A 129,526-nucleotide genomic window follows, 5' to 3' on the forward strand; every position below is an offset into this window, starting at 1 on the left:
AGGGTACTTCTACTCAATACTGAGCACAGGGTCTGAATACTTATGACCATGTGATATTTCAGTTTTTCTTTTTTAATAAATTTGCAAAAATTTCTACATTTCTGTTTTTTTCTGTCAAGATGGGGTGCTGAGTGTACATTAATGAGAAATAAAATGAACTTTTTTGATTTTGGCAAATGGCAGCAATAACACAAAGAGTGAAAAATTTAAAGGGGTCTGAATACTTTCCGTACCCACTGTAAAACATGAAAGGAATGCTAACAGAAAATTACTGACTGAGTTACCATCCATCCATCTTCTTCCGCTTATCTGGGGCCGGGTCACGGGGGTAATATCCTAAGCAGGGATACCCAGACTTCCTTTTCCCTGGACACTTCCTCCAGCTCTTCCGGGGGACACCAAAGCGTTCCCAGGCCAGCTGAGAGACATAGTCCCTCCAGCGTGTCCTGGGTATTCCCCGGTGTCTCCTCCCGATGGGACATGCCCGGAACACCTCCCCAGGGAGGCGCCCAGGAGGCATCTGGTATTCTTCTCTAATACCTAAAAGGGGCAGTGGGGGCCTAATGGATAGAGTGTCAGACTTGTAACGAAGGTTGCGGGTTTGAGTCTCAGGACCGGCAGCAATTGTCGGTGGGGCAGAGTAACTAGCCAACTCTCTCTCCACCTTCAATACCACGACTGAGGTGAGACCCTTGAGCAAGGCACCGAACCCCCAACTGCTCCCCAGGCAACGCAGCAATGGCTGCCCACTGCTCTGGGTGTGTGTTCACGCTGTGTGTGTGTGTGTGTGTGTGTGTGTGTGTGTGTGTGTGCGTGCGTCCGTGTGTGTGTGTGTGTGTGTGTTCACTGCTGTGTGTGCACTTCAGGTGGGTTAAATGCAGAGGGGAATTTCGAGTATGCGTCACTTTTTTCACTTTCAATTTCAATTTCAACCAATGAAATTAATTTAAATTAGAAAACCGTTTTTCCTTGATTTCATTTCATCTCTTTCTTCTCCAGGCTTTACATATTTCTTGTTTGCCAGAGCCTCTGCTCTTTGGTTGGGTCTCAGTCACAGTCTGGCAGAAGAAGGTGTGCCCAAAGACCAAAGGATTAATTCTCCATTGTTCAGTCAACCAGGCCTTAATTCATTCATGTTTCAGGGTTACAATCTGATTTGCATAAATGGAGGGAAACAGCAGTTTGTGAAGTTTAGTTCACTATTCAAAATCTTTTTAACAATTAATGATTTTGTACCTGTGTGACAACAACATCTGAAGTTCTATGCATTAATTATATAACAATAAATGATGTAACATTATTTAATAAGCATGAATATGTAGTATGTAGTTGGATAAATGACAACGTTTGAGAAGTGTGTCAGTCATATGCTATTGCCTTCAAACTCAATCGCATTGGTAGGAAAAGTACTTACTCCAGATCATCTGCAGAAGAAAAAGAACTGACACAAATATGTAGAAGTACTGCATTTCAATTGAAAGTACTACTTCACATACTTTTTACAGTCATTTTGCAGTAAATTTTCTCTTCTGATTGATCTTGGCTTTTCAGTGTATTTTTATCACCACACTAGTAGATAATATTTATTCACACACACACACACACACACACACACACAGGCTATCAGAGCAACATTGAAAGCTGGCTGTCTGTATTAATTTGATCCCAAAAAATCATTAATAATTTCTTCCTGTCTCCTGTTCAATCAGTTGTTCCACTCTCTGGAAACACCTTCCTTGAAGGAAGAAGATCCGTAAATATTCACAAGATGAATCTGACTTTGAGACAATTAGTACAATACCACAGACAGCGAACACCCAATTAGTTTGAATTATTTTAAGTGCAGCACAGTTAAAGTAAAGTATAATGTTAAAGTCTTCTGGAACAGGCTGAAAGTTGTGCTGTTAATGTGCAGTAGCACAGCAGAAGATCAAGTAACAGTTAATTTAGATGAGCTGTTGTGCTATTTGTTTGTTTCAGTTGTTTTTCAGAGCAGTGGTTTTCTGAAATGTCTTCATATATTAATCTCTAAGGGTTTGGTCATATTCCTTCAGCACAACTTGCTGTTTTACTCCATTTTCCATAAACAGAAAGAGCGAATCCTAGATCGCTAGTCATGATGGGATGTTTTGTAAATGCGCACTTAATGTAATACAAGGTATGTCCATGCTCTGGTGTACTTATTCACTGGGAATAGTGCATTTCAAGGCATCATCTCTTTTTTGCCATTATTTTATTTTGAATTAATAAAAAGTTGACTGTTCAAACTATGCACATTTCATGTTTGGTCTGTCCTGTACTATAAATTGGTCGTTTAAAGTTGTTTCTTTTCAGTCGTGGAGATTTTGCACGGTCTAGTGGCACAGAGATAGTGGTCAGACAGTAATTGAACTTCATACATTGTTTACCGAGAGGTGAGGATTTCATGAAGCATGTTTTGCTTAAATAACTTTAAAAGAGACGAGGATGAAACATGTCCAGCTCTATTACTTTACTCCGGAGTACACACATTCCTCTGTAGCATCTCTCTGTTTTCTTGATCTGCTGCCCGTCTTTACCCTTAAAGCAGCATAGTGGACATTATCCACGTTGTCCACACACCCCTAGAGAAATATAATTAGTATGCTGGAATTCAACACAAATTCAACAGAAATCATGATAGAAAATATGTTTGAATTATATTGATCTGGTTAATCTAGATTAAATTACCTCTGCATTTGTTGTAGACGAAGCTGAAAATCTTGTGTGAGATTCTGAAAAACAGTGGAACGGTGTGTTTTTAATATACAGTATAATGTGATATTCAGTAATGAAACACTACAGATACAAACAGTATCATACCTGTGCATATGCAGCTGTTTCTCCTATTTATCATGCACAATAAGAATGCCAGTAAAACAGTCAGGATGGTGGTGAAAGTCAAAGCGCCACTCAAGAAATATACTAAGCGATGAGAATCTTTTGTATCTGCACAGACACAGACAGGAGGAGATTTACAGCTACATTTTACTTTGTGCTAATATTTTGTTTAATGCAGGAGCAAGCATCACTATTTATCAAAACTAATTGTATTTTGCTGGAACGTTACTTACCCTCCAAGTCCAGTCTGGTCCCATTTCCAAACAGCATGTGTCCACATGAGGCAACAGCACAGTAGTAGGTCCCAGCATCAGACACATTCAGGCTGTTCATCCGCAGGTTGTAGACACAGGAGTGAGTTTGTGTCTCAGGTTTCCTCTCACACTGATCATTGCTGCCTCCATGGGTGTAAATGAGTCCTGGATGAGCTTGTCCAGAGTGTTTGAACCAGTAAACCCTGTGTTCTCCATCACAGGTCCCAGTGTGTACTGTACAGCCCAGAGTCACAGAGCCTCCTGGCTGGATGCTCTCAGATGCTGACTGATGCACCTGAGCTGGGATGTTCAAACCTGAGCCCTGCACGCTGACAACAGTGCCCTCTGCAAATTCAAACATGTACGAATAGCTACTGGCACAGTAGTAAGTACCTGAGTCTGAAATGCTCAGATCTGTGATTGCCAAGTGATTTTCCCCATTTCCAGTCTCCAGCATGAACCGTGGATTGTTGAATTCATTTTGAAAACTGCCAGTTTTGTCATATTTATAGTAGCTAGAGATGATCCTTGGTTTCTGTCCCAGAGTCTGTTTATACCAGTAAAACCTTGTTGCAACATCACTTTGATAGAAACACTGCAGAGTCACGTTCCCCCCAGTTTTAACTGATACAAAGTTTCTGTCTTGTTTCAGAGATGCGAATTGCAGGTTTGTCATTTGAGCTGAAATGATGTGACATAGAAAAATTGTACATAACATAGAACACAAAGATATATCAGAGGCAATGCATTTTAAAAGATTCAATGTGCAGTCCTGAAAATTCAACTCACCCATTGTCCCGAAGAACAAACCTGTCAGACAGAAGACAAACTGTGCAGATGTCATTGTGTTCAAATGTTCACGCTGAATGACAAGAACACTGAGCCTCTCTCCACTATTCACAGACAAGACTGTGTGTGATTGGCCAGTGAGAAGTGACTCTGAATGTCCTGTTAAAGAAATATGTTCACTGCCACCTATAGTTTGAAGTTTAGTTTGTGAGAAGCTTGCCGACACTTCGGTACAACTGGCAGGGCTGAAAACACTATACATTTACTGCCTTTGACTATAAAAATCATTTTAGATGGGTCATCTAATGTAACTGATTGCGATTCAGCTGCACTATGTAAGTAGTTAGAAAACAGGGATGGTCCAAATGGCTTTTTTAGATCAGTTTTTTAACCTTCATTTCAAATTGTTTTTCCTCAATTTCATCCTCAGTGAGATTATTGTTGTCTTTCTTTTTCATGCTGCTTTAGGAGTGGAGGTCTGCACTGAAGCTGAATACCAGTTGTGGTGGGTGTGGTTCTGCCTCATCTTGTTCCTATTCTTGTTCTTTTGTCTTTTCATGTTTTTTAATAGTACAGTCTTTGGCTTTTTTAGCTCTTCTATTTTCTTTTCTTCTCTAATACCTAAAAACACAGTACATTTTATCAGAGTGTAGTGTCCCTCTACAATAGCCATAGTCTGTTCAGCAAAACATCAAGTTAGTATATTAATGAATTCAATGTTAGACCTTTAGGTGTCGCTACAGAAAAATGGCAGTTTTTGTTTGGCATGTAAAAATGAGCATGTGCTCCACTTTTGACTTTTACTCAAAACACTGGGGCCTACTACACATCTGGTGTCATCACAGACCCATAGGTGGCCTTACATGTTCCTTCAATAGCCACTAAAAACAAATAAAACAATAAGTCACTTAGAAAAACAGTAAATTTGCACAGAGTGCAGGATATTTAACGTTTTCCTGTGGGTCGTTTGGCCTGGCATGGACACACAACTTCACCAGTGAAAATGTAGCAGCAGGATAAGTTGACCGACCTCAGAATCCTTACATCAAATGAGACTCTCTCCACAGTGCCAAAAAAAGGCATCATTGCATCTCCCTGTGCCAAACGTGACAACAATAGTGCATGGCATCTTTCAACTGTGGGCTATAGGCCTAATACAAAGGTCAGGCTTTCTTATGGAGAACAGGCTCGACAAAGACTAATAAAACATGAAAGGAATGCTAACAGAAAATTACTGAGTTACCATCCATCCATCTTCTTCCGCTTATCTGGGGCCGGGTCACGGGGGTAATATCCTAAGCAGGGATACCCAGACTTCCTTTTCCCTGGACACTTCCTCCAGCTCTTCCGGGGGGACACCAAAGCGTTCCCAGGCCAGCTGATAGACATAGTCCCTCCAGCGTGTCCTGGGTCTTCCCCGGTGCCTCCTCCCAATGGGACATGCCCGGAACACCTCCCCAGGGAGGCACCCAGGAGACATCTGGAACTACTCCGAGCTCCTCCCGGGTGACTGAGCTCTTCACCCTATCTCTAAGGGAGCAACCAGCCACCCTGTGGAGGAAGCTCATTTCAGCCGCTTGTATCCGAGACCTTGACCTTTCGGTCATGCCCCAAAGCTCATGACCTCAGGTGAGAGTAGGAACGTAGATTTACCGGTAAATCGAGAGATTCGCCATGACAGACCAGTACACCGACTGCTTTACTGCTGCCGATGCCCCGATCCGTCTGTCAATCTCAAGCTCCGTCCTTCCCTCACTCGTGAACAAGACCCCAAGATACTTAAACTCCTCCACCTGAGGCAGGATCTCTCCCCTGGCCTGGAGATGGCAAGCAACCTTTTTCCGGTTGAGTTACCATTAATTCTTAAGCTAAACTATTAACTGAACCACTCAGTCTGCTCTCAATAGCCTAACTTCAATATTCAGAGATTTTACTCTGACATTTTAGACTTGATGTGTCTGCTTTAGAGATAAACTCAAGAGTTGTAGGTCTGACTATATTCTGTACATTCTGTTATGAATAGGCTACCAATACAGTAATCACTTTTTAAATTGTCATTTTCTACTAGGCTACTTGAAAGATATTTGCTCATCCAACCTCACTAACCCATTTCCTTCACTTCATACTGCACCTCTTGACTTGTTGACTCATACTGTTCTAAACAAGTCAACGGGTGTTCTGTTGATTTGTGCTACCTATCAAGACGTGTGTAGTGGAAATTTCTTTAAGTTTGAGAGTTGCTAATTCTCAGAAACAACCACAAGTGTGATGAATCATCTCAGGTTTAATCACGGGTGCCCGGAGAGAAGTCTTTGCAGAATTCTCTTTGTGTTACAGAATCAGGTTTATATATCTTTGTAAAAAGGGGTGAACTAATCTTGAACAGACCCAACATGTTTGTTCAGGTGTCCTCTATCTTCAGGCCTGTACCAGCACTAAACAAATTGTTGGCAGTTATTTACAAGCCTCTAAAACCCTAAAACACCACACCAATAAAACACTCAACCTCATACTATGCATGTTTTAGCTCAATATTTAAATGACCCTTTGTGACCACCTGTTCCATGGTGTATAAATCTCCCACATTCCCCCCTTTTGACACAAAGTGTCAACACATTTATCATAAGACATTACCAATCAGAGGAAACAAAATGTTACATTATTAGTCATGGTATTTCCATATCTAGATCACTGTCATCATATGGGTTTCCTGGGGCCCAATCATTCAACTGTATTTCAGCAGTCTTTGTTGATTCAGTTACAGCAGGGGTGTCAAACTCATTTTAGGTCAGGGGCCATATGGCGGAAAATCTATTCCCAAGTGGGCCGGACCGGACCGACAAGGCAGGTAGCTCCGGGCCAGCTGACAGGTATAGGCCTACTTGCTCAGCCTCAGTATAAACAGTTTGCTTGCTTAACATAATTGCTATTGCAACACCCAGTGGACACGTTTAGAACAGCAGTTTCATTCATTGAAAAATTGCAGCTAATTTCAACTTCAAATCATCTCACGGGCCGGATTAAACTAGTTTGCGGGCCTGATCTGGCCCGCGGGCCGTAAGTTTGACACCCCTGAGTTACAGGATATCTGTCCATGTCCTTCACAGGTGTAACACTTTTCATCCAGGTGAAACTGTCCTCTTTGAAGCTGATTCTGCAGAAATCCTTCATTCCTCTGATGTCCTCTTGTATTGTTCTGTCAAGATTGCAGGCTCCTTCTGTGAGGTTGTGTAGTTTCCTGCTGGTAGTACATCAACTGAGCAGTTTGGATAATTTTTTTCCTGGTCCATGTCTGACTCCACACGGTTCCTTTCTGCATGTAAGACGTGTCCATACATTTGGCAGAGTCTTTGTTTCCCAGCCGACACATGACATCATGACATAACTTCTTGGGCCAGGTGGAGACCATTTATTAATACAGTTTTCAATAGGTGAGTGTATGCTGCATTATCTGCGTCAATTCCGGAGTGTGCAGCGAATACAGTTTCCATGCAGGTGCGATAATCAACTGCTGACTCACCCTCCTTTTGTCAGGTACAGTATTATAAATCTCAGGCCAGCAGACTCTCAAAGGAAATGCAGTCCGCATAGGTTCATACAAGGTGTCCATCGTGGCGGTGAATTGTTGTGACCCCACTGGTGCCGTGCTGTGGGTCTGATGTTTCCCCATTGGAATTTAACAAACCTGCAACACATAACTTCTACTTTCTTACCCTACGTTTCTGTTTTGTCCTTCTTATTCTCCTCATCACTTTTCTAACTGTACCCTTAATTCTGCAGCAGATTTTTTCTTTTAATTCTGCCTCCCTTTCTCACTCTTGAAAAGAGTGCCAATTTATTTTTTCTTTCTTTGCTTTCTTTTTTCACTTCCTCTTCTCTTTCTCGTAACAAAATTCTATAACCACACATTTAACTCATTTATCTGTCCTTATTTAGCACTGGGGCTGGTGCTTAAACTCTCACTGGGTTTATAACATACACACACAATAAGTTCTCATTCACACTAATCTTTCCATCTCATTGCATGGTCAGATCTTATCACACAAACACTAACTTTGGATGACTCACTACAGCCAGGTAGGTTTGTATGACACGTTTGTATGACTGCAACGTACCCTTATGGTACACACATTGTGCATACAAGTCACTGAAGGAGTCACCACAAAGCTTATGAAATTATCACTTCAGTCATATGCCCAGTTCATGATATGGGACAAATTCTAAGGCAGTTCTTATAGACAATAATAGCGTACTTCTCATTAACAATAATAATTTACTTCTACAGTACTGTATTAATTTTCCTGTTTTCCACGTACGGGTCGTTTCATTAATAAACCATATGGCTTCCCCAAAGGAAGACGTTTGTAATCCTCAGCCAGTGGAGTTTTCTCGTTGTTTCTTTTTTTTTCTTCTTTTTGTTTTTGTTTTTTTTAGGATTATTTTTTCGTCATCTGGCGTCTGTCCTTCAAACTCACAGTTTTTTTTACCATGAAGGGATTACAAAGATCACGTCACTGCCTTGTCTCTTAAGGCCAAAAAACACACACCTAGGGCTTTTCTGTTCGACACAGACCAAAAACATACCAAATTTCCTTAAATCACTTAACAGACATATACAAGAAATGATTCATAACACTGTACTCACTTATTAAATGAATGGAGCATCCACTGCCCACCACCTGTTCTGACCTCAGGCGGGATCCAGCCCTCCGTTTGTCGGAGTGGAACTTTCCCTTCGTTTTTAAATTTTACCACCGGTGGTTCCTTCGGTCTAGAACAGGCACTGGTCAGGGGCATGTCCATCCCATCCTCGTCGCCAAACTGTAGTGGAAATTTCTTTAAGTTTGAGAGTTGCTAATTCTCAGAAACAACCACAAGTGTGATGAATCATCTCAGGTTTAATCACGGGTGCCCAGAGAGAAGTCTTTGTCTGCAAAGACTTCTCAAGACCCAACATGGGCACCCAACATGTTTGTTCAGGTGTCCTCTATCTTCAGGCCTCTACCAGCACTAAACAAATTGTTGGCAGTTAATTAGAAGCCTCTAAAACCCTAAAACACCACACCAATAAAACACTCAACCTCATACTGTGCATGTTTTAGCTCAATATTTAAGTGACCCTGTGTGACCACCTGTTCCGTGGTGTATAAATCTCCCACATGTGCTACTTATCAGTTCTGTGCATGCCCAGACCCCCGGTGTCCTGTAGTATGTCAAGTAAATAGTGTCACTGTAGATTTGTGGATGTTTTATTGATCATTACAGTATGTTTGAGTCCACATAGACACATCTACTTTTACTATTCATACATGGTAGTTTGATGACATTTGTGATATATACACACGTCATCAACATCAGAGCATTACATAATAACATTGCATTGCTGTAGATGCATATTATCATTATTATACAGTAAAGAGTGAGGAACAATGAAGACTGAATCATTTATATTGTGAAGTATACTGGAACAGTTACCTATGGGGCAGCATTGATAAATTTGGACATTTAGCTTTTATGTTTTGCTTCATTATTTATTCATCTCTGCTAAAGACAATGCAAAGATCAGTACTATTGAAAGAATAATAAGAAAACCTGCAACCACATCCTGGCTCAAACAACACAAACAACAAAGACAATGGGGGCTCAGACAGGCTAAAGTAAAGCTTTTAGGGAGCCCGTCTCTTGTTTCCGATGAGAACATAATATAAAAGTGTATTTAAATTTACACCTAAACTTAGTTTACACCTCAAAGGAGAAAAAAGGGCACATTTTCCTCCCATAGTACAAATGAATGACCAACTTCCAAATCTATTACTTTACACTGGAATACACACATTCATTCTGAGTTTGAGTCCTCTCTCTTCGTGATCCTTTGGGCTTGGTTGCCATTAAAGCAGCATAGTGGAGGTTGTCATCATCTTGGTAACACTGGGAACAAAATTTAAAACAACATTGTAACGGTGCACCTGCTGGAAACTCACAATGGTGCTGTAAACATGTTCTAGTCCTAATACAGTTACTTAAAATCAACTGACCTGTGATTTTGCTGAAAATCTTGCCTGGGGCTCTGGTCACGAAACAGAAGAAAATGTGTTTAATTTAAAGCCATGTTTTCTAAGTAAGAACTGTACAATACATCACTTCTTACCTGTAGACTGGCAACTGAGTCTTTTGTTCAGCTTATACAATGAAACAGCTGATAAAACACTGAAGATGGTGGTGAATACCAAAGATCCACTCAGTAAATACACCAAGAAAAGAGAATCCACTCCACCTGCAAATTCAGAGGTCAGCAGTTTTCAGCCTTGTCTTGTGTTTCATCTGTCATCAGGACAGCCTCTTCGAGATAAGTTACTTACCCTCCAAGTCCAGTCTGGTCCCATTCCCAAACAGTACATGTCCACATGAGGCAACAGCACAGTAGTAGGTCCCAGCATCAGACACATTCAGGCTGTTCATCGGCAGGTTGTAGACACAGGAGTGAGTTTGTGTCTCAGGTTTCCTCTCACACTGATCATTGCTGCCTCCATGGGTGTAAATGAGTCCTGGATGAGCTTGTCCAGAGTGTTTGAACCAGTAAACCCTGTGTTCTCCATCACAGGTCCCAGTGTGTACTGTACAGTCCAGAGTCACAGAGCCTCCTGGCTGGATGCTCTCAGATGCTGACTGATGCACCTGAGCTGGGATGTTCAAACCTGAGCCCTGCACGCTGACAACAGTGCCCTCCGCAAATTCAACTGTAATTGTATAACTACTGGCACAGTAGTAAGTAGCTGAGTCTGAAATATCCACATCTGAAATTTTCAAGTGATTTTTTCCATTGTCAGCATCAAGTTTGAAGCGTGGATTGTTCCTGAATTCACCATAAAAAGTCCCATTTTTGTCGTATTTGTATAATGTAGATATGAGCCTTGGTTTTTGTCCAAGTGTCTGTTTATACCAATAAGACATTGCAACATCTCCTTCATGGAAACATCGCAAAATTACTTCTTCACCAACATTAGCCAACACAAAACTGCTCTCTTGGCAAACAGATGAGGACGATTTCAGTTCGGTCTTCTGAGCTTAAGTACAATAAGAGACGCAGCAATCATACAGTGGTTTTCATATCGTAGAAAGTGCTTTATCTGATAAAGGTATAAAAGTGAGTTCAAGCAAATTCACATGAAATGACAAAAAATACCTTACCTATATTCCCCAACAGGAGGCATGTGAGATAGAAAACAAACATAGGAGATGTCATTGTGATCAAATTGCTCTGCTGAATGAGCAGTTTCTCAATACCCCCTCCACTCTTAAGAGACAGGACTATAGGAAACATGGTCACATGTTTACTGCCATCTACAGTGTCAGTTTGGTCTTTGAATAGACTCATACCTGGGAGATATATGAAGAACATAGCAGCTTCTTACTTTGGCTTTAAATGATTTGTCTGAAAAATGAATGAGCTATGTTTTATAAAGACAGTTTATTCATTAGCAACAAATTACACAGGAGTCAGTTTGTAGCCAACATTTATGGACTTGAGCATTTGCTAGCTACATTTCAGACAGATAAAGTGCAGCCTATTACTTGTGGTTTTTAAGCCGTTTTATCCATATGTGGCAGTAGATCTGAATGTGCCTCTCCTCCTACACTCAAGTCTAAATTCACAAGACTCTAATAGGTGCCACTGGAAAGAGACAAATTTTGACAGTAGCTCAAAATGCAATCATGCACGTTATTTTCAGCTTTATATATGTTCATCTATTATACTGAATTCTGTTTTGGACATCCTTGTTTTATTCTGCTTATGCATTTATCTCGACTGTACTGGAAAGACAACCAGTCATACTTTCAAAACACCACTAACTTAATCACCTGCTTCAGGATGTCTGGGCGTTCAGTGAAATAGATGCTCAGCTCAACTTGTCCTGTCAGTTTGTGGTGCACTAACATCAGCAGCCAACTAACAGCTGTCAGCAAGATCAGTGACAGGAAGTCTGAAGTTCTGGTCACGAGTAAGCAGCATCTGCTTCTTCTGGTTGGCGGCTTGCAACCACCAACAAGCCCTCCTAATGCAGAGCACTACCTGCTGTAGCGCTGAGAAATCATGAACAAGGAGTTTCTTGGTACAGCTGGCACACCACAGTTTTCCACAGTAGGTTACCGCTCTGTAAATTAAACCTTTGTGGCACTATTGATAGAAAACTCATAACATTTCCCAATAAAATAATTCTGTATTTAATGAAAAGGGAATTAGAAGAACCAGTGTAACGTTGCAGTTATCACTATGTCTGAGTTACAGTTATTGGACCTGGCTTTGTAAACACACATATTATACAGCATTGTATCATTTTGTAATATTTGTCAGTGGTGCACTAAAGCCGCGTGCACTTTAACTAGATCTATGTTACAGATGTTATTACTGAATATGGAAATTAGATAATTTCATTTTGCAGCACAGGTGAACATTTTATCCAGTAGTCTTTATTTTTGCCCTTAATGATACAGTCATGTCATGAACTGGGCGAAATGAGGACCAATAAATTGCCAACACCAAAACTCAGATATAAAAGCTTTAATTTTTTTTGAAGGGAAAGGGTTCGGGGGATGAGGTGACCAGGATGTGGGATTCAATTCAATTCAATTCAATTCAATTTTATTTGCATAGTGCCAAATCACAATACAAATCATCTCAAGGCACTTTACAAAAACTAAAACTAAAAACCCAACAATTCTCTTATGAGCAAGCGCTTGGCGACAGTGGAGAGGAAAAACTCCCTTTAACGGAAGAAAAAACCTCCAGCAGAACCGGGCTCAGTTTGGGCGGCCATGTGCCTTGACCGGTTGGGGTGAGTGGATAGAGCAGAGAGCAGAACAGCAACAATAAACAACAAATAGACACTGCAGGTTGGTGGGACCAGTAACTGCACATCAGCGATATACAGCTCCAGGACCAGGGACACCTGCAGAAGGTACAGAGAGAACAGAGAGAGAGGGAGAGAGCACAAACTAGGGGAGAGAGAGAGCACAAGGTTAGTGACATTCAATGGTGGAATATATATGAGGTGGGGGGGGTTATGGTAAGGGAGCTCAGTGCACCGATGGTCCTCGGGCAGTCTAGGCCTATAGCAGCATAACTAAGGGATGGTTCAGGGTTGCCTGAAGCCAGCCCTAACTATATGCTTTGTCAAAGAGGAAGGTTTTAAGTCTAGCCTTAAAAGTACAGAGAGTGTCTGCCTCCTGAACCCAGGCTGGGAGCTAGTTCCACAGGAAAGGAGCTTGATAACTAAAGGCTCTGCCTCCCAGTCTGCTTTTGGAAACTCTGGGAACCACAAGTAGACCTGCACTCTGAGAGCAAAGTGGTCTATTGGGATAATATGGTACTATGAGGTCTTTAAGGTATGAAGGAGCTTGATTACGAAGGGATTTGTATGTGAGAAGAAGGATTTTAAATTCTATTCTATATTTTACAGGGAGCTATTGAAGAGAAGCCAATATAGGAGAAATATGATCTCTTTTGCTAGTTCCTGTCAGGACTCTGGCTGCGGCATTCTGGATTAATTGGAGGTTTTTTATGGAGATATTGGGACATCCAGATAGTAATGAGTTACAGTAATCTAGGTAACAAATGCATGGACTAGTTTTTCTGCATCATTTTGAGACAGGATGTTCCTAATTTTGGCAATGTTGCGCAGGTGATGTTTTCTCTGTTTTCTCTGAGTTTAAAAGTAAAAAGTTACTGGTCATCCAGGCCTTTATGTCAGTTAGACAGGCTTGAAGTCTGGTTAACTGGTTTGTATTAACAGGTTTAATAGATAGATACAACTGAGTGTCATCTGCATAGCAGTGGTAATTAATAGAGTGCTTCCCAATAACATATCCTAAAGGAAGCATGTACAGGGTGAACAGAATCGGTCCTAGCACAGAGCCTTGTGGAACTCCATAACTAACTTTTGTTCGTGTGGAAGGTTCATCATGGACATGAACAAACTGTAATCTGTCCGATAAATAGGATTGGAACCATTTTAACGCTGTTCCTCTGATACCAGTCACATGCTCCAGTCTCTGTAATAAGATGTTGTGGTCAATGGTGTCGAATGCTGCACTAAGGTCTAGGAGGACAAGTATAGAAACAAGTCCATTATCTGAGGCTAAGAGAAGATCGTTGGTAACTTTTAACAGTGCTGTTTCTGTACTATGATGTGCTCTAAATCCTGATTGAAAATCTTCAAATAGTTCATTCCTGTGTAAGTGGTCTGACAGCTGCTTAGCAACAGCTTTTTCTAGGATTTTAGAAATAAATGGCAGGTTGGATATTGGTCTATAATTAGCCAAGACTCCTGGATCAAGACTAGGCTTTTTGAGTAAGGGCTTGATTACTGCAGTCTTAAAGGCCGGTGGTACGTAGCCTGATACTAGAGATAAATTTACCAAGTCTAATAAAGATGAGTTCATTAATGGCAGGGTGTCTTTAAGCAGTCTAGTCGGGATGGGGTCTAAGAGACACGTTGATGATTTCGATGAAGCAACTACTGATGTAAATTCAGAGAGATCTATGGGAGAGAAGCAGTCTAAACATAACTGAGGTCCTACAGATGATTCAAGAGCTACTGTAGTAGAAGATTAATTTATTGCAGGTATAGGAAGCATCTGCTGAATTCTATCTCTAATAGTTGTGATTTTTATTTGTAAAGAAACTCATAAATTCATCACTGCTGAGAGCTAAGGGAACACTGGGCTCAACAGAGCTGTGAGTTTTTGTCAGCCTGGCTACAGTGCTGAAAAGAAACCTGGGATTGTTCTTATTTTCCTCTATTAGTGATGAATAGTATGCAGTTCTGGCTTTACAGAGAGCTTTTTTATATGTTAGTAGACTGTTTTTCCAGGCTAGAAAAAATTCCTCTAGGTTTGTGGAATGCCACTTCCTTTCCAGCCTTCGTGATGCCTGCTTTAAGGTACGAATATGTAAATTATACCATGGGGCTAGTCTTCTCTGATTCACTAACTTCTTTTTCAGAGGGGCTACAGAATCAAGCATTTCACGCAGTGAGGTTACAGCGCTGTCAACAACATGATCAATTTGGTAGGTAGTGGGATTGAAGCAGCTGCCCTCCACTATGTTTATACTTGGCATAGATGTAAATAAAGATGGAATCATTTTCTTAAATTTATTAACAGCGTTGTCGGATAAACATCTGCTGTAGTGGAATTTTCTTCCAAACGCTGCATGATCCATCATTTTAAATTCAAAAGTTATTAAAGAATGATCTGACAAAACAGGATTTGGGGGAAAAACTATTAGATGTTCAATTTCGATGCCATAGGTCAGAACAAGATCAAGGGTGTGATTGAAACAGTGGATGGGTTTATTAACATTTTGAATGAAACCAATTGAATCTAATATAGAATTAAATGCAATGCTGAGGCTGTTATTTTCAACATCTACATGAATGTTAAAATCTCCCACTATAATGACTGGGATGGATGGAACTGAAGTATCTATGGTGGGAAAGATTACTGTCTCAGCCAGGAACTGGTAACACCGAGGGAGCCAAGACAGATGGGAAATGGAGTCCAGGTTGTTTTCCACAGAGCAAGATCTGGTGGTGCTGTTTTCCTTGGTCAAAGATTTTCAAGGTAATCTTGTATAACAAAAACTCAGAGAATCCAGAGATTGCAATTATTAACAAAAACTCCTTCAACATAGAAAAGCAAATTAATATCCTTGGAGGGAAAAGCTCAAGTGAGTGTAGATGAGTAGGAAACCAAATCCAGTATGGGTCTTCAAAATAAGAGCATGAGACAGGAAGTAAAGTTGCCGATCATCACAAGTCAGGAATGTTAGAAGGTGTTTCTATGGGTGGGAATTTAATCATCCCATCATACTCAACAACACTGTAGCATTCATGCTTAGGTTTCTGTTTTTGCCAACATTTATGTTTGTGCCCCATAACTTGTATAATAATATGTATGATGTGTACTGGCTGGTTTTAGGTGAAACCGTGGCACTAAAACAGCCCTTATTAATCATGACCTTAGTACTACTAGTGAGTCAAAAAAAAGTATCCGTTCATTTATACTTGACCTTACTATTACATTTGACACTATTGATCACAGTATTCTCATTATGAGATTTCTGGGTTGTGTTGGTCTTTCTGCTCTGCTGTTAGCTGGGTCACGTCTTGCTTAAAAGAGAGAAGCTTTTATGTTTCTGTTGGCTCTTTTAAATATTTTGAAATGCAGAACTTTTAAGGGGTCCCACAAGGGTCAATTTTAGGGTCATTGCATTTTAATTGATATGCTTCCGCTTTATTTAATTAAGAATCATGATATATCTTATCATTCATATGCTGATGACATGCAATTATAAGTCTCTTTGTGCTCGGATGATTTAAGAACCATAAGCAACTTAGTAAAGTGTATCAATTATGAAAAGAGTTGATGAATTTTCTCCTTCTTAATGAAAGTAAGACAGAAATACTAGTTGTAGGACCTCGAAACAGAATATATTCAAGTTAATTCACTGTCTCTTTAAGTGCAGTAAGCCACTCAGGGAACTTGGTGTCTTTTTTGATGCTAACCTCAGCTTTGAAAACATATCAATGTTTTAATCAGGATAGCTTTTAATCACTTAAAACAAAGGTTAAGTCTGTCATGTCACAGTTTGATTCTTGTTCAACTTTCCTTTGTCTGGGGAGTTTACATGTTTCCCCATGTCTATGCGGGATTCCTCTTAGTTGTGCTTCCTCCCATAGTCCTAACGTGCAAGTTACATTGATTGATGACTCTAAATTGCCAGGAGGTTGTGAATGTTTGCCTATATGTCATCCCTGTGTCTCACCCACTGTCTGTTTGCATTAGGTCCATCCCCTTGAAACTCTTGAGAGGATTATGCAGTGTAGATGATAGATGATTGGTGATAATACTCAAATGCAGATCCCACCTACACAAAGCATATGGTGCAGATAAAGCTGCTCTAAAATATGTATTTTAAAGTCATCAGTGTAGAAACAGTCTAGAGGATATTTAATATCTTCAGTTGTTGTCTTCAGATGTAGGCACATGCCAGCTGCAATACTGAAATCAGTATTTGATGTTTCATATCTGATTTTCATTGAAACAATAACAGTGAAAACCATTTAAGCCTCATGTTTTTAGGTCAGCTTTCCTGTGTTGTTTTACTTTGGCACCTCAGCAGCTGAGTGTCAGCACCTACTCTGTTACACGAGTTTAGAAGGTCAGCCTCATTTTCAGCTACACGTTGGTCATGTATGAGTTTCAGCTAGATTGAAAACATATGAACATATTGTTACGCCCCAGCCTAGGGGTTGCCGGAGCGTAACACGATTGTGGAGTTTTCCTCCAAACCTCTTCCACTCTCAACAAATACGAACTAGACGAACTACAATTAACACGAATATTTATTCTGTTTAAACACAGAATACAATACAGAAATGTACAACACAAACAAAACGCTCCGTGAGCCCTACGATAGTATACGAATATGGGAAAACAAACACAAACGCTAAATATAGCCCTATGGTATCAAACAAACGAAAAGTCAATAACAGAAACGCTACAATAGCCCTACGATCTCAATCAAACAAAAGATCAAATAACAAAAACGCTAAACAGCCCTATAATAGCTAATCAAAAGAAATAACACAAAATCACAGGTCACTAGCCTGGAAACTCCTAAAACAAACAGGAGAAAACAAAACACAAACGTAGCCTAAATATCTAAGTATTTCTAAACTAAATAACGAAAATCCTAGCAATACTAAGTCCTCTAAACGAAACAAAAACCTAATCTCTAACTAACTAATTTACGAAATCGAAGTCTTTATCAAAATAGCTGGGAATGGCAAAGGTGGGAGAATAGCTCTCCTGAACAGTAGACCGTGGGCTTCTTATAGTCCTTCCGGAAGTGTTGGACCAATCCCGGAAGTCCAATCCACGGTTTCGAGTCCACGCCCACTCCAGCATCCGTCACACACACACACACACACACACACACTCGAAATGGGGAGGGGAGAGCCAACAACACACAACCACACACACAATGACCCCTAGGGTCATAACAATATTGTCTCACACTCAAAGTGCTCCAAAGTCAATTTACATGATGTTTATTTGATTATCAATGACATTATATCAGGTGCGGTTCTAGACCCATTTTAGGCGGGCTTTAGTCCCCCTCTGTCATTTAAGCCCCCCTAAAATGATCAACTACAAACTACTATCAAAATTCATTGAAAGTATAATTTTTACTTTTTAAAATAAAAATGAAAATAAGAAATGCAGGACATGTCTATTAAAAAAAAAGAAGATCAGAGTTTTTTTTAAATGATTTATTTATTTATTTTTACTCTCTTTGCTATTCTGTGCATGCATGATAGCTCTTCCTTAGAAGTGCAATAGCTTGTACTGTATGTCGGCTGGAGGTGGGAGACGATGAAACATCTTGCAATGCGTAGGTGGTTAAAGAAGATAGACAGTGTTATGAGCAACAATGTTGAGGGCTAATCTCCCCTAAGGATGAAATCCTAGAATCCCCCCTGCATTATATTCACATTCTGTTGATGACATGGTTTAAAAGCAGTCTGACAAAATGTTCAAGACAATCTTCATCCTAAAACACGAGTGAGATACAGTTTTACTAAAAATAATCTTATGATTTTAAATACATGATTTATTAGAAAGAAACAAAAGTAACATTGAGAATATCCTGCTTCAGACTACATATACGAAAAGAGGACTATGATATAGATAATTAATCATATTGACAAATCATAGAGATCTTTTCAAACATTTATTCAAGTCATTTCAATTTACTTTGAACCTTAAAAGAGACAGACTACAAAAGTCATGGCTTACTCAGAAACACATTAGAGATGGAACATGTCTGGTTCTACTTTTTTATGCTGTAGTAAACACACTGACTCCATGTTGGATCCATCTGTCTGCTTGAGCAGTTGGTCAGGTCAGTGCTTGAAGCAGCATAGTAGAGGTTTTTTGTATGTTGGTAACCCTGGTAACAAAATAGATGTCAATATATAATTATCTTATTCTTGACAGAAACTGTAACTTTGCATCAAACTGTAGCTGTGCAGTTAAATTCAACACATATTTAAAACCGTTACCTTTGCATTTGCTGTGGAGGGAACTGGACATCTTAGTTGAAATTCTGATTGAGAAAGACAGTTTTTTAATTCAAATGACATTTTCAGTGAACACAAGCTGACTGATATGAAAAGGTTTTACCTGGAGAGTAGGAGCTGTTTCTTTTATTCATCATGCACATGGAGACAGAGAGTAAAACACCCAGGATGGTGCTGAATGCTGCAGCTGCATGCCAGAAATACACCATGTCGACCACACCTGTTGGCAACCAGACATCAGAAACAGAGCTTTCAGTAAGTTCAGTAATGATATGAGAGGAGACACAGGGAGAAACAGTCAGTACTTTCACGTGTGACAACTTTAATTTCCAATTTATTTACTGTACCTTCAATGTCCAACTTGGTCCCGTTCCCAAACAGTATGTGTCCACATGAGGCAACAGCACAGTAGTAGGACCCAGCATCGGACAGATTCAGGCTGTTCATCAGCAGGTTGTAGACACAGGAGTGAGTTTGTGTCTCAGGTTTCCTCTCACACTGATCATTGCTGCCTCCATGGGTGTAAATGAGTCCTGGATGAGCTTGTCCAGAGTGTTTGAACCAGTAAACCCTGTGTTCTCCATCACAGGTCCCAGTGTGTACTGTACAGCCCAGAGTCACAGAGCCTCCTGGCTGGATGCTCTCAGATGCTGACTGATGCACCTGAGCTGGGATGTTCAAACCTGAGCCCTGCACACTGACAACAGTGCCCTCTGCAAAATCAAACATGTACAAATAGCTACTTGCACAGTAGTAAGTACCTGAGTCTGAAATGCTCAGATCTGTGATTGCCAAGTGATTTTCCCCATTTCCAGTCTCCAGCATGAACCGTGGATTGTTGAATTCATTTTGAAAACTGCCAGTTTTGACGTATTTATAGTAGCTAGAGATGATCCTCGGTTTCTCTCCCAGAGTCTGTTTATACCAGTAAAACCTTGCTGCAACATCACTTTGATAGAAACACTGCAGAGTCACGTTCCCCCCAGTTTTAACTGATACAAACTTTCTGTCTTGTTTCAGAGATGCGAATTGGAATTGCAGGTTTGTCATTTGAGCTGAAATGACGTGACATACAAAACAATGTACACACCATAGAACACAAAGATATATCAGAGGCAATGCATTTTAAAAGATTCAATGTGCAGTCCTGAAAATTCAACTCACCCATTGTCCCGAAGAACAAACCTGTCAGACAGAAGACAAACTGTGCAGATGTCATTGTGTTCAAATGTTCACGCTGAATGACAAGAACACTGAGCCTCTCTCCACTATTCACAGACAAGACTGTGTGTGATTGGCCAGTGAGAAGTGACTCTGAATGTCCTGTTAAAGAAATATGTTCACTGCCACCTATAGTTTGAAGTTTAGTTTGTGAGAAGATTGCCAACACTGCGGTACAACTGGCAGGGCTGAAAACACTATACATTTACAGCAATAGTTTTTTTTTTTTTTATTGAAGTTTTTGACATTTTCAGGGTTTAAACATACACATCTGAGCTAATACAAAGTGGCCAGGTGGCCATTTGTTTGAATTCTCTACAAAATACACATTAACGTACATTATTACAAATACATCATTACAGAAAAAGAGAAAAACATTTTAAAAAATTAAATAATAAAATATTAATAACAATAATAATAACAACAATATTAATACAAATAAAATAAAAATAAGTAAATAAATTTACATTACTGTTGGATTATTATTCAGTCCTTCCATGCCAGGTTCTGTAGACCCAGCATTAATAGCTGTCTCACTCCAGCCCCAATATAGGTAAAGAAGGGGTCATATACTTTATAGAATTTAAAAGGTTTGTCTTTTAATGCTGTTGAAGAAGCTTCAAATGGAATAAAACCTTTGATTGTGTTAATCCACTGTGCTATTGAAGGGACTTGGTCTGTTATCCAGCACAGAAGTATGCATTTGCGGACACAGTGGAGTAAGATTTGAAGAAGTTCCTGGTTCATGCCAAGCAAACAAGTCATTAGTCCTATTTGTAATGAGCAACAGAAAATGTTTTCTAGTTCCTTTAGGACACGTCACATATGGTTTCCCAAGCAATTACCTGAATTTCTTCTCCCAAGTCCTTTTCCCATAGCACCCTAGTTTTGTCTGAGCTAGTATTATAGAAGATTTTGGATGCAGATCAAGATGAAGTAGATAGGCTCCAGCAGATCCCCGTGACCCTGAGCCAGGAAAAGCGGGTATAGAAGATGGATGGATGGATGGATGGATCAAGATGAAGTAAGTTTATTTAATTGTTCCTCCATTGGGGATACGCAGAGGCCACTTGAATAGACTGAGATTTTTTGTTATGAAGCTGCGTACCTGCTGGTATGTCAAGAAAAACTTCTTATTGAGATCATGTTTTGCAATGAATTCTTTTTCATGCTGCTTTAGGAGTGAAGGTCTGCACTGAGGCTGAACAGCTGAATGCCAGTTGTGGTGGGTGTGGTTCTGCCTGTACAACTTCCTGTTCTTGTTAGGGCCCGAGCACTCTGGCCTGTCCCGGAGGTGTGAAGCCCTATTGTTTCCATCCATCCATCCATCCATTTTCTATACCCGCTTTTCCTGGTTCAGGGTCACGGGGATCTGCTGGAGCCTATCCCAGCTCTCTCTCGGGTGGAAGGCAGGGGTACACCCTGGACAGGTCACCAGTCCATCACAGGGCCACAGCCCTATTGTTTCTTTAAGGATAATAATAATAATAAGATTAATTATGATAATAATAATAATAAGTATTATTATTTGTCTCCTGCTACTGTACTGGGCCATTTTTTAACTGGTTCTCATAGGCGAAAACTCATGAAATTGACTGCAGACATCTGTTACCATTATTAGCAGTCAAAGACAAGGTCTAAGCCATGGGTGTGGCCCAGGGACTCCATAGCGCCCCCGTATGTCAATGAGTCTTGTGTTTGGCATGTAGTTTCAGCTACACATACCGAACCTGGTAGGTGTATGGAACTCCCCAGTACAGACATGTATGGCGCCCAACAGGAAGTGAGGTATTTGGGATTTTGTGTGTTTTGACACACAATGAAATTTAACATACTTCTACAACATACATCAGAGATGTTTCAAATTTGGTATGCATGATGTCAAGATGTTACAGAGGTCAAAATGTGAGGGTTTTTTTTGATATGTTGTAATATGACAAAATGGTGCCATGATGAATTAACATATCTGTCAAATAAAGAGGAAATGTATCATACATTCATCATGTATTGCTTGATAAGCATCACAGTTCACTGGTTTTTGATAAAAATGACTATGATGATATGCACATAAGCAACATGGAAGACTGATCTTGCGCCACTGTCTGGCAAGCTAGCAATTAGTGCTTCCTGTTTCTTAAGGTTGTGAAATTTGGCACACTCTCATTAGGTCTGTACATTTGATGGACATCCCATGTTGAGAGTGCAATATTGGACGGCATCATGTCAGGGCTTGTGGCAGTGGAGGTGCCAGGGCCGATCATTGCCGCTTGTGGCTATATTTAGCGCTTCTATTGTTTTTTTTTCTCTAATACCTAAAAGAAGAGTACATTTTATCAGAACATAGTGTTCCTCTGCAATAGCTATAGTGTAAGATCATTTGAAAAACTGATTACTACCCCAACCTAAACAGTGAGTGAGTGAGTGATTGGTGCGTGACAGCCAACGACCACGCTCAACACTTCAGGTTGGGTGTGACCTGCCCCACCAAGGCCCCACCTGAGCCTCATAGTGTGGGGACTGCATGTGGTCCAGTTTATACACATATGATGGGACCCACACTGGACTGCTGTAACACGGCCCTTTTTTTCCCCACAGTGGGCCCAAATGGACCCCGAAAGGGCGTGTTTACTGGGTAGGAGTTCAGGTTGCTGTAAATCCTCTTTCTAGGCTTTTTTCAAAAAGAATCTAGCACTTTCTGCAGCTTCTTCTTCTTCTTTGCATGTTTTAACCCTGCAGTCCAAATCAGCAAAACATCAAGTTAGTATATTAATGAATTCAATGTTAGACCTTTACAGAAACTACAATGCCCAGGTAAAATAGCAGTTTTTGTTTGGCATGTAAAAATGAGCATGTGCTCCACTTTTGACTTTTACTCAAAACACTGGGGCCTACTACACATCTGGTGTCATCACAGACCCATAGGTGGCCTTACATGTTCCTTCAATAGCCACTAAAAACAAATAAAACAATAAGTCACTTAGAAAAACAGTCAATTTTTACCAGTGTAACAGCAATTCTCCCTCTAACAGGCATCACAGTGTAGCATTACATGTGTGTTGTGGAGTGTGTTTCGCTAACTATAGAGAAACTACAGTATTATGACTAAGCAAAGAAATATATTAAAAAATGTGGCATGATTAAAGTTAGGGACTTATTTACAATAGCAGACAGACTGTCAGGAGCACTGGGATATTTAACGTTTTCCTGTGGGTCGTTTGGCCTGGCATGGACACACAACTTCACCAGTGAAAATGTAGCAGCAGGATAAGTTGACCGACCTCAGAATCCTTACATCAAATGAGACTCTCTCCACAGTGCCAAAAAAAGGCATCATTGCATCTCCCTGTGCCAAACGTGACAACAATAGTGCATGGCATCTTTCACCTGTGGGCTATAGGCCTTATACAAAGGTCAGGCTTTCTTATGGAGAACAGGCTCGACAAAGACTAATAAAACATGAAAGGAATGCTAACAGAAAATTGCTGACTGAGTTACCATCCATCCATCTATCTATCTATCTATCTATCTGTCTATCTGTCTGTCTGTCTGTCTGTCTGTCTATCTGTCTATCTGTCTGTCTGTCTGTCTGTCTGTCTGTCTGTCTGTCAGTCTATCTATCTATCTATCTATCTATCTATCTATCTATCTATCTATCTACCTATCTTCTTCTGCTTATCTGGGGGCCGAGTCGCGGGGGCAGTACTCTAAGCAGGGATACCCAGACTTCCTTTTCCCTGGACACAACGACAGACCAGTACACCGACCGCGTTACTGCTATCGATGCCCCGATCCGTCTGTCAATCTCAAGCTCCGTCCTTCCCTCACTCGTGAACAAGATCCCAAGATACTTAAACTCCTCCACCTGCGGCAGGATCTCTCCCCTGGCCTGGAGATGGCAAGCAACCTTTTTCCGGTTGAGTTACCATTAATTCTTAAGCTAAACTATTAATTGAACCACTCAGTCTGCTCTCAATAGCCTAACTTCAATATTCAGAGATTTTACTCTGACATTTTAGACTTGATGTGTCTGCTTTAGAGATAAACTCAAGAGTTGTAGGTCTGACTATATTCTGTACATTCTGTTATGAATAGGCTGCCAATACACTAATCACTTTTTAAATTGTCATTTTCTACTAGGCTACTTGAAAGATATTTGCTCATCCAACCTCACTAACCCATTTCCTTCACTTCATACTGCACCTCTTGACTTGTTGACTCATATTGTTCTAAACAAGTCAACGGGTGTTCTGTTGATTTGTGCTACCTATCAAGACGTGTGTAGTGGAAATTTCTTTAAGTTTGAGAGTTGCTAATTCTCAGAAACAACCACAAGTGTGATGAATCATCTCAGGTTTAATCACGGGTGCCCGGAGAGAAGTCTGCAGAATTCTCTGACTTTGTGTTACAGAATCAGGTTTATATATCTTTGTAAAAAGGGGTGAACTAATCTTGAACAGACCCAACATGTTTGTTCAGGTGTCCTCTAGTGTCCTCTATCTTCAGGCCTCTACCAGCACTAAACAAATTGTTGGCAGTTATTTACAAGCCTCTAAAACCCTAAAACACCACACCAATAAAACACTCAACCTCATACTATGCATGTTTTAGCTCAATATTTAAATGACCCATTGTGACCACCTGTTCCATGGTGTATAAATCTCCCACATGTGCTATTTATCAGTTCTGTGCATGCCCAGATCCCCAGTGTCCTGTAGTATGTCAAGTAAATGGTGTCACTGTAGATTTGTGGATGTTTTATTGATCATTACAGTATGTTTGAGTCCACATAGACACATCTACTTTTACTATTCATACATGGTAGTTTGATGACATTTGTGATATATACACACGTCATCAACATCAGAGCATTACATAATAACATTGCATTGCTGTAGATGCATATTATCATTATTATACAGTAAAGAGTGAAGAACAATGAAGACTGAATCATTTATATTGTGAAGTATACTGGAACAGTTACCTGTGGGGCAGCATTGATAAATTTGGACATTTAGCTTTTATGTTTTGCTTCATTATTTATTCATCTCTGCTAAAGACAATGCAAAGATCAGTACTATTGAAAGAATAATAAGAAAACCTGCAACCACATCCTGGCTCAAACTACCCAAGACAAGACAATGGGGGCTCAGACTGGCTAAAGTAAAGCTTTTAGGGAGCCCGTCTCTTGTTTCTGATGAAAACATAATATAAAAGTGTATTTAAATTTACACCTAAACTTAGTTTACACCTCAAAGGAGAAAAAAGGGCACATTTTCCTGCCATAGTACAAATGAATGACCAACTTCCAAATCTATTACTTTACACTGGAATACACACATTCATTCTGAGTTTGATTCCTCTCTCTTCGTGATCCTTTGGGCTTGGTTGCCATTAAAGCAGCATAGTGGAGGTTGTCATCATCTTGGTAACACTGGGAACAAAATTTAAAACAACATTGTAATGGTGCACCTGCTGGAAACTAACAATGGTGCTATAAACATGTTCTAGTCCTAATACAGTTACTTAAAATCAACTGACCTGTGATTTTGCTGAAAATCTTGCCTGAGGCTCTGGTCACGAAACAGAAGAAAATGTGTTTAATTTAAAGCCATATTTTCTAAGTAAGAACTGTACGATACATCACTTCTTACCTGTAGACTGGCAACTGAGTCTTTTGTTCAGCTTATACAATGAAACAGCTGATAAAACACTGAAGATGGTGGTGAATACCAAAGATCCACTCAGTAAATACACCAAGAAAAGAGAATCCACTCCACCTGCAAATTCAGAGGTCAGCAGTTTTCAGCCAGTCTTGTGATTCATCTGTCATCAGGACAGCCTCTTCGAGATAAGTTACTTACCCTCAAAGTCCAGTCTGGTCCCATTTCCAAACAGTACATGTCCACATGAGGCAACAGCACAGTAGTAGGTCCCAGCATCAGACACATTCAGGCTGTTCATTGGCAGGTTGTAGACACAGGAGTGAGTTTGTGTCTCAGGTTTCCTCTCACACTGATCATTGCTGCCTCCATGGATGTAAATGAGTCCTGGATGAGCTTGTCCAGAGTGTTTGAACCAGTAAACCCTGTGTTCTCCATCACAGGTCCCAGTGTGTACTGTACAGTCCAGAGTCACAGAGCCTCCTGGCTGGATGCTCTCAGATGCTGATTGATGCACCTGAGCTGGGATGTTCAAACCTGAGCCCTGCACACTGACAACAGTGCCCTCCGCAAATTCAAATATAATTGTATAACTACTGGCACAGAAATAAGTAGCTGAGTCTGAAATATCCACATCTGAAATTTTCAAGTGATTTTTTCTATTGTCAGCATCAAGTTTGAAGCGTGGATTGTTCCTGAATTCACCATAAAAAGTCCCATTTTTGTCGTATTTGTATAATGTAGATATGAGCCTTGGTTTTTGTCCAAGTGTCTGTTTATACCAATAAGACATTGCAGCATCTCCTTCATGGAAACATCGCAAAATTACTTCTTCACCAACATTAGCCCACACAAAACTGCTCTCTTGGCGAACAGATGAGGACGATTTCAGTTCGGTCTTCTGAGCTTAAGTACAATAAGAGACGCAGCAATCATACAGTGGTTTTCATATCGTAGAAAGTGCTTTATCTGATAAAGGTATAAAAGTGAGTTCAAGCAAATTCACATGAAATGACAAAAAATACCTTACCTATATTCCCCAACAGGAGGCATGTGAGATAGAAAACAAACATAGGAGATGTCATTGTGATCAAATTGCTCTGCTGAATGAGCAGTTTCTCAATACTCCCTCCACTCTTAAGAGACAGGACTATATGAAACATGGTCACATGTTTACTGCCATCTACAGTGTCAGTTTGGTCTTTGAATAGACTCATACCTGGGAGATATATGAAGAACATAACAGCTTCTTACTTTGGCTTTAAATGATTTGTCTGAAAAATGAATGAGCTATGTTTTATAAAGACAGTTTATTCATTAGCAACAAATTACACAGGAGTCAGTTTGTAGCCAACATTTATGGACTTGAGCATTTGCTAGCTACATTTCAGACAGATAAAGTGCAGCCTTACTTGTGGTTTTTAAGCCGTTTTATCCATATGTGGCAGTAGATCTGAATGTGCCTCTCCTCCTACACTCAAGTCTAAATTCACAAGACTCTAATATGTGCCACTGGAAAGAGACAAATTTTGACAGTAGCTCAAAACGCAATCATGCACGTTATTTTCAGCTTTATATATGTTCATCTATTATACTGAATTCTGTTTTGGACATTCTTGTTTTATTCTGCTTATGCATTTATCTCGACTGTACTGGAAAGACAACCAGTCATACTTTCAAAACACCACTAACTTAATCACCTGCTTCAGGATGTCTGGGCGTTCAGTGAAATAGATGCTCAGCTCAACTTGTCCTGTCAGTTTGTGGTGCACTAATAAACTAACAACCAGTTTATCCAGTAGTCTTTATTTTTGCCGTTAATGATACAGTCAAGGATGTTGGAAGGTGTTTGTATGGGTGGGAATTTAATCATCCCATCATACTCAACAACTCTGTAGCATTCATGCTTAGGTTTTTGTTTTTGCCAACATTTCTGTTACGCATTAAATTGTTAGTGCCCCATAGCTAGAGACTTCTGGGTTGTGTTGATCTTTCTGCTCTGCTGTTAGCTGGGTCATGTCTTGCTTAAAAGAGAGACACTTTTATGTTTCAGTTGGCTCTTATAAATATGTTGAAATGCAAATCTTTTAAGGGGTCCCACAAGGGTCAATTTTAGGGTCATTGCATTTTAATTGATATGCTTCCGCTTTATTTAATTAAGAATCATGATATATCTTATCATTCATATGCTGATGACATGCAATTATAAGTCTCTTTGTGCTCGGATGATTTAAGGACCATAAGCAACTTAGTAAAGTGTATCAATTATGAAAAGAGTTGATGAATTTTCTCCTTCTTAATGAAAGTAAGACAGAAATACTAGTTGTAGGACCTCGAAACAGAATATATTCAAGTTAATTCACTGTCTCTTTAAGTGCAGTAAGCCATTCAGGGAACTTGGTGTCTTTTTTGATGCTAACCTCAGCTTTGAAAACATATCAATCTTTTAATCAGGATAGCTTTTAATCACTTAAAACAAAGGTTAAGTCTGTCATGTCACAGTTTGATTCTTGTTCAACTTTCCTTTGTCTGGGGAGTTTATATGTTTCCCCATGTCTATGCGGGATTCCTCTTAGTTGTGCTTCCTCCCATAGTCCTAACGTGCAAGTTACGTGGATTGATGACTCTAAATTACCAGTAGGTGTGAATGTGATTGTGAATGCTTGCCTACATGTCATCCCTGTGTCTCACCCACTGTCTGTTTGCATTAGGTCCATCCTCTTGCAACCCTTTAGAGGATTAAGCAGTGTAGATGATAGATGACTGGTGATAAAACTCAAATGCAGATCCCACCTACACAAAGCATATGGTGCAGATAGATGTAAAATGTCACTTCTACTTGTCCCTTTGTATTTTAAAGTCATCAGTGTAGAATCATTCTAGAGGATATTTAATATATTCAGTTGTTGTCTTCAGATGTAGGCACCTGCCAACTGCAATACTGAAATCAGTATTTGATGTTTCTAGAAGACAAATCTGATTTTCACTGAAACAATAACAGTGAAAACCATTTAAGCCTCATGTTTTTAGGTCAGCTTTCCTGTGTTGTTTTACTTTGACACCTCAGCAGCTGAGTGTCAGCACCTACTCTGTCACAGGAGTTTAGAAGGTCAGCCTCATTCTCAGCTACATGTTGGTCATGTATGAGTTTCGGCTGGATTGAAAACATATTGTTTCACACTCAAAGTGCTCCAAAGTCAGTTTACTTGATGTTCATTTGAGAGTTTTTTTAAAAATTATTTATTTATTTATTTTTACTCCCTTTGCTATTCTGTGCATGCAAGATAGCTCTGTCTTAGAAGTGCAATAGCTTGTGTTGTATGTCGGCCGGAGGCGGGAGAGGATGAAACGTCTTGCAATGCGTAGGTGGTTATAGAAGGTAGGCAGTGTTATCAACAACAATGTTGAGGGCTAATCCCCCCTAAGGATGAAATCCTAGAATTCCCCCTGCATTATATTCACTTAGAATAACACATTCTGTTGATGACATGGTTTAAAAGCAGTCTGACAAAATGTCCAAGACAATCTTCATCCTAAAACACAAGTGAGATACAGTTTTTATATGATTCCTACATACTAAAAATAATCTTATGATTTTAAATACATGATTTATTAGAAAGAAACAAAAGTAACATTATGAGAATATCCTGCTTCAGACCACATATACGAAAAGAGGACTATGATATAGATAATTAATCATATTGACAAATCATGGAGATCTTTTCAAACATTTATTCAAGTCATTTCAATTTACTTTGAACCTTAAAAGAGACAGACTACAAAAGTCATGGCTTACTCAGAAACACATTAGAGATGGAACATGTCTGGTTCTACTGTTTTATGCTGTAGTAAACACACTGACTCCATGTTGGATCCATCTGTCTGCTTGAGCTGTTGGTCAGGTCAGTGCTTGAAGCAGCATAGTAGAGGTTTTTTGTATGTTGGTAACCCTGGTAACAAAATAGATGTCAATATATAATTATCTTATTCTTGACAGAAACTGTAACTTTGCATCAAACTGTAGCTGTGCAGATAAATTCAACACATATTTAAAACCGTTACCTTTGCATTTGCTGTGGAGGGAACTGGACATCTTAGTTGAAATTCTGATTGAGAAAGACAGTTTTTTAATTCAAATGACATTTTCAGTGAACACAAGCTGACTGATATGAAAAGGTTTTACCTGGAGAGTAGGAGCTGTTTCTTTTATTCATCATGCACATGGAGACAGAGAGTAAAACACCCAGGATGGTGCTGAATGCTGCAGCTGCATGCCAGAAATACACCATGTCGACCACACCTGTTGGCAACCAGACATCAGAAACAGAGCTTTCAGTAAGTTCAGTAATGATATGAGAGGAGACACAGGGAGAAACAGTCAGTATTTTCACGTGTGACAACTTTAATTTCCAATTTATTTACTGTACCTTCAATGTCCAACTTGGTCCCGTTCCCAAACAGTATGTGTCCACATGAGGCAACAGCACAGTAGTAGGTCCCAGCATCAGACACATTCAGGCTGTTCATCGGCAGGTTGTAGACACAGGAGTGAGTTTGTGTCTCAGGTTTCCTCTCACACTGATCATTGCTGCCTCCATGGGTGTAAATGAGTCCTGGATGAGCTTGTCCAGAGTGTTTGAACCAGTAAACCCTGTGTTCTCCATCACAGGTCCCAGTGTGTACTGTACAGTCCAGAGTCACAGAGCCTCCTGGCTGGATGCTCTCAGATGCTGACTGATGCACCTGAGCTGGGATGTTCAAACCTGAGCCCTGCACGCTGACATTAATGGTTTCTGAAATTTCTAATGTGTATAAGTAGCAACTTATACAGTAGTAAGTAGCTGAGTCTGAAGTGCGCAAATCTGCTATCGTCAGGTGATTTTTCTGATTTCCAGTATCCAAAGTGAAACGTGGATTGTTCTTGAATTCACCATAGAAAGTGCCGATCTTCTCATACACGTAGAAGGTAGAAATAAGCCTGGGTTTCTGTCCCAAATTTTGTTTAAACCAGTAAAACCTTGCAGCAACATCACCTTCATAGAAACATTGCAACGTCAAGCTCTCACCAGTTTTAGGTGATACAAAAGGACTCTCCTGTTGCAAAGATGAGATTTTCACAGCAGCTGTCTGAACTAAGGGTAAAAGAGAGACAAAACAAAATCTGATTTAATTTTTTGTAATAATGTTCAGCCTAATCCGTACATCCAAAAAAAAAAAAAAGTCAAACTAACCCATTTTCCCGAAGAACAACCATATCAGACAGAAAAAGAATGGAGATGGCATCGTGGTCTAATTCCCCTGCCGAATGAGAAGAATGTTGATTTTTGTTCCACTCTTCTGTCAGAACTGAAACTTGATTGGCCAACCTGATGTGACTCTGTTCTCTATGGCCTAGTTACGAAACGTCACATGTTTACCTTCTCCCATAGTGTCGAGTTTGTTTTTTCAGAAACGGCTCAAACGGAAATAAACGTATGATAAACATGTACTATCCTGTACAGCATAATTGGGTAGACAAAATGTACTTGTGCTCTTCATTTGGAAATGGAATAATACTCTTTATGTTGTGCGAAATATCTAACAGGGAGTCCAAATTATTTTTGCTATCTTAATATACTCGAGACACTACATACAATTTGTTAATACAGTTGATTTCATGAACAGATATATAGATGTAGTTTAAGTCCTCTGTCAGTGTCTGCACTACATGTGATCACCTGCTTTTTACTGAGCTGCGATCTAGTCCTGCATAAACTGTTTATGACCCTGAGTTCTGCACATGAAGCACAAATGAACCACAAGCTGTTGCTCAACATTTCCAGATGTGTGTTGTCTTGGTAAAAGGTGCCCTCCAGAGTGTTTCTGTGCATGACGTTCTGTTTATAGTCACCATTACTCGCCAAAGGATACAGTGTGCGCCCTTGAGGCCTACTGAACATGTTGAGTATGTTTCCTTCCTTAAAACATTCGCAAAGTCAGTTTACTTGATTATTTGTAACTGTGCAGCATTTATATTTGTCTTACAAGCTTCTGATCTTTCTTGCAGTTTTTGGTGCATTGTTGTGTTTCTTTAAGCATTTCTACAGCTAAATGTGAGAGAATTGGTAATAAGTGGCACTTTTGCTGTTTACGTCATCTAAACACAAAAGGGGCTGATGGTTCAAACCATTGCTCCATGATGGGCCTTGCGGTACAAAACTCCTACACACATACACGATAGGCTTTTAGGCTGTGTCGTTCTATAGCGGAAGAAGTAACGCCTGATTATGTGTCTCTGCTTTGCAGCAAAGTGATCTAAAACCTCCTGTGTAGAAGTTGTTCAGTTTTCACTAATTACAAGCAACTAAACATTACTGAACCTCACATATGTTGTTGCAAACTACAAGGAATCTACTTCTAAATTTATAAGAAATTAAGTTTTACACTTTCGTCAGTGACAATTGGATGCATTGCTGAAAAGACACATATAATAAGACACACAAGTTGAGCCTGGTGCTTAGATCCCATCCTCTCACACAACCCAGGGCAGGAAATAGAAATAAGAGTAGTTACACGCAAACCAGTTTTGTCATTGTTTTATTTTCTGTTTTTGTATTCAGGAGGAAAAAAAATCTAATTAAATGATTGATAAACATTATATACACCATGCACAAATACTGTGTATCATTTAAATCAGTCCATTTCTACTGCTTTACACTGGAGTACACACATTCACTCCTGCTGTTGTTCCTCTGTCTTCTTGGTCTGTTGGGCAGGTTAACACTTAAAGCAGCATAATGGACATTCTCCTTGTCTTGATAATCCTGATAAAAAAAATACATACACACACACACTCAATATTAAATTGAATATATCTATATACATAAAATATTAATTGAATTAATGTAATCAATTAATTATTAAGTTAGCATGTACCTGTGGATTTGTTGTGTAGGGAGCTGACGATCTTCCATGAGATCCTAGTTTTGAAACACAGGAAATAGTCTTATTTAAAAGTTACAGGGAATGGAAGCCATTAGATACAAGAAAAGTACTGCTCACCTGTACATTGGCAGTTTCTTTTGCTGATCTTATACACAGATAGAGCCAGTAAAACAACCAGGATGGTGGTGATTGTCAAAGCTCCACTCAAGAAATACACAAGATATTTGGGAGAGTTCTCCTTATCTGTAGAGTTAAACTTAATGTTGATGGAACATTTGACTAAGGAGTTATTATAATTATTTCCCTGCTAGAATTTTATTGTACTTGCCTGCTGGGTCTTTCTTGGTCCTGTTCCCAAACAGCATGTTTGCACATGAGACAACAGCACAGTAGTAGGTCCCAGCATCAGACACATTCAGGCTGTTCATTGGCAGGTTGTAGACACAGGAGTGAGTTTGTGTCTCAGGTTTCCTCTCACACTGATCATTGCTGCCTCTGTGGGTGTAAATGAGTCCTGGATGAGCTTGTCCAGAGTGTTTGAACCAGTAAACCCTGTGTTCTCCATCACAGGTCCCAGTGTGTACTGTACAGTTCAGAGTCACAGAGCCTCCTGGCTGGATGCTCTCAGATGCTGACTGATGCACCTGAGCTGGGATGTTCGAACCTGAGCCCTGCACGCTGACAACAGTGCCCTCCGCAAATTCAAAAGCATATGTATGACTTCTTGCGCAATAGTATGTAGCTGAGTCTGAAATTTGCAAATCAGAAATTGTCAAATGATTTGTGCCTTTTTCAGCATCCAGTGTGAAGCGTGGATTGTTCTTAAATTCATCATAAAAAGTGCCACTTCTGTCATATATGTAAAGGACAGAGATGAGCCTTGGTTTCTCTTGCAGTGTTTGTTTATACCAGTAAAGCCATCCTGAAACATCAGCTACATAAAAGCAGTATAAAGTCAACGTGCCCCCAGCTTTAACTGATAAAAAACCGCTCTCTTGACGAATGGGTGAGTGTTTCAGATGTTTTGTTTGAGCTGAAGTGAAATAGGAGACAAAGAAAATTCAGATTTAACTATGAGAGAATTCACCATAATACATACATGAAAAAATGTAAGAAATATTTGTATGAGGGGTAGACCAAGATAGAGCCATAAAAACAACTCACCTATTTTCCCCAAGAACAAACATGTCAGGTAGAAGACAAACTTTGCAGATGTCATCATGTTCAAATAGCAGGGCTGAATGAAGGAATATTTCCCCTCTTCAGAGACAGGGCTACATTTGATTGGCCAACCTGAAGTGACACTGTCTGACCTATATAGGAAGCATGATCACATGATCACTGCAACCAACAGTATCATGTTTGGTTTTTTTTTTTTTGTTTTTTTGTTGGTTTTTTTTTGAGAAAATTCACATGGTGAGATATATGTAGGACCTATAGGAAGGATTTAATGTAACTGAAAAATAAATGATCTGTATATTATGAGTTAAACAGCAGTACCAGTGTGCAACTGGAGTCCATCCAAGCCCAACATTCAGCAGTTAGACGTTATCATTTTTTGGAACAAATAATAAAAATACGAGAACTTAATACTGTATATACCAGTGCATCAAATTAGAATATCATCAAAAAAGTTGATTTATTTCAGTAATTCAATTCAAAAAGTGAAATTCATATATAGATTCTTTACACACAGACTGATATATTAACTTACAGGTAATGAAAACCCAAAAATCAGTATGTCAGAAATTGTGAATATTATGAAAAAGTTCAATATTGGAGACTCATGGTGTCACACTCTAATCAACTAATTAACTCCAAACACCTACAGAGGTTTCCTGAGCCTTTAAATGGTCTCAGTGTGGTTCAGTAGGCCCCACTATCGTGGGGAAGACTCCTGACTTGGCAGTTGTCCAGAAGACGATCACTGACACAAGGAGGGTAAGACGCGAAAGGGACACCAGACCCAATAACACAGAAGAGCTGAAGGCTGCTATCAGAGCAACCTGGGCCTCCATAACACCTCAGCAGAGCCACAGACTGATCACCTCCATGCCACACTGCATTACTGCAGTAATTCATGCAAAAGGAGCCTTGACCAAGTATTGAGTTCTGTACATGTTTTACTACTGTACATGTTCCACTCTACTTTTCTTTAGTCCAACATTTCTGTGTTAAAAATCCTTTTTTTTAGTCTTAAGTAATATTCAAATTTTCTGAGATACTAAATTTTGGGTTTTAATTAGCTGTAAGTTATAACAATCAAAATGAAAAGAAACAAACACTTGACATATATCAGTCTGTTTGTCTTCTTCTTCTCCTTTCAGCTGCTCCCTTCAGGGGTCACCACAGCGAATCATCTGCCTCCATTTAACCCTATCCTCTGTATCCTCCTCACACACACCAACTATCCTCATGTCCTCCTTCACTACATCCAAGAACCTCCTCTTTGGTCTTCCTCTAGGCCTAAGAGGAGGTTCTTGGGTGTAGTGAAGGAGGACATGAGGATGTAATGCATCTGTATATGAGTTTCACTTTTTGAACTGAATTACTGAAATAAATCAACTTTTTGATGATATTCTAAATTATTTAGATGCACCTGTATACTATGATACAGAGAAACCTTTAGTGGATAGCCAACACATTTTACACCAAAAACATTTTTTTATAATATACACAGTAAAATCACCATGCACACAGTGGAATAAGTTTTTAAACTATGTAACTGTATGTAACCAATGAATCCTTAATATACTGTATCGTCTGCTTTAAGATGTTTAAAAGGATATGACTTAACACAGAATGTCATTTTTAATTGGCCCTTATTTAAACCTAAAACTTTTCTGTCACTATTCTGTTACGGTGTGGTGGTAAGAAAGGATGAAGACGCGCAGGACCCACGTGCAGGACACCATTCTTTATTTAGGGTCAAAAACAGGTTTGGGTACCACTGAGAGCTCTCCCAGCATAGGCTACGCCACTACGCATAGAAACAGGTGTCTAAACAAAACTTACCGGCTTCGCCACTCGGCATCTAATGAAACTAACCATGTTAATCCACCAACAAAGGAAAACAGTACATATATATAGATATATATATATATATATATATATATACTTGAAACAAAAACCTAATCAAACACAGGTGAAAACTATCTAACTGATGAACATAAAGCTACCTATGGCTATAACCTATAACCGGAAACCAAAGACCAAAATAAAAGTCCATACACCAGATGTCACAGAAAACAAATCCTAACATATTCTCTCATGAGTATATTTTGACTGGTAGTCAAACAGTTTAAGTAACTTTAGGCTCATCTTTGTGAGAGTGTAAACACTTGGCTAAAACCCTAAGAATGAACAACAAAAATTACAAGTTCACAGGCACATAACAGCAAACACAGGCACACTAAAGCCTTCTAGAGTTATGTGTATCTGACCTTTTGATACTATATACTGTAGATGCTTAAATTTATGCTTATGTAATTGTTTAGGTCAAGAGTATGATCACGTTTGTGTCTGCATATACAGTATATGCTGACTGAGCACACAGACAAGGGAACAGTGAAAAGAGAATTCTGCTTTCTTTGTACAGATCTGGATAGTTAAAGTTACATAGGTAAAGTGCACTGCTTGTTTTATCAACACACAATGTAATTTTTTTTTTGTAGTTGTTCCTATAAATAAATATGACATCAATATTGACTGAGGCCAGCTGCAACACTTGTCACATAAACATATAGGATACAGAAAGGCTTTGTTTCATCCACACTGTAACACTATGAAATAGTCTTTGATAAGCCAGTTATCTGGATTGCTGTGCCCTTTCTTACTGTAGACGTTGTCTAACATCATCGGTCGGATCATCAAGTTTGCACGTGAATAGCATTTATGTCCTGTGCACTTTTGTTTACGACTACTTAGTTCCCACTTCCCTGCTCATCAGGGTAGGTGAAGTTAAGCACATGCTTTTCTTCTACAAACAAGACCAGTGTTAGAGTTAGCTAGGGACTGAACACACATCCACACATCATGTTGTCTCACGATCAAGATGAAAATATTATCTTTGTTAACAGTAATGACAAAAAATGGATATACGATAAATGTTTAAACGTTGCTAAGAATAAACTCTTGGCATACTTGATCCCCGAAATTCGTATGAAATCATTGAAGCTGACATGAATATACTGATTTGACAGCAGAGGATCTTTTCTAATGCGCTAAAAGTGATTTTTGACACATTACTTTGTTTTCATCCAAATAAAGTATGACTGTGGTGACATAGTACTTGAAGAAACACAGGCAAAAGGGAGGCATCATGTTCACATTATATAGAGAGATCTAATTACACAACAGTTTGATCATACATGAGTCTCAATATTTGACAAAGATTGATTAGAAATTGTTGTTATGCAAATAAACTGTGGTAAAGGAAAAGGTTATGTTAACTGTGTGTCTGTGGCCAGATGTGAATACAACAAAATCTGACTTTATTTAAAAAGCAGAAATGTCAATGTCTACTGCTTTACACTGGAGTACACACATTCACTCCTGCTGTTGTTCCTCTGTCTTCTTGGTCTGTTGGGCAGGTTAACACTTAAAGCAGCATAATGGACGTTTTCTGTGTTTTGATAATCCTGGTTAAAAAAAAAAAAAAGGTGTAAGTGGATTAGGCTATCCATCCTGCCACCCCAAAAAAGTGTTTTAATGGTAATTAATAGATAATGAAGATATCATTCACCTCTAGGTTAGTTGAGAGGGGAGCTGATGATCTTGCTTTAGAAGCTGCTTGTGAAACACAAAAAACAGCCGTTTATAAAAAAATATATATTTGTAGTGAACATGTAGGTCATTTAGGGAATGGAAGCCATTAGATACAAGAAAAGTACTGCTCACCTGTACATTGGACGTTGTTTCTTTTGCTGATCTTATACACAGATAGAGCCAGTAAAACAACTAGGATGGTGGTGATTGTCAAAGCTCCACTCAAGAAATACACAAGATAGTTGTTCGATTTATCTGTAGAGAACAGCTTGCAGCTTTTATTACTGTCTTTATCCAAAGTTTGCTTGGAAAATAACCCTATTGATCGAAACAACACAAGTTTACTCACGCTCAATGTTCAGCCTGGTCCCGTTCCCAAACAGTACACGTCCACATGAGACAACAGCACAGTAGTAGGTCCCAGCATCAGACAGATTCAGGCTGTTCATCGGCAGGTTGTAGACACAGGAGTGAGTTTGTGTCTCAGGTTTCCTCTCACACTGATCATTGCTGCCTCTGTGGGTGTAAATGAGTCCTGGATGAGCTTTTCCAGAGTGTTTGAACCAGTAAACCCTGTGTTCTCCATCACAGGTCCCAGTGTGTACTGTACAGTTCAGAGTCACAGAGCCTCCTGGCTGGATGCTCTCAGATGCTGACTGATGCACCTGAGCTGGGATGTTCAAACCTGAGCCCTGCACACTGACAACAGTGCCCTCTGCAAAAGTCATCACATATGTGTAGCTCCTTGCACAGTAGTAAGTAGCTGAGTCTGAAATCTCCAAATCAGAAATTGTCAAATGATTTTTCCCATTTCCAGTATCCAGTGTGAAGCGTGGAATGTTTTGGAATTTATCATAAAATGTGATTTTTGTATCATACACATAGAAGGAACAGATGGGTTTTGGCTTCTGACCTAGAGCTTGTTTATACCAGAAAAACCACGCTGAATCCCCACCATTATAAAAACACTGTAAAGTCAACCTGTCTCCAACATTAACTAATTCAAAACGTCTCATTTGTTGAACAGATGTGGCTGGCTTTAGAGTGGTCTTCTGAGCTGAAATAAAATGAAGATAAAAGCAAATGAAGAAATAATTCAACCTCATATAAGCGATCGTAATTATTAAGTAAAAGATTATTAGAAGCATTTTCATGAAGAGTTGCCTTAAACTAAATTATCAAACTCACCCATTTTTCCCAAGAACAAGCAAGTCAGATAGAAGACAAAGTTTAGAGATGTCATCGTGTTCGAATTCTTGTATTAAATGAGAACAATCTTAATACTTTCTCCACTCTTCAGAGACAAGACCCTCTTTGATTGGCCAACCAGATATGACTTTGTACTCTATGTCCTACTTAGGAAGCATCACATGTTCACTTCCACCCATACTGTCAAGTTACTTGTTAAGAAGATTCACAGGTGAGAAACATCTACAACAATAAAGGTCCTTCATCTTGGCAGTTTATTTTAAATCATGGAAAATAAATTATATGCATACACAGCATATAAACACCAGTAAAAACACACACTGTTGTCTAAGTATGTGCTCAATATTTGGTAATGGACTGACCATCATTGTGTGGAATAGAGACAGCAACTTGTATTTTTGAAAACTTACCAAAATTTGTCAAACACGCAAGAAATCCAATAGGGAAAAGTTCATTTGTCTCATTGGTATTAAACTCTATGTGGAAACAGATGTCGCGTTGATGAGAGCTTTGAGAACCACACATAATATTACCTGAAACTCTCCTGTACTTGGACAGTGGGAGAATCCAAACAAAATCTGAACCCAAAACTTAAAAAATCTGCATAAATACCTGTGATGTTAGTGTAAGTGGAGAATATATGGTGTTGTGCAGTAAAGATGAACCCTGCCTTCAGTAATTAACTTTAAAAGACCTGCCTAAAAGCTTAGATCTTATTTTTATTAACTTCCAATAATTTCAATATTTAGGGGTCTGCTTGTATCTGCTTGTAATCTGTGTGTTCTGTCCCATGCAGCTGGTGATTGTCTATTTTTTGATGTTTTAGAGGTACAGTATTTAGCTCAAGTTGCATTCATGTGGGAGTTCAACCTCCTCTATATCCTGCCGACAACCACAATAACTGTTAAGCTGTCAAAGATACAGTGTGTGACGTACTGTGCAGTACATCATGAATTTGTCATACAGAGCAAGGCACCTGTCCTGCTGGTGCTACTGGAATACTCATGATTTCTTAACCAGGATGAAGTTAACATGCCTTGCCTCCCTGCCCTTCCCACTGCTGATTACCTGGATCGGGTGTGTTCAGCCAATCAGAAACTGGATGTGCAGGGATAGTTGGAAAACCAGCATGACAGGTGCCATTGAGGTTACCCCTGATATAGAGTATCTGCCAATCTGCTGACCCTAACCCAAACTAAAAATATTTTCTATGGCTCTTATGACAGTTGCACAGCATTGGTTTGTGTTTGCTTTTAATAACGAAGTAGGCTAACTACAATATGTCTTAAATAGTTTACTTCCACTAAGTGCAGCTTTGGTTTTTCTTTGCTTTTAGCAAAAATATTCAAAGTAAACAAACTACAATATGTCTTAAATAGGTTACTTCCACTTAGTGCAGCTTTGTAACAGTAAAACTACAAATGAGTAATGTAATCACAGTCTCACTTCAGAGTGGTGTAACAGCTTAACTTCACCATTCACAGTAGCAACAAATACAAATCAAACCCTGCCCAGTGCAGCATTATAGGAAAACTTCTGTAGTCCTGATTTTTTAGGTGTCCTATCAAACTGGTGCTATTGATCGTAGCTCTGTTACTACAACCTCACTAAATGCTCACATTATAACTGAATACTGGATGGTTTTATTTTCTAATTTAAAATATTTGCACTCAGACATTTTAGCTGTAAATTATTGTCTCCATTTTAAACACCTGTGTGACACCTAATGTAAAACCCAGGATCAGGTTTCAGTTCATGCTCATTAGTCCGATACCAGTCAGGGACCCGAGGTGTTTTTTATCTATCTAATCTTTGAGATTGTAATGACTGTAAGAAACTGTTTGCTAGCTTTGGTGCTAGTGCTGCAGTTCAGGGGTAGACTCTGTGTTTCTGTATACTGGGATGGTAACTTTGATCTGGTGTTAAAGTGGTTTTGTGTTTCCTGTCCTCGTTAGCACAGATTGTCTGTATGTATTACAGTGGATATTGCTCTGGTTTTATAAAGCTTTAGAAATGTATTCTGTCTTTGTGCACTCACTTTAGTCTCATGATTGCTCACTTTTAGATTTGGCCCTACATGTCTGTTACATAACCAACAACACTGATAACAGTGACAAGGGAGAAGAAGAATCTCCAGATGCATGTACTACATGGAGACTGACATAAAGTTAAATAAATAGTGTTAAATCAGTGGCAGCTACACCACAGAGCTGAACGTTAATCAGTGGGAGGAGGAAGTTTTAAAGTCCTAACAATAGCTATGCTGATGTATTATTGTATTGAAGTCTTCCAATACATATAAAATGTACTTAAAGTACATTAAACATCTTAAACCATAAAGGTAAACTCCCCTTAATTCAGAAATGGAATTTAAGTATTATATTTGTTTGGGGGGAGGCACAGTGTTTTAGTGGTTAGCACTGTTGCCTCACAGCAAGAAGGTTCCTGGTTCGAAACCCATCAGGGGCCTTTCTGTGTGGAGTTTGCATGTTCTCCCTGTGCTTGTGTGGGTTTTCTCCAGGTACTCTGGTTTCCTCCCACAGTCCAAAAACATGTATGTCAGGTTGATTGGTGACTCTAAATTGCCCATAGGAGTGAGTGTGAGTGTGTGAGGTTGTTTGTCTCTATGTGGCCCTGTGATGGACTGGAGACCTGTCCAGGGTGTACCCCTGCCTTTCACCCAAAGAGAACTGGGATGGGCTCCAGCTGATCCCCGTGACCCTGGTTAAGGAATAATCGGGTATAGATAATGGATGGATGGATATTCATGTGGGAAAGAGCATTTTATATGCTGTTGGGTAATTATGTCTGCATTGCATCCTGAGGGCTGCAGCCATACTGTAGACTGAACACTCTTTTGCACACACATGTACTTTGCAAGTTGTTTATATTTGGTTTATTTCCATTTTTATGCACACAAAATGAACATAAGCCACTTGAATGAAAACCACAGAAGATAAAATACAGAAGACAAGTCCTTTATGGACTTGGCCTTGGAGAGGGTTAAAAATGTTCACATTTCTGAAATATAGAGACGTTTTATCTACTTATGACTTAAAGGAAAGACTAAGACAATATCATCTCACAACATGGCATGTTCTACTGCCTTACACTGGTGTACACACATTCACTGTTGGTGTTGTTCTTCTGTCTTCTTGATGTGTTGGGCAGGTTAACACTTAAAGCAGCATAATGGAGGTTGTCTGCATCTTGGTAACCCTGGTAACAACATATATATGTATATATATATATATATATATATGAGTAGATTACAATATGGTTCTTAATTAATACAAGTTAAACAAAAGAGAAAGAGACTCACCTCTGAATTTTTTGTGCTGGTAGCTGTAAATCTTGCTTGAGGCTCTGCTTGTGAAACAGAAAAACTTTTACTAAAAAAACTAATTCAATGAAAACAAGCTGTAAGATACAAAACAGTACCACTTACCGTCAGTTTTGCAGCTGTTTGCCTTGTTTTTCTTGTATACCATGCAAGCCAGTAAAAGAGTGAGGATGCTGGTGAATGTCACAGCTCCACTCAAAAAATGCACCAACATGGTAGCCTCATCTGCAAATTCAGTCAATGGGAGAATGTATGAATTAGAATTTGTTAAGGAAGTGTGTGTTCATCCAGTGATGTAGCCTCTTCTAGAAAATTACCTACCTTCAACGTTCAGCCTGGTCCCGTTCCCAAACAGTACGCTTCCACATGAGGCAACAGCACAGTAGTAGGTCCCAGCATCAGACACATTCAGGCTGTTCATTGGCAGGTTGTAGACACAGGAGTGAGTTTGTGTCTCAGGTTTCCTCTCACACTGATCATTGCTGCCTCCATGGGTGTAAATGAGTCCTGGATGAGCTTGTCCAGAGTGTTTGAACCAGTAAACCCTGTGTTCTCCATCACAGGTCCCAGTGTGTACTGTACAGCCCAGAGTCACAGAGCCTCCTGGCTGGATGCTCTCAGATGCTGACTGATGCACCTGAGCTGGGATGTTCAAACCTGAGCCCTGCACGCTGACAACAGTGCCCTCCACAAATTCAAACATAAATGAAATGCCACTGGCACAATAATAAGTACCTGAGTCAGAATTTTGCAGATTTTTTATATTCAAGTGATTTTTACCAAGTTCAGTATGTAATGTGAAGCGTTCATTGTCCTTGAATTCATTGTAAAAAGTGCCATTTTCATCATATTTATAGGTAATAGAAATAAGCTGTATCTTCTGTTCCAGTGTTTGCTTAAACCAGTAATACCGTGCAGTTTCACTGTCGTAGAAACATTTTAAAGTCAAGTTGTCTCCAATAGTAGCTGATATAAAGCCACCCATCTCATGACCACTCGTAGGTTTTTTCAAATCATTCATATTAGCTGAAGTGAAATGGGAGACAAGCAAATATGTTAATTCATTTTATGGGACTTAATTGATATTGTAATCAAAAAAACTAAAAGGCGAGTACTTATATTCAGAATGCATATATATTAAAACAAACTGCCTTTATAAGACCACAACTCACCCATTTTCCCCAGGAACAGACTTGTCAGATAGAAAACAAACTTTAAAGGTGTCGTCATGTTGAAATTGCCGTGTGGAATGAAAAGAACCTCAATACATTCTCCACTCTTCAGACCAGACTGTGTTTGATTGGCCAACCAGACAACATTCATCACATGATGCCTGCCACCTACAGTATCAGTTTGTTCTTTGAAAAGAAGAAGAGAGGTGTCTGAAGCACTTAAAGGCTCCCCACTCTTATTACTTCTACAATAACTCAAAAATGGATGCCTTATGTACAGAAAAGACAGTTAGGTCAGCCTTTGGGAATCGAGTGATTGTCACTATGTTGAGCAGACCACATGCACGCATGATGTTTTAGTAATAATTTGCCAACTAATTGCAAATTGCAACCATGTTGTATTGATCTATATACCAGTGCAACATGATTGCAATTTGGAGGACAACGTACGCGTCCTTTATTTCAGTTTATTCGGATCATAAAATAATTTCTTGGAATTTGAGTAGTTTATTTATAGTCGAGATCAAGTGTGAAAACTCATTTAGATGGCTTGTTTCCTAAATAAACAAATTTTCTGAAATTTTCCGGTCAGTTTTCTAATGCCACGTCAATATAGTGTGATGGTGAACAAAAAGATTTTGAACATCAAAGCTCTGGAAAATCACGTTTGGAATCTGAAGTGCACATCCACGGAGCACGTAATCTTAAGGAGTTACATGAGAGGCCGCATTCAGATCCACTTGAACCACGTGTAACAAATGCAGCCCTCCCACTGATTGGAAGGGGGACAGTTGTGAATGGCTCAAGGATGGTGCAAAAACAGAGGGTAGAAAAAACATATTTGGTAAAAATGGTAATTACTTATTTTGCTTCAATGCTATGCAACCTCATCCAGAAAGCCACTGCTTTGACCACACACATATATGATAGTGAAAAACTGAAGTTATGTGGTACTGTCTTTTTCACCAGTAGTGTGACAGTTATAAAATTCTGTCTAATCTTAAGTATTGTTAACCTTTACTCAATTGTTTTGTGTTTGATAAACCTTTAAACACATCAATCTGGTGCTTCAACTAGACTTCCTGGATTGTATTTTCTTGTCTCACCAGTATCTTAAACATCACACCCCACCAACGCAGCCCCCTGATGCAGGGCTGTTTTCGGTCTGAGTGTCCGCTCAGAGTGCAGGCATCTCTACATCCTGCTGAAAACCACAAAGGTTGCTGCAGTGAGAGACACACAGCAAAATGTCTGCAATATAAGCTCAGCGGGCCTCAGTGTAATGGCTGCTTCATCAGTGAGTGCCTGGGTGTGTTCACACCAGGCCCACACCTGAAGTCATGTGGACGAATTTACCATAATATTTTCTAAAGAACAGTTATTGTTAAATTTTATTTGATATTATTATTGCAACAAGATGCCTGATCCTCTGTTCCTTCAGTTTATTATGAAAAAACGGCAACAAACATTATTGTAACTGTACCTCCTGCAATTCCACCAGAAAAAAAGATAATTTTGTTGCATTTCTTTATGTTAAGTGCAGCAATTTTACAGCCTCCCTAATGTAGCACAGTGCTGGAAGCAGGGGAAATGACAGGCCTCCATAGACACTACAAAGTCATTCAACACCCCATTAACTGTCTTGTTTACATGTTCTGTCACATTAGTTCACAGGCCAGCGGCTCAGCCTTCAAAGATTCACCTGGGTCATAATCAGTGTTAGTGGTAATACTGGACTGTGCACAGTCTTTTCATCCTGCCATTAAATATTTACACTGTTAACTATGTACCATTAAACACACAAGATGAAGTAAGTGAGCATCTGTGAAAGTCCTATTCAATTCATCAGATTTTGCTAACTCTGTTGGCCTGACGAAGGTGAAGACAGCCACGTGCATCCACTGATACACGCTGAGTCTCACTGGCTCGTGCTTGTGCCCTGTGACACCACTGAGTCTAAGGTACAGCTACCAGTGTTGAGTCCAGATGTCTGTTGCGATCTCTACTGTGCAGTGGTTGTTTAATCATGATCTGTACTGGTGGTACAGATCATGTGGGATTTTGGTTTAGAGGTAATGATGTTTCTGCAGATCATGTTTAGAGTTCGTATACCGTCCACCCACGCATTTTTTTTAAACAATCTGTACATGGCTTGAATAAAACGATTAGATTATGAATGACACAAAATGCATTTGGTTGAAAACTATATATATTAAAACAAAAAAGCAACAAATTAAATTGTAATTTTTATTATGGCCTTTCCCTTCTTGTACATCAGTGAACTAAAAGGCTCAAAAGAAAGAAAGGTGTGAAGACATCCTGCTTGACACCACACAGACATGAAAACCGAGAGCACAGGACTGTGAATATGCATGTGACCAACAGCAGAGCATGCATCTCATGTTTGAACTGCAGACCACAAGGGAGGCTATAAAAAGATTCTTATCTCCGTGAGTTTGTAGCAGCATGTTGAACAAATGTAAAGATAATAAATATTTTCCAGTACAGTGGATTAGATTTTTTTTTTAGTTTCATAACATATGGGCTGTTTGTGTGATGCACAGTAAATGGTACATTTTATGTTTTCAGTAGTACAACACTTTACCTATAGAGTAGGTACAGTGGAAATATGGGACCTTTGCTAACACATGAAAAAAAACCTCACCTCAAACAGCTGTATTGTCATTGTGCCACACTCTAAAGCAGCCTGAGGCATTTACATTCATTACATTCATGTGTAACTGTTGTCGTTAAAAAATATTATGACTCAAAACACTTAAAGAACAGATCAAATAGTTTATTTCCTTATAGGAGAATATATACAAGTGGTGTCATCCTTCTGCCTTCTTGCTTGGTCGGACCGGTGTTCCCTCAAAGCAGCGTAATGAACATTGTCTGCATCTTGGTAACCCTATAAGAACGTATCAGTGAATCACAATATGGTACATTAAATAAACAGGAACACATCCACAGAGCATGTAACTTTTCCAGACAACACGTATGGACGATAATTTAGCTGTTTGTTTGAATAGAAAATATATTTACCTCTGCATTTGCTGTGGAGGAAGCTGGAAACTGTACTTGAGACTCTGGGAAAGAGAAAAAAGTTTTTTTTTTAAAGCCCTGTTTATTAAATACAACATCTAAGATACAAACAGTATCACTCACCTCTACATTGGCAGTTTCTTTTGCTGATCTTATACACAGATAGAGCCAGTAAAACAACCAGGATGGTGGTGATTGTCAAAGCTCCACTCAAGAAATACACAAGATATTTGGGAGAGTTCTCCTTATCTGTAGAGTTAAACTTAATGTTGATGGAAGATTTGATTAAGGAGTTATTATAATTATTTCCCTGCTAGAATTTTATTGTACTTGCCTGCTGGGTCTTTCTTGGTCCCGTTCCCAAACAGCATGTTTGCACATGAGACAACAGCACAGTAGTAGGTCCCAGCATCAGACACATTCAGGCTGTTCATCGGCAGGTTGTAGACACAGGAGTGAGTTTGTGTCTCAGGTTTCCTCTCACACTGATCATTGCTGCCTCCATGGGTGTAAATGAGTCCTGGATGAGCTTTTCCAGAGTGTTTGAACCAGTAAACCCTGTGTTCTCCATCACAGGTCCCAGTGTGTACTGTACAGTTCAGAGTCACAGAGCCTCCTGGCTGGATGCTCTCAGATGCTGACTGATGCACCTGAGCTGGGATGTTCAAACCTGAGCCCTGCACGCTGAGAGTAACACCCTCCACAAATTCAAACTGGTATGAAATGCAACCTATACAGTAATAAGTAGCTGAGTCTGAAATTTGTAAATCTGAGATTTTCAAATGATTTTTATTGTGTGAAGTTTCTAGTGAGAATCGGGGATTGTTCTTGAATTCATCTTTAAACTCGTATTTGTCGTATTTAAAGACAGCAGAGAGTTGCTTTGGTTTATGTCCCAGAGTCTGTTTATACCAATAAAACATTGCTGCTACATTACTTTCATAGAAACATCGTAAAGTCACATTGTCACCAATATTAGCTGATATAAAACCGCTGTCTTGACGCACAGATGGAGACACATTAACTTGAGTTGCCAGGGCTGATGGTAAAAAACAGATAGTGTGTGCAGTTAATGCCATGATTTTAGTTTACCACAATGAATGCAACAATATTTAGAAATTCCATCTGCAGGGATGTAAATGTATCTACAAAAATCCCACCTTACCTGTTTTCCACAACAACAGACAAGTCAGAAATAAAGCAAACTCCAGAGATGTCATTGTGATTAAAATGTCTTGATGAATGTAGCTAATCTCGGTACGTTCTCTACTGTTAGGGTGATGACTGCATTTGATTGGCTCACAGGCAGTGACACTGAATGTCCTATTTTGGAAACAGTATGCACATGTTCAGCGCTCCCTCTCTTAACAGCTGTGGTTATGGAGTCAAGACATGTGGAGGGTTACCAGAGTCACGATTATAACTTATAAGCCTGACCTTTCAAATCACTAAAAGTGCAGTGGAGTCCAGTTTGGCTCAATTGGAGTTGTTTAGTTTACACATCACTCCATGGCCAACATTTAGAGCAAGAACAGATGGTTTTTGAGAACCAAGCGAAACAATTATGCAAGAAGTGTGACAGAACTTTTGCCAAGAGTGGAAATGGGTGGGGGAATATTTGAAGTATTTGTAGATCTGCTAAATCTCACCTATGGTGTTGCATTAAAGTACAGAGTGTACTTCAAACAGCTCAGATAAACATGGCATTTCACTCAGTATTGGTAACCAGGATCTGTTGTGAAGTGTAATTCCTGCCTACACCTCATTCCTCCCACTTTTGCTGTACAAATGTAAAATACAACCTGCTTCATGTCCTTCAACAGTTCACTTGCTGCACAATGGCAAAATATTTGTCACAACAAATTCAATTGTTTTTATGTCATAGTTTTCACATACACTGTTTCTTCCTGTCATAAGCCCTGCTATGTAGTTTCCACCAATGGAAAGGTGTATACTCACATACCACCTTCACCACAATAGTGATAAAGGTGAATGGTGAATGTTGGCTATATTCAAAGGTTTTTTTTTTACACCTACACTACTTGGTAGACTTCAAACTTTAAACTAAATTATTGCTCAACCCAAGCTTGTTTGTGCCAATTACTAGCTGTTATGACATTTCACAGGATATGTGAAGGTTTTGACTTACTAACCTTTGACTTTCCATTAGAGGAAAGAGGTTTACTGAAGTGACCAGGGTTCATTGGCTGTGCAGCATGGACACCTGTACCAAATTTCATGGTAATCCCATCAGAATATTTTTTTTAACCTGTCCTGTCCACCTGATTGGCATAAAGTATTGAGGCTCTGGATGCCTTGTTGAGCCAACAGAGTTGTGTTTCCAAGAGGTGTTGAACCAACAGAACCAATAGATCTTGTTTATTTTGATGATGCCAGCTACATGAAAAGTCACAGTGGGGGAACAAAAGGGATAGTGATAGAGAAAGAACTATAATAATAATGATTATAATGTTAAGAATACAATTTACAGTGTCAGCAATGAGGCTTGAGATGACAGCTTACATAAAATATGTCTATATGAATATGTGAATGTGTGAGGTGCATGATAACCTAAGATGCAATTAAAATGAGGAGGCAGCCACGGAAAGGATATCTCCTAGGTGGAGATCCGCCATCTTCCTCCCTATGCCTTCCATGTTTAATATGCATTTCAAATTGTGGGACAGACAATCCAGAGGGCAGACAGAGGACAGAACCACCCTAGACCATGACCCATCACCTCATTTAGGGTTAGGATATAAAAAAACAGCACAGTGCCACGCTCTAAGTAATGCTGGTTTTGAAGGTTCTTCATAATAATGTTGTTGACAAAAGGTAATTGGATGCTTGGAAATTGTTAAAACTGGTGACCTGTCCAGGGTGTACCCCTGCCTTTCACCCAAACAGAGGTGGGATAGGCTCCAGCAGATCTCTGTGACCCTAATTATGAATAAGTGGGTATAGATGATGGATGGATGGATGGATGGATGGATGGATGGATGAATAATTGTTCAAGAGCTGTCGCATGTAGATTACTTGTGATAATTTTATTAAACCCTTTTATTAAACCCTGTTTTATGTTTTTGACACTGATTAAATGATAAAATATTTTTAAACAGTAAATAGACTACAGTAACTGTGTGGCAGACTGGCCCGAAAACACTGCACAGACTTCCTGTTTGAAACCACACAGAGAGCAGAGTGTACCAAAGTGGTACATGACTGAAGTATACTAAGAGCTGCTCTGACAGCCGACCACACAGAGGCTAAAAAAAGATCCTCACAACTCTGGGTTTTTCTTCCTCCAAATGCATTTGTCATCATATTAGTGAGTTGGTCACTCACTATCTGACTGATTGCTCCCTGACATGTTCGGCGTGTGTGATTAGAAATGACGTGTTTATGATTCTGGTTTCCATCATGCTATGAGAAGGCTGGCCCCCACTGTTTCTGAGCATGTAACTGTGTCCAGAAGGAATCTCTTCAGTTTGCTTTAAGTTATCAGTGGCTTGCTGATCATGGCCCTATTAGATTTTAGAAACTATAGTACATGTGAAGATGCTAGTTGTCTCACTTTTGATGGGCTTGATTTGCTTGTGCTTTGGTAAGTAACCACTACCAATAACCCAGTAACATTACGTTTCACTTTCTGTTCAGTGTGGCTCTCTTGCTTTCTCATGTTCTCTACTGCCTTCCCTCTTTGCTTTTCCTTTTTATTTTCTTGCTTTTTTTAAACAAGAATTTTTTTATCTCTACTTTCAGCCAAGGAGCAAAGGGACTAATGTATATTTTAAGAGAAGGAGAAATCACACCTGAAGCAAGAAAGGTATTTTTTTTAAACCAAACTGCGTCCTCCAGTGTGCAACCCCTTGATAACAACTCATCTTCTTGCACCAATGTCAAAGCTATGGCGTTACATCAATGTCAAAACTAACAAGAGCAAAAACAAAAATATATAAACCTGCTGGTTTAAACAGTTCAGGAGTGCAAATATCCCACTTGCAAGCACAAATGTGAAATTTACATGTAGAAAAATATCGATCGGGCACAGATAGTGGTTAAGGGAAATCCACGTCATCAAATGGAGAGGGCAAAAAAATCTGGGGAGGAAAAAAATCCAGTTTGAGCGTGATATTGTGATGACCACACAGTTATTTCTGTGTGTGCGAAATTTAAAGTTGTGCTCACAAGCAGGATATTTGTGCTCATGTACTGTTAAAATGTGCATTGTGTCTGATTTGCTCGTGCTTTACTAAGTAACCACTAACAAGAACCCAGTAACGTTACGTTTCACTTTCTGTTCAGTGAGGCTCTCTTCTTTCTCATAGTCTCTACTGCCTTCCCTTCGGCTTTTTCTTTTTGTTGTCTTGCTCTTTTTCAAACTAGAAACGTTTCTCTAGTTTAAGCTAAGGAGCAACTGGACAAATGTATATATTTGAGAAAAAAGCTAATCACAGCTGAATCAACAAACAAATTTGTGACGAAATGCACAAACTGCATCCTCCAGTGTGCAGCCAGTCTTCCAGTGCACCAATATCAAGGCTGAAGTCATGCTCACTGAATGAGACTCAGAGTCACTATGACAAAAACAGATCCCAGTCAGAGGGGGTAAGAAACAGGCAGTTGTGGTTATGTACTGTCATCATGTAGACATTCTAAATGTCTACATGATGACAGGTTCTACTTTATAAAAAAAGGATGAGTGGTAATTGTACACTATAAACAACACTTCCAGGTAGAGCAGAAATGTGGCCCCTATGACAACATACAATTGATCATATTTAATCAATAAAAGTCTGACAACAGTGCTTCTATTTGGAGAAAAAAACTCCATGGTATAACTTGGTAGACACATTTAAAAACTCACTTATTTACGTCCTGTTTTACTGCCTTACACTGGAGTACACACAGTGACTTTGTGCGACGTCCCAATGTCTTGTTGATCTGTTGACCCGGTGTTCCAAGGCAGCGTAATGGAGATTGTCTGAGTCTTGGTTACCCTGGTAATAAAAATCATTTAGACAGTCAATGAAGTCATCAGTCATCTAATACACACAGGTACTGAACACAGCAGCAGCAACACCCGGACACAGGAATCCACAGTGATATAACAGTCACACTGATACAGCTTTATGCCTGATTAAAAGGCTCTTTCCAGCTACAGGAACATAATGATCCATAACTAAACATGCAGCTCATATTGACATCACCATGTATTCAGTTTCAGTAACACACTTTATGCAGAATGTTCTTTTTGTGGACAAGACCTTACAGTTACTGTGTTCATTTCAGATTATATTGTAGAGGATTGCTGTTTTTCAAATACGTGTTGTTTTTTTGTTTCTATTCCTTATAATTTACAGGAGCAATAGTCATAGTCCCAGTTACAGTGGTGCAATACTCTAAAAATACTCACTTCTGCATTTAGAGCGGAGGCGGCCGAAGCTCTTACTTGACAGTCTGGTTGTGAAATGAGATCAGAAACACAGAACCCTATCACTTGTTTTGATTTTATGACCAGATATAATGTTCCCATTGTATGCAGATGTAGTTCAGTATAGTGGAATATATACCTTTTCTTTTGACACTTAAATCTATTATTAGTGGATTTATGTATTGATTTCAAATAGTCCTAAGGTTAATATTGAGAACATCAATACACACAAAAGTAATAAGTAGCGGTTAGCCTACCTGTACATTGGCAAGTGTTTCTGTTCAGTTTGTATATGGCATATGCCAGTAAAAGAGCCAGGATGGTGGTGCATATCAAAGCTCCACTGAAGAAGTACACCATGAAAAGAGAGTCTTCTTCTTCTGCTGATTCAGGTGATAGCAGGTATGACAGAGCTTTAGGATACTGAGCAAGGAATGATCATTACAGTATATAGTATAATACATACAAAACTTGTTGTAATGTTACTCACGCTCCAACCTTGTGTTGTTCCCAAACAGTACATGTCCACATGAGACAACAGCACAGTAGTAGGTCCCAGCATCAGACACATTCAGGCTGTTCATCGGCAGGTTGTAGACACAGGAGTGAGTTTGTGTCTCAGGTTTCCTCTCACACTGATCATTGCTGCCTCCATGGGTGTAAATGAGTCCTGGATGAGCTTGTCCAGAGTGTTTGAACCAGTAAACCCTGTGTTCTCCATCACAGGTCCCAGTGTGTACTGTACAGTCCAGAGTCACAGAGCCTCCTGGCTGGATGCTCTCAGATGCTGACTGATGCACCTGAGCTGGGATGTTCAAACCTGAGCCCTGCACGCTGACAACAGTGCCCTCCGCGAATTCAATCCTAAATAAATTGTTCCTTACACAGTAGTAAGTACCTGAGTCTGAACTTTGTACATTTGAGATCTTCAAATGATTTTTCCCATCATTGGTTTCTAGTTCAAATCGTATATTATTCTGAAATTCATCCATCAAAATACCATTTTTGTCATGCTTATAGAATTTAGACACACGCTTTGGTTTCTGTCCAGGAGTTTGTTTATACCAGTAAAACATCACTGCTACACTATCAGCACAGGAACATTCCAAAGTCACGTCCTGACCAACCATCAGTGATATAAAATCTGAAGACGACGATAGTTTCTGAGCCGTGATGTCAGCTGAGGAGACAATAAAGAACAAAAATGTACAGGTAACTTTAGGACTTGAAGCATAATGGAACTTGAGAAACTGTCCAAAATACTGGCGGTAACATTTAGCAGGGAAGAATAAACAAAATGCTTTTAAAGAAGAGCCAGCTCACCCATTCTCCTCATGAGCAGACATGTGACAAACAGAGCGACCGCTGGAGATGCCATTTTGTTGAAATTGCTGTGCTTAGCTGAGAGAATCTCTGTGCGTTCTCTCCTTTACAGAGACAAGACTGTGTTTGATTGGCCAGTCTGAAATAACTCTGAATGGTCACATGATCAGGGCCTCCTACAGTGGTAATTTTAGTCTATGAGATGATTTGCACTTAAAGAAGTGAGATGGAAATAAAAAGATGGTTTCCTGAGTACATTTCATTGGGTTGTGTTAAGGAAGATGTGTAGAAAATTCATGCTAATCTCAATTCAGTGTATACAGGAGACCATGATCTGCTTCTGGAGATAGTGTTATTGAAGAGAGCCCTACCCTTTTAAAATGCATATTGATCTATGCAGTAATATGTAGCACAGTCTAAAATGTAGAGATTATCAAGTGATTTTTATTGCCTCCTGTGTCTAGTGTAAAATGATAATGAATGATTTGAACTGAAAGAAAAGAGATTGTAAATGTTATGTTAGTAGTGCAGTCATCATAATTTGGACATTATGTGTGTACTAATATATTTATAACACACATCTTACCTAAACTATCCAGGAATAGACAAGTCAGATAGAAATTCCCAATTTGAATGATGCAAATCTCAGTAGACTATGAAGGCTACTCTGCATTAGAGAAGAAAGCTCTGCCTGTTCAAACAGGTCTCTACTCTTGCATTCATCTGTGCCATCAGGCTCTTTAATGTTCAGCTGACACAAATGCAGTCAAGGCTGATATTAATTTATACTGCCCTGTTTTTTTTTTTAATTAAAATAACTTTGGTGATGACCTGACTGTATTACAGGATCTGTATCTGACAGGATTTCACATTAATGGCGTGTTAAAGGGACATTCAGCTAATTTTTCAGCTTCCATGTTTTAGAAATGAGGAGAGTTGTCCATAGTATCCAAACAATCACCCACTGGTAACATTCTTGGCACTTATTGTCACTGTTGATGATTTGTGTATAGTTTGGTTTCCAGTGAGAGCACAACCAGTGTGTGGGACAACATGGGGCTGTAAGACAGGAAGAATTAACCAGGGTCAAAATGAAGAAGATGATATTGTGCTGCTGGGAACTATCATCATGTCCATATTACTCTAACTATTTAAATCATATTTTATTGGTTGTGTTGAATTAGTACATGAGGCTGGTTCTGTTGCTGGTAGATGTAAAACCAGTGTGTTATGACAAATGTCTGATCGGTGTTTGACAGAAATTGTTTAGAAAAGTAGTGACTGAGCAGCTGAATATATTAGTTGTGTTAGTACTATAGTAGGTTAAAACAGTCAGGGCAGTACAGTTACTGTGCGGCAGCTGTGCATGAAAACACTGCAGAGATTTCCTGTTTAAACCCCACAGACAAAGGGAGCAGAGGGTTCTTAAGAAGTACATCACCGAAGTATAGTGAGAGCTAATGTATGACTGGTGACCACACAGTGGCTAAAAAAAGATCCTCATATTTCTGGGTCTGTGGTGTAATTTTACAGTAAACGACCTGTTTAGAAAAGTTGTGAGCTGCAGGCTTTTATTCTCTAACAGGTTAGTTTAACATATATATTTGAAGCGTCTCAGGTTGGCTGTTCATGTCGCCACAGCAAAGGCTAGTTTTACTGTTTCTCAGCATGTCACCACATCATGTTTGTATGTGACTGCTGAGAGGATTAATTGTCTCTGACTGAGAGAGTAACCACAAGTCAGAACCAAGTACTGTGTGTTGTGTGGAGGGGAAAGATACACAGGTTGTCAGTGGTGTAGATGTTTCAGTGAGAGTGGAAATATGGCACCTTCACAACACGCTGTATATCTCATCAAACAAACTTCACTTATATGACGCAGGAGAAAAGCTTTTATTTTTCTTCAAGACAAACATTTACATTCAACACATGGCAGTGAAATATGACAAAGTGAAACCTGTCCAGAGTTACTGCCTAACAGCAGAGTACACACATTCACTCCTGGTGTGGTCTCTCTGTCTTCTTGAGCTGCTGAGCTTATTCTCCCTCAATGCGGCGTAATGGAGGTTGTCTTCATCTCGGTAACTCTGCTAATGAAATGCAGCAGACTTGTAATATTAGTTGAAAACTACTGAAAACAGCGTTACTAACGACTGTACAGCGTAATGCAAATATCCATAAAATCAATGCAAAAATAACTTCCTTTGTGAAGATTAGGAAGTCTTTTTTGAGCCTGTGTCAGAAAGGTGTTAACTCTCCCATTGGGTGACAGCCTCACAGTCAGTGGTATGTATTAATGTATTTTTTGTACCAATGCTGCTCTTCAATGTTCACAATATGCTTTGCTTTTTAATGTAAACCATGTTATAATTGTAGTAGTGCAACATACCTCTGCGTTTGCAGCTGAGGCAACTGAAGATCTTGCTTGAGAGTCTAATTGTGTTAGAAAACAACATATTTATTCATAATGCAACATTTTTAGGTTGGAAAATTCTTATTAACATAGTTGGATCCTTTATACCGAAAAAAATTGTGGCATTAAAGGGAATTTGCTTAAACATATCACATTTATTTGACAACTTTAACATTAACACTTGATTTGGTTTCCTGAATGATGCTGCTGTTGCAGTATTCATCCTTCTAAGAACAAAAGGCCAGTGTTGACACATGAACTCAGTTTCTTCTTTACCACATTTCAATGTCAGATATATTCATCCATCCATTATCATCAGATACGCTCACAGACTTTATTGCAGATTTGCAGACTTTATTCCTAACCAAGGTCACAGAGATCTGCTGGAGCCTATCCCAGGTCTCATTGGGTGGAAGGCAGGGGTACACCCTGGACAGGTCACCAGTCCATCACAGGGCCACATAGAGACAAACAACCTCACACACTCGTATTTATCAGATATATTTAATACTGAAATAGCAAAATAATGAAAGACACTTTAGCCCACCTGTGCATTGGCAGCTGTTTTTCTTGTATTTTCTGTATGCTGTGAAAGCCAGGACAACAACCACGATGGTGGTGAATACCAAAGCTCCACTCAAAAAATACACCAAGACAAATGAATCCACATCATCTGCATAGACACAGGCATTAAGATACATTGCATATTTTTTTCTTTAAAGTATATGACAAGTATTCAGCATTATTGAATAAATGAGGCAAAATTTGAAGGTTACTCACACTCAAAGTCCAACTCAGTCCCATTTCCAAACAGCATGTGTCCACATGAGGCAACAGCACAGTAGTAGGTCCCAGCATCAGACACATTCAGGCTGTTCATCGGCAGGTTGTAGACACAGGAGTGAGTTTGTGTCTCAGGTTTCCTCTCACACTGATCATTGCTGCCTCCATGGGTGTAAATGAGTCCTGGATGAGCTTGTCCAGAGTGTTTGAACCAGTAAACCCTGTGTTCTCCATCACAGGTCCCAGTGTGTACTGTACAGTCCAGAGTCACAGAGCCTCCTGGCTGGATGCTCTCAGATGCTGACTGATGCACCTGAGCTTGAACGTTGAAATCTGAGCTCTCTACATTGACAATAATGTTCTCTAGAAATTCAAACACGTATGCATAGCCACTTATACAGTAGTAAGTACCTGAGTCTGAACTTTGTACATTTGAGATGTTCAAATGGTTTTTCTCATTATTGGTTTCTAGTTTAAATCGTATATTATTCTGAAATTCGTCCATCAAAACACCATTTTTGTCATGCTTATAGAATTTAGACACACACTGTGGTTTCTGTCCAGGAGTTTGTTTATACCAGTAAAACATCACTGCTACACTATCAGCACAGGAACATTCCAAAGTCACGTCCTGACCAACCATCAGTGATATAAAATCTGAAGACGACGATAGTTTCTGAGCCGTGATGTCAGCTGAGGAGACAATAAAGAACAAAAATGTACAGGTAACTTTAGGACTTGAAGCATAATGGAACTTGAAAAACTGTCCAAAATACTGGCGGCAACATTTAGCAGGGAAGAATAAACAAAATGCTTTTAAAGAAGATCCAGCTCACCCATTCTCCTCATGAGCAGACATGTGACAAACAGAGCGACCGCTGGAGATGCCATTTTGTTGAAATTGCTGTGCTTAGCTGAGAGAATCTCTGTGCGTTCTCTCCTTTACAGAGACAAGACTGTGTTTGATTGGCCAGTCTGAAATAACTCTGAATGGTCACATGATCAGGGCCTCCTACAGTGGTAATTTTAGTCTATGAGATGATTTGCACTTAAAGAAGTGAGATGGAAATAAAAAGATGGTTTCCTGAGTACATTTCATTGGGTTGTGTTAAGGAAGATGTGTAGAAAATTCATGCTAATCTCAATTCAGTGTATACAGGAGACCATGATCTGCTTCTGGAGATAGTGTTATTGAAGAGAGCCCTACCCTTTTAAAATGCATATTGATCTATGCAGTAATATGTAGCATAGTCTAAAATGTAGAGATTATCAAGTGATTTTTATTGCCTCCTGTGTCTAGTGTAAAATGATAATGAATGATTTGAACTGAAAGAAAAGAGATTGTAAATGTTATGTTAGTAGTGCAGTCATCATAATTTGGACATTATGTGTGTACTAATATATTTATAACACACATCTTACCTAAACTATTCAGGAATAGACAAGTCAGATAGAAATTCCCAATTTGAATGATGCAAATCTCAGTAGACTATGAAGGCTACTCTGCATTAGAGAAGAAAGCTCTGCCTGTTCAAACAGGTCTCTACTCTTGCATTCATCTGTGCCATCAGGCTCTTTAATGTTCAGCTGACACAAATGCAGTCAAGGCTGATATTAATTTATACTGTCCTGTTTTTTTTTTTATTTAAAATAACTTTGGTGATGACCTGACTGCATTACAGGATCTGTATCTGACAGGATTTCACATTAATGGCGTGTTAAAGGGACATTCAGCTAATTTTTCAGCTTCCATGTTTTAGAAATGAGGAGAGTTGTCCATAGTATCCAAACAATCACCCACTGGTAACATTCTTGGCACTTATTGTCACTGTTGATGATTTGTGTATAGTTTGGTTTCCAGTGAGAGCACAACCAGTGTGTGGGACAACATGGGGCTGTAAGACAGAAAGAAATAACCAGGGTCAAAAGGAAGAAGATGATATTGTGCTGCTGGGAACTATCATTATGTCCATATTACTCTAACTATTTAAATCATATTTTATTGGTTGTGTTGAATTAGTACATGAGGCTGGTTCTGTTGCTGGTAGATGTAAAACCAGTGTGTTATGACAAATGTCTGATCGGTGTTTGACAGAAATTGTTTAGAAAAGTAGTGACTGAGCAGCTGAATATATTAGTTGTGTTAGTACTATAGTAGGTTAAAACAGTCAGGGCAGTACAGTTACTGTGCGGCAGCTGTGCATGAAAACACTGCAGAGATTTCCTGTTTAAACCCCACAGACAAAGGGAGCAGAGGGTTCTTAAGAAGTACATCACCGAAGTATAGTGAGAGCTAATGTATGACTGGTGACCACACAGTGGCTAAAAAAAGATCCTCATATTTCTGGGTCTGTGGTGTAATTTTACAGTAAACGACCTGTTTAGAAAAGTTGTGAGCTGCAGGCTTTTATTCTCTAACAGGTTAGTTTAACATATATATTTGAAGCGTCTCAGGTTGGCTGTTCATGTCGCCACAGCAAAGGCTAGTTTTACTGTTTCTCAGCATGTCACCACATCATGTTTGTATGTGACTGCTGAGAGGATTAATTGTCTCTGACTGAGAGAGTAACCACAAGTCAGAACCAAGTACTGTGTGTTGTGTGGAGGGGAAAGATACACAGGTTGTCAGTGGTGTAGATGTTTCAGTGAGAGTGGAAATATGGCACCTTCACAACACGCTGTATATCTCATCAAACAAACTTCACTTATATGACGCAGGAGAAAAGCTTTTATTTTTCTTCAAGACAAACATTTACATTCAACACATGGCAGTGAAATATGACAAAGTGAAACCTGTCCAGAGTTACTGCCTAACAGCAGAGTACACACATTCACTCCTGGTGTGGTCTCTCTGTCTTCTTGAGCTGCTGAGCTTATTCTCCCTCAATGCGGCGTAATGGAGGTTGTCTTCATCTCGGTAACTCTGCTAATGAAATGCAGCAGACTTGTAATATTAGTTGAAAACTACTGAAAACAGCGTTACTAACGACTGTACAGCGTAATGCAAATATCCATAAAATCAATGCAAAAATAACTTCCTTTGTGAAGATTAGGAAGTCTTTTTTGAGCCTGTGTCAGAAAGGTGTTAACTCTCCCATTGGGTGACAGCCTCACAGTCAGTGGTATGTATTAATGTATTTTTTGTACCAATGCTGCTCTTCAATGTTCACAATATGCTTTGCTTTTTAATGTAAACCATGTTATAATTGTAGTAGTGCAACATACCTCTGCGTTTGCAGCTGAGGCAACTGAAGATCTTGCTTGAGAGTCTAATTGTGTTAGAAAACAACATATTTATTCATAATGCAACATTTTTAGGTTGGAAAATTCTTATTAACATAGTTGGATCCTTTATACCGAAAAAAAATTGTGGCATTAAAGGGAATTTGCTTAAACATATCACATTTATTTGACAACTTTAACATTAACACTTGATTTGGTTTCCTGAATGATGCTGCTGTTGCAGTATTCATCCTTCTAAGAACAAAAGGCCAGTGTTGACACATGAACTCAGTTTCTTCTTTACCACATTTCAATGTCAGATATATTCATCCATCCATTATCATCAGATACGCTCACAGACTTTATTGCAGATTTGCAGACTTTATTCCTAACCAAGGTCACAGAGATCTGCTGGAGCCTATCCCAGGTCTCATTGGGTGGAAGGCAGGGGTACACCCTGGACAGGTCACCAGTCCATCACAGGGCCACATAGAGACAAACAACCTCACACACTCGTATTTATCAGATATATTTAATACTGAAATAGCAAAATAATGAAAGACACTTTAGCCCACCTGTGCATTGGCAGCTGTTTTTCTTGTATTTTCTGTATGCTGTGAAAGCCAGGACAACAACCACGATGGTGGTGAATACCAAAGCGCCACTCAAAAAATACACCAAGACAAATGAATCCACATCATCTGCATAGACACAGGCATTAAGATACATTGCATATTTTTTTCTTTAAAGTATATGACAAGTATTCAGCATTATTGAATAAATGAGGCAAATTTTGAAGGTTACTCACACTCAAAGTCCAACTCAGTCCCATTTCCAAACAGCATGTGTCCACATGAGGCAACAGCACAGTAGTAGGTCCCAGCATCAGACACATTCAGGCTGTTCATCGGCAGGTTGTAGACACAGGAGTGAGTTTGTGTCTCAGGTTTCCTCTCACACTGATCATTGCTGCCTCCATGGGTGTAAATGAGTCCTGGATGAGCTTGTCCAGAGTGTTTGAACCAGTAAACCCTGTGTTCTCCATCACAGGTCCCAGTGTGTACTGTACAGTTCAGAGTCACAGAGCCTCCTGGCTGGATGCTCTCAGATGCTGACTGATGCACCTGAGCTGGGATGTTCGAACCTGAGCCCTGCACGCTGACAACAGTGCTCTCTGCAAATTCAAACCTCAATAAATTGCTCCTTACACAGTAGTAAATACCTGAGTCTGAACTTTGTACATTTGAGATCTTCAAATTATTTTTCCCATCATTGGTTTCTAGTTCAAATCGTATATTATTCTGAAATTCATCCATCAAAACACCGTTTTTGTGATGCTTATAGAATTTAGACACACACTGTGGTTTCTGTCCAGGAGTTTGTTTATACCAGTAAAACATCACTGCTACACTATCAGCACAGGAACATTCCAAAGTCACGTCCTGACCAACCATCAGTGATATAAAATCTGAGGACGACGATAGTTTCTGAGCCGTGATGTCAGCTGAGGAGACAATAAAGAACAAAAATGTACAGGTAACTTTAGGACTTGAAGCATAATGGAACTTGAGAAACTGTCCAAAATACTGGCGGTAACATTTAGCAGGGAAGAATAAACAAAATGCTTTTAAAGAAGAGCCAGCTCACCCATTCTCCTCATGAGCAGACATGTGACAAACAGAGCGACCGCTGGAGATGCCATTTTGTTGAAATTGCTGTGCTTAGCTGAGAGAATCTCTGTGCGTTCTCTCCTTTACAGAGACAAGACTGTGTTTGATTGGCCAGTCTGAAATAACTCTGAATGGTCACATGATCAGGGCCTCCTACAGTGGTAATTTTAGTCTATGAGATGATTTGCACTTAAAGAAGTGAGATGGAAATAAAAAGATGGTTTCCTGAGTACATTTCATTGGGTTGTGTTAAGGAAGATGTGTAGAAAATTCATGCTAATCTCAATTCAGTGTATACAGGAGACCATGATCTGCTTCTGGAGATAGTGTTATTGAAGAGAGCCCTACCCTTTTAAAATGCATATTGATCTATGCAGTAATATGTAGCACAGTCTAAAATGTAGAGATTATCAAGTGATTTTTATTGCCTCCTGTTTCTAGTGTAAAATGATAATGAATGATTTGAACTGAAAGAAAAGAGATTGTAAATGTTTTGTTATTAGTGCAGTCATCATAATTTGGACATTATGTGTGTACTAATATATTTATAACACACATCTTACCTAAACTATCCAGGAATAGACAAGTCAGATAGAAATTCCCAATTTGAATGATGCAAATCTCAGTAGACTATGAAGGCTACTCTGCATTAGAGAAGAAAGCTCTGCCTGTTCAAACAGGTCTCTACTCTTGCATTCATCTGTGCCATCAGGCTCTTTAATGTTCAGCTGACACAAATGCAGTCAAGGCTGATATTAATTTATACTGCCCTGTTTTTTTTTTTAATTAAAATAACTTTGGTGATGACCTGACTGTATTACAGGATCTGTATCTGACAGGATTTCACATTAATGGCGTGTTAAAGGGACATTCAGCTAATTTTTCAGCTTCCATGTTTTAGAAATGAGGAGAGTTGTCCATAGTATCCAAACAATCACCCACTGGTAACATTCTTGGCACTTATTGTCACTGTTGATGATTTGTGTATAGTTTGGTTTCCAGTGAGAGCACAACCAGTGTGTGGGACAACATGGGGCTGTAAGACAGAAAGAAATAACCAGGGTCAAAAGGAAGAAGATGATATTGTGCTGCTGGGAACTATCATCATGTCCATATTACTCTAACTATTTAAATCATATTTTATTGGTTGTGTTGAATTAGTACATGAGGCTGGTTCTGTTGCTGGTAGATGTAAAACCAGTGTGTTATGACAAATGTCTGATCGGTGTTTGACAGAAATTGTTTAGAAAAGTAGTGACTGAGCAGCTGAATATATTAGTTGTGTTAGTACTATAGTAGGTTAAAACAGTCAGGGCAGTACAGTTACTGTGCGGCAGCTGTGCATGAAAACACTGCAGAGATTTCCTGTTTAAACCCCACAGACAAAGGGAGCAGAGGGTTCTTAAGAAGTACATCACCGAAGTATAGTGAGAGCTAATGTATGACTGGTGACCACACAGTGGCTAAAAAAAGATCCTCATATTTCTGGGTCTGTGGTGTAATTTTACAGTAAACGACCTGTTTAGAAAAGTTGTGAGCTGCAGGCTTTTATTCTCTAACAGGTTAGTTTAACATATATATTTGAAGCGTCTCAGGTTGGCTGTTCATGTCGCCACAGCAAAGGCTAGTTTTACTGTTTCTCAGCATGTCACCACATCATGTTTGTATGTGACTGCTGAGAGGATTAATTGTCTCTGACTGAGAGAGTAACCACAAGTCAGAACCAAGTACTGTGTGTTGTGTGGAGGGGAAAGATACACAGGTTGTCAGTGGTGTAGATGTTTCAGTGAGAGTGGAAATATGGCACCTTCACAACACGCTGTATATCTCATCAAACAAACTTCACTTATATGACGCAGGAGAAAAGCTTTTATTTTTCTTCAAGACAAACATTTACATTCAACACATGGCAGTGAAATATGACAAAGTGAAACCTGTCCAGAGTTACTGCCTAACAGCAGAGTACACACATTCACTCCTGGTGTGGTCTCTCTGTCTTCTTGAGCTGCTGAGCTTATTCTCCCTCAATGCGGCGTAATGGAGGTTGTCTTCATCTCGGTAACTCTGCTAATGAAATGCAGCAGACTTGTAATATTAGTTGAAAACTACTGAAAACAGCGTTACTAACGACTGTACAGCGTAATGCAAATATCCATAAAATCAATGCAAAAATAACTTCCTTTGTGAAGATTAGGAAGTCTTTTTTGAGCCTGTGTCAGAAAGGTGTTAACTCTCCCATTGGGTGACAGCCTCACAGTCAGTGGTATGTATTAATGTATTTTTTGTACCAATGCTGCTCTTCAATGTTCACAATATGCTTTGCTTTTTAATGTAAACCATGTTATAATTGTAGTAGTGCAACATACCTCTGCGTTTGCAGCTGAGGCAACTGAAGATCTTGCTTGAGAGTCTAATTGTGTTAGAAAACAACATATTTATTCATAATGCAACATTTTTAGGTTGGAAAATTCTTATTAACATAGTTGGATCCTTTATACCGAAAAAAAATTGTGGCATTAAAGGGAATTTGCTTAAACATATCACATTTATTTGACAACTTTAACATTAACACTTGATTTGGTTTCCTGAATGATGCTGCTGTTGCAGTATTCATCCTTCTAAGAACAAAAGGCCAGTGTTGACACATGAACTCAGTTTCTTCTTTACCACATTTCAATGTCAGATATATTCATCCATCCATTATCATCAGATACGCTCACAGACTTTATTGCAGATTTGCAGACTTTATTCCTAACCAAGGTCACAGAGATCTGCTGGAGCCTATCCCAGGTCTCATTGGGTGGAAGGCAGGGGTACACCCTGGACAGGTCACCAGTCCATCACAGGGCCACATAGAGACAAACAACCTCACACACTCGTATTTATCAGATATATTTAATACTGAAATAGCAAAATAATGAAAGACACTTTAGCCCACCTGTGCATTGGCAGCTGTTTTTCTTGTATTTTCTGTATGCTGTGAAAGCCAGGACAACAACCACGATGGTGGTGAATACCAAAGCTCCACTCAAAAAATACACCAAGACAAATGAATCCACATCATCTGCATAGACACAGGCATTAAGATACATTGCATATTTTTTTCTTTAAAGTATATGACAAGTATTCAGCATTATTGAATAAATGAGGCAAATTTTGAAGGTTACTCACACTCAAAGTCCAACTCAGTCCCATTTCCAAACAGTACGTGTCCACATGAGACAACAGCACAGTAGTAGGTCCCAGCATCAGACACATTCAGGCTGTTCATCGGCAGGTTGTAGACACAGGAGTGAGTTTGTGTCTCAGGTTTCCTCTCACACTGATCATTGCTGCCTCCATGGGTGTAAATGAGTCCTGGATGAGCTTGTCCAGAGTGTTTGAACCAGTAAACCTTGTGTTCTCCATCACAGGTCCCAGTGTGTACTGTACAGTCCAGAGTCACAGAGCCTCCTGGCTGGATGCTCTCAGATGCTGACTGATGCACCTGAGCTTGAACGTTGAAATCTGAGCTCTCTACATTGACAATAATGTTCTCTAGAAATTCATACACGTATGCATAGCCACTTACACAGTAGTAAGTACCTGAGTCTGAACTTTGTACATTTGAGATCTTCAAATGATTTTTCTCATCATTGGTTTCTAGTTCAAATCGTATATTATTCTGAAATTCATCCATCAAAACACCGTTTTTTTCATGCTTATAGAATTTAGACACACACTGTGGTTTCTGTCCAGGAGTTTGTTTATACCAGTAAAACATCACTGCTACACTATCAGCACAGGAACATTCCAAAGTCACGTCCTGACCAACCATCAGTGATATAAAATCTGAGGACGACGATAGTTTCTGAGCCGTGATGTCAGCTGAGGAGACAATAAAGAACAAAAATGTACAGGTAACTTTAGGACTTGAAGCATAATGGAACTTGAGAAACTGTCCAAAATACTGGCGGCAACATTTAGCAGAGAAGAATAAACAAAATGCTTTTAAAGAAGATCCAGCTCACCCATTCTCCTCATGAGCAGACATGTGACAAACAGAGCGACCGCTGGAGATGCCATTTTGTTGAAATTGCTGTGCTTAGCTGAGAGAATCTCTGTGCGTTCTCTCCTTTACAGAGACAAGACTGTGTTTGATTGGCCAGTCTGAAATGACTCTGAATGGTCACATGATCAGGGCCTCCTACAGTGGTAATTTTAGTCTATGAGATGATTTGCACTTAAAGAAGTGAGATGGAAATAAAAAGATGGTTTGAAGAGGACATGTCATTGGGCAGTGTGAAGGAAGATGTGCGCAAAATATAGGCTTAGTTCAGTGTATACAGGAGACAATGACCTACTTCTGGAGAAAGTGTTAAAGTACCCGCAATAAACAGAAGAAGCACTAAATTGTCTGCTTTGTAAAAACATGGGTTGACAAACTGTTAGTATTGGTGTAATACTGACATATCTCATATCTGTTGTGAAGGGGAGGTACAGGGCAGCCAACCCAGACCATAAGTAACCCTCCTCCTCATGTTGTTCTCATTTCTGCCTGGTACATCTAGACCTGCTGTTCTAGCTGACTAAAAAGATTCATAAGTTATTAAATACAGACTCCTGACTTCCTAAAAGTACCATGTGTAGCAATCCTAGTACAGATTAAATTACATCTGTAGTTCCCTTTATTTGTTTAGAGCATTTTCTCTTGATATGGTTTAAGTTCACTTGAAGTGCTTTTTTTTCGTAATGTGATAGAAAACACTTCCACCTTATGAACTTTTTCACCCAAAGGCACCTTAGTGTGTAATTTGGACCTGCATAATACTGTATCTGCATTTCCTCTTTCTCAAAAAGATGACGTAGCACAAACTGGGATGGTTGTTTGGATGGGTTTCCTAAAAAGTGAAGCTTTATGTCCAGTTAGAGAACTGAAACTGTGAACTCTGTGGTCATTATCTTTCAAGAACGCTGAACTAAAAGTCTCATACTTGAGAAAGAAAGCTAAACTTTTGGAGTAAAGGTATGTAAATCATTCTGTCCTTTCACTGTCTTCTGTAATCAGTTACCTCCATTGTAATTCCATGTGTACGAGCACTTTTTATTTTTTTAGATGTATTTTTCTTATTATGTGCACAGCATGCATCTAAAACATCATGCTTGTTTCACAAGTTCTGTGAGACCAGGCTCACCTAGGTAAAAGACACTGTGGCCTGGAGGCTGAGACCAGTCTTCCTGTGTTTTGGCTCTGCTGGGACTTAATGTTTCCACCAATGGAAACTTTGTAGTTCACACCACCCCCTCTACAGCAGTGAAAGGTAAACATTGAGCGTGAGCTATAGATTGAAAGGTGCAACCTGTGCTTATGTTACTGGTTGAAGAAGATATTAATAGACTGTAGGGGATTTTCATGAGGTTGCCTGGTCTATCTATGATTTCGGTGTAGTATTGTTTTACAGAGATGCTGATCCGTGTGACTGTAGTGCACTCTCAACTTATTTGACTCATAAATACTGTCAACAAAAGGATTTTATTTTTCTTCATCATTTTACAATGTACAGAGATGTCAATAATTTTCTTATAACAGCGATTGACAAGAAAATGTGAATCTATTCAAGAGGCTGAATGCAAAGCTCCACTGCACTACTTTCTGCTCTTTACTCTGGAGTATACGCAGGTATTCTCGACGTGGTCTTCTTGACGTTGACGGCTGCCGTTTCTGTTCAGATTCAGAGCAGCATAATGGAGCATGTCTGCATCTTGGCTCTGTTCCGGATAAAATAACAACAGGGAACTGTGTTAACTGTGTTTAATAACTAGAAGCGTAAAAGAAGAATGATGTGGAAATGCAATAGCTGTTGTTAAATATAATATCATATGGTTATTTTACCTACCATGGTGTGAGAGGTCAGAGGAGAACTGGATCCTGCAAATAAAAAAATGTATGAATGATCAAGCCAGTCAGTTAAATACAGGAGCATTTTACGTGATTCAGGAAACCATACCTGTGCAGACAGAACACAACCTTTTCTTCAGCCTGTGCATGATGAAGGCCAAAAGGACGAGAAGAATAACTGAAACTGCAAAAGCCACACTCAGGCAGTACACCAGGAAAGAATCACCTAAGATGCAAGACACAAACATAGCACAGATCATTTTTATATTTATTTATTTATTTATTTTGCCTATAATCAATCAGACCAGTCAATTTAATGGTTGTGTTTTTGGTTTGAAGCAGCAGTAATGTTACCTACCTGAAATCACCACTCTTGTTCCATTTCCAAAAACAATCTCCCCACATGAGGCCATAGCACAGTAGTACACTCCAGCATCAGACATGCTCACAGACTTTATTGCAAGGTTTAAACTGCATTTTTTCACTATTGGCGTTTCATTTGAGAGGCTTGTACACTGTTCTGTACTGGGAGAGATGACTGCAGGCTGAGATGCATCCTGTCTGAACCAGTACAGGCTCAGATCCCCTGCACATGGTTCAGGATATACTGTACAGCTCAAATTGACAGTGCCTCCCAACCAACGTGGTTCCAACGCTGGCTGCTGGACAACAGCTTGAATGTTGGACTGTGATGTTTTGACATGAAGGAAAGCTCCTTGTCCAAATTCAATGGCGTTGAATTCTAAAATGCCACAGTAATAAGTTGCAGAGTCAGACAGACGGACATCTGTAATTTTGAGATGGTTACTCCCATCAGAACTTTGTGTGACAACTTTAAACCGTTCTTTATACACAGGGTAGATGTCTGCTTCTGTTTTGTGCTTCATCCGTCTGGATATGATGCGAGGTTGACTGCCCAAACTTTGCTGATACCAGGAAAGGAATGTTACAGCTTCATCTTGACAAAAACATTCCAAAGTCACTTCATGTCCAACTTCAGCTCTTATAATCCCACTGTCCTGAAAGACACTGGGGGTCTTGGTAACAGCTGGAACTTGACCTGCACAGTAAAGTATAAAGCTATATTGTTTATACCTTTAAAATGTCATTACTGTCATTCAAACCTCTACCCATGCACACAGAAGCACTGAAAAAAAAAAAAAAAAAATACTCACATATTGCATTGAAAAGCACAAGAAAAATGCAAAGTGGCATAGTCTCTGGAGCTCTGCAGTCTGTGTCTTGTTGGATACACCCAACTCTTATAAGAGACGAAGGCGGTTTATGATTGGCCAAGCTGACTTCGAATCAGGTTTAGCGATTTTTTTCGCTTCAAAAGATCTGCCCGATCACGTGACAAGAGATGCAACTGGAGTCGTCTCAGTCTTTTTGGTTACATCTTCCTTGTCAACGGTGGACAGGAGGCGTGACATATTTTCTTTATCATGCAATGGAAATTCTCTCAAGTCGATTTTTGAATAGAGGTATAGAGGTTGAGCTTACACATGTTTTTTTTTTTTTTCATTTGGAAAAACCACATATTCTTCAGTTAGAGTTAGATGTGCTATCATTAGTTACAAGCTAAGACAAATTGTTTGTTCAAGTCATTAAGTGGCTTGAAAATGAGTGTGTGGGGGAGACAGAAAGAAAAAAAAAGAAACCAGGTCAAGTTATCAGAACTCATTTAAAATACTTTAAGGTATATGTTGATTTTGCAACTGTGTTTACACATTGATAAACCAGTGATGCACCTCGGTTCATGTTTTATTTATCTCAACAGTTCTCCATAATGGGATCACACACATCATTGGAAGTTCTACATTTAGTGGAAAACATATATAAAATCTGTACGAAACGGCAGGATCACATAACTTAATGTTACATGACTGCCCTCTAATGTTAATTTTTCTTTACTTATTCGTGGTACTAGTCATGGTCATAGTTCATCTTCATGTTTGAAGATAAAAAGTTTGACAGTTAAGTGATGGAGTCATCTCAGAGCCCACACACTGAAAAAGGCCCTGGTTCCCATATGTCACACTTGAAGTATTCCATGTTGCCAGATTCCCATTACAGTAGCTTCTGGCATTCAGAAGCAAGTGCACCTTTTGAATTCTCTTTTTTTTTTTAAACTAAAACATTATTGTAGCTAATCTGCAATAGTGCATAAAAGGTTTTTAAACTGTAAAATCGGACTTACAGTATCTTAAGGTGAGCAGTGCCCCCGGCAGCCTCTGCTGCCACAAGTGACGTCCACAGGACCCTTGGCACATTTAATCCTCTTGATATCTGAGCGTACATTATTGTAATGGAAGGGAAACATAATTAGTAAGTCATGTATCTCGAAGTAAAGTGAATGGACTTACCGTTTTACTGTCTACTGACAATCTTTGTCGTACAGATTGGCAGAACTGCTTACAGTGACCGTACATATCTGGACCCAAAGCATTAGCATGCTAAGATGTAATTGGTAGCAGATGGAGTTACTAACCAAACAGCCACTGATTGACTGTGTCTAACAGCAGATAATGGTCTTCCCTTGGCAGAGGTGGCAAGCCATGTCCATAAGCGCTATAGGTGGCAACAGGATTTGCTTAAAGTTCTCACTCAAAAAGCTTTTCAGTTCTGACTGACTGGTGGTGAGTCCCAGGTATTTAATCTGTGCAATCTTGGTAACATCCTGAGGGACATTGAGGTTATTGTGGCACCGGGCCCTCGCGTGGGTCATTGGGATGACAGGAGTCAAAGTGTGACTGGCCGTCATTCTTCTGTTACAGTGTAGTATCAATATTCAGTATGTATCCTGACAAAATGTCTTGAAAAAAATGTTACGGAACAACTTAAAAAATTTCTTGAAGTCCATGGCATTTTATCAGACAGTCAGTCTGGTTTTCGAATATGACACAGCACAATAGGTGCTGCTGTCAAGGTAATAGGTGATATAATGGAGGATCCGTGGACTATAAGAAATATTGTGCTGCTCTCTTTATTGACTTGTCTAAGGCCTTTGATACTGTTGATCGTGTCACCTTAATCAACAGGCTTTGTGACATTGGTCTATCTGATCATGCTGTTGGCTGGTTTGTCAGTCTGTTTGTCAGTTTGTTAGTCAGTTGTCAGTTAGTCAGTTAATGCAGATAAAGCCTCATGTTATTCTCAAAAGGCAAACAGGTACCCTCTAACCTCCCTAAGATTAAATCAGCTCAAAGAGTAGAAATTCAAATGGTTACAACTTATTTGAATTTTATTTGGAACTTAAAGTGTTTAGGTATTGTTATTGATCAAAGTTTGTCTTTTAAGCCACACATTGAGGGCATTGTTCATAAACTGAAGCTTCTTCTTCAGGAACAAATCCTATTTTTCTTTCCTTGAAAGGAAACACCAAATTTCTGGAACTTTTTTACCTTTGCTGGATGACACTGATTGGCTTTTTATGAATGCACCTGAACAGTACCTAAAGAAGCTTGATACTGTGTACCTGTTATATGTATGAGCGCACAGGAGTAGCGGAGTTTTAGTTCAGGGTTGTCCACTGGATGGGGTTCACGAAAATCTGAGACGGGAGGATTTCCTCCGGCTGGTCATCCTCCTCCGCGGGTGCGTGAAGGCGGGACAAGGCATCTGCTTTAACGTTCCTACTCCCAGGATGATAGGAAATCTTAAACTGAAACCGTGTGAAAAAAAGGGCCCATCGAGCCTGGCGAGGGTTAAGCCGCTTAGCTTCCCGGAGGTATTGCAGGTTCTTGTGGTCCGTCAGGACCAGGAAGGGATGCTTAGCCCCCTCTAACCAGTGCCACCATTCCTCCAAAGCTAGTTTGATAGCTAGCAGCTCACGGTTCCCAATATCATAGTTCTTCTCCGTCGGGTTAAGTTTTCAGGAAAAATAGGTGCAGGGGTGCAGTCAGGCCGGGGTCCCCTGGTATTGAGACAGGATGGCTCCAACTCCGGCCGTGGAAGCGTCCACCTCCACTACAAAAGGGGAGTTGGGATTTGGATGAATCAAGAGAGGGGTGTGAGTAAAAGCGTATTTCAGTTTTCGAAAGGCCTGTTCTGCTCTCGGATTCCAGTCGAGTGTCTTGGTTTGGCCCTTCAATAGGTCCGTGAGGGGGCTGGAGATGGTACTGTATCCGAAAATGAAACAGCAGTATAAGATTATAAGCACTGCGTAGGTCCAGTTTCGTAAAGATGGTGGCTCCTTGAAGCTGTTCTAGGGCGGCTGGTACTAACGGGAGAGGGTAACGAAACTTTACCGTTATGTCATTTAGTTTGCGATAGTCTATACAAGGTCGTAGTCCCCCATCCTTCTTGCCCACAAAGAAGAAACTCGATGCCGCTGGCGTAGTGGAGGGTGCAATGTATCCTTGACGCAGCGCCTCCTGGATGTATTCCTCCATGGCGTCTTGCTTTGGTAACGATAATGGGTAGACACGTCCCTGTGGGAGCGGGTTTCCAGGAATCGGGTCTATCGCACAGTCCCATGGTCTGTGTGGCGGGAGTTGAGTGGCTTGCTGGGGGCAAAAAATGTCTCTGAACTGCAAATAACTGGGAGGTAATCAGAGCGTTTGAGCCCCTCTGGGACTTTCTATGGAAGTGGAGTGGAGTTTTAGAGGTGTAGGGGGAGTAGGGCAAGGTCTGGGACGTCTCGGGAAACACTCGGGGAAACACTCCTCCCCCCACCGGAGGATCTCCCCTGTTGCCCACGATATGATGGGGTTATGTTTCATCAACCACAGGCGGCCCAAGATGAGATCCACTGTGGCTCCCTCTAGGACTAGTAAATGAATCCATTCCTCATGTAGTAGCCCCACCTGAAGAAGCAGGGGCCCCACACAACGGGAAACGTGGGAGGTCGTTAGCAGGGTTCCGGTCACGGATTGGACATTGTAGGGGGTTTCTGTGGTCGTGGTTCCAAATTGCCGACAGAGGTTGCTGGAGATGAAGTTCCTCGCTGACCCAGAGTCGAGGAGGGCCGTAACTGGTATCACAGACATACCAAGGGTTAAATGGGCCATAGTAGTTAGGGGTTTCATTCTGGGAAGAGGAGGATGGATCGTACTCACCCAGGTTCGTATGGGACGCACTGGGCAATCTCTGATCCTATGTCCACTGCCGCTGCAGTATAAGCAGAGACCCTGTCCTAGGCGTCTTTGTCGTTCTGCCGGAGTGAGGCGAGTGATGTCTGTTTGCATGGGCTCTGGAGAGCTGGAGATCACAGGCAAGCTGGGAGGTGATCTGATGGGTGTGGACGGGCTATCCCGGGTGCAGGCACTAATACAGTATCACTAGTTGGATAAATTTCTCAAGACCACAAGTATCGTCGTAGGCCGCCAGGTGGCGGCGTTGGTCAGGTTCCAGTCCATGGCGAAAGGCGGTCAGTAGTGAAATCTCATTCCAGCCGCTGGCGGCCGCCAGGGTTCGGAATTTGAGGGAATATTGCTGTATGGTGAGCGCTCCCTGTTTAAAGTGATAAAGTTGCTCACCAATCGAGGAGTCTCCGGGAGGACAACAGAACACCTCCCGAAAGTGAGCGGGTCCCGCCTGACTTAAAATGGTTTCTGCCCATTGGAGAGCAGGACCCGTCAGAGAGGTGACGACGAAGGCTATCTTCGAACTATCCGTGGGGAACATGTGGGGATGTTGGTGCAGAATGAGTTTGCACTGGAGAAGGAATCCACTGCACTCCTCCATAGCTCCGGAAAAGGGCGTTGGTCTGGCCACCGTGCTGGCGATCACCACCGAAGAACCATTCCCCCTGGTGAATGTCGGGGGGACTGGTGTCGAAGCTCCGGGCATGGCAGCGGGAGGAATGCAGCGGAGTGTTTCCTTCAAAACGTCCACCAGCTCCTGAAATGGGTCGGGCGAACTCATCCTGTCGGTCCGTAGGTCCGATCTTCTGTTATATGTGTTCAAGCAGACACTGAGTAGGGAGGATTCAGGAGTCTTTATTTACAGGTCGAGGGAACATGGAGGAATGCTGGAATCAGGAGATCAGAGCACCGGTGGTCCGGAGGTCAGTCGGCTAGGTGGTGGTGTGGGGCTCAGGAGAAACAGGGTTTCGAGGATGGAGTCCTTTGAACGGCGATAGGTTCTGCGTTGCAACAAGTCACTGCAGTCACTAACGAGATCGGACGTCTGTTCGCTAGTGGCGGGCGTTTTTATAGGCAGCTGAGGGATGAGGGACAGGTGAGTCTAATTGATCATCAAAACGCAGGTGAACTGGATCGTCTTACCGGATTGGGGGGAGAATCCGGCCGGTCCATTACAATACCACTGTGCATTAGTTTTATTATAGGCTATGGGTAATCATGTTCACCACTGTACTCTGTATGCTGTTGCTAAGTCTCCATCCCTGTATGTCTGCAGACATGTATCTTGGGCCTGCTCCCACCTGATCTTTGTACATACATGTGTAAAAACCAACAGGGGCCAAGGTATGGTGGCTAGATGACTAGGTCAGACCATCTCCCAGACTACAGGTCTTGTTGGGTGTTCCCGGTCTGCAGTGGTTAGTACCAACCAAAAGTTGTCTAAGGAAAGACAAACAGTGAACAGACAACAGGGTCATGGGTGTCCAAGGCTCACTGATGATGAAGTTAACCTACTGTCAATTAAACTTTCAAATTTCATTTATACTTTTCAGAAAATCCCATTTTGTTTGAATCTTTGTTGCAATGTTTGAAATAATGTACACTGGTCTCTATGAAGAGAAACATTCAGTGGCTGTAGTGGTGATATCACAACTACAGTGGAGAGAATGTTGAATTTATTAAAAAATGAATGCTGGACAAATGTGTTTCTCTTCCTGACAGTAGAACTATCAAAGCAAACAGATGAGCTGCAGGGTGACACAAGTGGCAACCTGCTGCTGCACTGGCTCCTGTGTACACAGTGTTAGGCAAGTGAAGCATTTCGGTGTACGTTTCCACTGCTTATTTTTTCTGCCTCTGTGACCTTTGCCTGTAGTGTTTTAGACTGATGTCTTTTTGCTGCCTGGACCACTGATGGTTTCATTTAGGTTTTTGCGTTTGTTAGAAAATCCTATGAGTTACATTGTCTGGGTTTTATGCTGCAGTTCTAGCTATGGGTTAATTGTTATGGGGCATTGTGGTGCAAAGAGGACAGCAATTCTTGAAAGCATCCATTGTGCTGTCGTACCTGACCTAAGGGTAGCAGACTCAATACGCTGGAGGAGTGTCTGCTCTCATGCATAAAATATAGTTTGGTATGTCATCCATATCCCTCAGCCTGATAACTCTGTTTACTCATGCAGCAGAAGCAAGCTGCTGTGTGGGACTGAAATAGTTCTTTTGATCTTTGTGGTGTTTATGTAGATGCTTCAGAAAAGCACTGTGGTAAAAGCTGTACATGAGGCTTCACTGACCAACGTGCTTCTCACTTTAAACTGATACTTCCTGAGTTGTGCAAAGCCACAGGAGTAAGGCCTAAAACCTATTTTCAAAGCTGTGATGGAAAATAGCTCCTCCAATAACTGACTCACATATTAGATTAGATTAGATTCAACTTTATTGTCACTGCACATGTGGGTACAAGGCAACGAAATACAGTTAGCATCTAACCAGAAGTGCATTCTCACAGTGCAAATTATTTGCATATATAAACAGTATATGAGTGCAAATGAGCAAATGATTATAGATGGTGCAATAAAGAAAGTATTGCATGCCATGATAATGATTAAATATGTAAACAGTATTCAGTATTCAATGATTTAGATGTATGCAGTGAGGAAGATATTGTATAAATTGTATAAATAATTTGTATATGTAAACTGTACACAGAAAGGGTTATATACACTGATAATGTGTTCAGTCAATGTGTGTGTGTGTGATCGGGTGGAGGCAGAGTTCAGCAAAGAAACAGCTGTGGGGGAAAAAGCTGTTCCTAAACCTGCTTGTCTTGGTCCGGAGGCTCCTGTAGCACCTCCCAGAAGGCAGGAGGGCAAAGAGCCTAGGGGCAGGGTGAGAGAAGTCCTTTATGATTTTGTGTGCTCTGCTGAGACAATGCTTCCTGTAAATGTCCTCGATCTTAGGAAGTGGAACTCCTATGATGCATTGGGCAGTTTTCACCACCCTCTGCAGCGCTTTCCGGGCTGACACAGTGCAGTTCCCATACCAGACAGTGATATAGCCGGTCAGTTTGCTCTCGATGATGCAACAGTAGAAGTTCACCAGGATGTCTGAAGAGAGATGGATCTTCCTGAGTCCTCAGGAAGAAGAGGTGCTGGTGAACCTTCTTGACCAGACTGGAGCTGTTGGATACCCAGGAATTTGAAGCTAGTGACACGGTCCACCACCTCTCCATTGATATGAAGTGTGTGAGGTGTGTGTCACCTTTCTCCTTCCTGAAGTCCACTATGAGCTCCTTTGTCTTCATAGTGTTGAGCAGCAGGTTGTTGCAGGCACACCTCACAGCTCACAGACGGTCCACCTCCTCTCTATAAGCTGACTCATTGTTGTCTTTGTTGAGTCCAGTCACCGTGGTGTCATCTGCAAACTTGATAATTGTGTTGGAACTATTAAAGTCAGTCAGATCAAATGATAAACACTAAAGGTGAAGTGCCTAAAGTGTTTATCTAAATAACACTAGTGAGACTCATGCTATACAAATAACTGCATTCTCATTGAGTTAAGTGATCAATGCCCTGTCTGTTATAAAACAAGTTCATTTATTAGTCAGTCCAGCTGCAAACCCGAGACATGGCACACTCATGCAATGAATGGCTGCAACTGATGAACAACATAGCTTTTCACTGTGTTGTAGGACAGGGAACCTGCACGCTATCTGAAGTCAGCACAACTGCTCAGAGCTGTTGCACAGTCACAGCCCTAACAAATAGCAAAAGCTGTCAAGTGCTGTTGATTCTGCGAAATGACACTTCGAAGAAATTTAGAAATGAACCTAATATTACACTGTATCACAGTGTAGTATACATCATCACACATTTTATTGTAAGGCATAGTGTAATCAGTCATCCATGGAGACAGGGAAATGGTTTTTGTCAGATTCATCTATTTGCTTACCTGCAGTTAGGCGCTGCTGTGGTTTTCTGCACCCTAAGATACACTATCTTTCTAATCTAATCTCATTACCACAGCTTTCAAATATACAAATGAGTACCCTGGTTGTGGTTTTGCTCTCAAATGTGGAAATGTTATCAAAGAGTAATGATGAATGATGATTTTTTTTTTTTTCCTTTTTTGCTTGAAATCTGATCATTTGTTTCCTGAAGTAATTTTGTTTCTTGTAACTGTTGAAAATAGGTTAGAAGCACTGTGAGGTGGCAGCCAATGCAACTTGTGGCAAGACTGGATTTTTTTTTTCCATTGTACTTTTGGCATTAAGAAGTATATTCAGGTCAGTTCCTCTGCACTGGTACACTGTTGAACACAAAAACAATTGGCTTTTTGTGACTTTTGTTGCTTCTGCAGAGCTTTGTGTTTTTGTCCAGGAGTATGAAGACAACCTTTACCTAGAATATAAAAAACATGCAAGAAGAAGTTAAGCCAGGCCCCCAACAATCTTGCAAAAAAGCTCCTCCCACTCTGCTTTCTGTGGCCGGTCCAAGTCAGCTGAGTCACTGAGGTGAATGTCTGCTTATCAGGACTTTTTTTTGTTGTTTTGTCACCATGTGTTTTGACTTTTAACCTGTATAAAAATATACATGAGAACGAGAAGTGAGAAAACAGAGGTGTTATTGTGAAGCAACTGGAACAAACAACCAGCATCATAAATAAAACCACATCCTGTGGGGAGAGGCGGGGGGGGCAAAACCACTTGCACTCAACTTGGTGAGAGCATGACCAGAGCGGGAACTCAGAAGCAAGAAGCGTTTTTCTATTCTCTTCTTTGTCGGTCGACTGCATGACTTGAAAACACATCAATGTCTTTATGGGTGAAACATCTTTAAAGATGGACAGAAGACCCAAGCTTTACTATAGAGCTCAGAACATCCAACTGAGCTCAACATTGATTTTGGTGTTTTCGGAAAATCCACTTCACACAGTGAGATATAAAAGAGTGGCCTCACTCTCTGAAAGAGGTTTAGTGACAACAAACTTTAATTTTGATCACTTCACCGAGACGACAGGACTAAAGTCTTCTGCAAAAGAAGAGAACTGTGTGCAAAGTGAGAAGAAATAGCGGTTTCATGACGCTGACAGTGCTTGGAGGCCTTGAACAAAAGGTAGAGGGAGGCTTTTTATGTCAGTGGACTACTACAGTACCTCAAAACACATCTCTGTGTGGGCGGGTGGCTACAGTTTGATATGATCAATCAAGACACATCTCAGAAGTGTTTTGGTTTGAAAGCTTTAAATGCACTTCAAATGTAACTTATCTTTTCAATCTTAGGTCTCTGGTGGTGACAGCCACATGTTAGTAGTGTGTGATCATTTAGACAAAATGTTTTTAAACACCAGGATCAAGTACTGTACTCATGGGCTATCTATTATAGGTTGCCTGCTGCTCCCTACTGACCAAAAGCTGAACTGCACACAATGCAGAGCAGAAAGAGCCACGGCCTTATGCTGAACCTAAACAGGCCTTTCACTCAGTTTGAGAACTACTCAGATGGATGAAAAGTCATAACCCTGATGATGTGATTACAGTTGCAATATGCGTGATATGGAAATGAAGTGTAGTGTTGAAGCTGAGCGCACACTCTGCTGTTTCAATTTTGGCCAGTCTTTTTGTGAGTATCCTATCCCAGCATTTTGAAAGTGTGACACTAAATGAATGGAATGGGCCTTAGTCACAGTTGGGGAAGCTTTATTAAGCTTTATTTTAACCCACAGATTACATTACTGCTACCCAGGCAAACAGTTCTCCGTTTATACATGTCACTAGTAACTTACTTCTTCACGAACGCAACCGCTAAAAGTGACGAGGAATCTACAGCCACAGCCCGGAATGTCCCTACAGGCTCTTCCCGTGCTCTTTAGGACCCCTGGCTGTCTGATAAAATGCCTGCTAAGTATTCTTCGAGGAACATGGACTATTCAAACACTGCCTGACTACAATCGACGAAGTTATATTAATAATAATAACTATAATAATAATAATAATACTAGTAGTAGCAGTAAGGAATTTACAACAGACACCGTTGGAGATGTAGAAGAAGGTGAAAGCACCACATGTCAAGTGATAATTTTTTGTTGAATAATAGTTTTCCCATCTTCTTAGGTTGTACAGCTTTAATACAAACGGTCATCAAAACAGGGCAAACTACAGGAATAAAAAATCAAGGTAGGTATTGACTTTGTTAGATATACAATGCAGAAACACGTCTGCTAAAAAGTAATAGTGATATGTTTGTCACTAAATTGGAAAGGAGATTATCCGTTTTTTAGATTTTATTTTTTGCTATAATTACAGATACAGAATAGATTCTAAACTTTACAGTTTAGCATAATCAGGAGTAAAAGATTATTATGTGGGTTTGAGGGTTGGTAGATTTGCTTAAAGAGCAAAAATCACTTCATGTCTGACACCCGAACTCCAGAATAAATCGTCTCCTTCTCTGTGTCCGCCCGTCTCCTGCTCTTGCCCCGCTTCTTTTTGAAGTCCAGCGCAACGTACTGCATAGTATCAGATTCCTCATTCTGTAGGAAATAAGAAAGCTAAACTGTGAGCTGTGTCTATGTACACAGTCAAGTAAATCATGAGGAGGATTTTTTTTTTTTTTTATCTAACCTGGTTCTCAGCGGTATCTGGTGCACTCGCCCGAGAATGCAACCCTTTAAAAATAAATAAATAAAGAAATATTTATAGTCCCTAGGAGGCAGACGTCTGAGAAACCTGGAAATGTAGAAAAACCAAAACTATCTGCGTGTAACTTCTGTTACACAACATGCTGTGGTTTTAAGATTTGGGTGACCCTCATCAGATCAACACGCAGACTTCTCTGGTTAATATGCAGTAATTGTACCTTCAGATTGAGGATGTGTTCTCTTGGCCATTTTGCAGATGATACAGATTAGGGTGATGTTCAAGGTAACAGACACAAGCAAAGCTGCAGCCATGTAACGCACTGAGACAGGAAAAGTGTCATACTGTTCCCCTGTGAGTGAAAAATATAAGTGAAGGAACAGACTAAGAGAAAAAGAAAAAGTGGCTCTGATTTTGCATTAGAAGCAAGATTTTTTTTTCCTCTCAGTTTAAAGAATGTAGACTTTTTATGGATGCATTTGTAATGTCAGCTCTACACACTGTACAGAAATCATCAGTGTACAGATACAGCTGAAAAGAAATTGAAAAATTGAAAAAGTGTTGCTCACCTCCAACATCCAGTCTTGTTCCTGTGCTAATCAGTATCTGTCCACACGAAGCCATAGCACAGTAGTATGTCCCAGCATCAGACAGCTTCACATTCTCCTTTGATAAACTGTACATGCAGCTCTGTACAGGAGACCCGGACTCGCTGCTGTCCACACACCGACTGCCTCTGTGTGTGTGGACGTACATGATTCCCAGGTGTGAATCCTTTTTGAGCCAGTAAACACTGTGTTCAGTGTCACTGATTCCAGTGTGCACCGTGCAGTTCAGAGACACAGAGCCACCTGGCTGCACAGACTCAGTCACTGTCTGCTGGAGAAAAGACCTGTACCTAGACTCTGGAAAGTCCAGAATTTAAGATGTTAGAAATGGCCACGAAGTGGAAACAGGGACAACATCAAATCCAGAAATCTAGGTCAAAATTCTTCTTATATTGTAAAATCTCTAAAATGTAAAACAATATAAAAATTACCTTTTAAAACTAAAAATGTCCCATTGTCAAATTCAGTGACTGCAACATGGGTTTGTCCGCAGTAGTACATGGCTGAATCTGAGTGCTGTACATTAGAAATGTTCAGATGATAGAAGCCTTCCCCAGCGTGGACTGAAAATCGCTTGTTGTCTTTGAACTGTTTATGGAAGATGTTAGACTGGATGAAATGTTTGTAGAAAGACGATATTATTTGAGGCTGCTCCCCTGCAACCTGCTTGTACCAACCCAGATATTTGGCACTGGAGGTATAGAAACAAGGTAAAGTCACATTGTCTCTGGGGTTAGCGTAGAGCACAGCACCATCTGAAAGAAAAAGTATGACTTCATACATTTAAAAAGTATCATAAATCTTCTCATAGAATATGAAAACACTATGTGAGGGTCCCCCAGTAAGATTTACTGTTTTTTATTGTTTGTTTAGCAGAAAAAAGAGTGTATGTAGTAACTTACAGGCGCTTAAGAGAGGAATCAAGAGCATGTAAAAGTAGTACATCCTTCACTCTCCGGTGCTCAGTCTCCCAGTGTGATGGTGGTTTCAGTAAAGGGGTCAAAGAAAACTGCTACACCTTCAACGGAAAATAGTCTGTATATAATGCAGACCGTGCAGACTGGCTGTCAGTACTTGGAAGGAAGTGATGAAGTGAGAAGCTCAGATTTACTTATTTATACTTAAATAGTAAATTTTATATATTCCCCACAGTTTGCATTCAGGTGGAAACAACAAATTTTCTAACTTCTTACCCTAAAAACAAAAAAACTGCCTCATGACACAGATGTTGACTTTAGAGCAGCCAAATAGTTTTTTCTAGAACATCCTCAGTGACTTTTTGTTGAACTGTGTTAGACTTTTTGTGGTCTAGACATATCTTCAGAAGTGCTTGCATGTACTGTACTAACAGTCTACATCTCTCTGCACATTATGCTGATTGACCTGAGGAGGGCGCCAACATTGCTTCACTTTTACTGGTTGAGCTGTTTACTGTCTGTGTTGCCTGGCGATCTCTAAAGGTTGTACCCTGACTAAGCCATAGCCAGTTACACAAACTGCCCATGATCTTTAATAGGATAAGTGGTAAAAAGGATGGATGGATGTTTACTGTTGTACAGATCTGACAACTGGTAAGGACAGTGGCAGCAGTGAACTTCCTGATGGACTTTACTAGTTTACTAGTACTAGTTTACTAAAGATAAATGTGTAGGCAGCTCTATCTTGCAGGATCATCTCACCCCCTCAGTGATAGTGTTAAGTAAATCTCTGTCATCCACATAGGTAGGATGAAACATTGTGTTGTTTTCTCTATTCTGTTAGTGGGAAAATGTAAATACTGAACAAAAGAGCCTCAAAACTGGGACCTTGGAGAACACATTGTTTATGTAAATGTGTAATTATTGTAGCAATCCAGATAAATGAGCACCTATAGTTTCATACAGACACATTCAATTGTGTATATGTGTGTGGACATTACACATTGCAAAATACAGTAGACAGTTTCACCATATGTATATTGGCTCACTACATTACATAATTTTCTTACGAAGTTACAATTTGTTCATACTACTGTTTTTCTGTTGTGTGTTAAATTGAAGGTCTAATAAGACACAGCACAGTACTGGGATGTACTGACTCTTTGTATTTGTGTCATGTTCCCAACATTTAATATTTGCTAAGGAATCCAATTTTTACTCTTTCATGTTTTAATCTCTATTGCTAAGGACAACGTTTGGTATTGGTGTGCTTGAACTGTAAAACATTACAAGCAAGTTGATTTTTTTTGTTTTGTTTTGTTTTTTCATCTTGTCAGTGTGTGAGAGCCCTAACCCTATTTGCAGCCACACCTTCACATGCTCTTTCTGAGGCACACCCAAACACTTAGTCATAGTCTGCCAAAAGACCTTTCAACTAAAGATGTGGCAGCATTGTGTTCTCACAGAGGAAGAACAAAATGTCCACAGCTGAGTAAACCAGCAGGTGTCAGTGTCAACCTAGAACACTTTAAAATCAAAACACAGAGTAAAACTTATTCCCTTAGGGTACACCAGATTCCTACAACTTCAAAATGTGTAAAAAGACTCCCGGAGCATAAACCCACCTCTCTTGACATTTCTGCATCAATTTGTGGTACTGATGTAACAGACTGATTGGTCGATGTCATGTGACTCTCGTTTTTATGTTTCTGCTTGTTTCTCTTTTCTACTAGTGAGGTCTTCAACTATATGATGCTGCAAGTAGTGTGATTGAAACCTTGGTTCATAATAGTATGATAATAATAGCAACTTAAAATATCATAACCTAATGTATTGATGATCTAATATACAGTGGGTACGGAAAGTATTCAGACCCCTTTAAAATTTTCACTCTTTGTGTCATTGCAGCCATTTGCCAAAATCAAAAAAGTTCATTTTATTTCTCATTAATGTACACTCAGCACCCCATCTTGACAGAAAAAAACAGAAATGTAGAAATTTTTGCAAATTTATTAAAAAAGAAAAACTGAAATATCACATGGTCATAAGTATTCAGACCCTTTGCAGTGACACTCATATTTAACTCACATGCTGTCCATTTCTTCTGATCCTCCTTGAGATGGTTCTGCTCCTTCATTGGAGTCCAGCTGTGTTTAATTAAACTGATTGGACTTGATTAGGAAAGGCACACACCTGTCTATATAAGACCTTACAGCTCACAGTGCATGTCAGAGCAAATGAGAATCATGAGGTCGAAGGAACTGCCCAAGGAGCTCAGAGACAGAACTGTGGCAAGGCACAGATCTGGCCAAGGTTACAAAAGAATTTCTGTAGCACTCAAGGTTCCTAAGAGCACAGTGGCCTCCATAATCCTCAAATGGAAAAGGTTTGGGACGACCAGAACTCTTCCTAGATCTGGCCATCCAGCCAAACTGAGCAATCGTGGGAGAAGAGCCTTGGTGAGAGAGGTAAAGAAGAACCCAAAGATCACTGTGGCTGAGCTCCAGAGATGCAGTAGGGAGATGGGAGAAAGTTCCACAAAGTCAACTATCACTGCAGCCCTCCACCAGTCGGGGCTTTATGGCAGAGTGGCCCGACGGAAGCCTCTCCTCAGTGCAAGACACATGAAAGCCTGCATAGAGTTTGCCAAAAAACACATGAAGGACTCCCAGACTATGAGAAATAAGATTCTCTGGTCTGATGAGACCAGGATTGAACTTTTTGGTGTTAATTCTAAGTGGTATGTGTGGAGAAAACCAGGCACTGCTCATCACCTGCCCAATACAATCCCTACAGTGAAACATGGTGGTGGGAGCATCATGTTGTGGGGGTGTTTTTCAGCTGCAGGGACAGGACGACTGGTTGCAATTGAAGGAAAGATGAATGTAGCCAAGTACAGAGATATCCTAGAAGAAAACCTCTTCCAGAGTGCTCAGGACCTCAGACTGGGCCGAAGGTTCACCTTTCAACAGGACAATGACCCTAAGCACACAGCTAAAATAACAAAGGAGTGGCTTCGGAACAACTCTGTGACCGTTCTTGACTGGCCCAGCCAGAGTCCTGACCTAAACCCAATTGAGCATCTCTGGAGAGACCTGAAAATGGCTGTCCACCAACGTTCACCATCCAACCTGACAGAACTGGAGAGGATCTGCAAGGAAGAATGGCAGAGGATCCCCAAATCCAGGTGTGAAAAACTTGTTGCATCATTCCCAAGAAGACTCATGGCTGTACTAGCTCAAAAGGGTGCTTTTACTCAATACTGAGCACAGGGTCTGAATACTTAAGACCATGTGATATTTCAGTTTTTCATTTTTAATAAATTTGCAAAAATTGAATACTTTCCGTACCCACTGTAATCAATCCAATTCACAAATGGTATTTGTTTTTTATCTCTTGTTCTTTTTTACTCTTAAACAATAATCATTCACATTTAGTCATAAGCGTTTCATATTTACTGTGTTATTGTGTTAAAAGAAGATGGTGATAGAGAGGAAAAAGGAAGTGCAGCTTAGCAAAATTGAAGTAGGATTGTTAATTTGCTCTGGGAAGTCAGCTTGCAAATATTTGGCTTCAAAACTGTTCATACAGCTGGTGATCCAAATCTATGAAATCACACTGAGAATCGCAGCTGGACTGGGTATGTGTGTGTCAACCATGTGTTATTAGCCAAACATGCTGTCACTCTGGTGCTTTGGTCCTTTAGCACATCCAAAACTAAACTCTGTAAGCTACTCACTGCTTGGCTGTTTAGGGAGGCTCTTTCATATTATGTCCTTCAGTCCTCTTTAAAGTTTTTTTGTAGTTTGTCATATAACGCAAAAATATATAACGTCAAAAAACATAAATGAAAAACAACAATGAACTGTTTCAATGTTGTTGAGCTGTGGTGGCTGTTCTGTACAATGTAACTGGTTGATGTATTTATTTGCAGGCTGAAAAATCCATCCAAATTACCTTTTTTGTCACTTTCACATTCTGTGTAAATTGACTCATGACAAGACATCAGGCAAGGGCAGCACAGTGGTTTAGTAGTTAGCACTGTTGCCTCGCACAGCAAGAAGGTTCCTGGTTTGAAACCCATCAGGGACCTTTCTGTGTGGAGTTTGCATGTTCTCCCTGTGCTTGTGTGGGTTTTCTCCAGGTACTCTGGTTTCCTCCCACAGTCCAAAAACATGTATGTCAGGTTGATTGGTGACTCTAAATTGTCCATAGGAGTGAGTGTGAGTGTGTGAGGTTGTTTGTCTCTATGTGGCCCTGTGATGGACTGGTGACCTGTCCAGGGTGTACCCCTGCCTTTCACCCAGAGAGAGCTGGGATAGGCTCCAGCAGATCCCTGTGAACCTGGTTAAGGAATAAGTAGGTATAGAAAATGGATGGATGGACAAGACATCAGTTTGTAAAAATATACTGATGTATGAATTACACATGAAAGAACATGCCCCTAGTGTAGTGCCTTGACTCTCAAACTGCAGCTGTACATGATAGTTGACATTTCCAACAGGGCATAACAAAATGCTAATGTCTTCTAAGAATTGAGCTCTCATTCATTAGCGTCATAAAGCTGATATCAGTAATCTTTGCATCATTGATCCATCATTCTGTTTACTAAAATCTAGTTTCACTTTTTGTAAAGAAAAAGACAAGTTGAATCTTTGGTTCTTTGTATCTGAGTGGGTGTTCACAAATGAGTAAGAATTCACAACTTATTTGACTTTGATATTGATCTGGAACTGAATTGATTTGTTCAGTTATTGTTTTCTGATTGTGATTGATTTAAAGATATGAGTAAGTTCTGTAAGAAATCTGAAAAACTATTTTTTTAGATATTTTGATATATATATTATTACGAAATTATAAAAAGTCTGCGTCATTAACACTCATTAACACTTTTATTGTTACAGACACGTAAACATGACAGCAGTAACATAACCTACACTGTTTCTCAGATCACTATGTAATATAGTGGGCGATTACACTTGCCTGATGTTTTCCTGTTTTTTTAGCACTTTCAGTGGTCAGTGTGTTCTGCTCTTATTGGTATCCAGTCATCACTATACTGAAGTCATCGAAAAGATCATCAGTCACTTTTCTGATGCCGAACACCTTGTGCAGCAAACTAAATCTAATAACTCATTTAAGAAAATGAACAGACCCAACAAAACACAAAGACAAAACTGATGTATTCTAAAATGGTAAATCACAAACATTTATGTGCAGCATCGTCGTGTGATCTTCTCAACTTATAATACGTAAGGCACTATGCATTATGATTTCCTCCGATGCAGACTTTGTATGAAGACCAGACTCTTAGAGTTTGTGTCAAATTGTTGGTTTGTCAGTAGCTCGGTGTTTCCTTTTCAAAGCTTGTGACTTCCTACAACTTATACGCCCATGAGTCTAGTTCTGGGTATGCTGACATGCTAACAACACATAAGAGGTGTCAGTCAAACTGCCTGTGACACCGAAAAAAAAACAGGGGATTTTTCTGTGAGGAGATGATCTGCATGTTTGCAGGGGGGTAAGTGAAGGGCTATTCATTATAGCTGTTTTAAAGTCTATGTTTTGCAGTAGGAAGGATAAAGTGTCATTTGTCAATCATTATAGTTTTTATTGAACATTACAGTGTTGGAAATGTTGTCCTTGACAATTTATTTATTTATTTATTTATTTTCAAAAGTTATTTTTAAGAAGATTTGCTCTGTTTAGTTCTGGTGTAGGGACTGTATCACCAACAAACAAACAACAAGTGCTGAGCCTTTAGAAGAGAACTGCAAAGAGGATGTGCAAAATCGCAAAGATAAGATGGCAAGAATAGGCTGCACAAAGGTTGCAAACAGAATACATCTTTCAGAGAAAATTTTTTAAAAAATTCAGATTTTTATATAACAAGTAAATTGGAGGGTTTTTTTTATAAAGTAGGGATAAAATCATTATTGGAACCAAGTGCTATGGTTTGCTCCACCCTAATTGTTAACGTCCACAAGAAAACCATATCGATCATATCAAAAGCATGTCAGTGTTGCCGTGTACAGATAAACAGTGGATTAAACCTGGTGCCCCAACAGCAAGTTTCAACTGTGTGAGTGTGTCTGTTCCTAATATGTAATTTTCTCTCTTTTTTGACCAGACATTGGTTTGTGTTGTGGTGAAACCCATTTGATCTTGATTATTCGCTCTTACTTTGAATTGTAACGCCTACATACATCTCATATTGACTTATACGTATTAACTATAAAGCTAGTATGACAGATTAAAACAAACATGCACAAATCTTTTGCATGTAGATGCCCAAGTTAGCTAGAAAAACAATGCTCTTTTCATCACTGCGGTGTTTCTTGTTCTGGTTTAGTAATACTGTTAGTGAAAAATGTAATAATGCATATAAGTCTAAAAAGCAGCTTTTGCATAATTAGTCTAACAACAGATTGTGGATTGTGGCACACATCTTTGCCCTGTAATACCAGTTTTAGCTGTGAATTGTAATAGAACTAATTGATACATTTTTATGTTATCTTTTTATCTTAAATGACTCTATGGTTATATACTGTTACTAAAGTATGTTTACAGTTTAATAGCAGTTTAGAAACAATCATTTTCTTATTACTGATGTCTTCTGTTTAAAAATAATCTTGCTAAGACAAATTCTGTTACTTGAAGTTGTAATTTGCCTTTAAGATTTCACTTGTTCACATCTCTATTGTAGGTCTCAGCAGTGTAAAGCAAAGGGATAAGTTAAGGACTAAAAGTTGCCCACCAAGATGCTGTTTTGTCCTTCAACCCAGAACATCACTCCACCAGCATATAACAACACAGAAAAGATGAGTTCTTTGACTATTTTTACCATTTTCCTTCATGGCTTTTTCTCTTCCGTTGGCATCGTTGAAAATCTCCTGATCATTGGAGTAGTAGGTTTCCATGTCCGCCGCTCTGTCATCAGCATCTGGATCCTGAACCTTGCAGCCTCTGACCTGCTGGCCACTTCTTTCCTGCCCATCTTCACCCTCTACATGGCAAAGGGCAACACCTGGACATTGGGCAAAACCTTCTGTCGTATCCATTCCTCCATCTTCTTTCTCAACATGTTTGTCAGTGGCTTCCTGCTTGCAGCCATTTCTATGGACCGCTGCCTGGTGGTGCTGAGACCTGTCTGGGCCCAGAACTACAGGAACACCCGAATTGTGAGCAAGATATGTGGAGTGATATGGGCCTTTGCTGTGGTCTGCACGATCCCTTTCTACATATTCCGTGACACCATTACTCTAAGAAGTGGCAGGATTCTCTGTTATTACAATTATGCATTATACCTGCCTAGTGCGACATATGACCGGAAACCTGTGTGTCAGCAACGCAAGGAAGCCTTGGCCTTTATGAAACTCTTTTTTGCCTTTCTGATCCCTCTGTCAATCATCATCTTCAGCTATGTAGCCGTGAATGCTAGCCTGGCACGCAGAGGACAACGGCGTCCTTTCCGTTTTGTTCGTCTTGTAGTGGCAGTGGTGGTGAGCTTTCTCCTCTGCTGGGCTCCATACCATTTATTTATTGTTATGGAGGTGCTGGCTCCTGAAGGCCATCATGCACAGAAAATAGCTGGCAAAGCTCTGCCAATTGCAGCGTCCATTGGCTTCTTCAACAGTGTCCTCAACCCCATTCTCTATGTGTTCAGCTGCCCTGACCTGTGCCGTAAGATTAGGCATTCTCTCGGTGCAGTGATGGAGAGTGTTCTGGCTGAAGATCTGGGAGAGCTGGTCCGGCGCCGCAGCACCGCTTATAGCTCTGTCAGCAATACCGAGGTCACAATGAAACAGATTAATTCCAATGTGTAACGTGTCTCAAAATTGAGGAACCAGAGAATGACGAAAGTCTTGTACCATACATTTTAATAGTAACCAATAGTAACCAACTTCCCTTGTTTACTGCTCTAAATTCAGTTTGCTCTTTATATCTGTTAATGTTAATGTGAGCTTATATTACACCATATTTGCTATTTGCCTGGTATCATAGTATCTTAAATTTTGCAATGGTTGTTCAAAGACGTGTCCAAGAAAGAGTCCACAAAGAGTTTTTAAGGACTGAGTTAAAAATTGATGTTTTGTTCAGTTGTCAATCAGAAACAATAATTCTTATGTTGCCTTTGATATTTGATGTGCATATGTTATTGATTGAACCATAAACTGAGCCACAGTGTTTCCCATCTCTTTTCTGTGAGATGATTTTGAAATGAAGTCATAGGCATAAGGTGGTTTTTGCTTGATGTTATCAGCAATTGTGAAAGCTCAGACAAGCACATAACTCTGTCTGAATTCACAAACTGCACTTGTGAAAAGCAGATGTCAGCTTATTTTTGTGTTTGACTTCTGTATCACTGTTATTTTCATGTAATTTTTATACATTTTATACATTTATACATTTTTGTAAAACATTTCTAAACTTCAATAAACCAAAAAAACAGCTTGGTGTGGCAGTAAGACACTTCTCTCGCACCTAGGGAACCACAGTGCTTGTGTTTCCTTAGTGAATTACACCATTTCTGTTTACATGAAAACAAACAAGTGAAACATTAAACCCTAAATTTAATCATCGAAAATTATCATTAAAAAAGGTTAGTGATTTTCACACGCTGGTCAAACAGTATTTCTGATAGTTGTATTTGTTTTCTGAAGCCACAATGAGTAGAATTGCTCATAGAAAATACTGCAAATAATTTCTGTATTTTGAGTTAATTATACAGCATTGAGATTTTTGTATGAAACATTTCTTGTCTTTGCAATTTGAAATGTTTGTGCACAAATGTTTCCGTTTTCATCAGCTTCTGAATCATCAAATACATGATCTCAAGGAAGATAGTAAAACTAAAAACTGTACTAGTAGAATTCTTTAGATGACTATGTGGAAATACTGGCAAGTGCACGTTGACAGTGACAAAGCATATACAGTAAATGGTTTACATGCATATCAAATGGGTGGAGCAATCGCTTTGACTTTAAAAATATTAGTAAATTCACTGTTCCTGTGGGTGGCTGGGTCTGCTCTGGTACTGAGGGTCATCTTTTTTGCGGGTATTTTGTCCCCTTCTCAAACAGGGCAGGGACCTTTTCAGCTCTAGTCGGGCATCAGTGCAGAGGAAGATGTAGAAGAGAGGATCCAGCAGGGTGTTGAGGCTGGTCAGACCATAGCACAGACGATAGATGAGGAAAATGGCACGTTCCAGTCCGCATGGCTCAACAGTCAGCAGCAAAGACACAAACCTATATCCGCCTACAAGATGATAGGGCCCAAACACAACAATGAAGTTGATGGTTATCACAACCAGTATGCCCACAATTTTGTGCCGCTCATGGTCAGAAAGTGAAGGAGATCGTCGAAGTGTCACCCCAATGTGGGCAGAGGTATAGCTGAGAGAGGAAACAGAGATGCAGATAAGAAGTCAGGCTTTTCATTAGAATACTCAGAGTGGTTTAAACTTCATAAAGATCAAACTGAGCTTTCATTTGTTAAATCAATAGTATAATATTCAAGAAAGCAGCTAAGCCTCGCACAAATGTTTATTACATTCCCTTAAAATTTTCAAAGCTCTTCAGTACAAAGTAATATTTCAACTAGAGGCTGGCAAATATTCTGCTTATTCTACAAAATTTTACAGGAACAGGCCTGGAGATGCACTGTTACCTGTAGGATACAACAGGAATGTCCTCACTGGGATCTTAAGGTTAACTCACCCTAGTATGGCACATGGCAGCAGGAAGCCCAGAGCCACAGTGGTGATCTTGAAGTAGGCATATCTGGGGCTGACAGGGTATTGCTCCAGGCACAGGAACCTCTCAGGGTCAAACACTGATGGCAGCAGCCCAGTCAAACAGAACAGAAAAGTGAGGGTCCACACTGCTACACCCGAAATTGCCGCCACCCTGACAGTCCGCACCCTGCGGCTGCTCAGCGGGTACACAATGGCCAGGCAGCGATCCAGCGCTATCAGGCACAGGAACATGACACTAGCATAGACATTTACATAAAACACATAACCAACCAGTTCACAGGTCACTCGCCCGTAGGGCCAACGATGTGCACCCTGGAGGTAAAGAATCCATAGTGGCAGGGTTAGCAGCTGGAGGAGGTCTGACAGCAGCAGGTTGAAGATGTAGACCAGCTGGCAGCCTCCCCCACCTGAGCGACCCAGTTGGTACAGTCCCCAGAGAGACAGCAGGTTGCTGGGGAGACCCAAAGAGAAGACCAGGCTGTAGATGCAGGTCAGGCCAAAAATGTCTGTGTCCAAAGGGAGGTTGCAGCTGCCATTGGACATGTCTCTGCCAAACACCTAAAATAGAAAACTAGAGGTGACCTCACTCAGACATGGAAGGACACTCGCAGGATAGTGAGTTAATGTATAAATACACAATTATTCGCTGAAAAGGAAAGATAAAAAGTCTGAATACCTGTGATTTGTCCATTGTGTAGTATTCATCACTGCATACTCCTGTAGAGAAGATCAGGGTTACATTCTGTGCCGTTAGTTAACCAGCATTGGAGGCATTCAGGATCCATCAGGGGAAACAAGCACCTGCAAAGCATGAGCATTCTCAGAGGTTTTAGAATCAGCAGGTGCATGAAAAATTGCACCATAAAACACAAACCAAGTCTTTTCACTCACCACTAAATGCTGTGAGAAGGACTTTGTTCCACAAAAGCACACTGCCTGCTCTGCAACTTGTGACCTGTACTCAAGAAATGTTGGGTACACTGTGTCTTGACAAAGCCTCGTCCATTTTGTAATCGTTTCCTCCACAGGAAACCCACTTCTTCAGCTTTAAAGGCAACATCCTGAGGTAGGAGAATGGCTTTCTGCCGCAGAACAAAAACATACACTCTCTCTTTCTTTGTGTCTCCCTCTCTCCAGTAGTAGACAGGATAATTAAGGTGGGTAGGAGCTGTGAGGGGAGGAACTCATGCAGAGTGTCCCCTAATGCCCTTTAGATTGTTGGCTTCTGGCTCTGACCCAGCAAAACACATTAACTCTTTAGATGTATGTTGTGTTTCAACATTGTGTTGTTGCACAATTGAATGTTTTTGCTCTGTGATTATGAAAGGGTTTCATTTAGCAGCTTTAGGTCTGTCTATCTTTTAAATATTTTTTTTCTGTTTGTCATCTTAAGTTAAATGTGTTTACCTACTGTGTGTGTGTGTGTGTGTGTGTGTGTGTGTGTGTTTATGGGGAGTGTTAGGTGTTAGATGTAGATGTAGGTTTCTGATATATAGGACTAGTCTCCAGAGAATGAATGTAGGTCAATGTAATGTCCCATTTAGAGACTAAAGCAAGAATTTGTGTGCATGTGTGTTCATATCTGACAGGTAGTCAGAGTTGATTGGCAGATGAGATTAAAACCACAGACTGAGTGCAGATAAACAAGATAACAAGATGTGAAACAAGGCACCTTTTTGCAGTAAAATTGATTATATGAACAAAATGTTTCTTCTCCAAAACTGGTTTAAATAATGCAGTGAATGCTGTAAATTTACCCAGGGAGCACTTTTCTCAGGCGCTACTGGGAGAAGCAAATCTTACACAATTGAAATTGTTTAGGTGAAGAATGGGCTTGTTGAGTCAGTGGGTGTTGGGCAGTGTTTTTACCGCATGGTTTCAACAGTAGGAGGGTCTAATCACTCACTATGTTTCCTTTAAATGTCACAGATCTCTGATTTATTGAATAACCCACTAATAATGTAACCAGTCTCTTGAGACATTACTGCTACTCTTAGCTTTCCACAGCGCTACACAAAGGTCTTTGTGTAGCTATATAGACCACATTGCCATGATCAGTCACATAGACAGCAAGTCAGCTCGAGGAGAAATGTCCCTGTTTTAATGCTGAAATTTCTGGTCATCTGGTCATGGAAAAAGGAAATGCGCACAGTTTTTGCAAACTGTGGAAAGATGGGGATGAGACCATTGCCATGCAAGTTTCATCAGCACCAACCACCTAAAAGCTGAGGTTTAGGGAACCATAAAGAGGAGTACAAGGCTTCAATTCCTGGGCACTAGTAAAGAGCTCTGCAAGGTGAATACCCTACAGGAAGCTTTTCCATAAAAATTTAAATACAAAAAAATCTAAAGCACACAATGTAGGTTTTATTTTATTCACAATTTCAGTCAGTGTGGTGTGGTGAGAGGATAGAGTATAGCAAAATATTCAGCAGCTCTCTTGCATTAAACATTAAACCTGAAAAACCTGTGGCTTTGAAGATTATGACTTAAAAATTATATATATATATTATATATATATATTATGTCTTTTTGTTATAACAAAAACAAATATAAGCAAAGACTGAAGCTTCCACTTCCGCTGCTCCAGCAAGTATAACATTATCACCACACAACATCTGGGCTGACTGTGGGTTTGCTCTGTGGAATAAGGTGTGAAATAAAGATTGTGCTCTGTGCAGTTATTATACCAGTAAATTTCTCTGTCACGTCACCTACTGTTTCCTGTTAATCACCACCATATGTTGCTCAACCAATATGCATATTATTTTTCTGCTGTTTGTAAATAGGATTATAAAAATAATTTTATCAGAACATAGTCTTCCTCATTGTGCATAGTTTTATTTTGACCAAAGTACTTTTGTACTCAGCTTTAGCCTCCTGCTTGCCCTGGCCCTTTTCCAAAATTAACAGCTAAAAATGTCTTTGTACATCATAACCTCACTTTGCCACATTTAAAGTTTTTGAAGTTGTCAGTTCTTCAAAGGAACAATGTAGAGCATTGTATATTTATGTATATTCATTTATCAAGTTATCTTACATGTGTAAGCACATGCTTACAAATGACTATTGTGAGTATATTCAATTGGCAAGGGTGAGAAAGGAATTTCTATTGGTGTCATCAGATGCAGTGTGTCTGTTATGTAGACGAGGTATCTGTTTTCTGTCAAGCCTCCAAGTCTGTTCTTTGTTCAGGATCGAGGGGCCGTTGATCCATTTGCAGACGAGCATTTGGTCCAAAGTGTTGTTGATTTTATTTCATGCTGAGTAATAACTTTTCATATCACATTGTTTGTAGCAGGTCAAATCTCTAGCTGGAGACACTTTAATGATTCTTGTCTGAAAATATTCAGATGATGTATTGTAGGGTATGCAATAAAACATGAAACTTTCTGCACCTAAGATAAATATTTCCACAACACCACAGTTTACAGTGATTAAGGTTTATTTTCTCAAAAACAAACATTGAAATATGAGGCAGAAATGTGCTGAAACAGTAAAGGAGTTATTCCTCCACAAAACACTGGGCTGGGTTATGTTCAAATCAGTTACTCTGATTTTAGCTTTCTCCTGGACTTTCGGCAGCAGAGAGTCCTGCAGACCAAGATCAAAGCCCAGACAGAGCCTCCGATCAGGGCCATGATTAAAACAGCCACATCCAGGCAGAAATAGGAGTACCAAGGTAGACTAAAACCTGCTGACTGCAGATGGGCTGCCCCTTTGTTCCTGATGACGTACTCAATCCAGAAGATGGCAGTTTCCATAGGAGATATTGGCTTGTCACGGTGTAGCTGTGACATTTGCTGTATGTTCTTACGGTATGAGGGAGTCTCCAGGATGTCCTTTAGAGCCTCCAGGAAGTCTTCTTTAGTGAGAGATCTGGCCTCCACTACTCGAGCTGCCCCACGTGCCTTCAGCCGGACTATGTTGTCAAACTGGTCAAAAAGGAGCGGTAGGCCCAGAACTGGAACCCCATGGTAGATAGCCTCATACATCCCATTGGTGCCTCCATGAGATACAAAGGCACGAGTCTTCGGGTGTCCCAGGAGGTCGTTCTGAGGCAGCCAGTCCACCAGCAAGGTGTTGTTCCCCAGTGATGAAGGCTTTTCACCCACAAACCTCCACACCACCTTCTGAGGCAGCTGTGCAAAAGCAGCAGCAATAGACTCCATGACGTCATGAGGCAGGGCTGATACAAATGTCCCAAGAGACATGACTACCACCCCATGCTCTCCAGAGCTCTGCATGAAGGCCTCCAACTCAGCAGGAAGGGGTTTAGAATTTTTGCACTGGAATCCACCTATATAGACCACATTGGGCATGGTGGGCCGAGGGAACTCAAAGACGAAATCCGCTCTCAGCAGCCAGATATCAGCTGAGCGCTGCAAAGACAGCAAGTCAGTTCCAGGAGGGAAGTGCCTCTTTAACAGATCTGAGTAGGCAGGGTTAATGATTAAGTGCTGTTCAACAACACCATAGAGATAATGTAAGACATTTTTGATCCTTTCCAGAAAATTCATCTGATCGTGAAGTTCACTCCATGGCACAGGGATATAGGACACAGGAGAGGGAGCTATGGTGAAATGTCCCTCGCCATTATTAATCCAGCGCACATTGAAAACCATTGGCAGCTTGAGGTAACCACCAAGAAGAGTTCCTATTGTCAGCGCAGGGTCAGTCAACATTAAGTCAAACTTGGCATCGTGGAGCTTCTTCATAAAAACAGTGTCATCCAACATTGCAGCAGTAGCTCTGGCAAGGACATTATAGCCATTCACCAGAAGGGATGTGAGCAAGTACTGCTGGCAGAAAGTGTGTATAAAAGTCAGTGACCTGCGGCATTCCATAACATCTAGTAGCATTTTATTGTAGTAGTTCTTGTCTGCCTCATATTTCAGCATGGGCATGTTAATAGAAGTATAAATGGAAGAGTTTCCAGGGATGTACCAGCTCTTTTCAGAGCGCAGCACAGTGATGTTGTGGCCTCTAGAGTGCAGCTCTTGGAGGATCACCTCCATGTTGATCCAGTGGCTGCCATCAAGAGGCACAACCAGTATCCTGCTGCCACTGCTACAAATGGGCATAACGAACAGGAAGTAGAGCCCTATCAGCAAAATGGAGATCATACGGAACATTTCCTGGAAGAAACAGCAGACAGAAATGGTTACAAGTCCGACTCCCTATCCATTAGGCCATGACTGCGCCCATGTTATTGCAATTTAAAAAACAATTGGTTTCAGTCTTAATAGTTAGACAGATTCCAGTTTATTCATGTTCATGATGGACCTTCCACGCACACAAAAGTTAGTTATGGAGTTCCACAAGGTTCTGTGCTAAGACCGATTATCTTCACCTTATACATGCTTCCCTTAGGCATTATTATTAGGATGCACAATATTAATTACCATTACTATGCAGATGACATTCAGCTGTATCTATCTATGAAACCTGTTGTAACAAACCAGTTAGCCAGATTTCAAAGGACATAAAGGCCTGGATGACCAGTAACTTTCTACTTTTAAACCAAAAAGAAAATAGAAGTTATTGTATTTGGGCCTCAAAACCTCAAAAAAACTTTTCTAACAATATTTACTTCAGATGGCATAGCTCTGGCCTCCAGCACCACTGTGAAAAAGCTTTGTTATTTTTTTATCAGGATATGTCCTTTAATTCACACATAAAACAAATCTCTAGAACTGCCTTCTTTCACTTGTGCAATATTGCCAAAATTAGAAACATCCTGTGTCAAAATGATGCAGAAAGATTAGTCTGTGCATTTGTTACCTCAAGGCTAGATTACTGTAACTCATTACTATCAGGATGTCCAGTAACTCCATAAAAGACCTCCAGTTGATCCAGAATACTACAGCCAGAGTCCTGACAGGAACTAGCAAAATAGATCATATTTCTCCTATATTAGCTTCTCTTCATTGGCTCCCTGTAAAATACAGAATAGAATTTAAAATCCTTCTCCTCACATATAAGTCCCATTATGGTCAAGGTCCTTTATATCTTAAAGACCACACAGTACCATATTATTCCATCCATCCATCCATCTTCTATACCCGCTTTTTCCTGAAAGCCAGGGTCACAGGGATCTGCTGGAGCCTATCCCAGCTCTCTTTGGGTGAAAGGCAGGGGTACACCCTGGGCAGGTCACCAGTCCATCACAGGGCCACATAGAGACACACAAAGACAGACAACCTCACACACTCACACTCACTCCTACGGGCAATTTAGATTCACCAATCAACCTAACATGCATGTTTTTGGACTGTGGGAGGAAACCGGAGTACCCGGAGTAAACCCACACAAGCACAGGTAGAACATGCAAACTCCACACAGAAAGGCCGGGTTGCAAACCCACGACCTTCTTGCTGTGCGAGGCAACAGTGCTAACCACTCAGCCACCATGCTGCCCCATATTATTCCAAAAGAGCAATTTGCTATCAGAGCCCAGATCTGTACTTGTTGTTCTCCTACACTGCCAGGGGGCTTCTTATCCTGCAAAGATACTTATTCCTGACCAGATATCGCATGCTTCCTAAGCAAGTTCTTTTGTTATGAGTGTGGATGTTTTTCTGCTGTTTGTTTTTTATGCAATAGATGGATCAGTTTATATATTACTTTTAAATATTGTAGCTGAAGTTTTTTACTCTCCTCTTCTGATGGCTGATCTTATGTGCTGCTAGTTGCTAATCACTTCACGTTAAGACTTTTGGACAATGTAATAAAAGGGATTGGCCCTAATTTGCAATGACAGAGATCATTTCTGCCAGTGACAATCCAAAGTTATCACAGTGACATGAAAAATGTGTACAATAAGATTTTATGTATTCATAGACATGTATTTGACCAAAGGTAATGCAGTCTAAGAAGAGTTACCTTTAGTGGAAATAATTTGCCAAGGAAAATAATGACAACTTGTCAAACAGCAGCAGAAATCTAAAGATCTTTTGCTCTTGCTGATTTTTTTATTTATCTGTTAAACTATTGTAAATGGATTTGTAACACATTTTACCAGAACATCTTCTTCATCTCTGTGCATAGTTTTATTTTGACCAAAGTACTTTTAAAAGTTTAAATGCCTCACCTTGTTCTTGCTATATCCAAATCCAGATAGCCAGGACCTACTACATCCTCAGTGTGTTTCGACACAGCTCAACTTTTACACACACAGTTTGGCCTGGCCAAAGTCCAGTATGTGGGTTAGAAGTAAAGGTCTAAATTGGTGTGGTTAAGAACAGCAAAAGTTGATGTTAAACTGGGTTCCATGATTATGTTGTACATTTTTGCTCGTCAAGTCATTTCACTCCCTCTTTGTATTTCCCGTCACATGTCCAGCACAAAGTGGCAACAAATTACCACTGATTTCTTATTTCTTTGGAAAAGATTTTTAATTTCTTCATAGGGCATTTTGAAAGTGCAGCAAATGCAGTTGAGTCAGTGTGGTGAGAGGATAGAGTATAGCAAAATATTCAGCAGCTCTCTTGCATTAAACATTCAGCCTGAAAAACCTGTGGCTTTGCTAAAGGCAAGAATTTATCAGTAGATAACGGCGATGGGTTAAAAATTGTACATCATGTCCTGGGGCCAAGGTTTTAACAAGGCAAAATAAAAGCAAAAATTGAAGCTTGCATTTCTGCTGCTCCAACAAGTATAGCACTATCACCACATAATACATCTCTGGAGGCCCTGTGTAGGTACCTCTGTGGAAAATGCTGTGAACTACAGCATGTATTCTGTGCACACTTGTTACATCAGCCATTTTCAATGTCACTTCATCAGATCTTTTTATCTTTTCCTCTTAATCACCACCACAACCACTTCACATTACTTTTGCTACTTTGTTTTCAAATCTACACAGGTGAGATACTATTGTAAATGGGTTTGCAAAACATTTTACTAGAACATGGTCTTCATCTGGGCAGCATGGTGGATGAGTGGTTAGCACTATTGCCTCACAGCAAGAAGGTCCTGGGTTCGCAACCCAGCAGGGGCCTTTCTATGTGGAGTTTGCATGTTGGTACAGATACAGATCTGGGCTCTGATAGCATGTTGGGTTGCTTGTGTGGGTTTTCTCCAGGTACTCTGGTTTCCTCCCACAGTCCAAAAACATGTATGTCAGGTTGATTGGTGACTCTAAATTGTCCATAGGAGTGAGTGTGAGTGTGTGAGGTTGTTTGTCTCTATGTGGCCCTGTGATGGACTGGTGACCTGTCCAGGGTGTACCCCTGCCTTTCACCCAAAGAGAGCTGGGATAGGCTCCAGCACATCCCTGTGACCCTGGTTAAGGAATAAGCGAGTATAGAAAATGGATGGATGGTCTTCATCTTTGTGCATAGTTTTATTTTGACCAAAGCACATTTGTACTCAGCTTGAGCCTCCTGCTTCACCTGGCCCAAGGTTCTTTTCCAAATTCAGCAGCTAAAAATGTCTGTGTACATCATAATCTCACTTTTGTTTGTGGTTTGCAGCACTGAACCCAGTGAGCTCATTATACGAGTTTTAGTGTTCGCAGTTCTCAACGGAACAGCATAGCACATTGTATACTTTTGTATACTCATATCATGTTACACATAATGTCTTTTATGGGTCAATACTTACAAATACAAATAAAGCTGTGATGTTTAACACATGTTAAACATATGTGATGTGATGTTTATACACGCAAAATTAACTCACATGGAGAGCCTGAGAAAATAAAAGAAGAAATCAGTCCCAGTCCTCAGTATTTAAACCAGCTTATAGAAAGGCGTTTTTTGGAAGGGTATGTTTAATATCCAAGGGTAATTGTATGATATTCAGGATTTTCAGATGATGCCTTTTAAGGTATGCAGTACTACATGAAGTATGTGGGAAAGTATTTCTCCCAACTCTCAGGGTGTCTTTTAAAAAAAAATGTCTGCACCTAAGATAAATATTTCCACAACACCACAGTTTACATTGATTAAGGTTTATTTCCTCGAAAGAAACATTGAAATATAAACAGTAAAGGAGTTATTCCTCCACAAAACACTGGGCAGCTGGGCTGGGTTATGTTCAAATCAGTTACTCTGATTTTAGCTTTCTCCTGGACCTTCGGCAGCAGAGAGTCCTGCAGACCAAGATCAAAGCCCAGACAGAGCCTCCGATCAGGGCCATGATTAAAACAGCCACATCCAGGCAGAAATAGGAGTACCAAGGTAGACTAAAACCTGCTGACTGCAGATGGGCTGCCCCTTTGTTCCTGATGACGTACTCAATCCAGAAGATGGCAGTTTCCATAGGAGATATTGGCTTGTCACGGTGTAGCTGTGACATTTGCTGTATGTTCTTACGGTATGAGGGAGTCTCCAGGATGTCCTTTAGAGCCTCCAGGAAGTCTTCTTTAGTGAGAGATCTGGCCTCCACTACTCGAGCTGCCCCACGTGCCTTCAGCCGGACTATGTTGTCAAACTGGTCAAAAAGGAGCGGTAGGCCCAGAACTGGAACCCCATGGTAGATAGCCTCATACATCCCATTGGTGCCTCCATGAGATACAAAGGCACGAGTCTTCGGGTGTCCCAGGAGGTCGTTCTGAGGCAGCCAGTCCACCAGCAAGGTGTTGTTCCCCAGTGATGAAGGCTTTTCACCCACAAACCTCCACACCACCTTCTGAGGCAGCTGTGCAAAAGCAGCAGCAATAGACTCCATGACGTCATGAGGCAGGGCTGATACAAATGTCCCAAGAGACATGACTACCACCCCATGCTCTCCAGAGCTCTGCATGAAGGCCTCCAACTCAGCAGGAAGGGGTTTAGAATTTTTGCACTGGAATCCACCTATATAGACCACATTGGGCATGGTGGGCCGAGGGAACTCAAAGACAAAATCCGCTCTCAGCAGCCAGATATCAGCTGAGCGCTGCAAAGACAGCAAGTCAGTTCCAGGAGGGAAGTGCCTCTTTAACAGATCTGAGTAGGCAGGGTTAATGATTAAGTGCTGTTCAACAACACCATAGAGATAATGTAAGACATTTTTGATCCTTTCCAGAAAATTCATCTGATCGTGAAGTTCACTCCATGGCACAGGGATATAGGACACAGGAGAGGGAGCTATGGTGAAATGTCCCTCGCCATTATTAATCCAGCGCACATTGAAAACCATTGGCAGCTTGAGGTAACCACCAAGAAGAGTTCCTATTGTCATACCAGGGTCAGTCAACATTAAGTCAAACTTGACATCGTGGAGCTTCTTCATAAAAACAGGGTCATCCAACATTGCAGCAGTAGCTCTGGCAAGGATTTTATTGCCATTCACCAGAAGGGATGTGAGCAAGTACTGCTGGCAGAAAGTGTGTATAAAAGTCAGTGACCTGCGGCATTCCATAACATCTAGTAGCATTTTATTGTAGTAGTTCTTGTCTGCCTCATATTTCAGCATGGGCATGTTAATAGAAGTATAAATGGAAGAGTTTCCAGGGATGTACCAGCTCTTTTCAGAGCGCAGCACAGTGATGTTGTGGCCTCTAGAGTGCAGCTCTTGGAGGATCACCTCCATGTTGATCCAGTGGCTGCCATCAAGAGGCACAACCAGTATCCTGCTGCCACTGCTACAAATGGGCATAACGAACAGGAAGTAGAGCCCTATCAGCAAAATGGAGATCATACGGAACATTTCCTGGAAGAAACAGCAGACAGAAATGATTAGACTTGCAAAGCCCTTCACTTTAATGATGGTTCATCAGCCAGAAAGTTTTTTCAGTTTCAGCCTGACTGAAAAAGAAATTTGTGGTGGGATGAGATAATTCTCTATGTTGTGGTTACAACTTAATAATCAGTGGAAACAGGAAAATATACAAGGTCGCAACTTTGTAATGAACCAGAACGAAGTCATTTATTTGACAGAATGCTTGTTGTTTTGGGATGAATAAAGGTTAATATGTTTACAGTGACAGTTTTAAATCCATATTTCAGCTCCTGCAGGTTCTCTATTCATATTTTATTAAAAAGCTTTTCAGTGGCTGTGCAATTTTTTTTTAAATGAGCAATGTGTAACATCTGAAAGATTTAGAGGCATCTATTGTTTTGGTTGCAGAATACAACCTTTTGAGCCCCCCCCCCCTCACATGCCACCCCCACATTAACAGTTGCCATCACTTTTAAAACAAATACAATTCCATGTCCAGAGCCAAGTTCAGGTTTTCCCATTTCTCCTGTTGCTGATCTAATCAGCTGCTAGTTGATAATAGATATAAGATTTTTTGCACAATGTAATAAAACAGGGATTGGCCCTAATTTGCAATGATAGAGATCATTTCTGCCAGTGACAATCCAAAGTTATCACAGTAACATGAAAAATGTGTACAATAAGATTTTCGATTTTAATTTTCCAAGGAAAATAATGACAATGTGAGCAACAGCATAAATCTAAAATAAACTTTCATACTGTTCATATATTTTAACAAATATTTGGTTAGCTGTTAAGCAGCTTATCAGTCAGTGTGCTCCAGTCTTAGCGCTCCTGGATTATTTATTTATTTATTTGTTTATTTAGTCCAAGTTATCCATTAAAAGTTCAAATGCCTCACCTTGTTTTTGCTGTGTTCAAGTCCAGATGTTTGGCTTGAAGTGGGTTGAAGCTGAATGAGCCAGGGCATACTACATCCTCAGTATGTTTCCACACAGCTCAACTTTTACATACACAATCTGGCCAGGCCAAAGTCCAGTATGTGGGTTAGAAGTAAAGGTCTAAAGTGGTATGGTTAAGAACAGCAAAAGTTGTTAAACTGGGTTCCATGATTATGATGTACATTTTTGCTCATCAAGTCATTTTAGTCCCTCTTTGTATTTCCCGTCACATGTCCAGCACAAAGTGGCAACAAATTATGGCTGATTTCTTATTTCTTTCGGCAAGACTGTTCCTTTCTTCATAGGGCATTTTAAAAATGCAGTGAATGCAGTTCAGGACTGATGAAAAATCCAAACTGGGACACGTTCAAGGAGTTTGAGAAAGGAGTGGCAGGGAACAAGAGAAGGAGGAAACAGCAAGGTCAGCGGAGGGAAAATAAAGTCAGATCTGGAGATTACAATAACAGCACGAATCACAGTGAAACAGCCATATCAGTGGACTGCACCCTTCCCTTCCTCTCCTCTACCTCTGTGGATTTATATACATCCAAACTGGGGAACAGTTGTCAGCTCAATTTAACATCAGCTCATGAATATAGACATAAATTTATCACATACCTCACTTCACACTTTAACAGCAGTCAGGTAACCTGAGACAGGAGCTAACATTTGGCTTTATTACTGTGCATATCATGACCTGCAGGAATCATTAGTTATAACAGTTACCCTCAAAGGTCATCAAAGGAGAGATCTTTGGCAAAAGTAAATAAGACACATTTATAAGCACATCACAAGCAGTCACACAATTGAACATATACTGGGTGTGCTCAAGGCCGGAACGGCCAATCACACTGCTGCTGGAGGAGAAGATACATGAGCAAAGACTCATAATCAATAATAACAGAGAGATGGTTAGAAAAAGAGTGCAGTACATTTTCACAACAAAGCAGTAGCAATTGATAAGACAGAAATGTCATATTTTCATCATTTTAAAGATTTTCTTGTGATATGACTGAGACCACTGGCTGAGCAGAGACGACAGCGGGCTGGGTGGCCACCAGACCTTCTTGGACACCTATATACGCTGGTTGGGCATTGACCAGAGTGAAAGTCACGCTGCGTCTCTTGATTTCTCTGGCCACCTGGCACCATGAGCATACGGTGCAGAAGGTTGCATACATGCAGTCACCTGTCATGTCTCCCTGAGCAGACACAAGAATGGTGGAGATAAAATTAGAGTTCTGAAAAATCTGAGTAAAGTTCTTCTGTTGTTCTAAACTCACCTGGATTTTGTAGCGGTAACGCACTGCAACTCTCATGGACATGGAAATGTTTGCACATGATGGAAGACAAAAGCGGAACGCACACATGTCCAGCAGGGGGAGACAGAAACACTCTCCAAACCTGGAGGCAGTGTCGCATGTGAAGCAAGGGAAGCACCAGCAACCAAAGCAACCTGGAGTAAAGTGCAGACAGGTTTACAGATACTTTATCAGAGTTTTAAAAACCGTGACATATTGTCTTTCCTTTACTATTTGAAAATAAAGTTTTTAAGCAGTGTCCTGCATGAGCACATGCTACTTTGCTAATGGACACTTTGAATCCAAAATAGGCCTTAGGCCTGTGATGTGATGATTTTTTTTGTTTTTATCTTGAATGTGTGTCAGTCTTCGGGATGTATTTATCTGGACTTGTCTTGGCCTTGGCTCCTGGTCTCTGGTCTCAGCTGAGCCCAGCTGGATTTTCTGTGTGTACCCACCTCTCCATTATGGAAGCAAATACTGGCTGCAAAGATCAGAAGTTTATAAGCAAATTATGACTTTACAGATTTGTAAAAAGTGAGTCCAGGTTCAAATGTCACTTTGTCAGCATTTGCATTCAGTAGCATTGAGCAAACACACATGACCTGTAGTAAAAACACACTGCTGCAGGGAGTCAGACTTACAAATATCCATATCATCGCAGCAGCCGAGGATACCGGTGCTCCACTGATCAGATTGGGCAGTGATCAGAGTTGTAGTCTGAGGCTGCTGGTTGTTCATGAAAATATTTGTTGCCATGGTGATCACTCAACTGAGAAATGCCTTAAAATGAAATCATTATTAATGCTACTATTTTTCAAAGTTGACCTCTACCCCAAATATCTGAACAAAGCTCCCCAGTTCAAAATCTTTCCTTCCTTCAATTGTTGTTTTATAATGTGGCTCCTTTCAATCTCCATCACAGTGTTCACACTATTTACCTGTACACACTTGCCATTTACTCAGTTGTAAACTATTATCCCAAACACATTTTTGCAGGACTTACACAAATGTCTGAACTTAATGTGAGTTGACCTATAAACAGCTCAACCCTACAGTCTTCAAATAATATTTCTGTGCTAAAATGTTTCCTTCTTCATTTAAAATAGGTCTGACACTGACTTACCTGCTGTTGAAGTCGCTCCGTGGACACTGGTTTGATCGTGTAGAGCAGAAAGTCTAATTAAGTTCTTCAATAAATGGTTTGTCTTGGGCAGTTTTGCATGTGTGGTTTGAATAGCACATAGCTCGTAGTTATTTGAATATAGGTGTGTCAAATAAATAAATGTGGAGTTAAAGTTGCAAAAAAGAGCCCCCACTCACTTGTGATGAATTTAATATATAGCTAAGTTTCAGTACAGTGGTGTTTTTTCATATAACAAATGAAAATAAAGGTACAGGTATAGTACCAAGCAGTTTAATCACCAGATCCTAAAATACAAACATCTGGGAAAATCATTGGGAGATAGAATAATTAGTGGACATATCCAGTGAGAGTTTTTAAGAAAATATTGAGCAATTCAGTTTGACCAGAATCATCATCAGTACACCAGCATGCATCACTACTTCCTATTCGCTAGTATCTGTCACCGTCACGTTATCTTATCTCTGTCCTATCTCTGTCCTCTGTCATGACGAAACAATTCTAACCCTGATGTGCTGATCTTTATACAGCTGTTCAGTGACATTCCCCAGAAGCAGACATGCCTGTAACAGATCATTTAACTCAAAGAGCCCACTGTTTTTCCAGACAGCATGATGGTGCTAATGAAGAGCGGATGCCCCTGATGATGGTGATGACGCTTGTTCCGCTAATGATCCCATGAAGATCAGCTCGATCTCTGTTCTTACGAAACCGTCATGTTGACGAAGGTAATGGGAGTCTGCCTGATTTTGATTTCCCTCGCTATCTGACACCAGGTGCAGGGCCCGCAGAAGCACGAGTACACGCAGTCATTGCAAACAGTTCCCTGTCAGGACAGGACACAGTTAGAGTGATGCAAACTAACAAAAATACACAAAGCATGGGGTGAATCTAACATATGCACACAGCTCAGGGTCAACAGATACTTCTCGGTTATAGCTTTATTTGGATAGACTTGCTATCACTACCATTTCTATAATTCAATTCAATTCAATTCAATTTTATTTGTACAGCGCCAAATCACAATAGAAATAATCTCAAGGCACTTTACAAAAAACCCAACAAATCCCTTATGAGCAAGCACTTATATAACACAACAGATTTCCTCATTAATCACTGTCAAAGTCTACCTAAACCAAGCAGCTCTAACAAAGGAAGACCTTGTGATGTAACCCTCTTTAATGACCATACTACCAACTGATGGATAGGGTCTTGGAATGTAAATACACAGCGTAATGTCAGGTGTAGGGTGGGTCAGAGATCAGATTAACAATGTTGTCAACAATGGCATTTATGATGACTAATGTTCTACATTGATGAATTTAAAATGCTTTTTTTTTAACACCAAAAAGCCTCAATAATGATACATGGAGTGGTCGTATTTATTGAAGTAGGGTTTAGGATAGTGTAGATTCTGTACCTCAGCGCCATATCTCTGGCGCACTGACACCCTGAGAGCTGTGGTCATAGGAGGGATGAGTCCAAAAGCATCCAGCAGGGGTAAACATAGACACTCCCCGGCCTTGTGTGCTGTCTTACAGGTGAAGCAGGGCAGACACCAAAAGGCAAAGCAACCTGAAAGAGGCCACATGGTGTTGAAGAGTAGGAATGTGCTTATCTGAGAGGTTTCTCATACACTGAGGAAGGTATACACCTATTATTATTGTTGCACTCAGTAAAACAGCAAGTCATTAAGTCATTAAGACATTAAGTCATTAAGACATTAATGCCTGAGGTCCTTGATTTTTAGATGTGATGTCTCGCTCATTGGTTTGTAATTTCATATGGAGCATCAATAATGATAATGCACAACAATGTCCAAATGTTTCACTACACCCACTGATCTCCAGTCTGCCATCTGTGACATTCTTAAACACAGACTGGTCTGAGTGATCAGCACGTTTTCAATCTCACACCCCAGAGAGAGATTTAGATGGTCTCAATACATGACCTAAGAATCTCACCTGTATGAAAATTAAGTGCACTTACACTGGGGCAGGTCTTGGAAACAGTCACAGATGCCGGGGGTCCACTGGTTGGATGCACAAGTCATGATGAAGGGCCTGGGTTGGGTCATCACAGCCTTTGTAGACATGTTGTCTGCTTCTAAAGAAAAGGTGTGAAAACAAAATAGCTGATAGCAAAATAGTATTTAACCCGGAGTTCAGTGTATCCATCCAATTTTTCATTTTGGTAATTACACAAATTCAAGGCAAGGGTTTGCTATTATGTCCCTACAGTAAAAGTGAGAATATTTATTAAACTCTCCTCGGTCATGAGAAATGAATTCTCATGAAAAATTAGGTGATCACACCATATGATAATACATCCAAGTGCTCATCTGCATGCTGTCACTGTCTTACTGTTCTGTCATGACTGGGTTGTCTTACCTTACTGTTTTTGGAAGAAGAGCAAGCAGAATGTGGTCAGATCTGACGTCTGAGCGACTGATGAGGTTTGCAGGGCCTCATGGCATCTTATAGGCCTGTTGTGGAGCAGTGTATGTGACAGGCGAGGAGTGGATGCATGTCACTGACTGGTCTGTCCAGTCTGCCATGTGTCATCGCCTTTATCAATCAGACAATCTGACCATCTGACCTTTTAAATCTCGGTCATTACCTCTTAAAAAGTGCATTACGTGAATATTTAAGGTGCAGTAAGTACTTAAATAGAAAGAAGTATGTGATAAGAACAAAGGAGAACATCCTGTGCAGCTTTCATCCTCTGTGCCTCTCTTCGAATGTCACAGAATACTCATTACATTGTCTGAGGATTCGGTCGGTTCCTTCTCTTCTGTTCACATTAACGCTGCACCGTGTGATGTTTTTATTCAAACAATTCAAAGCAAATTACTTGGATTTTGTATCTAACCAAAAGGCCTCTCCAAATTCCCAGGACAGATGAAGGGACTGGGGTAGGAAATATAATCATAGCATAGATTAAAATGTTAAGATACTAGACAGTTTTGATGGGTTGATGCCTAATAGAGCAGGCAGAATGAATTAGCAATAGTCTAAGCTATTTGAATGTGTATTATTTCATTTGTAATATCTTGGATTAATTGAGTATTAAATAGTAAAATTGGTTGCAGCTTTAATGTTTGTGTAATGTCATGTAAGTGTCTGTGACCAGTCCAGGAAATTAGACTCCACTGACTTTTGTTCTCTCTTATCTCTTCCTCTTTCTTTCTAGCGTTTATGATGAAAACAGTCTTCTTGTGAAAAATGAAGGTGGACTTTACGCTTTCGAACAGTTAAAATATGGAGCATTAATAAAAAAATTTTAAAAAACGGCTCCTGTGCAACACGTTCAGCTTAGTGGCAGCTGTATTTTTCATTTAGCGAGATCACAGAGCCTTCTGAAAGCTTAGCAGCATGTTTTTTCTTTTTAATTGCATGCAACAATTTGTCTTTGTACACATGTGGTAAGATCAGTTTTACCCTGGTTGAAGCTCAAATCATACGGTGAGTCAGTTTAACTCTATTAAAGGAAACAGTGGTCATACATCCTGCTTCAATAGAACAGCTGTATTTTCAGCTTTCAACTGGCAAAGGTTGAAGAGAGTGTAATGTTTGAGGTTATATGATATTTTAGATTGAAGGTAGCTGGTTGTTTAGCAACCTCAGATACAGTTGGGCATCAGTTTTGAACCAACCTGAGGTCAGGCCCCCTCCAAGTGGCAACAATATTAACCTGAGGGGCTGCAAGGTTATTATTAGGACTGGACTGAAGAACAGAAGAAATCAGGTCTGCTCAGACAGTTTTTAATTTGCTTTTTGTGCAGCAAAGCCATTTCAGAACAGATAAATACAGTGTAGTAAAAGTATAACCTTCTTATAGTACATAGACGAGTTGAAGTATAAAGTAACATAACATTCAAATTCTAAAGTAAATCACTAGAAGTACAGCAATTTGTTACTCAGAATGCAAAATTACCTTTGCTCTAATGAAATAACTTTCACTATTCTTTCACTGCATTTTGGGACAAACTGCACTTTCCTCTCTGTGGGACACATTGTGTCCCTGCTGAATTCTGTGAGGTAGCAGGGAGTGACTGCAGCCCAGAGGAAGTGTGATTAAATCAACCCCTGTACCCTGGAGGACTGAAGGCAGAAGAGCTCCATGTGTCTAGACCAAGTGCGCCCCCTGCAGGGAGGTCACAGCAGTGTATCTGGCCGATGACGAGTAGGAGGCGTGGGATGCTGCTCTTCTCTTCAGCTCTCTGGAGATCTGGAGCCAAGATAGCGGGTAGCAGCAGCAGCCATATAGGCAGTCGCTCCACACACTCCCCTGTAAGACACAGAGAGAGGCCTGAACACAGGTGGGAGGCTCACACAAAAGGTGAACATTTACATTTAGGTTCATAAAAGACATTTTTGCTGCTATACAATCCAGTGTTTCTTTTGTGAAAAATGCTGTGTTGTAATTTGCAGCATTACCTAAAGTTAATACACTATAATCTATAGTACATTTTTTCATTTTGTCACATTTAATCACACCTGTCCAGGGTGTACCCCTGCCTTTCAGCCAAAGAGAGCTGGGATAGGCTCCAGCAGATCCCTGACCCTAATTAGGACTAAGCAGGTATAGATAAAGGATGGATGGATGGACATTTTATCACATATGTTTTTATACAAGTGAAAAATGAATAAATATGTGCTACAGTAGAATACAGCTGCTTAAAATCAGTAGCGAATTTGTCAGTATACAAATTTAACATTGTATATTCTGTTTCAGTAATATCCTCCCTGTGAGTTTCTTATAGCCAAATCTTTGCTCATAGCAACAGCAACCAGAAAGAAAAGCACATCGGTGAAGCCAAGATGGAAATTATAAGATTTATTAAATCATTAAAAAAAATGAGACACGATACGAGGGCAGTTGTCCCATGTGCAGCCTGTGCACATGATTTCTCCTTTATGATACTGACTCAGCACTGCAACTTAGAGCCAGAATGAAGGGTTTGTAAGTTTTTTAATTGCATAGTGTTATTTTGATCATTGTTGTTCAGTTATTTAACATGACATTAGTTATTTAACATACTGTACTTATAGGCTCAACTTCTCTGCTCTTCTCCACTAAATACTTCTTAATTTTTGTTCGATCATAAAGCATTTCTGAACTTTGCATGTCAAATCATACAACATTTGCTGTGACATAAGTAATTTGAGTAATTCTCCACACACAAAGAATTTTACAGTTTAGTGGATTTAAATGCAACTTTGCAACAAAGCGCAAAAACAATGGACATCTTAAGATTTCACAGACTTGTCTGTCTTGAGCAACAGACCTGTGTCTGCTCTGCACCACATTCTCTCTGCACTGCACTGCATCCCCTGTGAATTCGGTGTGGGAGGGTGACATTAGCAACTAAAATTATCACTCCGCCCCCAAACATTATCACAGGTCTGAGATCTGAATGCAGCGTGCAACTTTGGGATTTGAAGTTTGCATGTAGCATTTCAGCTATGGACACTGCTATGTTAGCATGACTTCACTTACAGTTTCAAGACAGTCTGGCTGGTGTGACCAGGTAACTACACCACATGGTGAGCTCAGTTATACTAGCTGCTTATTGAGAAGTTCAATAAAGATCCAGTCCTATTTATGTAAGACCTAGCAAAACCTAGCAGCTCTGCAAGGTTGAACCTATGCTTCATTAATGTCACAAAGTACTGGTGAGGATAATGTGAATATCATGAAGTAAAAACACAGTAATAAAAATAAAGTGCAGAACTGTTATAAATGTTCCTCTAATGACAAATCTTCACCTGATTCTTGTGTTAAATGAAAAAGATGAGGCGTCAGCAGAGTTATTACAGTTCACCCTGAGGGAACATGGATGTTTGCACAAATTATGATGTAGAACCTTTAACACATTTCCAAATGTCTGTAATCTGTCTGAATCTACTTTTGTTTTTCTCATAATACACACTGTTGTCTCATTCCAGCCATGAGAGGACGGTTGCTTTGCTTTACAACAACCTACATGCCAGGACTTGTTTTTATAAGAACTTCTGGCACCTTCCATAGCTCATGCTCTGCAGTATTGACAGCGATCCCCAGCCCACTCCACCCCCATAGAAGCCAACATTACCAACCACCTCCTTCTCTCCGATGGCAGCGCTCCAGCTTCTGCCCGCCTTGCCTCCAACCACTCCTACCTTAAGCCTTATCGCTCCTTCTCTTCACTGTCCCAGAAACCAACGGATCAGCTTATCCAAAATCAAACTCACTTCTTGGCCTTGGTATGTGTTGTTTTTAAATGGAATATTTATTTCATACTGGCTCTGTGCATGGAACACTTGATGTCTATTGAGATCTGTGGTCATGCAGGTGTGTGAGCGATCGTTGAGGACAAACAGTAGCATTCCTGAGAAGGTTGAGCATCTTAGGCCCAGTTTCACTTATACCCATCAAGTTTGTAACATTTTCAGTGCAAATCTATTAATTAAATAAATGTGTCCAGATTTCACTGCATCCCTAACATTAATCTAAAGTTGTCTGATGTCACTACATAGACTCAAAACATTGCTTTCATTGCTAAAGTAATAACCAGTGTCATCCAATGCACCTACCGATGTTGCATCTATTTCCCCTGTGTAGTGTTACTGTGTTTCATCACTGAAATGTCTCCATCTCCTCAGCAGCAATCATAATTATTCAAAGCTCCAGCAGCTCTGTGTAATTGAGACGGGGACACAGTATGGTACAAATGAAAGCAATCAACTGCATTGTTCGAGCAAGGGTTTATCACAACATCACAACTGCAGGGGCCACTCCACTCTGGTCTGGGCTGAAAGGAATGGCATATTTAACTCTCACATCTCAAGAAAACACTCATTTATTCATGGTAAGTTAATTTCTTCTTCTGTCAGGTCACTTATAAAGAATAACCAAAGCTCACTGATCATATATTGTTTATATATCGTTTGTCCCTGCTCCCTGACTGACCCCACTAGGAGCATCTCTGGAAGTCTAAGGGTGTCTTTACTGAACCAGTGTCTGAGTTTTTAGGAGTATTTCAGGAGTCCAGTTAAGGAGGACATGAATAACTCATGATGCATTTTATTTAATTTCTTTATTATGTATTACCTGTATGCCGTATTGTTCCCTGACAGAAGCCCTCATGGCAAGAGAGGCCGGAGATACAAGGCCAATACAATCCAGCAGAGGCAGACAGGGACATGCGCCCACTCTTCTGGTCACCTTACATGTGAACACTGGGAGGCAGCACAGGGCAAAGCAGCCTGAACACACACACACACACACACACACACACACACACACACACACACACACCATAGGTCAACTTAATGAACAAAAACATGACAGCTGGTACAGGTTCGTCATTTATAGCATACTGTATACTTACAGTCCCCCATGTCTTTGTAGCACTCACACAGGCCAGTGCTCCATTGACCTGGATCTACAACCCTGTTCTCTGGCTGGACCTGGATGACCTGGACCTGTTGTGACATGCTCTAGCTGTGCTAAACACAAAAGAAAGGTGGGGGAAAAAAATCTAACTATCTGATGGAAAAATAAAGGGAACACTGTTTTCATAGATTCACTAACTTAGTTACTATCTGAAAGTTAGGTATCCATGAAATGCAGAAAACATTTATCACTGAGAGGATTTTATTATTTTTATCATCCATTTTACAAAGTCACATTGGTGTTTCCAAGGTCATGTACACGAAACACAGTTTATCTGTAGTTACCCCCAGGGTTGTTCCTGCTTCCTTTCTCACTACTCTGTGTTGATTGAGTCCAGGTGCACCCGAGACGTCTGACTGCGGTCTCTTTATTTTTCATTTATTGTGGAGTTCATCTGAGAATAAATTTATCATGCCATAAAAAAATAGGGTCATAAAAGGAGTTTACTGCAGGGGTAGAGCTACATTAATTCTCTTAATAATTCATTTTTCTGTTCTTATGGTCATATAATAAACACAACATAATCCCAAAAAGGTGATTAAGTTGTTATCTTAAGACACATTCATTCACTTAAACATCATTGTCCATCTGTTACTAAACTTCCCAGCATGCAGTGTTTTATGTTGAATTATATCTAATTTGTTTAATGGCACTGCTTTTTTATGTGTCTCTGTGTCCTGCAACCCTGCCAACACATCTCCGTTAGCAAAGACAGTTATGTAAGAAACAGAATGGGATTCATATTGTTTTTTTTTTTTGTTTTTTTTAACAATACATGAATACAATCTCCACAGACCACAGCAGAAGTTATCTATACATTTTCACTGTCCATATATTCTAGATAGGATACAGCATCCAGACTCTCCAGATAACCACAAAAAACCTGCCAAATAGACCAGAAAACCTGGATTTGGTTTTTTAGAAAATAGGTGATTTTTTTCCAAATCAAGACATGAAGTCATCATTTATCCAGTGAGAAATACACACTCTTTTCCTGTTTCCAAACACATGCAATCACTCGTTTTGCTTCTAATAAACAGAGGGTAACCATTAACTTTTCATGTTTAGTAAGTGTGAAATTTACAGGGTAAATGTGCAATAAACATAACTTAGGGTCAAGTGGAAAATTCTTACTTATCATCTTGCTAAGAGTATTCACAACTTTAACCCAAAAACCATAAGCCTTAGTACACTCCCACATACAGTGAAAGAGAGTTCCCTTATCTTGTTTGCATTTATAACAGGTATCAGGAATATTTGGATTAAAATGGTGCAATTTAACTGGAGTGATGTATTGTCTACTAATCCATCTGGATTGAAGCAATATTAGATTTGCACTAGTCTGAGTTCGGGCATCTGAGCATGCTGCTTGCCATTCATCTTCTGTTATTTCACACTGTAAGTCAGATTGCCATGCCTGAAAGTCTATCCGTAAATGTTTCTTTTGAACTGGCCACAAAATGTACATAGAGCAAAGAAACCTGTCCTCTACTTTTCAAGCTTTGACTTTGTTTTGACACAATGAAACTGCGTATTTTTAAGAACTTAAAAAAATGTTTTTTGCAAAATTCCAAACTTTGCTCTTATTTCTTCAAAGGACATAAACCCTTTCTCATTATAAAGATCAGATACTTTACTAATTCCTTGGGTTGACCAATTTCTAAAACCTGGATCAGGGCGGAAGGTTTCATTGCCAAAAACTGGTGTGAAACGGGACAGCTGGGATTCATATTGTTATTTACTGTCCACTTGTTAAACACAAACTGTTCAAATGGAACGTATCCGACACTGTTCACTGAAGCATGTATGTTTTTCCATGGTTAGCGTTAGACATTTAGTGTTCAGAACAACTGTGCACAGCGTACCACTGCAGTGTGCGAGGTAAACCACTGAGACAGATGATGACAGCATTCATGTTAAAACATCTGTCTCCATGTGCAGACATGCAAGTTTATCTTTCAGGTATCTTTCAGAGCCTTGCTAAAATATTATAATCCCAAAAACACATGCTTGGCTAGTTTATTTTAGAACAACATACTGTATTTTATTAGCTGGTGCTATGTGAAATATGAACCTGTGGAGTACTGGAGAGAAATGTGGTGTAGTACATTTATAAAGTGGCATGAAATGAAAATACTCAAGTGTAAGTACAAGTACAATACTATAATCCTTAAGAACAGTAATTGGGAGACTGCACTGAGTTACAGTGCACAACTAAGACTGTCTTTTGGTTTTGGTTGTGTTTTTAAGTCATTCTCTTTATAACACTAAAGTAGAAAATCATGGTAACAGGAAGCAGTTCTATTTCTCCAAAACATTTCTGGCACAGCAAATTATCAGTGACTAGCAGAAATCTGAGATCTTTTGGAGACTGAGTGGCAATCTGATATACAGAGTGGCTATCTGCCTGCAGTGTGGATCACGGCCCCTTGCAGACCTCCCAGTCTAACATCACCATCTAACACTAGTTAGAAAAACAAGAACGGATGTAAAGTATAAAACTTTGTGCCTGTGTGCTGTAATTCTGGGCCATGACCAAAGCAAACATCCACAGGAAACCATTATCTCTGCCAGTAGATAAACGTGACAATTCATTAAGGTGCTCGCTTAGAGCAAACCCCCACCTCTCTGACTTGGCAAATATTAAACTCTTCTGATATGGTTGAGTGATTTCTCTGCCCCTCAGCCCAATACCAAACTCTATGGAAAGAAAGATTCCAGTAAAGCATTGCTTTTAATGGCTCAGAGCCAGCCTGCTTTACTCTGACCAATAATTTACATTGCTTTTTTAGGTGCAGTGAACCAGTCTTGTTTCAGAAAGGAATAGATGACTTACCTGTGTAGGAGTTTTGCTATCTACTTCAATGGAAAAGAAAGTATTTGGTACCGTATTGTTGTGTTTTCACTTTGTCTTTCACATGTGAGTGTCTGCACTTTGCCTGGCTGTGGTGTTTTGGTATAAATATGAAAATATCAGATAAGATGGGCAAACAAGGAACCCTGATGCACTGACTGCTGAGCTGTGGTATTTTGAGAGAGATTATCTGATACCTCAGACACTGTGAATTTTAGTCAGCTGGTCTATTATACAGTATTTGCTTACCACTGGACACCCCTGATAATATTATTGAGATATAACAGCTGGTTTCCATAAATTCTTCTCACTAAATCAGTGCAACATCAGTGCTGTAATATCTGATTTCTCATTGTCCTGATGTGAGCAAAAAAGAGACCAGGAAAGGCCTCAGCAATGGAAAATGGGGAAGGATTTGCCTCATATTACTGTTTATACTGAAGGTATAATAAAACAAATCGAAAGATTTGGCAGAGTCTCTTTATTTGGTTACATCACAACAAACACAAAAAGGTATCAGACCCTTATATAATACAGTACATATAGCTGCAAAAACGATGAATATTTCACAAAAGACAAATGTAGTTCGTTACACATAAATAAGGATAAATAAAGCTTAAAAGATGTGGTTTAACATTTCAGGTAATGTTGACATTTTGCGTTAAATCAATAGGTTGGTACCACTCCCTGTTTATACAGTATATGTGCTAAATATGCATCTGGACCTAACAGCCAGTTATTCACAGCTATAAGATAATACAACTGTGATGTATACTGTGATATATGACATGCTATGACTTGTGACATAACATAGTGGGTTAACATGTTGTATTGCAGTGATGTGATGATTTGATACATTCTGAGTTATATAGAAGGTCATTCACTCCTGGTCTCGCTCCACTCGGCCACTCCCTCATATGAAGGAGAGTGGTAAAGTGGGATTGTATGATTTGCAGACTGCCTGGAACTCGGGAAACTCTAAAAATTTAGAGGAAAAACAAAACAAAAAACAGCAACACGTTAAATGGCTTCACTTAATGCTGACACAGAAGAGGTCGTACCCACTCATGTTTGCGTTTCACTTACTGTGCTGGTTTGGTTTGTTGCACAAGCATTTGATCAGGTCCATTTTCTCTTTAGAGTTTGTGGGAACAAGTGGGAAACGACACTTTATTTTGCCACCAGGAAAAACTGCAATGAGAATGGAGGTGGTCATGGAAATTTAGGGCACAGAAATTTGCTTGTTTTTTACTACTGAAAATGTTTAAGCAAAAGGCTATGATCAGTGGACACTCACCTGCACACCTGCACCTCTGGATGTGCATTTTGCTCACACGAAATTGAAATCCAGCAGATGAAGCTGTACAAAGTGGAAAAATACAAATAGGAAGAAATTAGAAAGTGTAACAATAATGAAAATACCAATCAACTATTTCCCAGCAATATTTCCTGCCCAATATTCACAGTTTGTGGTATTACATTGTATATTTCCTAAGTAGAATCAATTATTTGATTTAATGTCAGCAAAACAGCAGAAGATGCCTGTGTGCATGTGATTTACCTGTGCCGTCAGAGAAGCTGCCAACCAGAATGATGAGCAGGAGAATAACAGCTAGGATCTTTGACATGATGACAGACATGAAGTTCATCCATTCACAAGAAAGTCTTCCTTGTTAATACAGGAGATGAGAAACTCTGACTATTATATACCAGTTCAGAAAGCCCCCATTCACGTGGGTCTGCGGTTCATGGGCAGATCAGTGTTGGGAACTCATGAGAGGGGGGTTGTTTCATTCAGTTATTTATTTATTTTTTTTGTATCCTTTCATCTGTGCATGGATTGGACTGAAATATGATGAATATGGAGATAGCACATATACATTCCCAAAAAACAAACAAGCAAAAAAGATTGTTTGATGTTTTCTTCCTTCTAGAATGAGATATAATAGATCCGCTCGCTGCGTTTATGCTTCAGTGAGCTCCAGTAATTTAACCTCCTGAGTAGACTGATTTCCTGGAACTGTTTCTTAGCATCTGACCTGATAAAACAGCTTTTCCAGATTCGTGCTGCACATGGAAAAATATCCAGAACAACACGTATTAATTCTAAAAATAAAAAACTTTATTATTGTATTAATTAAATCTAGTTCTTAGCAACTCATTAATTTCCCTTTTAAGTAGATTTAAGATTTTAAAAAAAGTTATTTAATTGAATTTCTATTATATTTTGTGTGTCATCCTGATCAGGCTCCTTACTACAGCTGGAATATATGACTCTAGGGTTTTTTTTAATTGTTTCATTAAATGTCATTATTATAAATATTGTTTTAAATGCATCTATATATCTTTTAAATGATAAACCTGACATTTATTCAACATAATGAAAACCAAACCAAGAAGAAGAAAGCTGCTCTTGGTAAGTAATCCCCAGGAGTACCCTGTGTGGGTTGGGATAATGAAGTAGTGAGGCCTACCAGACATAACTGGTTGGAGTTAAGGTGAGGCTGGACTCAGATAAAGGCAAATCAAAACATTGGCACTAAATGGTAGACAAACTGGTTTGACGTTTGTTACCGTAAATGATGCAGGAATCTTACAAAAACATCTTGAGATGAGTCTTTATTTGTCATGTAACTGATAGATTTTTGTGTACAGGCCATATGTCTATATAATGTCTATATGATGTGAGCTCAGTTGAACTGCTACCTGTGGCATAAACTTCATGTCATGGGCTATGAATGGGAGTTACTGAGGGGTGTCTGCTATTGGGTGGAACTGAAGCCAGTCTCATTACTGAAGATGAGTAATTACGCACTGCGCCCTCGAAACTTTGGCACACCTCCACTGTATAATCCCAAGTGTCAGCACGGTCGCTCATATCAACCGCGCGGTGACGTCTACGTGCTGCTATGAGTCAAGACACAATACGAGGAAATCCCCAAGGCCCAGAAAACGACGAGTGGCCCCTTTAAGTCGACGCTTCCTCGGTGTTGTGCCTAAAGAGAGAGAGAGTGAGAGGGAGAGAGAAAGAGAGAGAGCGCTGATAAACAACAACACGGTTCTCAGAAGACGCTTTTACCGGATTCATCTGTTCACCGAGGCCTCGCTAAGGAAGAGGTGAGTTGGTATTTATGGTATTTCTCAGTATTTGTACGAGACTGTAGCGATCAGTTCATGTTGGTTTCATATCCAGGCGGAAAAGCAGTTTATTACGGTGAGAGGCTCGAACACTAGACTGCTGCTGTTCAGCTACTGTACTGAACAGGAAGGCGTTTGTTACACCTGTTAGTAGTGACACATTAACACACAGGACCACCACGTCGTTTATTTCAGTGTGAACAGCGGAGAAATGTGTGTGCGCACTTTCTAAACGCTGGACGCGCTCTGACGCGTCACAGGCGCTTTTCACAAACGTGCGTACTTTCGTTCACAGGACACGAGGACTTCGTCACTGAGCCGACAACATCTTTATTTCCATACATTCATTGTCGAGTGCCATTGCGGAAGTGAGACGCTGCTCGACACGACACGAAGCTTTGGTTGTGCGGACATCTAGCGGCCAATCAGGAGAACAGACATGTACGGAACCTCAGGTATCCCAGAGCTCATCCCGCCCAACGGGCCGCCCCGGCAGCCCGGCCCGGCAGGGCAGTACAACCCGGGGCACCCCCAGGTCAGCGGCCACGGCGGCGGGCCCAACCCTCAGAGACTCGGACAGAGGGCCCCTAAACTGGGCCAGATCGGCCGCTCTAAGAAAGGTTAGTGATTTCTTTTTTATTTTCTATGGAACTTTGTTTGGTATTTGTCAGTATGATATTTCTAACAAATACAAATAATAAATACAACAATCTGCTATTAACATCAGAAGAAGAAGAAATATATTATTTTTTGAATTACACTGTTAGAGGCATCTGATGATTAAAACATATATAGCATGTAAACCTTATTACTGAAAGTTCATAATGACAACTCCTGCTGAGCTACAGTCTGATCTGATCACATTCAGAGAGGGACTATACTTCTCTTACTGTAGTAATAACACACAGTTATCTAAAAGAAGGCATGGCCGTGTAAAGTATGCAACATTTCAAATAGAAGGTAGCTTACTCTCCTGCCAAGACTAGATAGGAAGATCAGTGTCACTGATCACCAGTGCTGGTTTATTTTAGCTGAGCAAGCAGTTTAATCTGTTTCTTCACCACAGTGAAGGAGTGACACGTTGTGGTTTCTCAGGTAGTTAAGTGCAGGACTGTTTCTTGGCTGGGATGTCACAATAGCCTCACATAATCCAGCCCACAGTGTGATGTTTTTAAATGTTACTTTTCATAACATGTTAGTTTGTGAGCGTTAGAGGTAGTGATGGCAGAGCCTGACTAAGCTGGTGGTTTCTTAATATTTCATGCACAGACATAAAAGTGGTATTGACCTTCTCATCTACCTTAGCAGGAAAACAAATTAGTGCATTTATCAGAGCAATTAATATTTCTGAACTGACAAACTGGTTAGAAATTAGTCTTTTTCATTTCAAAGCATTCTTCCCCAACAAAGCTCACTCTCCTGACCTTTGACCTTTCTTCCTCAGTGGACTTGGAAGATGAGGACTTGGATGACTTCATGAACAATAACGGGGAGTGCCCCGTATCCCTGTCGCCCATCTCCTAAACATCACCTTGAAGTGCCATGAAACCCCTCCCTTTCCTCAGGACGCTAAACATCAGTGATCTCGGCCTTGATCCTGTCAAGTGTCCTACAGTACTGAAGCTTCTGATGACTCCACAAGGCACAAAAATGGCTCATTTAGCGCCAGCTGAAGTCTCGGCCCAGATTGTATATAATGTTTCTTTAACATACCTTTGGACAGACTGTAACTGAATTGTAATGCATTGCCCTCTACTCTATAGGTAGGTAGTCGACTGTTGGGACTTAAGAACGATTTGGAGAAATGTCTTTCAGAGCTTTTTAACAAGGGCTACGTTTCTAAAGTTGCACTTATCAAATGGTTAGATGAGAAGCAGCCTCTCACCGGAGCGTTTCCAGTTGAGGGTCACTGATTGCCTGCAGGGTGGCTGTGTGAAGGAACACAAGCCTGTTAATGTCTATCAGACAGGTAAAATATTAAGCTTTGTTTGTGCAATGACTATCATTCTCTACTCTCACACTGATGCAAGTGGTGTACTATTATCCAGTGGATGGAAGCTTGCTCTTTACAGAAAAACAACTACTGCTAATTATTTATTGTTTTAAAAAAAGAAGACACTTTGTTGTATTATTATGGCTTCTATATGTTTTTTTTTTTTTACTTGTCTCTGAATGGGTATTGCTTTTGTCAACTATAACTGAGATTTATTATGTTTCCAAATGGTGCACTTTGTGGGAATGCCTGTGCAGTGACATGTTGCAGAATTCTATGCATGGAGTCTGTTGAAGCATCAAAACAAGTAACTGGCATCCTGTTAAGGGCTATGTAGTAGTATTTCAAACCGCGCCACCATTTTGCTCTTTAGGTCTTGCAGCACCAACATTTTCCTGAGATCACTGGTGGCTTGAGCTGCAGACTCAGCAGTAAAATAGCATAAACAACAACAGATTTTATGGAGCTTTCGTTTATTTTCAAAGGCAGGGATTCCCAGTTGGCCACACAACTGTGATGAAAGACATGTACAGTTGTAAATGTTTCTGGAAAAAAAAAATGCCAAATGATGTTTAATGTTATCTCATTGCTCATTGAAATGCATTCTGATTGGTGCACAGATGTGTCATAATGAACAGCACTTCCTTTGTATTAATATTTATTTTAATAGCAGTGATCTGCTTGTTGATGGAGTTATAGTGTCTGTCAGGTTCAGGGTTGCTATTTAAAGTAAGACTTTAAAATTACAGTATGAGATAATGAAAAGATGCAGCCTATGATTCGCTGTCACTGCTGAGACAATCTTAACACTGATGTTTTTTTAAAACATTACATGGACCTTAAATGACATGTTATTGTCTATTAAAGGCTCATGCTGACATCATGCTACTTATTTGGCTGTGAAATTGGTACTAGCTCACTTTAATTTTGTGCGACATGGGAGCGCTGCATTTCACAGCTCATTCTCTTACTCAAAGGTTGTTGTATGAGTTGTGGTTACTATTTGCATGGAAATGGTTGACTTTTCATATTGCATCTTGGGAAATAAAAGAAAAATCTTTGTGGAATCTTTGCATTAAGTTGATTACTTGTGTCAGCTCGCCCCCTGAAAAACGGAAGCAAAGACAACAGGAAACGCATGAGAGATGTAGATAAGATGTAATGTGGGCATGGCTGTTGAGAAGATCCCCCAAAACTCTTAGAAATTCTCTTCTAACTCAAGGAACTCAAGTTGCTCAGTGTTGTGGTCTCAGTTCACTTGACCTGTGATGACATCAGTTCATGTTTCTCATTTCAAAACTGGAGTAGACACAAAATACCCCTATGTCACTGGAAAGTCCATTTGTGAACTTCTGTTTGTACTGGTTTCATATCGCACTTCTGCAAATGATTTCATATTATGTCATGTATATATAAATGGATTCAGATGAGGGCAGCATGGTGGACTAGTGGTTAGTACCATTGCCTCACAGCAAGAAGGTTCCTGGTTTGAAACCCATTAGTGTCCTTTCTATGTTGAGTTTGCATGTTCTCCCTGTGCCTGTGTGGGTTTTCTCCAGGTCCTCTGGTTTCCTCCCACAGTCCAAAAACATGTATGTCAGGTTGATTGGTGACTCTAAATTGCCCATAGGAGTGAGTGTGAGTGTGTGAGGTTGTTTGTCTCTATGTGGCCCTGTGATGGACTGGTGACCTGTCCAGGGTGGACCCCTGCCTTTCACCCAAAGAGAGCTGGGATAGACTCCAGCAGATCCATGGGACCCTGGTTAGGAATAAGCAGGTATAGATAATGGATGGATGAATTCAGATGAATGTGAAACAGCCCTCTAGTTTCAAACTATAAACTTCAAAATAGTGATGATCAAACATCCTAGTGAAGAACGTTATTTTTTTCAGATCAGTCAATGTTGTATCATTAAATAACTACAGGTGTAAACTTAGGATTTGATACCATGTAATGACAAACATTTTGTTGCCTTCAGCCAGGATTTCACAGATTCTTTTTTTCAAACCTGCCAATTTATTTCTAACAGCAGAGAAACAAATTACAGTGTGATCAGCGTCTGGTTATCAATGTTGTAATATCTTTATTTTTTTAAGTACTGTTAAAACATTTCTTTCATTCATTTTTCATTACACCATTATCTGCTATATAAGCCGGGTGTATAAAACTATGTCATTTAAAAAAGACAGGAATGTTCAGAGCATAAAACACCTTTTAAAAATATGACATTAAAATCTCTGAAAGCTACACAAGAGGCTACAGTGACCTACCAAACCTACACAGGAGCAAAAACCTACATTTGACAAAATAAATAGTGGCAACTTAATCTCCTAGTGGCTGATATAGAAGCTATTAGAGTGATAATGGCGCAGTGACAACATGCTAAAATATTTCATATCTGAGCAGGGTTTGTAACAGACTGGTATGAAGAGCTGCGGGGCCTGTACTGAGTGTCGTAGTAAAAGGCCTGTGTGATACGGTCACCCTACACACTGAGCCCTGTGTGTGAAGTCACACCTTGCTCATCGTAACGTCTATTTTAGAACCAACAGTTAATGTAAAACACTGTATTGTCACCCTGTGTCTCTGTTGCAGAGAACCCCTGAGTCGCAGCCTACTCAACCAAACTGGAATTCATTACTTTCAATTACATGGCAAATGCTAATAGATGGTTTTAACATGGAGGTGTTAGTGTTGGCAATAATCCACCTTTTTGGCGACAATTCAGGAGGTTACACTCCAAGGGCTTCTCTATTAAGTCAGGGGATCCAATTATAATGTGTATGTGAGGGCCACTTGTAAACAATTGTGGAATGTGAGGATGGGGTGAGAGACATCATTCATGAAAAAACAAAAAATGCTGCATGATAATAAGGGGCTATCAAAGGCCTGCCTGAAAAAAAATAATGAAAGTCCCATTTCAGTAAGTCTTTGCCTCTGTCTAGGATTCACACCTGCCCGTACACCTTCAGTTTTACTCCTCACTGATGCTGCAACAAGGGGGAGGGGGAAGACTTCTTCATCCTCTTCGATGTTGGAGTCCCAGGTTGCAGGGGGCTCTCAGACATATTCCTTAGTGCTGCTCGGAGGGCCAGAGCGAGAACTAGATGGGTACTTGGATACTTGCTTCTTTCTTGGACAGGAAGCAGCCAACATAGTCCCACCCAGGACATCTAGGAGGGATCCGCCCCAGGCGATGAATATGGCAGCACCGAACTCAAATCTGGAACAGAGTCACAAAAAAAAACTTCCATTTACAGTCAATGCCTCCATTTGACTGTTAAAAATCTCATCAGTTCATTATTTAAAAGTAAACTTCTCATTATGTTACGTTATCTTAACTTTGGCTTCAATAAAGGGTGGTGTAGCCACATGTGTAAGCTATAGGATAATGATACATGCAAAAATTAGCTAAGCTAGTCATCATGCACATTTTTCCAATAAGGAAAAGTCCTGTATTCAAACTAAAAGTAAATTAAGTGATGCTATCATCAAATTGTACAAATGTAGAGAACTCATCTCTACAGTATGACTGTGTTAAAGTGTAGTTCATTATGATATATTTTGATTCTTACAATTTATTTATTAATGTGGAAGTGGACTTTCATTTGAACTATTTATATACAGTTTAATGTGGAAAAATACACATTTGACAGTATGTATTGTAAAAACTGAATCTGCCTATAACAGTCAACACACTGGACAAAAGCTGCACAAAAATAAACTGTAGGTACTGAAGTTAATTCCCAGTACCTCGATATTAAATAGCAGTTAAAACTTTTTTCTTTACTTACAATACTACAATTTGCACTTGGGTCACTTACTTGGTGTTGACAGGAGTGTAGGGATTATAGAAAGCTCGGATGACGTTGTGAGCAAACCAGGAGCATGCTACGATGGCACAAAGCCCTGAGAGAAGGAGAGAAATTCAGGAACAAAGGTGAACACCATCGAAACCTGAGAGCAGACATGCTTTTGTCTCCTTTCACCAGGCAGCTACCTATTGACTCCAGCACAATTAGCTTTTAGTGTTTCTGTTCTCTTCAGAGCCAGTTAGACCTCTTACGTTAGAGTCAGTGCCAGGAGAACTGGTCTCATTCAGGCTGATGACCTGTGAAGGACCCGAGCAGGAGAGTGGGAGGAAAGCATTTTAGAGTGGGAATCAAACTTGCTCCTACATACTCTGTGATGTACTGAAGATCTTAGAAACTGTTTGATGATGGGGTCAGGTTGGGTGTGTTTTGTTGAAATATCACGTAACCATGTCTGAATTGACCATAACGGAGCCCAGATCCAGTAAACTGCACCGTCTGTTAGAAGCTCAAATAAAAATATACATCAACATGTAGGCGGGTGACAAATTAAAGGAACATAATGAATACGGGTGCTTCAGTTCAGGGTTAGGGTTCACTGAACGGTGTGGAAAGTATGAAAATCATGTGATTCAGATGCAAAGGCCTACACAGTCTCTTCCACCAACATCATCAAAACACCAAATGAAAGAACATAATTTGGGAGAAATGGTGTTCATCCCTGCACCGCACTCAGAAGCTGTTCTGGCGTCACGAGGTGGAACAACACTTATACGTTATTTTTCATTAGTCGTGCACCTGTAATCAGATTTCACTCACAGTGATGAAACCAATAGGATATGTTAAATGTAACACATTATGGTCTAATTACAATTAATGTGACATGCGATCATGCAGTTTGAGCACCTTTGTCATGTCATGTCAATCAAAACATTTTCCCTGATAACTGGTTACTATTATAACCAGTTAAAAGTTGTTTCCCATTTCTGATATTAGTCATTAAAAGTGTTATATAATAGCTTTTCCATCCTCACCGCCCACTAGCAGGATGATGCCTCCTGTCATGGCGATGCGGGACTTGCGGATTTTGTCACTCCCACCACAGGTAGTGCACTTCATCCCCATACAGGCCACACCCAACCCTGCGATGGACACAATGATGCCAACTATCATCAAGGCACGAGTGGCCTGAAGTGAACCTGGAGCAGACAGAGAGACGCAAACAAAAACATGATTAAATTCAGGAAGATTACTGGAGGTGTGAGGTGGTTATTCTGCAGGGAGGCGGTGAAGGGATGTTCTTTTGTTTTGTATAATGTGGAAGTGAAAAAAGTTTAATTCATAAAAACACAGAGGTCACATAAAGTCCAATAGTCACTATCCTAAGTGTAAATCTGAAGCAAAACTAGACAGTTATAGGAAAGGCTTTATATGTGTGTCTGGAGTTTGTGAATTATATTCACATTAGCTTGTCAGGACACTTTAATGAGAGCTTTTCCTGGAAGAGAAACCATGGGATACGCACGGACACACACCATCACACACAAACAGAGAAAAACTGTTTTTCACTGTGTCCCTCCCATCTGTTGCTGTTTGAGAGGTGGCAGCCCACTAAAACACTACTGTCAGGATCCTCATCCGTCAGCTACCCCACCACTCCACCGCTCCCCCACCCATCCTATAAACCTATCACAGAGTGAGGCCCCCCCCACCGTCCAACCCTTTGTTTCTCCCTCTCTGTCCACCTAGAACCAGTCTGTGCCAGTCTAGGCCGTCCCTGCCCTGCCCAACAAACAAAACCTCCCAGCAGTGAGGAGGGATGGAAGGATGGGTAGAGACAGAGGGGACTAGGATGCAGAGCGGAGAGAGATAAGAGGGGGGTGCACTCTATAAAATACTGGGAAATGGGAAACAATAGGGTGGATTATATAGTAAATGTAGTTCCAGAGCAGGATGCATAGTATCCTGGATTCAGATCACACTGTTCTTATCATTGCTAGTGAGCCTCCTTTGCAGATGTTTCGCCTCCTTTGCACATCTGGTTCCAACATAGAAATCCACTGAAGAGACAATCATATGTTTGATTATGATGATGCTCTATAATGGGACATATAGCCTACTGTATTACTCTGTCATACTGTGCATACAGACAACATCATTTTAATCAATCATGATTCCTTCAGGGCATTGCTGTGCTATGTGGGCCCCCACTGACATTCTCTTTGTTTTTATTTGGTAAAACACTTTTTGTTTAGGAATCTGCGCCCAGTAACTTTTGACCCTGAGCCTGCTTTGACACTGTTACAAATGAACACAAATCCTTTTGATGCTATTAGGATGCTTATAGTTACCATGATCACACCTACGTATTAATGTTTAACCTGATCAGTAACAACAGGGGAGGAGATGCTTGATGGTGCAGGTGGGTCTGCAGGTGGACAAACGGAAGTTATACATGAGAGACTGTGTAAATACAATCCAGCATTGTAATACCACTTCCCAAATAAAACGGGAAATTAAAAACATTTGTTGAGTAAAAAGTTTTTACTTGATGGTGTGATTTGCACACCCCAAAGCACACTCCTGGCTTTACAGATTCTAATTAGATTGGTTCCTTCATGGTTAGTATTTGGTTTTCTGGAGGTCGCTGGGCTACTTACTGTCGAGCTGCAGAATGGAGTCGTAGATTTTGCACTGGAGCTGTCCGGTGCTTTGGAAAGCGCAGGACATCCATAGCCCCTGGTACATGGCCACCGCAGTGATGATGTTGTCCCCGATATACGCTGACATCTTCCACTGCGGCAGAATAGTCCCTATGATCAGTCCAACAATACCAACAAGCGACAGGAAAAATCCCAGCAGCTGAATACCGGAGTTGGCCATCGTTTTAAACTTTAAGTCCCCTCCTCTGTTAACTTAGTGCGGATCCTGCGTCACGATGCAAAATGGGAATGTCCAGAAATAGCTTTTTAAACTCTGAGAACTATCATTAAGTGATGCAGAAGTCGATGGTTTTGTCCGTGGAGCTCCTCAGTTGTGAACCGGGGGTCTGCAGGCGGAGGTGGGCATCCAAGATGTGGGTGATGGTGTGAAGTGGGTGTGTAATTATCATGCCTGCTGATGCATGGAGGTGCAGTGGTCGCGGGGTGTTGCTGCTGGGAAATGTTCCCTCTGATTCCAGCAAAGCAACAGGTCGTCTCTCCACTTCTCTTTATCACTTTCTAACTTGTCTTTTCAGCTTTCAGACTCTTCATCATTACGCACGAATGTTGAGCGTTAATGTTTTCCTTTACTGCCACAATTCACCTAAAATAAACAACAAAGAAAGTTATTAACACAGAACATCTGCATTTATGGCTTTTCTGTAGTTTTGTCTTTAGTTTAATGGGAGGGTTGAGAGCTAAAAACTGATCACACCAAATGAGATCTGTCCTATGATGATAAAAGTTTTAGCCCCTTGGGAGAAATGGATAAACAATACAACAACAGATAAACAATCCCATACAAACAGCAAAGCTGACTGTTACAGGTGATCTTTTGGGGGAATCTCCCTTAAACTTTTTTTTTAATCATCTCATGCCAGAGGTGGTAATTTTATGCACATTTTTATGTAATAATAATTAAAAATATATCTGTTCAGTAAGGTCAATTAATGTGCCTGTTGTAGCTATTCCCTGCAGTGAATGGGAAAAACCTAGAGACAATAGCAAACATTGTCTGTATCAGAGATCAGGCTTGGTGCTGCAGTGTCTCTGACTTCACACTGTGGTTAAACAATAGTCCTACAGCAATGGGAGAGGAAGTAATAACCCATAATCCTGGAGGAAGTTATCCCTTCTTCCAGATTAATGAGAGTGTGCTCACCTACTGGTTGGATTACCTATTTAAGATGTAATAAGGCTTTGCAAGATTGTTCTCAGTCCCCTACCCTTTTAACTCCTACATTAGTCTTCAGCCTTGAACTGTTCTTTGATTTTCTCACATTTTTGCCCTTCCCATTCACCTAACATTACACTTTCCCTTTCTACTGTATCCCAGCTGTTGTAATGGGCATCACAGTTTAGCCCCGGGGGCCAACAAATGCTCCATTGTTGCCAAGGAGCACAACAAATCAGTTTCATTTTGATACAGAGACTAATGAGCAGGAGGAGGAGGAAGTGGATTTGGGGTTGAACATTGTTAGAATTTAGGTGAGAAGGGTAAGGTGATAAATTAAAACACATGCATATGTATTATTTTATATATATATATATGTAGCTAAAAAGGTGAGCACACAGCTTTGAGGGAGATGTGGAAGAAGATGAGCAGGAAGATCAGAGGCCTGTCTGAGGCCTACTAGTTCTGTTGCTACTGGTAACCTGATTTATATGATGTTCTCTTGGCTGCTTTTCCAGCGAGGCCCCAGAGTGCAAAGAACAAAAAAAAAAGAACATTGCTCTTTCCTCCCTCTTCTCTTTCGCTTCTTTTCTCTTTTATTGCTTTCTTTTTTTAATAGCATAAACACGCATTTGTCTTGCTGGTTTAGCCGTTGCTCCACGCTCAATAGGTGGTGAAAAAGAAAACAGCTAAATCAGCCCAAAGAAGGGCACTAACAACATTCTCTTGGGGGCTCTCCCTCCTGTTTCTGAGGCCTCCTCTGAGTCTGAAGTGAGCAAGTGGAGTGCAAATCCAGTGAGTGAAGCTCTTTAAGTGCCCTTGGAAGCCACTGAGGCATTAGCAATAAAACACGCGGGGCCCATGACTTTTCCCTGAAAGGCTCTGAGTGTGCAAATGAGGGGCATGGCGCCCTTCTCTCCATGTCCTGTCTTTTCCACCTACAGACTTTTTATGCAACAGGAGCTGGTTTTGTGTAGCAGCAGGACAGGGCCAGTAGACTGTGTTCTTAGGCTTGTGGACTCATTCTTCTCGTCTTCTCTCTGAGGCAATGAAAGAGAGATGTTCTTTTCTCGTAAGAGCTTGGCAAGCGCTACCAATAGTGGAATATGTTTGGATAGCTCAGGCACACTGAACAACAATCACAGACATTGTGCTTTCATACACATCAGTGATGAAAATGGCTACAGAGTAACTATGGAAAATACTGTACTGTACTGTAAGGCCCAATTCTTCTTCACATCAGTCACTTTGTGTCTCTTTAGTAATTTCGCATTTCATCTTGCATCTTGTCTCCTATTTTTCTGTGGTTATTTGGCATCTCATTTTGCATTTCTGTGGTCATTTTCTTCTTAACCATTGTGTCTCTCTCTTTTGTTATTTGTCTCTTTTGAATTTCACACATCATTGTTGTGTAACTCTTTGTGGGTGCTCATCATCTCACTGTTGTCATTTTGACTCCTTATGGAAAATTTGAATTTCTGGAAAATCTCTGTAGTCGTTTTCTTTTTCTTTGTGGTTATTTTATATAATGTTTCTTCTTACTTCTTCTTTCTTCTTACCCTGGGTGGTCTCCACCCCTGAAATCAGCCAAACTAGTCTATGATTATTTTTGTCCCAGTGTCAACAACAAGCTCAGGTTTTATTGTCAAATCTAAATTTCACTTTTAAAAGACTCACCACCTGCTTACTTACTTCCAGTCCTTTACCACATCTCTCCAAAATCCTGATGTATATCCAAAATCCATCATGTTTATGATGTATGATGTGTATGTATATATATATATATATATATATATATATATATATATATATATACATATATATATATATAAAATATATATATAAAAATATATAAAATATATATATATTTTTTTTTTCTTTATATATTTTTTCTATATATATATATATATATGAAAATGCACAATTTAAAAACGTGACTGGGTATAAAAAGAGCATCTTAGAGAGTCAGAGTCTCTCAGAAGTAAAGATGGATAGAGGTTCACCAGTCTGTGAAAAACTGCATCTACAAATTCCTCAATGTAAAGTTGATTTTAAATATATCATCATCTACAGTACATAATAGCATCAAAAGATGATATATATATATATATATATGTGTGTGTGTGTGGTTGAATAGTGTTTGTGTTATTTCTAAGCAGCTTCTCTCTGCTTCAGCCTGGCTCTGGTATCTCCTGCTCTGTGGGAGTTTTTGCATGTTTAGCTTTCACTGGCTGATGGGCAGTAACATAGTCCAACTT

At 40.1% G+C, this 129,526-nt stretch overlaps 23 protein-coding genes and 1 long non-coding RNA gene across 42 annotated transcripts; 2 read left to right on the top strand and 22 right to left on the bottom strand.

Moving 5' to 3' along the window:
• Nucleotides 1-1,610: 1,610 nt before the first annotated feature.
• On the bottom strand, nt 1,611-4,143 carry LOC113121324 (uncharacterized). The gene is made up of 5 exons (XM_026291678.1): nt 3,903-4,143; nt 3,093-3,794; nt 2,842-2,967; nt 2,710-2,753; nt 1,611-2,603 (listed from the first exon to the last, which is right to left on the bottom strand). The coding sequence occupies exons 1-5, from the start codon at nt 3,955-3,957 to the stop codon at nt 2,487-2,489; spliced, it is 1,044 nt and encodes a 347-aa protein (XP_026147463.1). The 5' UTR covers nt 3,958-4,143; the 3' UTR covers nt 1,611-2,486.
• Nucleotides 4,144-9,411: 5,268 nt separating this feature from the next.
• Nucleotides 9,412-11,154, bottom strand: LOC113121746 (uncharacterized). Its single transcript, XM_026292496.1, has 5 exons — nt 11,091-11,154; nt 10,262-10,966; nt 10,051-10,176; nt 9,938-9,969; nt 9,412-9,830 (listed from the first exon to the last, which is right to left on the bottom strand). Exons 1-5 carry the CDS (start codon nt 11,143-11,145, stop codon nt 9,714-9,716), a joined length of 1,035 nt encoding a protein of 344 aa, XP_026148281.1. The 5' UTR covers nt 11,146-11,154; the 3' UTR covers nt 9,412-9,713.
• A 7,184-nt stretch (nt 11,155-18,338) lies between these two features.
• LOC113125352 (uncharacterized) lies at nt 18,339-20,399 on the bottom strand. The gene is made up of 5 exons (XM_026298737.1): nt 20,213-20,399; nt 19,396-20,103; nt 19,152-19,268; nt 19,031-19,074; nt 18,339-18,918 (listed from the first exon to the last, which is right to left on the bottom strand). Exons 1-5 carry the CDS (start codon nt 20,265-20,267, stop codon nt 18,799-18,801), a joined length of 1,044 nt encoding a protein of 347 aa, XP_026154522.1. The 5' UTR covers nt 20,268-20,399; the 3' UTR covers nt 18,339-18,798.
• A 4,630-nt stretch (nt 20,400-25,029) lies between these two features.
• Nucleotides 25,030-27,043, bottom strand: LOC113125354 (uncharacterized). The gene is made up of 5 exons (XM_026298741.1): nt 26,960-27,043; nt 26,131-26,835; nt 25,921-26,046; nt 25,808-25,839; nt 25,030-25,700 (listed from the first exon to the last, which is right to left on the bottom strand). Exons 1-5 carry the CDS (start codon nt 27,012-27,014, stop codon nt 25,584-25,586), a joined length of 1,035 nt encoding a protein of 344 aa, XP_026154526.1. The 5' UTR covers nt 27,015-27,043; the 3' UTR covers nt 25,030-25,583.
• Nucleotides 27,044-29,647: 2,604 nt separating this feature from the next.
• Nucleotides 29,648-31,282, bottom strand: LOC113125353 (uncharacterized). 2 transcript variants are annotated; one of them, XM_026298739.1, is made up of 5 exons: nt 31,161-31,282; nt 30,357-31,061; nt 30,113-30,229; nt 29,992-30,002; nt 29,648-29,879 (listed from the first exon to the last, which is right to left on the bottom strand). In XM_026298739.1, the coding sequence occupies exons 1-5, from the start codon at nt 31,210-31,212 to the stop codon at nt 29,760-29,762; spliced, it is 1,005 nt and encodes a 334-aa protein (XP_026154524.1). In that variant the 5' UTR covers nt 31,213-31,282; the 3' UTR covers nt 29,648-29,759. The 2 variants fall into 2 exon arrangements, with proteins under 2 accessions (XP_026154524.1, XP_026154523.1); XM_026298738.1 differs by having other exon boundaries at nt 29,992-30,035.
• Nucleotides 31,283-32,612: 1,330 nt separating this feature from the next.
• On the bottom strand, nt 32,613-34,080 carry LOC113137501 (uncharacterized). Its single transcript, XM_026319218.1, has 5 exons — nt 34,018-34,080; nt 33,182-33,886; nt 32,971-33,096; nt 32,845-32,888; nt 32,613-32,732 (listed from the first exon to the last, which is right to left on the bottom strand). The coding sequence occupies exons 1-5, from the start codon at nt 34,073-34,075 to the stop codon at nt 32,613-32,615; spliced, it is 1,053 nt and encodes a 350-aa protein (XP_026175003.1). The 5' UTR covers nt 34,076-34,080.
• Nucleotides 34,081-37,153: 3,073 nt separating this feature from the next.
• Nucleotides 37,154-38,899, bottom strand: LOC113137509 (immunoglobulin kappa light chain-like). Its single transcript, XM_026319229.1, has 5 exons — nt 38,809-38,899; nt 37,970-38,677; nt 37,753-37,875; nt 37,598-37,641; nt 37,154-37,493 (listed from the first exon to the last, which is right to left on the bottom strand). The coding sequence occupies exons 1-5, from the start codon at nt 38,861-38,863 to the stop codon at nt 37,374-37,376; spliced, it is 1,050 nt and encodes a 349-aa protein (XP_026175014.1). The 5' UTR covers nt 38,864-38,899; the 3' UTR covers nt 37,154-37,373.
• Nucleotides 38,900-41,770: 2,871 nt separating this feature from the next.
• LOC113137496 (uncharacterized) lies at nt 41,771-43,510 on the bottom strand. The gene is made up of 5 exons (XM_026319204.1): nt 43,345-43,510; nt 42,494-43,198; nt 42,278-42,397; nt 42,152-42,195; nt 41,771-42,048 (listed from the first exon to the last, which is right to left on the bottom strand). The coding sequence occupies exons 1-5, from the start codon at nt 43,493-43,495 to the stop codon at nt 41,929-41,931; spliced, it is 1,140 nt and encodes a 379-aa protein (XP_026174989.1). The 5' UTR covers nt 43,496-43,510; the 3' UTR covers nt 41,771-41,928.
• Nucleotides 43,511-45,640: 2,130 nt separating this feature from the next.
• Nucleotides 45,641-50,870, bottom strand: LOC113137518 (immunoglobulin kappa light chain-like). Its single transcript, XM_026319241.2, has 5 exons — nt 47,555-50,870; nt 46,724-47,428; nt 46,513-46,638; nt 46,390-46,433; nt 45,641-46,255 (listed from the first exon to the last, which is right to left on the bottom strand). The coding sequence occupies exons 1-5, from the start codon at nt 47,607-47,609 to the stop codon at nt 46,142-46,144; spliced, it is 1,044 nt and encodes a 347-aa protein (XP_026175026.1). The 5' UTR covers nt 47,610-50,870; the 3' UTR covers nt 45,641-46,141.
• Nucleotides 50,871-50,914: 44 nt separating this feature from the next.
• Nucleotides 50,915-53,282, bottom strand: LOC113137526 (immunoglobulin kappa light chain-like). Of its 5 annotated transcripts, XM_026319254.1 has the most exons (6): nt 53,147-53,282; nt 52,314-53,003; nt 52,081-52,206; nt 51,806-51,849; nt 51,257-51,389; nt 50,915-50,966 (listed from the first exon to the last, which is right to left on the bottom strand). In XM_026319254.1, exons 1-5 carry the CDS (start codon nt 53,199-53,201, stop codon nt 51,273-51,275), a joined length of 1,032 nt encoding a protein of 343 aa, XP_026175039.1. In that variant the 5' UTR covers nt 53,202-53,282; the 3' UTR covers nt 50,915-50,966; nt 51,257-51,272. The 5 variants fall into 5 exon arrangements, with proteins under 5 accessions (XP_026175039.1, XP_026175046.1, XP_026175035.1 ...); XM_026319261.2 differs by having other exon boundaries at nt 50,950-51,389; nt 52,081-52,203; XM_026319250.2 differs by having other exon boundaries at nt 50,952-51,389.
• A 1,738-nt stretch (nt 53,283-55,020) lies between these two features.
• On the bottom strand, nt 55,021-57,314 carry LOC113145317 (uncharacterized). Of its 4 annotated transcripts, none has more exons than XM_026331923.1 (5): nt 57,179-57,314; nt 56,340-57,035; nt 56,107-56,145; nt 55,536-55,579; nt 55,021-55,233 (listed from the first exon to the last, which is right to left on the bottom strand). In XM_026331923.1, exons 1-5 carry the CDS (start codon nt 57,231-57,233, stop codon nt 55,114-55,116), a joined length of 954 nt encoding a protein of 317 aa, XP_026187708.1. In that variant the 5' UTR covers nt 57,234-57,314; the 3' UTR covers nt 55,021-55,113. The 4 variants fall into 4 exon arrangements, with proteins under 4 accessions (XP_026187708.1, XP_026187701.1, XP_026187691.1 ...); XM_026331916.1 differs by having other exon boundaries at nt 55,021-55,236; XM_026331906.1 differs by having other exon boundaries at nt 56,107-56,232.
• A 1,738-nt stretch (nt 57,315-59,052) lies between these two features.
• On the bottom strand, nt 59,053-61,347 carry LOC113145497 (immunoglobulin kappa light chain-like). 4 transcript variants are annotated; one of them, XM_026332325.1, is made up of 5 exons: nt 61,212-61,347; nt 60,373-61,068; nt 60,140-60,178; nt 59,568-59,611; nt 59,053-59,265 (listed from the first exon to the last, which is right to left on the bottom strand). In XM_026332325.1, the coding sequence occupies exons 1-5, from the start codon at nt 61,264-61,266 to the stop codon at nt 59,146-59,148; spliced, it is 954 nt and encodes a 317-aa protein (XP_026188110.1). In that variant the 5' UTR covers nt 61,267-61,347; the 3' UTR covers nt 59,053-59,145. The 4 variants fall into 4 exon arrangements, with proteins under 4 accessions (XP_026188110.1, XP_026188101.1, XP_026188091.1 ...); XM_026332316.1 differs by having other exon boundaries at nt 59,053-59,268; XM_026332306.1 differs by having other exon boundaries at nt 60,140-60,265.
• A 1,738-nt stretch (nt 61,348-63,085) lies between these two features.
• On the bottom strand, nt 63,086-65,392 carry LOC113143893 (immunoglobulin kappa light chain-like). Of its 4 annotated transcripts, none has more exons than XM_026329546.1 (5): nt 65,245-65,392; nt 64,406-65,101; nt 64,173-64,211; nt 63,601-63,644; nt 63,086-63,298 (listed from the first exon to the last, which is right to left on the bottom strand). In XM_026329546.1, the coding sequence occupies exons 1-5, from the start codon at nt 65,297-65,299 to the stop codon at nt 63,179-63,181; spliced, it is 954 nt and encodes a 317-aa protein (XP_026185331.1). In that variant the 5' UTR covers nt 65,300-65,392; the 3' UTR covers nt 63,086-63,178. The 4 variants fall into 4 exon arrangements, with proteins under 4 accessions (XP_026185331.1, XP_026185324.1, XP_026185314.1 ...); XM_026329539.1 differs by having other exon boundaries at nt 63,086-63,301; XM_026329529.1 differs by having other exon boundaries at nt 64,173-64,298.
• A 750-nt stretch (nt 65,393-66,142) lies between these two features.
• Nucleotides 66,143-88,813, top strand: LOC113143872 (prostaglandin D2 receptor 2-like). 4 transcript variants are annotated; one of them, XM_026329505.2, is made up of 3 exons: nt 66,159-66,239; nt 66,389-66,534; nt 87,068-88,813. In XM_026329505.2, exon 3 carries the CDS (start codon nt 87,123-87,125, stop codon nt 88,185-88,187), a length of 1,065 nt encoding a protein of 354 aa, XP_026185290.1. In that variant the 5' UTR covers nt 66,159-66,239; nt 66,389-66,534; nt 87,068-87,122; the 3' UTR covers nt 88,188-88,813. The 4 variants fall into 4 exon arrangements, with proteins under 4 accessions (XP_026185266.1, XP_026185290.1, XP_026185279.1 ...); XM_026329481.2 differs by lacking the exon at nt 66,389-66,534 and having other exon boundaries at nt 66,143-66,239; XM_026329494.2 differs by lacking the exons at nt 66,159-66,239; nt 66,389-66,534 and adding an exon at nt 78,289-78,374.
• LOC113143911 (uncharacterized) lies at nt 66,728-68,409 on the bottom strand. Its single transcript, XM_026329551.1, has 5 exons — nt 68,288-68,409; nt 67,471-68,172; nt 67,222-67,338; nt 67,111-67,142; nt 66,728-66,982 (listed from the first exon to the last, which is right to left on the bottom strand). The coding sequence occupies exons 1-5, from the start codon at nt 68,325-68,327 to the stop codon at nt 66,860-66,862; spliced, it is 1,014 nt and encodes a 337-aa protein (XP_026185336.1). The 5' UTR covers nt 68,328-68,409; the 3' UTR covers nt 66,728-66,859.
• On the bottom strand, nt 79,281-80,298 carry LOC113124112 (uncharacterized). The gene is made up of 2 exons (XM_026296567.2): nt 79,838-80,298; nt 79,281-79,754 (listed from the first exon to the last, which is right to left on the bottom strand). The coding sequence occupies exons 1-2, from the start codon at nt 80,225-80,227 to the stop codon at nt 79,281-79,283; spliced, it is 864 nt and encodes a 287-aa protein (XP_026152352.1). The 5' UTR covers nt 80,228-80,298.
• Nucleotides 88,814-88,914: 101 nt separating the features above from the next.
• Nucleotides 88,915-91,884, bottom strand: LOC113143924 (G-protein coupled receptor 4). The gene is made up of 4 exons (XM_026329556.2): nt 91,010-91,884; nt 90,795-90,919; nt 90,081-90,676; nt 88,915-89,756 (listed from the first exon to the last, which is right to left on the bottom strand). Exons 2-4 carry the CDS (start codon nt 90,807-90,809, stop codon nt 89,363-89,365), a joined length of 1,005 nt encoding a protein of 334 aa, XP_026185341.1. The 5' UTR covers nt 90,810-90,919; nt 91,010-91,884; the 3' UTR covers nt 88,915-89,362.
• A 1,135-nt stretch (nt 91,885-93,019) lies between these two features.
• On the bottom strand, nt 93,020-97,303 carry LOC113143855 (UDP-glucuronosyltransferase 2B15-like). Its single transcript, XM_033325712.1, has 2 exons — nt 97,212-97,303; nt 93,020-95,256 (listed from the first exon to the last, which is right to left on the bottom strand). Exon 2 carries the CDS (start codon nt 95,251-95,253, stop codon nt 93,667-93,669), a length of 1,587 nt encoding a protein of 528 aa, XP_033181603.1. The 5' UTR covers nt 95,254-95,256; nt 97,212-97,303; the 3' UTR covers nt 93,020-93,666.
• A 1,852-nt stretch (nt 97,304-99,155) lies between these two features.
• On the bottom strand, nt 99,156-101,827 carry LOC113143839 (UDP-glucuronosyltransferase 2C1-like). Its single transcript, XM_026329480.2, has 2 exons — nt 101,670-101,827; nt 99,156-100,759 (listed from the first exon to the last, which is right to left on the bottom strand). The coding sequence occupies exons 1-2, from the start codon at nt 101,736-101,738 to the stop codon at nt 99,170-99,172; spliced, it is 1,659 nt and encodes a 552-aa protein (XP_026185265.1). The 5' UTR covers nt 101,739-101,827; the 3' UTR covers nt 99,156-99,169.
• Nucleotides 101,828-102,698: 871 nt separating this feature from the next.
• On the bottom strand, nt 102,699-103,769 carry LOC113124159 (cornifelin-like). Its single transcript, XM_026296635.2, has 3 exons — nt 103,655-103,769; nt 102,993-103,165; nt 102,699-102,911 (listed from the first exon to the last, which is right to left on the bottom strand). Exons 1-3 carry the CDS (start codon nt 103,767-103,769, stop codon nt 102,699-102,701), a joined length of 501 nt encoding a protein of 166 aa, XP_026152420.1.
• A 901-nt stretch (nt 103,770-104,670) lies between these two features.
• LOC113143940 (cornifelin homolog B-like) lies at nt 104,671-106,249 on the bottom strand. The gene is made up of 3 exons (XM_026329558.2): nt 106,144-106,249; nt 105,575-105,729; nt 104,671-104,980 (listed from the first exon to the last, which is right to left on the bottom strand). Exons 1-3 carry the CDS (start codon nt 106,247-106,249, stop codon nt 104,858-104,860), a joined length of 384 nt encoding a protein of 127 aa, XP_026185343.1. The 3' UTR covers nt 104,671-104,857.
• Nucleotides 106,250-108,282: 2,033 nt separating this feature from the next.
• On the bottom strand, nt 108,283-111,635 carry LOC117152766 (cornifelin homolog B-like). Its single transcript, XM_033325713.1, has 3 exons — nt 111,530-111,635; nt 111,250-111,404; nt 108,283-108,444 (listed from the first exon to the last, which is right to left on the bottom strand). Exons 1-3 carry the CDS (start codon nt 111,633-111,635, stop codon nt 108,283-108,285), a joined length of 423 nt encoding a protein of 140 aa, XP_033181604.1.
• Nucleotides 108,357-114,747, top strand: LOC113143948 (uncharacterized). Of its 2 annotated transcripts, none has more exons than XR_003297120.2 (4): nt 108,357-108,475; nt 110,106-110,402; nt 110,805-111,007; nt 111,276-114,747. It is a non-coding gene; the product is annotated as an uncharacterized LOC113143948 (long non-coding RNA). The 2 variants fall into 2 exon arrangements; XR_003297121.2 differs by lacking the exon at nt 108,357-108,475 and adding an exon at nt 108,518-109,687.
• Nucleotides 114,748-121,740: 6,993 nt separating this feature from the next.
• Nucleotides 121,741-126,531, bottom strand: cldn7a (claudin 7a). The gene is made up of 4 exons (XM_026292458.1): nt 126,053-126,531; nt 124,427-124,591; nt 123,405-123,489; nt 121,741-122,803 (listed from the first exon to the last, which is right to left on the bottom strand). The coding sequence occupies exons 1-4, from the start codon at nt 126,273-126,275 to the stop codon at nt 122,641-122,643; spliced, it is 636 nt and encodes a 211-aa protein (XP_026148243.1). The 5' UTR covers nt 126,276-126,531; the 3' UTR covers nt 121,741-122,640.
• Nucleotides 126,532-129,526: the final 2,995 nt, after the last annotated feature.

The sequence above is a fragment of the Mastacembelus armatus genome, chromosome 18 (assembly GCF_900324485.2).
Source record: "Mastacembelus armatus chromosome 18, fMasArm1.2, whole genome shotgun sequence".
NCBI classification, from domain to species: Eukaryota; Metazoa; Chordata; class Actinopteri; order Synbranchiformes; family Mastacembelidae; genus Mastacembelus; species Mastacembelus armatus.

What these genes read in the sequence shown, in the direction of transcription:
- LOC113121324 (XM_026291678.1), bottom strand. Translation starts at nt 3,957, where the DNA reads ATGACATCTGCACAGTTTGTCTTCTGTCTGACAGGTTTGTTCTTCGGG. An exon ending in GACCAGACTGGACTTGGAGG is followed by an intron (nt 2,968 to 3,092) that starts GTAAGTAACGTT and finishes GTGTCTGTGCAG; the next exon opens with ATACAAAAGATTCTCATCGC. An exon ending in AAACAGCTGCATATGCACAG is followed by an intron (nt 2,754 to 2,841) that starts GTATGATACTGT and finishes ACTGTTTTTCAG; the next exon opens with AATCTCACACAAGATTTTCA.
- LOC113121746 (XM_026292496.1), bottom strand. Translation starts at nt 11,145, where the DNA reads ATGACATCTCCTATGTTTGTTTTCTATCTCACATGCCTCCTGTTGGGG. An exon ending in CCTCCTGTTGGGGAATATAG is followed by an intron (nt 10,967 to 11,090) that starts GTAAGGTATTTT and finishes ATTGTACTTAAG; the next exon opens with CTCAGAAGACCGAACTGAAA. An exon ending in GATTTTCAGCAAAATCACAG is followed by an intron (nt 9,831 to 9,937) that starts GTCAGTTGATTT and finishes TTTTGTTCCCAG; the next exon opens with TGTTACCAAGATGATGACAA.
- LOC113125352 (XM_026298737.1), bottom strand. Translation starts at nt 20,267, where the DNA reads ATGACATCTGCACAGTTTGTCTTCTGTCTGACAGGTTTGTTCTTCGGG. An exon ending in GACCAAGTTGGACATTGAAG is followed by an intron (nt 19,269 to 19,395) that starts GTACAGTAAATA and finishes GGTTGCCAACAG; the next exon opens with GTGTGGTCGACATGGTGTAT. An exon ending in AAACAGCTCCTACTCTCCAG is followed by an intron (nt 19,075 to 19,151) that starts GTAAAACCTTTT and finishes TTTCTCAATCAG; the next exon opens with AATTTCAACTAAGATGTCCA.
- LOC113125354 (XM_026298741.1), bottom strand. Translation starts at nt 27,014, where the DNA reads ATGACATCTCCTATGTTTGTTTTCTATCTCACATGCCTCCTGTTGGGG. An exon ending in GACCAGACTGGACTTTGAGG is followed by an intron (nt 26,047 to 26,130) that starts GTAAGTAACTTA and finishes CTGAATTTGCAG; the next exon opens with GTGGAGTGGATTCTCTTTTC. An exon ending in GATTTTCAGCAAAATCACAG is followed by an intron (nt 25,701 to 25,807) that starts GTCAGTTGATTT and finishes TTTTGTTCCCAG; the next exon opens with TGTTACCAAGATGATGACAA.
- LOC113125353 (XM_026298738.1), bottom strand. Translation starts at nt 31,212, where the DNA reads ATGCCATCTCCATTCTTTTTCTGTCTGATATGGTTGTTCTTCGGGAAA. An exon ending in GTTGTTCTTCGGGAAAATGG is followed by an intron (nt 31,062 to 31,160) that starts GTTAGTTTGACT and finishes TTTTACCCTTAG; the next exon opens with TTCAGACAGCTGCTGTGAAA. An exon ending in AAACAGCTCCTACTCTCCAG is followed by an intron (nt 30,036 to 30,112) that starts GTAAAACCTTTT and finishes TTTCTCAATCAG; the next exon opens with AATTTCAACTAAGATGTCCA.
- LOC113137501 (XM_026319218.1), bottom strand. Translation starts at nt 34,075, where the DNA reads ATGATGACATCTGCAAAGTTTGTCTTCTACCTGACATGTTTGTTCTTG. An exon ending in TTTGTTCTTGGGGAAAATAG is followed by an intron (nt 33,887 to 34,017) that starts GTGAGTTGTTTT and finishes ATTTCACTTCAG; the next exon opens with CTCAAACAAAACATCTGAAA. An exon ending in GACCAAGAAAGACCCAGCAG is followed by an intron (nt 33,097 to 33,181) that starts GCAAGTACAATA and finishes TTAACTCTACAG; the next exon opens with ATAAGGAGAACTCTCCCAAA.
- LOC113137509 (XM_026319229.1), bottom strand. Translation starts at nt 38,863, where the DNA reads ATGACATCTCTAAACTTTGTCTTCTATCTGACTTGCTTGTTCTTGGGA. An exon ending in GACCAGGCTGAACATTGAGC is followed by an intron (nt 37,876 to 37,969) that starts GTGAGTAAACTT and finishes TGTTCTCTACAG; the next exon opens with ATAAATCGAACAACTATCTT. An exon ending in AAACAACGTCCAATGTACAG is followed by an intron (nt 37,642 to 37,752) that starts GTGAGCAGTACT and finishes TTTCACAAGCAG; the next exon opens with CTTCTAAAGCAAGATCATCA.
- LOC113137496 (XM_026319204.1), bottom strand. Translation starts at nt 43,495, where the DNA reads ATGAATGTTGTCTGGTTGGCCAATCAAACACAGTCTGGTCTGAAGAGT. An exon ending in AAACAGCTGCAAAACTGACG is followed by an intron (nt 42,196 to 42,277) that starts GTAAGTGGTACT and finishes TTTCACAAGCAG; the next exon opens with AGCCTCAAGCAAGATTTACA. An exon ending in CCAGCACAAAAAATTCAGAG is followed by an intron (nt 42,049 to 42,151) that starts GTGAGTCTCTTT and finishes TGTTGTTACCAG; the next exon opens with GGTTACCAAGATGCAGACAA.
- LOC113137518 (XM_026319241.2), bottom strand. Translation starts at nt 47,609, where the DNA reads ATGACATCTCTGGAGTTTGCTTTATTTCTGACTTGTCTGTTGTTGTGG. An exon ending in TCTGTTGTTGTGGAAAACAG is followed by an intron (nt 47,429 to 47,554) that starts GTAAGGTGGGAT and finishes TTTTACCATCAG; the next exon opens with CCCTGGCAACTCAAGTTAAT. An exon ending in CCTCCACAGCAAATGCAGAG is followed by an intron (nt 46,256 to 46,389) that starts GTAAATATATTT and finishes ACGTTCTTATAG; the next exon opens with GGTTACCAAGATGCAGACAA.
- LOC113137526 (XM_026319254.1), bottom strand. Translation starts at nt 53,201, where the DNA reads ATGGCATCTCCAGCGGTCGCTCTGTTTGTCACATGTCTGCTCATGAGG. An exon ending in TCTGCTCATGAGGAGAATGG is followed by an intron (nt 53,004 to 53,146) that starts GTGAGCTGGCTC and finishes TTGTCTCCTCAG; the next exon opens with CTGACATCACGGCTCAGAAA. An exon ending in CCTCCGCTCTAAATGCAGAA is followed by an intron (nt 51,390 to 51,805) that starts GTGAGTATTTTT and finishes TTTTATTACCAG; the next exon opens with GGTAACCAAGACTCAGACAA.
- LOC113145317 (XM_026331898.1), bottom strand. Translation starts at nt 57,233, where the DNA reads ATGGCATCTCCAGCGGTCGCTCTGTTTGTCACATGTCTGCTCATGAGG. An exon ending in GACTGAGTTGGACTTTGAGT is followed by an intron (nt 56,233 to 56,339) that starts GTGAGTAACCTT and finishes GTGTCTATGCAG; the next exon opens with ATGATGTGGATTCATTTGTC. An exon ending in CCTCAGCTGCAAACGCAGAG is followed by an intron (nt 55,237 to 55,535) that starts GTATGTTGCACT and finishes GCATTTCATTAG; the next exon opens with CAGAGTTACCGAGATGAAGA.
- LOC113145497 (XM_026332297.1), bottom strand. Translation starts at nt 61,266, where the DNA reads ATGGCATCTCCAGCGGTCGCTCTGTTTGTCACATGTCTGCTCATGAGG. An exon ending in AAACAGCTGCCAATGCACAG is followed by an intron (nt 59,612 to 60,139) that starts GTGGGCTAAAGT and finishes TAACACAATTAG; the next exon opens with ACTCTCAAGCAAGATCTTCA. An exon ending in CCTCAGCTGCAAACGCAGAG is followed by an intron (nt 59,269 to 59,567) that starts GTATGTTGCACT and finishes GCATTTCATTAG; the next exon opens with CAGAGTTACCGAGATGAAGA.
- LOC113143893 (XM_026329520.1), bottom strand. Translation starts at nt 65,299, where the DNA reads ATGGCATCTCCAGCGGTCGCTCTGTTTGTCACATGTCTGCTCATGAGG. An exon ending in TCTGCTCATGAGGAGAATGG is followed by an intron (nt 65,102 to 65,244) that starts GTGAGCTGGATC and finishes TTGTCTCCTCAG; the next exon opens with CTGACATCACGGCTCAGAAA. An exon ending in CCTCAGCTGCAAACGCAGAG is followed by an intron (nt 63,302 to 63,600) that starts GTATGTTGCACT and finishes GCATTTCATTAG; the next exon opens with CAGAGTTACCGAGATGAAGA.
- LOC113143911 (XM_026329551.1), bottom strand. Translation starts at nt 68,327, where the DNA reads ATGCCACTTTGCATTTTTCTTGTGCTTTTCAATGCAATAT. An exon ending in AACAAGAGTGGTGATTTCAG is followed by an intron (nt 67,339 to 67,470) that starts GTAGGTAACATT and finishes CTTGCATCTTAG; the next exon opens with GTGATTCTTTCCTGGTGTAC. An exon ending in GTTGTGTTCTGTCTGCACAG is followed by an intron (nt 67,143 to 67,221) that starts GTATGGTTTCCT and finishes TTTTATTTGCAG; the next exon opens with GATCCAGTTCTCCTCTGACC.
- LOC113124112 (XM_026296567.2), bottom strand. Translation starts at nt 80,227, where the DNA reads ATGTATGAAGTCATACTTTTTCTTTCAGATGGTGCTGTGCTCTACGCT. An exon ending in TACATTTTAGAGATTTTACA is followed by an intron (nt 79,755 to 79,837) that starts ATATAAGAAGAA and finishes ACATCTTAAATT; the next exon opens with CTGGACTTTCCAGAGTCTAG.
- LOC113143872 (XM_026329481.2), top strand. Translation starts at nt 87,123, where the DNA reads ATGCTGTTTTGTCCTTCAACCCAGAACATCACTCCACCAGCATATAAC.
- LOC113143924 (XM_026329556.2), bottom strand. An exon ending in CTGCCATGTGCCATACTAGG is followed by an intron (nt 89,757 to 90,080) that starts GTGAGTTAACCT and finishes TTCCTCTCTCAG; the next exon opens with CTATACCTCTGCCCACATTG.
- LOC113143855 (XM_033325712.1), bottom strand. Translation starts at nt 95,253, where the DNA reads ATGTTCCGTATGATCTCCATTTTGCTGATAGGGCTCTACTTCCTGTTC.
- LOC113143839 (XM_026329480.2), bottom strand. Translation starts at nt 101,738, where the DNA reads ATGCCCTGGCTCATTCAGCTTCAACCCACTTCAAGCCAAACATCTGGA. An exon ending in TTGAACACAGCAAAAACAAG is followed by an intron (nt 100,760 to 101,669) that starts GTGAGGCATTTG and finishes TGTTTCTTCCAG; the next exon opens with GAAATGTTCCGTATGATCTC.
- LOC113124159 (XM_026296635.2), bottom strand. Translation starts at nt 103,769, where the DNA reads ATGGCAACAAATATTTTCATGAACAACCAGCAGCCTCAGACTACAACT. An exon ending in CTGCGATGATATGGATATTT is followed by an intron (nt 103,166 to 103,654) that starts GTAAGTCTGACT and finishes ACTTTACTCCAG; the next exon opens with GTTGCTTTGGTTGCTGGTGC. An exon ending in GTTACCGCTACAAAATCCAG is followed by an intron (nt 102,912 to 102,992) that starts GTGAGTTTAGAA and finishes GTGTCTGCTCAG; the next exon opens with GGAGACATGACAGGTGACTG.
- LOC113143940 (XM_026329558.2), bottom strand. Translation starts at nt 106,249, where the DNA reads ATGTCTACAAAGGCTGTGATGACCCAACCCAGGCCCTTCATCATGACT. An exon ending in TTTCCAAGACCTGCCCCAGT is followed by an intron (nt 105,730 to 106,143) that starts GTAAGTGCACTT and finishes GGCCTCTTTCAG; the next exon opens with GTTGCTTTGCCTTTTGGTGT. An exon ending in GCCAGAGATATGGCGCTGAG is followed by an intron (nt 104,981 to 105,574) that starts GTACAGAATCTA and finishes CTGTCCTGACAG; the next exon opens with GGAACTGTTTGCAATGACTG.
- LOC117152766 (XM_033325713.1), bottom strand. Translation starts at nt 111,635, where the DNA reads ATGTCACAACAGGTCCAGGTCATCCAGGTCCAGCCAGAGAACAGGGTT. An exon ending in CTACAAAGACATGGGGGACT is followed by an intron (nt 111,405 to 111,529) that starts GTAAGTATACAG and finishes GTGTGTGTTCAG; the next exon opens with GCTGCTTTGCCCTGTGCTGC. An exon ending in GGGAACAATACGGCATACAG is followed by an intron (nt 108,445 to 111,249) that starts GTAATACATAAT and finishes TGTGTCTTACAG; the next exon opens with GGGAGTGTGTGGAGCGACTG.
- cldn7a (XM_026292458.1), bottom strand. Translation starts at nt 126,275, where the DNA reads ATGGCCAACTCCGGTATTCAGCTGCTGGGATTTTTCCTGTCGCTTGTT. An exon ending in CTCCATTCTGCAGCTCGACA is followed by an intron (nt 124,592 to 126,052) that starts GTAAGTAGCCCA and finishes TGTCTGCTCCAG; the next exon opens with GTTCACTTCAGGCCACTCGT. An exon ending in CATCATCCTGCTAGTGGGCG is followed by an intron (nt 123,490 to 124,426) that starts GTGAGGATGGAA and finishes TCCTTCTCTCAG; the next exon opens with GGCTTTGTGCCATCGTAGCA.